The sequence below is a fragment of the Uloborus diversus genome, chromosome 9, assembly GCF_026930045.1.
Source record: "Uloborus diversus isolate 005 chromosome 9, Udiv.v.3.1, whole genome shotgun sequence".
Lineage (NCBI taxonomy): Eukaryota > Metazoa > Arthropoda > Arachnida > Araneae > Uloboridae > Uloborus > Uloborus diversus.
The window spans coordinates 148,746,465-148,890,643 of NC_072739.1; the positions used below are offsets into that span (position 1 = coordinate 148,746,465).

Here is a 144,179-nt window from a genome sequence, read left to right on the forward strand (position 1 = left end):
TGCCTCTCTTTTACGCAGCAGGTTATGTGAATTATGCTAAATATGCGCACATGTACTTGCAGCACTATCTGAAACTTTAGAGTACATTATGCGATAAAAAAAATTTGATCACATCAAACATCAGCTAAAACATCAGCTATCCAACGATCTAACGCAGTGACAAATTCAGGTGGTCTAGAACCTGTAATGATTCAATGATAGAATAAGTCTTGATGAGAGCAATAAGCAATACAACAATAGAATGCTAAATATTTACACCTTTTTGTAGCCCGGTCAATTTAGACATAAAAATAGTGATCAAATAACAAAAATTCCGGGAAAGCTAAATTTTTGTAGGGATCTTGGGCTTACTATTACAAATAAGGTGCCAAAAGTCCCCATCGATCCCATGTGCGCTAAAAAAGTTATTCGGGGTCAAAGGTCAAAATTTTAGGTTTTTTGAATTTTTCTCAAAAACGGTAAGTTTTATCGAAAAGTACCTCAGACTAAATTTGTAGATCTCAAAATTCTCTATAAAAATGGTCCTTATGATTTTTATCTCCAAGACCAAACCATTTCCCAGATATTGCGTACTCTCAAAAGACAGCCAGTCACTTACAGAATCCCCTCTACTCGCATGGTCTTGAATAACATCTGGCTATTCTAATCCGTGTGGTATCGTTCATGTACCCGGAGGTGCCCAACCCACTAAGGGCATGGGCGCACCCCTCAATATCGTGGAGCCCCCCCCCCCCTCAAAAACAAAAGCCTTCTCCAAAAACTGAGAAAAATACCCCTCTAAACACCTCCCCCCCCCCTTTTAAATGTTTTTTGAGCTCTCAAACTGTAACCACATTTTATTCAATAAAACATAGTTTGGCTGGCGAGTCGCATTATTATCTTGACTCCTGACAATGTTTGGCCTTAGTGATACATTGTAGTTAAGATTTCTAGATTCTAAAATCCATCTCTCTTGGTTAGACAACAAACTGTGGTTGACGCTTCTTCATCTAATTTTGCGCGTCGTCTCACTGCTTTAGTATAACGTGAGGTATTGGAAATCATATAACTCAATAGTTACACAATCAAGCACCATTTCTTTTAAAGTTTTATCTGATATTCCTTTTTTAAGAAGATGATCCGAGTTTTCCCACTTCTGCTCATCAAAGAACTCAAGTTGAAATCTGGAATTGTAAATTTTCGCTGTACAATCGAATTCTTCAAACTTGTCATCGTATTATGTTTGGATCGTCAGCTCTTGTTCTGCAAACTGGTTACTCTGAGAATCTAAAAAATATAACACTAGGTATTGCGGATGACCATCAGAGAACTTTTTTCGAGACGGATTACGACGACCAGTTCGAAGATGGGCAAAGAACATTTATAATTCCAGATTTCAATTTTGAAGCTGAGAGAATACTATGAGCTCATTGATAAGCAGAATTGGTAAAACTCGGCAGCTCCCTCTTTCAAAAAGGAGACTTTCGATAAAACTTTGAAAGAAATTGCTTGATGGCGTACCTACTGAGCAGTATGGCTTTTAAAACCTCACATGTCATACTAAAGCAGCGAGACGATAGGTAAAATAAGAGAAAGAAGTTCAGGTACAGTTTGTTGTCTAACCAAAAGAGATGGATTTATTCGATTCAGATTAGAATCTAGAAATATTAAGCCACAATTTCAATTAAGACTGAAAACAATGAGAAGCAAAATAGTTCAATTCTCTCGCCAAACTTATGTTTTATTGTAATCAATGTGGTTACAGTTTGAGGGCTCAAAACCCATTAAAGTTTCTTTAGCAACGTCTTTTATTTTAAAGGGTGACTTATGTAGGCTGTTGAAAGCCACATTTATATTTTAAAACTTTTATACTTAACCTTTGTTCTCTATCATAGGTAAATTTGACATTTTGAGCCAAAGTTATGAGCTAAGTGGAGAATTAACATTTTTTTTACTAGATAAGAAATGCTTTTATTGCTCTTTTTTTTTCCGTATCTATGTAAGAATTAATTAATATGAAAGCAAACTTTTACAAATCATAACTTCTCATGTTTTTTCTCTAGGTACGGAGCAACACTGTGTTAATCAATTCTAACACTATATTGGTCAAATTCAAGATTCAACGCATGTGTGGAACTTTGAAATACAGTTTATTATTAAAATGATCTTATGCAATGTGAAATCTAAACAAAAAGCCTGCTCTTAAGAGCGATAACATCAAATTTATCAAATTTTGATACTTGATGAAATTATTGTAACTTTTTCCAGTTTTTATGCATTTATGATCAGCTTCAAGGCGGAGTGACACCTCAAGATATTTTTTGCGGTCGAAATCCTTTTGCATAACCAAATATCTCTACAAAAGGCAACTTTTCCGGGTTATTACTTAGCATTTATCAGATTTTGATTTTTTTCAATCCACCCTAATCAACATATCCAGTACTTCAAAAGTAAGTCCACCTCGTACTAGAGCGGTATTAAGTGAATATGAATCCAGCTTTTGTTGTAAAAGACACTGCTTATTTTGTGGCGAGGAAGCGGATGAAGAGGCTGAGAAGAACAAAACGCAGAATTATCGCAGAAAAATTCTTAAATTTTCTACACTTGCATTCAAAGAATCCCTTTTAAAATTAGCTAAAGATCGTTTGGAGGTGTACCAAGAGCTGCCCTTGCACGTTTTAATGTTGAGTATGATTTAGTCGCTGCTTTATGAATATTTCTGCGATAATTCTGCGCTTTCTTCTTCTCAGCCAGCCTCCTCATCCGCTTCACAGACACAAAATAAGCATTGTTTTTGAAAAGAAAAGCTGGATTCAAATTCACTTAATTGCGCTACAGTACGAGGAGGACTTACTTTTGAAGTATTTGGCCTTGGAATTAAATCCTCACGTTGCTGCAGAGATTGAACTTTTCTGGGTATATGATTTTCTGCAATCCACGCGAATTGTAACGGACTTTTGACTTCTTAAATAATCAGCATTCTTATAACTTCTCCCGACACTTGCATCGATTAAAGTTAGAATTCACGACTGCCCAGCACAACAGTTTCACCTTCAGTCAAAAATTTGTTACAAGTAAAGCAAAATTGTGACATTTTTCTTAAATATTGATCAGCACAAACAAAGTAGACGCTTGTAATAAATACGTTTATTCACTCGCATTGCACGTTTAACTCTAAAAGATGCATGTACGTCAGCCCATCTAGAAGGGGTCATGGCCCAGACTGCGCCATCGAAATTTTTATTGGGATTGTTTTGAGGGGTATTTTTCTCAGTTTTTGGAGGGGGGATCTTGCTTTTGAGGGGGGGCTCCACGATATTGAGGGGTGCGCCCATGTCCTTAGTGGGTTGGGCACCCCTGGGTATATGAACGACGTCACACGGACTAGAATAGCCAGATGTTATTCAAGGCCATGCGAGTAGAGGGGATTCTGTAAGTGACTGACTGTCTTTTGAGAGTACGCAATATCTGGGAAATGGTTTGGTCTTGGAGATAAAAATCAGAAGGACCATGTCTATAGAGAATTTTGAGATCTACAACTTTGGTCTGAGGTACTTTTCGACAAAACTTACCGTTTTTGAGAAAAATCCAAAAAACCTAAAATTTTGACCTTTGACCAGGAATAACTTTTTTAGCGCACATGGGATCGACGGGGACTTTTGGCACTTTATTTGTAATGCTAAACCCAAGATCTCTACAAAAATTTAGCTTTCCCGGAATTTTTGTTATTTCCATTGTCTAAATTAACCGGACTATTGTCTCTCAGTTTGGAAATCACAATCCGTTTCTAAAGCCCCCAGAAGTTTCTTCCCTCTCAAGTTGGTAGTGGTATTGCTCGCTGATGATAAGGTGAGTTGCGATGAGACCATTAACGTTCGGGTAGTAACATCAAAGGAAATTGAAGGCAAACAATTTTAGCTACTGTTACGAGAGTAGTTACTATCTGTAAAGATGTGTAAGCCCAAACCATCTTTTACACCCAATGGTATGAACAGTAAAGATGGAATAACAAACTGCTAAAAACTTCTGGTCCAAGCTATGCGCTGATCCTCCTCCAGTATTCGATGAATCTGGTTTCAGAAGGAAAAAAATCCTGTATCGTTAAAGTGCTATTATCTGGAGCAAAAGGTTCATCCAACATCATAGAACGAACAGCTGGTGTCATATATGAGGCAGTGAGAAGCAAAGGGATGTAAGTGGACATTTTCAAGTTTTGAATAAAACGCGTTTAAAGATAAGATCCTAGGTAGGCTTTTATTGATTTTCTTTTCTAAATCATGCTGTATAGAAGCAACTACCAGGTCTACTAGTACCATTTCTTGCCCCAAGATAGAGGAGAGGTTCACCAACCATTTGTACTGGTTATCTCCAAATTTTTAATTTTGCCACTTACATCCCTTTGCTTCTCACTGCTTCATATGTAATAGATGGAAGATACCTGCTTGATCATATTTTTGGTACTGATATGTAAGCTTCAAGGAAATATGCCAGCAATGCAGTGTATAGGTCACTTGTAAGTATGGGAAAGCTAGTGTCATTTTTGATGGGTGCAAAGAAAGCACCACAGAAATATAATCTGTGTCCTGTTACAACAGCCAAGCCTTCTGCTCTAGAAGACTTTCTGCGTCTCAAATCTTGTGCTTGCTCTGAGGGGTTTATTGGATAAAGTGAATGTTTGAAAAGTCTGAAAGTGGACTGAAGTGCTAAATTATATGCACAAACTGTGTTAGACATAGCTGCAACAATAACGATTTTGCTGAGGATCTAGATTCCAAAAAACATCTTGATAACGAAGACTTTTTGTTACAAGCTTAGGAGAAATCATTTGAAAGCAAAAGACAGTTCAGCGTACTTTTTCTGGCCATTTAATCAAATGTGCAACATCAGAGCGAGGGGGGGGGGGAGGATAATATCTCAGTATATAATTTCGTTTAGGGACCTGAGCTACTGTTCTTATGGGGTGGACAGTACTGATTTAATGCATTTTAGATTTGCATGAAATAATACTTCTACTTGAAATAAAGGGGGGGGGTGAGGATTTATTTTATTTGGCAGGGGGGAGGGTGCTGTAGCTTAGAGAGGAGGTGCACCATCGCTCTTGGAGGATGGACACACTTGATTTCTAACTTTAACTTAGCATAAAATAATGTTTCCATATGAAATGTATGGAGGGGGGTTCGGGGGTACTGCTTCGTTTTAAGGGGATAGGGGGGCTCTATAGCATTGGTGGGTTATGTCATCCCTCTCGGGGGTCAAAAACCTTTAATTTCATGCTTTTAAATTTAGTATAACATAATATTCTCACTTTAAATTTAATCGAAAAATTATGAAAAAAATACCCAAAATAGCAATTTTTAGATGCCCCCCATTCCAAAACCCGACGCACAATGGGGTGGGACTTTTTACCTGTTCTTATTGGGAGGGTAATAAACAATTTGCACCAGGTTTAGCTTTTTTTTTTTTTTTTTGATGTTTGGGTCCGACCCCTATTTTTACTGTACTATAGAGCGTTTCCGGCCGTTGTAAAATTCAACGTTATTAGCAAAGGCGGTTAGTACGGGGGGAGGGGGGCACTGGCTCCTCAGTTCCAAACCTAAAAGGCCCTCTCGCTTTTCAGAGATAAAATTTAATGATCGACTGAACAATGCATTTTAGAGGGGAAATGAATTGATTTCACGCAAGTAAAAATTAAAATTTCAAAATAATGTTTGACCACCAATAGGGAAGTTGCAATCTATTAAATGTTCGTATTTTGGCTATTGGATATTGTTAATTGACTCTCAAAACTAAAAAATTCACCATCGCCGAATTTTAAAACACCGTGGTTGATTTTTAATGAATTTTTAAAAATCCATGCGCAAAAGTGCGCTCTTCTGAAACGTCACGAGCCTACGTCACAGGGCGCGAATGGGCAGCCTTCCGCCGAAGATCCCTTGTTTTCGCTAGGGACATTTTGAGCGCGCTGATATTTTTATTTTTTAGAAATTCAATAATCCTTTTGAACACACTATGGAGACCGGATTCGTTAAAGCACAATCTAAATAATCTTCCTCATGTAACATCACTGAGGATATTCGAATATTTCCGAGACGGTTGAAAGGTTTAATGTTCCAGAAACACGAGGAGTTAAATGCGAGGAGATAAGCCTTTTACGTTTCGTCTTCGAAGTGGAATGCGTGACCTTCGGCTTCTCCCCTATCGGGAGAGCGCATGACGTCACTTCCTATGCCATTTGACGTCACAAGCGCTTGAACTTCAAAAATTAATTTTGAAAAAACTACTTATCGTATCGCAAAAATTTTTTCACGTATGATGTTCAAACATGTTACTCTATCATATAAAAATAAAATTGAAAAATCGAAAACTTCCCTATTAGATGGAAAGGCAAACTTTTGGTTTGGAGGCGGTAATGGACGAATCCATTAGTTTTCAGGGGAGCCAACTTTTGCAGATGTATGTTAGCCTCTAAATTAAGCAGAGTTGCAGAGTTACATTGAAACTGACGGAGCACGGGCATCAAAAATTTTTACTTTTCCCCCTCATTCAGATGGACTCGTTTAACTGGACGTTTGCCAATTCCATATAATCTCTGGTCAAACTGTAAATAGACTTTTCTCATTTTATTTCATACTAGTGGTACCCGCACGGCTTGGCCCGTAGTAGAAAATCAAAAGGTCATTTGGTTCGCCTGTATATTTACAAATAAATAATGGATGATGAATTTCCCGCCGATTGGCTATGTTCATTCGCTCTTCCCATGTTACGATTCCATATCATGATAATTTCGTAATTCACTCGTTTATCTTATGATAATTTTGCTTCGGAAAATGTCCTTAAAATTGGAACAGAAAAAGAACAAAATCGAATTTTCGAAAAATCGCTTCGAGGTGCACACCCCCGGGCTACAAACTAACTTTGTACCAAATTTCATGAAACTCGGCCGAAGGCGTTATGCGCGTCATAGAGATCCAGACAGAAATCCGGACAAACTTTCAGCTTTAGTTATTTAATCAATAATACAAAAATCCAGCAATGTACCCCAATTTTACAAAAGAAATTTAAAAAAAAAAAGCTTCAGGGGCCACGCCTTCTAATCTTCTTTTAACCTCCCACTATTTGGTGTGCCAGCCGCTTATGGTTATTAGGGGTTGTCCACAGGGATATTCCCATCTATTTTTCTGAGGGTATACTCCCAGTAATCCATTATGCACGATATGTGTATGCTACCATATACGTAATATGTCATTATATGAAAATTTTTGAAGATGGAGGGTATACGCTATATGTCTAAAAAATGTTTGAGAGTATACGGCGTATGTGGAGTATTATACCCTATGGAAACACCATTGGTTGTCCATAAATGAATTGACGCTGTTTTTAAACATTTTTGGCCCCTCTCCATCTTTTGTCACATTTCACCTTATCCCCTCCCTCTCCCTTTGTCACGTGTCACGCCATTTTTCATAAAAATGCGTGATTTCTTGTTAACCCCTCCCTCCCCTTGGCACAAACATTCACAATTTCACGACCCCCTTTCCCCTTCAACGCTTGACGTCACTTGGGGACAGCCCCTTAGCATAAATTTCCAAAAACTAGAAATAAAAAAAAAAAATAATAATAAAAAATTAACTCTAATTTGAATTTCGAAACTTTGAATTCAAATTATGTTTTTCGCAATCACGAGTTGCGACAAGACTCTACTGGTTAGAGTTATTGTTTCTAGAAATGGCTCCCCCGCCCAAGCATGTCCCTCCTCCTGGGTGCGTACGTGTATATAGTTGTGTGTGTGTAGGCTTACGTGTGTGCACGTAGGCGTGTAAATGTGTGTAAAGGCGTGCGCGCGTAGGCGACTGTGCATGAGCATGCGTGTGTAGGACATGGACGCCACCGCCCAGCAAAAGTGGATTCCGGGGGACAGTGGTCAGGACCAGCCGCGCCGCCGCCGGTGGACGGTGGTGCTGCAGCCCTGGTCCAAGTTGAAAAAGGCACGAACGCCAAAAACAGTCAAGTGAGAACAATAAGCAATCATGATTGCTCAAAAAAATTAATTTGAATTTTGACATCTTGAATTCAAATTATGTTTTTTGGCAATCACGAGTGTGTATATGTAGGCGTGTGTGTTTGTGTAAACGGGTTATGTGTATGTGTGTATGAATGTGTGTGGGGGGGGTATGTGTATGTGTGTGTAGGCATATGTGTTTGTGTCTGTGTGCATGCATGAATGTGTGGGTAGTTGTGTATGTGTGTGTGTGTATGTGGGTGTCTGTATGTATGCGTGTGTGTAAGTGTGTGTATGTGTGTGTAAGTGCATGTGTGTGTATGTGTTTGTGTGTGAGTGTATGTGCGCGTATGTGTGTGTAGTTGTGTATGTATGCGCGTGTGTGTAGGACATGGATGCAACCTGGAGACGGCTTTCGCTATAGGAGCAGCATCGTGAGGAGCCAGCCGGTCCACGGTGATGGTGCGGAGGGTGGCGGTGGGAAAAATCAGCGTAACGCCAAAAACAGTCAAATGAGAACAATAAGCAATCGTGATTGCTCAATAATTTCAATTGTGAAATTTTTAATTCAAATTATGTTTTTCGCAATCACGAGTTGTGACAGGACCCTACTCATTGGAATTATTGTTTCTAGAAACGGCTCCTGTACCCTCAAACCTGCACCTCCTCCTGAGAGGTTACATGTGTATAGTTGTGTGTGTGCGTAAACCTGTATGTACGCTCATAGGCGTGTGTGTATGTGTGTAGGCGTGTGTATATGCGTGTGAAGGCATGTGTGTAAGCGTGTGTGTATGTGTGTGAAGGCATGTGTGTATGTGCGTGTGTGTAGGACATGGACGACACCGACAAGAGGAACCGCGCCTGCAGAGGACGGCGGGCGGGGGTGCTGCAGAACCCTTGGTCCAAGCTGAAAAAGGAACCGGACATCAAAGACGGTCAAGTGAGAACAATAAGAAATCGTGGTTGCTCAATATATATATCTTACTAATATTATATATGCGAAAGTTTGTCTGTATGGATGTATGGATGTATGGATGGATGTTTGTTACTCTTTCACGCAAAAACTACTGAACGGATTTTGATGAAATTTTACAATAATATAGCTTATGCATCAGAATAACACATAGGGTAGTTTTCGTCCCGTTATGGGGGGCAAAACCCCCTTAGGGGGGCAATAAAACACAATTTTTGTATAAATTCTCTAATATTGGGATGAATAAATACTTGCACATATTTACATTATATGTCCATCGAAAGCTCTGATTTTTCTGCTGAAGATGGCACCTGTTCGAAATTTCTAAGTAGAATAAAAAACGAGTTATGAGCTTTTTAGATCCATGTTCGAAGGCTTTCCTCAACTCAATACAGTATTTAGTGTATCATCTCAACTCCCTGTCGATAGCGACAATTGTTGTATTGTTGACTTTCTTTGCTTTTCGTGATTGTTCAAGGCTTTTCTCAAGTCAAATCTTGAAGTAAGATTTTTGCACAAGATTGGCAAATAATACATGATTTGGCTGATGATTTTCCATTTAAACGGAACTTTAAAGTAATTAATGGTTTTTATTATTATTTATGCTAATTGAACACTTACTCATTATCCAAACAACCAGCAGATCGCCAAAATTTTTGCAGAAAGATTTCCGTAGCTGATGCATTTGGCAGTTTTTTCAACGTTGCTGTTTTTGAAGCCGAAGACTACGTCATAATGTTTCTCAGCTTTCACCATGTAAACAAAATATCGCCAATCAAAGAATTTTCAAAAGACTTTTTTTACTGTGTTAAATAATCCAGCAACTAAATTAGGCAAATCCATAAACAGCACAAAAACTTCCATTAATTTTCCTTTTTGCACAATTTCAAACAATCACCAAATTTTATTACTTATTTTGGTAACATTTCGGATGAAACTGTTTAGCGCCATTTTATGGTGACCAAAAATATCTCAGCATCTGGCGACGATATCTCTGTAACGAAAATTAATATCATATCGTTTTACAAAGTAAGGAAAGAATGGGGGAGCATCATCGAAGGTACCTCGAAACGACTTTCGCAAATTTGGTAAAATCGCACCAAGAGCCACAATGATTGAAATTTCCCGAAATAACTAAAGCAAGTATAAGGGGATTACGAGCGCAGCTACTTTTTTTTAATCACTTCGTACTTCATTAGCCATACAGAGAAGGTTTTAGACTCCATGTTAAAAAAAAAAAAGTATCAACAGATTAATCTTTTTAAACATGAGAAGATTAATTTCATGTTTTTTAAATTTGTATATACTTAAATATAGTGCTTTCGTTTCTAAATCAATGCTACTTTGTTTTTATACTTATTGCTATTTTAGTTTTATGGGTAAGGAAGAAACTCGATTTTTAATCACGTCAAAAAGATGTGTTTTAAATTCTTTTACTTAAAACAGAAAACAAAAGCAAGTAACGATTTTTTCTAATAATTATTACTGACCCAGGCAACGCCGGGTATTTTTGCTAGTATATATATATATATATATATATATATATATATATATATATATATATATATATATATATATATATATATATAATAATTTGAATTTTTAGCATCTTGAATTTAAATTATGTTTTTCGCAATCACGAGCGTGTGTGTGTACGTATGTGCGTGTGTGTTTGTGTAGGCGCATGTGTGTGGGTGCGTGTGTATGTGATTGTTTGTATACAAGCGTGTGCGTGTTGTGTATGCAGTGCTGTGCGTGTAGGCGTTCGTGTGTGTGTAGGCGTTCGTGTGTGTGTGTAGGCATGTGTGTTTATAGGCATGTGTATGTGTCTGTATGCAGGCATGAGTGTGTGTAGGAGTGTGTTATGTGTAGGTGTGTGAGTTTGTAGGTGTGTGTATGTATGCGTGTGTATGTAGGATATTGACTCAACCTGGAGACGGTTTTCGCAAGAGGAGCAGCATCGTGAGGAACCGGTCGACGGAGATGCTGCGGAGGGCGGCGGTGGGAAAATAAAATGATAGCACGCCAAAAATAGTCAAATGAGAACAATAAGCAATCGTGATTGCTCAAAAAAAAAACATTTATATCAACACTTTTTCTTTTTGAAAAATGATGATTTTTCTATTCACCACTATGCATACAAAGTAAAGGGTTTTACTTCGTTGAAGTCAAACATATCAAATAAAAATTGGGATTATTAATATACTTCATCAAAAAATTCCAAACACTTTTAACAACTTGGGAATTAATAAAGGGAGAAAAATTCTCAGTGTCAGGGCCCATTTAACGATGAGAATTAATTTTAGATTTCTCTTTTGTGTGTCTGCTTCGTTATTCTTCTGTACTTGGCCTACAAGAATTCTTATAAAGTTGAATAATTAACTTCAACACTTCCCAACAGAAAATAAAAAGATCTATTCTTTTTTTTCCCTCCTTGATGATTTTTTGAGCAATCACGATTGCTTATTGCTTTCATTTGACTGTTTTGATGTGCTATCATTTTATTTTCCCAGCGCCACCCTCCGCACCATCACCGTCGACCGGCTCCTCACGATGCTGCTTCTATAGCGAAAGCCGTCTCCAGGTTGCATCCATGTCCTACACACACGCGCATACATACGCAACTACACACACACACAAACACATACACCTACACACATGCATACACACACAAACACACGTGCACATACACACACACACAAACACATACACCTACACACATGCATACACATACACACGCATACATACAGACACCTACACATACACACACACATTCATGCCTGCACACAGACACAAACACATATGCCTACACACACGTACCCCCCCCCCACACACACACACATTCATACACACAACTATCCACACATTTATGCCAGCACACAGACACAAGCACACATGCCTACACACACATACACATACCCTACACACATACCCCCCACACACAAACACACATACCATCCACACACAAACACTCGTGATTGCGACAAACATAATTTGAATTCAAAATGTCAAAATTCAAATTAATTTTTCTTTTTTTTTTTTTTTTTGATAAGAAAAAACGTATATCGTCGCCTCTATAAACCTCTATAAAACGTATATAGTCCAGGATCTGACAGCACTTCTGTAGGAAAGTTCGAGTAGGGAGAGTTTCTTTTCAAAAATGTTTAGTAGGTGTCCTATAAAGTATTTTGGACTCGGGTGGACATCCGCCACCTGGTCACTTCTCCTGCAATGACGTCATCAAAGATGGCGGCCGCTCGCTCTCATAAATGCTTAGTACTTCGATAGGAAGATTGAGTACAGAGAATTTTTCTTCAGAAATGTTTAGTAGGTGTCCTAAAAAGTATTTAGAGCTTATGTGGACGTCTGCCATTTCGTACATTTTTAGCTATGACGTCATCAAAGATGGCGGGCGCGCGCTTTCGTCCCCATATAAGCCCAAATTTATGTTAATACTTAACCAGCAAAAATGAAAATTTGGCCAGTAAGTTACAATTAGTGATTTTAAGGCAAATAACAATGTGTTTTTACTACTGCTATAGCTTAATAACTTTTTTTTTATTTTTTTTGTTGCACTTAATAAAATTATATTTAAAAGGGGTTGTTACAAGTTGGTTGCAAACCCGTACTATTACACTTACAGAAAGAGCAACCGGTTACTTCATTTGCTCTACAAGTACATTAAGACTTGGCACATTTCAAGCAATTAAATGCTCCAGTAAAATCAGTTGGAAATCTCTGCAAGTTCTTTTTTGGCATCAAATCATCATCTACCACTGCAAAACCAAATTCATAAGGATCTAAGTCAACAGCAACAACGTCAATACAATGTCGTTATAGGTATGTGTAAAAACATGATCTTAATAAGTGGCCCTGAGCACTTCCGCTAGTCGGCGGCAAGTTATCAGTGTCAATATTTTTCGCATGATGGTACAGCCATAACCTAAGTTCATCGAAAGATTTACAGAATGAGCCTTTTCGCATTACTTGCACTAAGTATTCTTCTGCAGATTTAAGGCTTTGCTCTATATAAATCCAGTTAGACGATACGTCAAAACTCTCCAAATGCTCTACAGATGCACAATGAAGAGCAGATTTTTTGGTACCAAATTTACTTGTATAATCTGATCCAGATAGTGCGTGGATGGCCGGAAGCAACGAACATAAGTTTTCACATATTTTTCGGTGAATATCATTAACAGATAAGAATTATGTATTATCACCAACTCCAGTACGCACCCCAAAGTTCCTGAACACCAAATCGTTGAAGAGTAAGATAGTGAAATAAAGTTAACACCATTATATCAGTGTCAGCGCTAACAATAATGATTTTAGTGAACTCACACAGGGATGCATGTTTTGAATGAATCAACATTCTGAAGTCAGCTTCCTCTACTGTCAGACAGTTTAATTCTGGGTGATTTATCTGTTTTCCACTTTGCACAGATGTATTGTTAAATATTACATCATCCTCTTCATCACCATGAAAGGCACTAAAAGTGCGGTTGGTATTATGTGGTGTTTGAGTCAAGAAAGTTGTCACTGTATCAGCAATGAACTTTGCAACATCAATTTGTTTCTTGAAGATCTCCAAAAGCTGCTGAGTTGGACAGGCAATGGAATATCTTCTGAGATTTTGACCACATCTATAACGATGCTGCTACCTTGTCTTTACACCCTTTCAGACTTTTTAGGAAAAAATTTGCGATAACTGTTAAAAATGTAATCTACTCTTCCACAGTTCTTGGTGATGCTCCCGATGTATGACGAAAAACCTGAAACAGCTCCACCAAAGGTTTTATTTTCATTTGTCATAACCTTTCGTACTGAGTTCATGATGTTGACTATAAAACAGGTTTTATCGTCAGACTTGAACCAGGTATCATCACTGGTGCTACCATAAGATGTTTCCGGCTCTTTTAACAATGCACTTTTTTGTATTTTTACCATTAGCCCTTGGTCCTTGAACAATGAACAGTTTTCAGATAGCTCATAACGAAAGAGCTCTTGCATGTCATACGAACGAGCCTGAGCTATTTGTATCATTCGGTGAGATGACATGTTCGATATCTTTTTAGTAACTTTCCTTGTAACACCTATACTTTGCGCTTTGGTGCAATGATGGTGGCAACATGGCTTTATGGATGGGGCTTAATATTCTTACTGTTTTGTCCTCGCATCGTGTTTTCCGCAATGTACATATACTCTCTTAAAAAATTCCAGCGATTTTAACTCAGACTGAGTAAATTTTCACTCCTCTACAGTTTCGAAAACGCACTTTCCTTATAGGAGTGAATTTCATTCCTTTTGCGGAGCGGTTATTTTCACTCCATTTGGATAAGCTAATTTCACTCCCTTTTGATAAGTGTTTTCCACTCTTTTTTAAGACTAAATTAATATCTTAAATGAGTGACTGCTTTCCGTTTTGGAAAGCCGCTATTTCACTCTTTTTTAGAATAAAATAGATAAAATCATTTCACTCTCATTTGGTGAAATTGTTTTTAAATGTGTTTTCATGTGCTTATGCTGTCTATTTGAATTTAAAACTGTTTTTAAAATTGTTATTTCATTTGAAAAAAAAAAATTAGGTTAAAAAAGTGTGAAATAAAAAAAAAAACTGTTTTTAGTGTTTCCGAAGAGGTTGCACAAAAACTGTATGGTAAGTACGAAGACTTTTCTAATTTATTAAAACTTTAACTGGTAATATTTCTTGAACTGCTCGTATATCGTTACAAATCACCCACGTGCAATATTACGTACATTTCCGAATTTAAAGATTAAATAAAATTAAACAAACCCACACAGTTCCAAATAAATAGATTTAAAATTTTGAAACTCTGTATTGATATTCTCGGTACGCCTTTTAACATTAATAATGTTTTAAAAGTTACCTCAGTTCAAATTAATTTAAAAAGTCACTCATAAATTATGACAAGATACGTTTGAATTCAATTCTGTTTCTTCGGGGCCATTCATTAATTACGTAAGGACAATTTTGGCAATATTTTTGACCTTCCCTTCCCCCTATGTAAGGGTATGTAAGATTCCCTCTCCCCCCCCCCCCCATCTTACGTAAGATTCTTTTTTTTTCTTCACAATAATAAAATAACAAATATTACATCACTGGGATCGTTCTTAAATTAACTATCATTATTATTTTTTAAAACCTTTTTGAGTAAAGAAATGTTTACTGTAAGGAATCTAGACCGAATGTTTTTTCGACAAATAATTTTTGTATATGATGCGATACTAATTAAAAATAAGACATGCAAAACACAGAGCGATTCTTTTATTATATTTTACACGTTTCATTCTTTGAAACACAAAACAGCTCATCCTATTATACATACTTTTACCTTCCTGAAGCAAATGAAATATAATATTTGCCAAACCACTTGACCGCGGATTTCTAATATAAAATATCGGCTTGGAAAATATTAGTAAGAATGGATCTAACCCCCCCCCCCTCCAAGCAAGGGTATGTAGAGAATTTTCCACCTCCTCCCCGTCAGGACACTTACTTAATTAATGAATTGGATGTTACACATATGAATGAGTGTATTGTACAAAGTTTATGATACTCTTTAAAGTTTATTATACATACAAACAATATTTGATTAATTTAAAATATACGCAGTGGTTGGAGCTCCGACCATCGGGAACGGATTCGGTATCCGACCTATAGATTTGCGCATGATCGGGTCTGTAACACCTGCCTAAAATATATATACAGTACACACACCAAAGATGGTAACGACTGTTTCAAATGTCCTATTTTTGATTCGATGACCGAAACAAAATTGTTGATGAAAGTTTCATTCATTTGGAAGAAAAAGTTACAAAAAGTTCGCCGTAACATTGCACGTGGATGATTTGTAATGATATACGAGCAGTTCAAGAAATATTAACAGTTTCAAGTTTTAATAAAAAAGAAAATTCTTCGCAATTACCATGCAGTTTTTGTGCACTTCCTTCAGAAACCTCATTCGGCAACAAATATTGTTTAAATTCATTAAATGAAGACATTTAGATAGCGACATCCACTTGGTACTCGCGACCAACGTTGGGTATGCCTAACGTGGAAGTATAGAAGATTCTCCCTAAACAAAATCACGTGACAGAATCGAACCAATGAAAATGTTTTTGAGTCCTTCTTTTAAAGAATGTTTTTATATTTCGCTCATCAAACGGAGTGTTTCCGAATTTCACGCGAATAAAGAAAAGTTTTAGTCTTGGTTTTTTCGTAAAGCTTCTTTTTTCGATAAAGCTAGCACTCAGAAAGAATGAATGCACCCGCAATAGATTTCACTCTTTTTAAGAGTTATTTTTTCGCTCTTTTGAATTAAGAGTGTACATCTCTTCGCCGGTCTTAAATAATTTTAATATTTTTTCCTTTGTATCCTGGGAAACCAGTGCTTTTGTTAGCAGATTGTGCAATGGATTAGGAAGCATATCCATATCAAATGGATACCTTTGTGTAATATATATTTAAACATTGAGACAACCTTTGTCTCATCTATGTTCTGAGTTTTCTTCTTCGAAAATTCATGCTGAATGTTCAAACCTTCGACAAAAGCCATAGAGTCTGTTACCTCTCGAAATAGATTGGATAACATCAGACGTTCATGATGCGTTATTTCCCATTCTGCTAAAAAATCTTTGTTTAGTTCGCCCTAAGATGCCAGATGAGCTTTTTTGGGATCTATTAATGATTTCTTCTAATGCCATATCCACAGCAACAGCTGAAAATTTATGATCATATCGTTTCACAACATTTTTCCGCTTAATGAACATTTCATGCACCTCTGGGGCTGTCTTGGTTAGTCTCCTCATGTCTTCTAAATACAGAGAAGACCATCGCTGATAGTTGACACAGTCAAATACGGCAAATACTGGTTGAAGTTTCTGCACTGTATCTAAATGTAATTCCCAAAGACCTTGTCTATCTGAACGAATCAAATTTCTGAGAAGTTGGACAAGTTTCAAACAATTGTCCCGGTACAAAAATTGCTCTGACATTTTCCTTCCTCGGCTGACAAACCTCTCAAAGTCCGAGAAGAGTTTTTCCACATTACCATCTACATCTATATGATCCGATTTTTTTCCCATGCCAGAGAAATATTCTGCTGAATGTTTTGTAAGTTTTCAAACTCTGTAGCGTAGGACTCAATGGAATGTTCTTCCAAAAAAGATTTCACCTGCAATCTGAACATAGTTTCTCCAACATGAACATTAGTCCTGGTTCTAGTAGGAAAGTTTGAGTAGGGAGAATTTTTTTTTTTTTTTTCAAAAATGTTTAGTAACTGTGTCCTAGAAAGTATTCTGGACTGGGGTGGACATTCGCGACCTGGTCACTTCTCTTTCTATGACGCCATCAAAGATGGCGGCATCTCGATCACATAAATGCTCATACTTATTTTAATGCTTGACTTCATCATCTCAAAATCCACCCTCTGTCGCACTCATAACACATCATATAATTCAATGATTGCCAGCTTACTACTTCGAAGAATAACAACGCGCTCGAATGTTATGTCTGCGCCGCCTATTGTGGCGCGCCTAAATGGAGCGACTAATAAACATTCGGATTGATTAGTCACACCAAATGAAAATGGCAAATAAATATTTTTTTACGTAAATAGTTTTTGAGTATAATTTTATACGGTTATTCAACGATTGACAGGCAGAAAAATAATTTCAAAGAATGAATTTTCAAAAAGGAAAATAAATAAAAAACAATACAATAAATTGTTTTAAAACTACTTTTTCGGGAAAGCTTTAACACTGTAACTTAAAAGTAAACTAGTTAATATAAATTAGTATAAAAATGTGCAAGAATCACGCAAAAAAGTCAAGTATTAAAATAAATATGAGCATTTATGTGATCGAGATGCCGCCATCTTTGATGGTGTCATAGCAGGAGAAGTGACCAGGTGGCGGATGTCCACCCGAGTTCAAAATACTTTCTAGGACACCTACTAAGCATTTTTGAAAAAAAATTCTCCCTACTCAAACTTTCCTACAGAAGTGCTGTCAGATCCAGGACTACTCAGGGCAACAGTAAGACATCTATCCCCAGGAATAACGTTAAGATATGCTACTGTTTCCGAAAATTTTTATTTGAAAAATAAATTTGTACGCTTAAACTACTTCTCTCTCTCTTCATCCACGTGTGAATATATATATTTGTATTATGAATGCAAACATATAATGAAGGCGAAATGAAAGAAGAAAAACTTCAAAAAAATTTTATTACTTTCGCTAAAACAGACTTCAAAGAATATTTTCGCTTCAAGAAAATTCCTTCTCCATTGTGTTGCACAAAATTTAATTTTTTTCCCCTCAACTTAAAAATGAATGTTCTAAAAGCACACTTGATGAATCTATTCTTCAAGCATCAATTGCTTTCTCTGTCGAGAGTTTTAAAACGAATAAACGAATCAAATTTTTTTGAAAATAGCTTTAATAACTAGTCACCAGACAAGTGTCAAAATTCTAAATTGATTTTCAATAATCAAGTGATAAAATATTATTTCTTTATAGTAAACTAGTGGTACCCGCATGGCCTTGCCCGTAGTAGGAAATTAAAAGGTCTTTTGGTTTGCCTGTATGTTTACAAAAAATGTATAGTGAATTTCTCGCCAATTGACTTGCCCATGTTACGGTTCCACGTTATGACAACTTGGTAATCTACTCGTCCATCTTAGGATAATTTTGCTCGGGAAAATGTTCTTAAAATTGGAAGAGAAAACGAACAAAATCCAATTTTCGAAAAATTGCTTCGAGGTACACACCCCCATGCTACAAACTAACTTTGTGCCAAATTCATGAAAATGGGCCGAACGGTCTAGGCGCTATGCGCGTCACAGAGATTCAGACATCCAGACATCCTTTAGACAGAGAGACTTTCAGCTTTATTATTAGCAAAGATAAAAGTAAGGTTTCAAAGAAATTCTGGATTGAAGTCTTTGGCGTACGTGCGTCTAGGAGACCCCGTAGCACCTACAGCCTTGAAAATTTGTACAAAATTACTTCGAGCCCCGGGGGTGTGCACCTGGGGCTGCATATTTTAACATTCCAATTAGTTTTTGTAATTAATTTTTTAATTTCAAAGTTTGCATAAATGGCCTATTAAAAGGGTGAAAAATTGCTTGCATATATTAATATTATATATCGTTAAAAAGGGTACAATTTTCTGCGTTTTACGCAATTTGTTTCAATGTTCTAACTTAAATACGGTGGGAGTTATTTGCGTTTTCAGCTCGAACTTTTTTTAGGCTTAGCTAAAATTCAGGCACTACTTTCCTCATTAAATCTATCAGTAAAAAGCGAAGGACTTGTCCGACAGTTTTCTTTTTGACACCACTGAAAAGAGCGGCTTTTTTCTACTCCAGATCTAACTCGACCTATTGTCGAAAAACTAAACTTCTGTCTCCAAAGGAAAAAAAGTTACAAGCAGTTAAAAATCAATTTAGAATAATCTCATCTCCATTAAAATTATTGATGTTTTATTTGGCGTTGCCATAGTTACGTCTTTTCGATTCGCATGTTTCTTCTTTCCTTAATTTACAAACTTTAAGGGTTTCGATTTTAACGGAAAATCTTAGGCTCAACTCAATTCAAGTCCCGAGCTAAAAAGCATATAATATATTACTGAGACCATGGAATATACAAAACTGCAGTTCAATCTTCGGGGGTTGGTGAGCGTTAGTGAGCGGGGGGTAGAGCCCCCTAGTTCAACAAAAAAAAAAATGCATTATGCTATCAATGTAACCAATGGAGTTAAAATCCAACTAAACAAGCAAAAGTTTTTTTGTTTCTTTTTGTATGGAAAGCATGAATTTGGAGCTAAAATCCTGTATAACAGTTACAAAAAAGAAATATGGTAAAAATACTGCAGCCGATCACCATTTGTGACTCGTCGCTGCCAATAAGAAGAAAGGCCGAAGCAAATCTAACTATAGTTGGGGCAAACCTAACCTGACAGCATCGTAATGGAGCAATTAAGATCTGCATAGCCTTCACAATGCTGCCAAGTTAAGTTTGCACCAACTATAGAAAACAGGGGCGCCGACTTCCAAAAATTATTGGAGGGGGGGGGCTAAACATCTTCGGGGGTACGACGGAGTTATCCAATCCTCTGGGGCTACACCCCCCCCCTCCCTAAAAAATCAGATTTTTGTACCTTAATATTGCCAGCTTACAAATTTTTTAGTGCATAATTTTTCAAACCAAACATGGTGTTTTCAAGGTTTTGAACTGATTTTCCCAAACCGCAATTTTAGACAATCTTCGAAGATGTTAGATAAAAGGGGTTTAGGGGCTTTCCCCTAGAAAATTTGAAATCTCAGTGCTAAATACTCAGTTGCTCATTTTTGATGACGTTAGGCGAAAGAATTGGATTCGGAGCATTTCCCCGAAATTTTTAGAAATTGAAGGTCTGAAAATACAATTTTAGGCCATCTTTTAGAGACGTTAGGGGAAGGAGAGGTTTGAAGATTTTCCCCTAAAAATTTTTTGCTACTTAAACACCTACTAAGCTATATTTCATAACGTTAGGGGAAGGGGTGGAGTTTGGAGCCCTATCAAGGAAAGTATTTGAAATTTTAAGTCCTAAAAGTGGGGGTTAAAAAAGGGGCTTTGGGGACTTTCCCTCCTGATTTTTATTTTAAGTGTAATTTTATAGGTAGAGCATCAGTCGCAAAAGTTATAGCATAGCTTGCTAATGCCACCCCCAGGCTGGAGCCATGCAGTGTACACACATTTCTTGAAACTGTAATTTTAAAACCAACGTTTGCAGTCCACCAAACTCTTTCTTCATATTTGATGCACCACAAAACAGTCCTCTTAAATCCTGAACAGGTATGTCTAAGCGAAAGAGAACATCTTTTCGTATATTAAATAGTAGGGTGTGCCGAAAAACAACTTTTTTGAGCAATCACGATTGCTTATTGCTTTCATTTGACCGTTTTGATGTCCTATCATTTTATTTTCCCGCCAGCACCCTCTGCAGCATCACCCTCGACCGGCCGCCTCACGATGCTGCTCCTCTAGCGAAAACCGTCTCCAGGTTGCGTCAATATCTTACACACACAAACACAAACACACACACGCATACATACAGACACCTACACATACACACAACTACCCACACACTCACGCCTGCACACAGACACAAACACATATGCCTACACACACATACGCAAACATATGCCAACACACACACACATTTTCCTCCACACACAAACACTCATACACACAACTACCCACACACTCATACCTGCACACAGACATAAACACACATACCCCTACACATAAACACGCATACTAACTCTCCCCCACACACATAAACACACACACCTACATACACACACTCGTGATTGCGAAAAACATAATTTGAATTCCAGAAATCAAAATTCAAATCAATTTATCTTTTTCTTTTTTTTTCTCGATGATGGGTAGTGCGGAAAAGGTGCCATTAATGGAGCAGAGTGCACACAAAACATTTGAATTTTTTTGCACAATTTCTTGAGCTGCCGCAATTGGGTTGAAGTTTCGAAAAAATGCTGTTTTTTTTTCATGTTTTTAGCCAAAATTAGTAAAAATAGTATGTTTCTATTTTCGATGACGAGTTGCGCGGAAAAGGTGCCATTGGTGGCACTTGTAACTCACATAAAAATTTTGAGGTGAGTGGTATTGTTCTTTCCTGTGCCACAAATGAGTAAAAGTTTTGGTAATTTAATGTTTTTTTAACGTTGTCAATACATTTTCTCAAATAGTAAAAATTTTGCTTTCGCCATATTTCTCTGCCATAATTATAGAGACTTTACATTACTAAATGCATCACATGTGATAAAACTTGTCTTCACATAAAACACTCGCCGTTCCCTTTAAAAAATGACGCATACAAACAAATTATTGGGGGGACCAGAGCCAACTCCCCTTCCCCCCCCCCTGGAACGTGCATAGAAATTTTGGGGGCCTTCACTAGAAATGACTTTTCCGAAGCCCCTCCATATTGTTTACCCCAATATTTTATCCCTAGTTTTAAAAATATTGCGCCCCCTTCATGCCCAGGCCAACAGGTGTCCCTTCTTCCCCCCTGTGCACAACCCTGCCCCCCCCCCCTCCAAGTCCCATGGAGTCAGCGCTAGTGAATAGAAAACCACACGGTAGTGCAACAAGGGAAAACAAATTAAATACAGTCTGACCACCGATAATATGGAAAGGCAAACATTTGGTTTTAGGCGGAAATGGGTGCATCTATTGCTTTACAGGGGTGGTAGTTTTTTCGTTACAGATATGCGCTTTTGCCTCTTAATTGCTCAGACTCAGTTTTGTATAAGTAACAATTTGTTCACGGCAAAATTTTTTAAACCATAACTATATCCGATCAATATTCTCACTACAAAAATTAATTGATAGACTTTTTTTCCCAAGATAATTTTGAGTTTAGCATTTAGCTTTTACAATTCTGAACAAAACGAAAAAAAAATTATTTCCTTTTTGTTGTTTCCATGGAAAATGTTTCCCATCATTTTCAACTTAGAGAATGCAATTAAATAATAAGGCACTTCTAGCAACATTATAAAGTTCATGTATCAATCTGATGCATGAGCTTTATATGCATCGATGCATATAATATGAGCATTATATTATATGCATCAATCTTGATGCTGCGGATCCCTGTTTTCCATTCTCCCCTGCTAGATTCATTCAACTGAAATCGTCTTAACTAGGCCGATTGTCCATTCCATACATTCTGTGGTTAGACTGTAAGTAGCAATCAAAAGCGCTACATTTCGTGGTTAACTGTAAGCAGGATTGCCAGACGTCCCGGATTTCAAGGGACAGTCCCGTATTTTGAAAAATTGTCCTGCGTCCAGGGGAACTTCCATACGGGACGGCTTAGGTCCCGCATTCTAGCTGATAACAATATTTTATAATACGAAACAGTATTTTAAGGTAAAAAAATAAAGTAAAACGAAAAATTTCACTAAACTAATTAGCACCTGCTCCTATCAACGTCGATCTGTATACTGAACTTCGCTCTATTACTCGATTTATTCTTCGAGTTAGAGTTTCTTCAAAAGTGTACTCACAAATAAACATACTGAGAGGAATCTTTCAAAAGCTGTTGAAACATGATTGTTTATCACCCCTTAAAAATACACCATTTCCAGTAATTGCCCTCAACAACAAAAATATTCCCCCCCCCCTTTTCACTCTTAGAAGCCTGTCCCGTATTTACTGTTCCTAAGTCTGGCAACCCTGACTGTAAGCAGCAATCAAAAGCGCTCAGAAAAACACGTTTCCAGACTCATAAATTATTTGTCCTCGTGTCTCCATTATTGAAATATAAAGTCTTAAAGTTGGCCAAAATTTGAAGAAAAGTTTCCAAACTTGGCAAGTTTTATAATTAACAGAAGGCATCTTTTATTTAGCAGATGGATGTCCTGCCATATTAAGACTGAAATCACGTTGTAATTTCAATCTTTCGCCAAGTCTTTAAATTCGGCATTTTTCTTTACATTGAAGCTACCGTTTATTAGCTAAAATTCTTTGTATTTTTTGGATGATACAAGCTTTTGGTAAGTAGCCCCTTCCAAGCTCAAAAAAAAAAGTTACAAAAATTGAGAAAATGGCAAGTTTGATCAGTGAAAAAATTTTGACTACAAAATACAAAAAAAAATATATTGATTAAATAGAATTTTCAAATAGGCAATATTAGATGACATAAAAGAAGATCTTAATTTTCCGAGGACTATTTAATGAAAAAACAAATTTCAACTCGAAAACAATGGTTGATTAGATTTTTGTGGGTTTTTTTTTTTTTTTTCGTAATTAAAAATTGGGACCAAACAAAAGCGTTCATATTATGGGGGTGTTCATTTCACTTTTTCAAAATTTGAATTTTTGACAAAAATTTTATGAATTTCGAGTTTTTGCGCAATTTTAAGATTTTTTCAAAATGAAACTATTTGCTTAATCTCTAACGGTTTAAGAATTAGCTATTGGTCTACTTTTATGGTGGATACCCTGTATAGGGAGAATGAAAATGCATTTGTATTCTATTGCATTATTGGACTATGTTTAGTACTTTTGCCTAGTGAGCTATACCACTTACTGAGATAGAGGTGCTGAATTTTGGATTGATGGCTAGTGAAAAGTTAACTCAGCAGGACCTGAACTCTTACATTTTTTTCATTATTTTTTAATTTAAAACGTTTTAGGGAACATTCATTACCAAAATATTAAAATACAAGTATCGGTACAATACCTGGAAAGAAGTTGTGATTTTAATCTGGTTTTGCACTGTGTGCACTTATGCAAGGTACATGTTATCATCCAACTGTTTCAGTGAAAATGTTTCGGGCGATTCTCATCAGCATATTGCTTGAAGGTAACTGTACTTCAAAGCTTGAATACTATTTGATACAATGGTTGGATTCTTGAAATATAGTTCAGTGGCAGAAGCCTCTGGCTCATATTGCTTTAATATGATGCAGCAATATCCAGGGTGCTTGTTAATGCTTGTGATAAAATTGTGAATTACAGTCAAACCTCCCAATAGCAGACACTGTCAGGACCAAAGTTTTTGTCCGTTAACGGTGAGTGTCGGCTATTGTTGAGTCTGAATTTTCAATGGCATTTTAATTTTGTATTTTAAACCTACACATACAGTGTATAGTTTTAAATTAAATTAATGTGTATTACTTATATAAGTGAACTTGACTAATAATTAAATAATCTGCTGAATCTTTTGGGAATATAAAATAGGAAGGCATTTGTTAATTGTTTCCTCTGTCTGAACAAAACCAGTCAAGCACAACGGAATCAATGTCGTTGATTTTCAGACGCGGCGCCGATGCTTGGCTCCCAAAATTTATTAGAAAATGGAGGGGGGGATGCCATTAAGTTGTGCAAGAGTATTTTTTCTCTCCCATGCAAACTGATAATAAAGCAAGGTACTGCGTAAAAGTAGGCTTGCCAGATTTCTGAAATGTTCAACCACGACAACGTAATGCTCCCCCCCCCCCCCCAGCTCCTGAGTATTGAAAAGTACTCTTTTTGGAGTTCAAGAGACCGCATTTCTAATGCTGCCCGAGACCTTAGTGGCTTTTTATTGGCCAAATTTCATGAATCTAAAAGATTTTGAATTATTTTGAAATGAATTTCTGGAAGCATGAATTGTTTTGCTGATGATGTAAAAGTTATGGGGATTGTTGAAAATGAAGAACAAGTAAAACAGTTTCAAGAGGATTTTGATCATATTACTAAGTGGGCAGATAGATGGGGTATGGCAATTAATGTAGGGAAATGTCAAGTGCTACACTTAGATCATGGAAATAAGCATACCAGTTATCGTTTACAGGGTTCAGTCATTAGTCAGGCAGAAAATGTTATGGATCTGGGTATCTTAATAAATCAGAACTTCAAGTTTAGTCAACAGCGCAGCATTGCAAGTAACAAAGCCAACCGAATGCTTGGGTTTATAAATAGATCTATTTCAAAAAAATCTAAGAAGGTTCTTCTGCCTTTATATAGGAGTTTAGTAAGACTAGACCCCATTTGGAGTATGCTGGCTAGTTTTGGTCGCCTTATCTGAGGAAAGACATTTGTGTATTGAAAAGGGTTCAAAGAAGGGTAACTAGACTAGTAAGGCGACTTTCAGATTTAGCTTATGATACCAGACTTAATAGGCTTAATATGTATAGCCTGGAGCAAAGGAAGATCAGAGGGGACATGATTCAGTTGTTTAAATTCATCAAAATGAATAATGTTAATGGATTAAATTTTTGCACCAAAAGCAGGACGAGAAGTCATTGTTTTAAGCTATTCAAATCTCAGGCTAACCTGGAAATAAGGAAAAACTACTACTTTAATAGGGTTGTGGGCACTTGGAACAGCTTTCCGGAAGAAGCGGTAATGAGCAAGGGGGTGGATAGCTTTAAGAGCAGGGCTGCGGAGTCGAAAGGAAAATGGTCGACTCTGACCCCGACTTCTGCATTTTGAAACGCCTGACTCTGACTCCAGATTTTTTTTTACTTTATTTTATTGTATTTTTTCAATAACCCTCTCCCCGTTCAGGAAAGGGGGAAAACCACAAACAGAGATTGAAAGATTAATTCCTTTTCATGAAAATTTCGCATTTTGTATTTTATTGTAAACCTAAGATGCATACAACGCTAGAAATTTAATTTAAAAATCAAATTTTCCAATAGTTACGAGTTTTAAAGTGAGATGACTTAAAAATACCATTTTTTTTTCAATAATTTAAAAGGATTACTTGTAATTTTCCCCCTTTCAGTGTTGAACAAATACATATTGATAAAATCGTGGGCATTCAATTTTTGAAAGCTGCAACTCGAAAGAAAAAAAGCTTTTTTTCTTAGTCTAAGTTCTTGATAGGGGTGATTTGCCCCGGGTGACACCCATCTGGTAGGTGACACCCAAAGTTAATTTAAGAGTTTGTAAAAGAATATAAATACTATAATTCTGAAAATGTTCTCGAACATATTTTAAATTATATTTCACTGATAAAATTTCAACGAAAATAAGACACATATACGTTAGGAGCAAATTGTACACAAAATGCGACGGTATACAAATTCGTACGAATAGCTTTTACTATACCTATATTTCTTCTTTGCTAAATTTTTAATTTAAATTTTGTAATCTGCTTTAGAATTAACCTTAATATGAAGATTTTAAGAATAACTGCAATTATTGAGTGTTGTAACCAAGAAATCATTTGCACTCATTTTGTTCCATACTTTTTAGGGAGAATTAAACAGATAGAAATGGTCTTAATAAAAAATATTTAAAAAAAAAAAAAAAAAAAAACACTAGATTATTTTATCGGATCTTTTAAATTTGTGCTTTCACGGCAGAACTTATTTGAATTTGCCTAACGCTCTCAAAAGTTTCCACCCGAGCTACGGGCCTGGACTTACTAAATTGTTACTTTCCTTTAACTATTTTATAACTGAGATTAAACAAAACACTATATTTCTACTTTTATTTGAAAGTGATTACTTGAAAATGTTAGGCAACAAAACCATTAGTTGACAGTTGCTAGTTGTTAAGTTAAAAAGCAAGCAACCTAGGGGACGGCTACAAAAAGTTCGATAAGCACTCAAGCTACTTGATAGCCATAATCTCAGTTATTTTCTCATTAGTAACTTTTTATACATGTAATCGAACCAAATGGCATTCAGTTCTTAAAAATGCAAGGAGAGTCCGTGAAAATGAAAGTAAAAAAGAAGCCTGGAGTCGGCATGTTTTCTAACGACACCAACTCCGACTCCTAAACTCCAAAATCAGTTCGACCCCGATTCCACAGCCCTGTTTAAGAGGGCCATTGATCTTCCTTAGGGACTAATTAATTGACTAGGACCAGCCTAGCTGGGCCCAGAGCCTGTTGCTGGTCGCCACATTTGTATTTGTATTCGAATATTTTTTCGTAAAACAAGTCAAACTAAACAGAAGAAAAAAAAGAAAAAGGAAATAATAGTTGAAAAAACTTTAAAAAAAAACGCTTTTTTAGCAAAATGAACTAAAGTATAAAAAGTAATTCACCAAACACTTAATTTTAATGTAATACAAAAAGCATCGGGCTTTATATCAGTTGTCTTGAATTTCTTCCATTTGTTGTCCATGCAAAAATGTAAATAGACAATACCCCACGGTTTTTTGTATTGCATTAAAATTGTTTGGTCAATTACTTTATACACTTATCATCCAATGATTACTTATTATTTTAGTTCATTTTGCTACAAAAGCGTGCTTTCTTTACATTTTTTTAACTATTATTTTATTTTCCATTTGCTCCTCGAGAAGGATGTGAAAAAGAGTAGGGTGAAAAGAGAAACAATCTCACTGAATATCGCTCATAGCTTAGTGACAGTTATCTTGAATTATGCATGCTGGAATGTGTTTTAACGATGGGCAAAATAAAGAGGTTTATGTTATCAAATGAACAATTACTATGAGATTCTGATACACAAATGATCAGGTTATCTAGTCATTCTTTCTTGCAATTTCATTTCAAAGTTGAATAATTAGCTATTGGATTATTCTTTCAAATAATTCACTAACTGAAGGGCAAGTCATCGGGGATCCTTTCACTTGATTTCATAATCTAATGATTAATTGGAGAGAAATGTCTATTTTTTATATTTTGTAAACAACATAATCAGTTTTCAAGAAAAAATTTCAAGAGATAATAGTCAAATGATTTGGCAAAGGTATTTACAAAATCTAATGACTTAGAAGTTTTTTTTAAAAAATCCTTTCATTCAAGACATCCTAGCAAAAAATAAAAGTCCTCCGCAGTACTAGAGTTTGACAGTGGCTAATTAAAAAAGGAACTGTTATTTTTATTTCTTTTATTGTTTTCAAAATATATTCCATTGCAATTTAATTATATCAGGATGAATAAAATTATCGTGCAATACAATTTATGTAAATTAAGTACATTCTTTGCAGCTTGCACTTTCCCAATGCCTTGCTATTACTTTACTGCAAATGAATCTAAGAGCCTTAATCTAAACTCATTGTACTCCAGGTTTGAATGCTTTTTTAGCCAAACAAGTCTTCATAGAAAGTGTGATCATTCATTAATTTGATTATTCTATTTGCACTATTCCATTTTGCTTTCTGTTGATCTATTGGATGCCACGTAGTACTTGAAAGGTGCACAGAGAAGAGTAAAAAAATCTACAAAAGACAAGTCGAAATAGCCTTCATCATGGAGTGTTTGAAAGATTGTAGGAAACTGTCAAAGAAGAGCTGGATAAAGAAACAAATTCTTCAATTTTCAAAAAGACTGTAAAAAGAGATTGCATTGTTTGAAGAAAATGTAAAAATAGATGATGAAATTATAACATGAAGCCTTTGGACGTAATGACAGATCAAGCTAGTTTTCTATTTTGGTAAATTTTGTTCAGTGCTAGTTTATTTGACTTAATAAAAGTTTCTAACTTACATCATAAATACTGTCAGTCAAACTTAATTAAATATCGTCAGTTCCAAGAAATTTTATTTGATTAAGCAGGGAAATTTTCTTTACCTTTCCAAATTTACAACATTTGCCTTAAAACGTAATAATAATATATCACTATCACTAGCTATATAAAAGAAATAATAAATGTCAATGGCAAAAAGTTTTTGAAATAAGTTAAATAAACAACAAAGTAGTTTAACAATTATTTTGTACATTACAAGTATGTATGAAAATTATAAAAAGTAACTTACAACTTGAGTTATGAAATCTGTTTGAGTACCTTTTTTCAGTCTATTCTTTTTTTGAAAAATTCCATAATAGTGGATTGCTTGCTAAATGTCCTTTGAGAAGATATTTCCAAGTCTCGTTCCCCCCTCCTTGTCTACCGTGTTTTACATTTAATATTTATCAATTCATAATGGCTAAAATGTGCATATTTCTTTGTGTTATTTAATTTAATCATTGGCTGCATTATCTATTGTTTTAATTTTAATTTTATTTATTTATTTATTTGTAATGGCAAAGACAAAAGAATTTTGTTACAATATTGGAAATGTTTTGATGGAATATGAATGTTGGTTTTCTTGCTCGTTGTTGGTGAAAAATATTACTTTGTATTTTTACATTAATAATTGTTCTTACTTAATTTTTTACGAAAATATTTGAAAAAATTTTCAGTCAAAATATTAGCAAAAGCTGATTAATATTATTCGAATATCCGGGGAAATTATTCGATTAAGCGGGGATCTTTAACAATACGCCTATGGGAAAATATTAGTTTCCAGGAGGTTTTATTTGTATAAGTGGGGCTGACGGTATAAATGCTAGCGTGTATTTTTGTAAAAATATACTTTAGTTTCTACAGGGAGTAACAGTACAGCGTTTACAGACTTTCAGGGCAGATGGAGTACACATAGATGATGGGAAATCACATAGCAATGCATGGTCAGAAATGCTTTCCTGGTGCGGTAGTGGCGACACAAATCACCAAAAAGACAAGACAAGAACGAGAAAAAAACATGTTTATTATCCTTAGTACAGCAAAAAACTAAGAGAGAAGAATATGAAAGAGCCAACGATCATCATCAAAGTAGGTGCTCGAAATTACGACCCCGAGCCCTGATGCATGCCTCTCATCTTCGGAGCATTGAAGATCGAACGTAAAAGCGAGTGCAGCAACAAAAACCTCGTGTGCACATGCACCGTCATCCGACGCTTTGGTTTACGTAACGTCTATCGTGTACACCAGACAAAAACTTACCAGCATTTTTGCTATATTAGAAATAACAAACATGTCTTTTCCTCTTATTTGTGTCCTGTCTTTTTTTGTACTTTGTGTTGTCACTATCGTGTCAGGAAAGAGTTTCCGACCATGCAATGCTATGTGATTTCCCATCGTCTAGGTGTACTCTATCTGCCCTGAAAGTCTGTAAACGTTGTACTGTTACACCCTGTATATTTTCTGAGTAGCCAAGTCAAAAAAAATTTTTGATTGTTTACCCTAAATCCGGTAATTGTAGAAATCAGTTACCACAAAATTTGGTTAGCACAAAAAATTTTGGCTATTCCATCCAGTTCGTGTGAATGAGGCTTGACTGAATTGATTGTTTCTCTTATATCTACAAGGTGGTACCAGAAACATCCCGGACTGCATTCGTCTTTTTTTATTGCGCGTGTGACTCTACAAGCCGGTCATAGTTCTAAGTAGTTAGGTTATGTCAACAAGTTGTGCTTTCTTGTGTGTTATAAGGGTCATTCCATGACAAATGATCCAAAGTTTTTTCCCACACATTTTTGTATTTCTTTCAAATTTGGAACATCGATTGCACCCTTTGAGGCAATCAAAAATCCAAATTCTTAGATTTTTATCTCTTTTATTTCTTAATTTATCAGACTTTGATTTTTGGAAAAACCCTCTTTTTCTCAGCACCAAATATAGATAGAAAGACTTGGTAAAAAGCATTTTAAAGTACATCAGTTGCTGTTTAATATGATATGTATCATGACTAATTTCATAAAAAATTTCATTTTTAAAAAATGAAATTAAAATTTAAGATTTAAATATCTCAGAAAACACATAATGAATTTTTTTAACTCTCAAAATTTTTGGGTATTTTATCTTTGTTTGAGCAAAAAAGTTGGGGATCAAAGCAAGTGGGAGAAAAAAGATTAAAAGTGGTGGTGCCAGAGGGGGACCGGCTTACCAATCTACAAGTTTATGCCAGATCATTTCAAGCATAGTCATGTTTACTATCTACTCATTAGACCATCATCAATAAGAGAACCCCATATTTAACTAAATACAATCTGAAAAATATCATTATTTCTTAAGTCGAATTTATTTCAAAAACTCATAAAAATATGATCCCATTGAGAACCCAACTTGAAATTTGCACAAACAAAGATAAAATTACCTTGAAAGGTACAATCGATGAGCCAAATTTCAAAGAAATACAAAAATGTGAGAGAAAAAAAATTGTGACATAGAATGACCCATAATTGCATAGCGATTTTTGTGATGGCTGATAAATTTGAACATCGGGCTTGCATCAAGTTTTGCTTTAAAAATTTAGGAATCACACACGGAAACTTTTGCAATGCTTCGACAGGCTTTTGAAGAACATTCACTGAGCAAAACACAAGTTTTTGAGTGGTACGCTTGTTTCAAGGCTGGTTTTACTTCAATTGAAAGTGATTATCGTTCTGGGTGGTCTTCCACGAGCAAAACAGATGAAATTATTGAAAAAACTCGACAGTGAATTTGAGTCGTCTGAGGGAAAATATGCCTCAAAAAAGGTCTGATTTGTGGAAAGGCCAAAATCGACTGTTGCTACATCTTGCGCTGCAATGAAAAGTTTTTGGCCGATAACAACGTGGCTACTGTTCTACATGCTGCCTATTCACCATATTTAGCCCCTTATTAGCCCATATTTAGCCCCTCCTCTCTTCCCAAAAATGAAAATGCAAATGAAAGGTTACCGTTAAGACTGTGTTGAAGACGTCCGGAAAAAACACAGAAAGTTCTCAACAGCTTTTTGGAAAAGCTGTTTTTTTACTTTCCAGTCATGGAAAAAACGCTGAGTTCGTTGAATCAACCCAAATTGATCTTATTTCAAAAGGGATAACAGTCAATAATAGCCCAGGTAAGAAAGCAAAAATTAGCAGACTTAGCCCAGGAACTTTCTGATACCATCGTGTATACATACGAGTGTGTGTAAACATATATAAGTTCATGAAATAAAAGTTCAATATTTGCACTTCGGAGTACCACAGCAAAATGTATGCAATGAATCTTTGAGTAAAAATGGATTTTATTGGAACAATATACATTATTGTCTTTTTTAATTTCTTTTAAAAGCATATATGCAATTTTAATTACCTTTTCTTGCAATACCAAAAAATAATTTAAAGGGTTTTCAATTTATAAGCTCAAGTAGTTTATAATAATATGAATTTCTAAATCAATAATAAAATATCTTATTATTTTTAAACAACTATCAAAATTATTTTTATGAAACATTGCATTTTTAGGTGATATAAAAATTGAAAAAACACAAAATGTTCAAAATAAAGTCACAATGAATGTTTCTCATTGCTGTTTTTGGTCTAAGCAAACTATAAATATATCTGTCATAGGGTTAAATATTTAACCATGACATTCATGCAAATAAAATAAATTTAAACAATTTTAAATCTATCAAATCACAGCAAAAAGATAAGCATAATGTTGAAACTGTTTTGAGGGAAGAAAATTAATTCCACAAATTTATAAAGGAAGAGTAATTAATAGCTGCAATGTTACTACATTAGTTGCCGTTTTAAATTTGTAGATACTACTCAGGCCCACACCCACACCCCCACCTCCCCAGAATAGTATTACCACATAATCTAGGAGAGAACATACGTTTTCTTTCAGTTCAAAGCACATAGAAATAATCTCAATAATTGTATCTACAAAATAATCTGTACATTATCAAATTACAAAGTATTTACATTTTTTACATGTTCTCACTGATTTTCTAAAACTCAACAGCACTTATTTTCTGCAAATAAAGTTAATTGCACATTGAAAATATAATTTGGTCTAAAATAACATTTCTTACTTTAAGAGGAAGCAATTTTACTACAAAATGATAAATTTTCACCTTTTCTGATGAAAATTTATCAAAATTTGTTTTTGATGTAAGAAAAAAAAATAGTAAATTTAATACACTAAATGCATTAATATCACAGATACAAAAGGAACTTGGTGTTACAACTATATAATATACGTACATAAATAAATCTGATTTTTACCAAATAGCTAAAAATAAGTTTTGATATCGTCCTTACAACTTGATATGCAAAAATATTAATTGCCATAGCATTAAATTTCAATGATAACTAAAAAGCTTTTAATTGAGAAGAGAAGAGTGAACATGATAAATAAGAAAACTAAATCAAAATGAATCATTTGATGTGAATGAAAAGAAAAGTTTTCAGACAAAAGAATTACAAAATACAAAGTGAAAGATACAAAAGAATTTTTGTTCGGAAGCCCCTGAGAAATTTTCAGAGTTGTGAAAACATTTTATAAACATGGAATTTTTTAAAGATGAAAGCATCAATGAAAACATAATAATTAACTGCAATAGTTTTTTTTTACTTTAAGATATTAAACATATACCTGCTTCTTTATGAATTTATTTTTGATTATGAGTGCTGGACTGTATCAAAGAGAATGATTGCTTATTCTCCCAGTTAATTATATGACCAAACTTTTAGCATTTCAAAATTTTAAACTTTTGATATGGATTTCTTTACTAATTGTTTTCTTGATTCCTGTTGCTTGATCGATCCTATAAATAAGAATTAAGTTAGTAAAACGTAAATGCAAACTCTTCCATTACTTAACATTTGACATAAACTTATAAACTTGCTGAAAAATAGAACTTTCAAAGAAATAAATGGAATTTAAAGGCAATAGTAGAAGTAATGAGTGCGAAGAATAATCTTTACAACAGTTAAAATTGACATAAATAGTGCTTCAATAAATGATGATTTCAAATAATGTCTTACTTAGAAAACAAAAAAAGACTGCAAGAAAAGATCTTTTGAATAATGGTACTTATTTGATGATTAAGGTAAACACACCAGTAGCGGCCTGTGCTTCATTAGTGACCACTTCAAGGTTTACAACGCACTAGTTTTTCCCACAGTGAAGCATATTTTATCATTTTTAAATTGTGGGTCTACAATATAAATTACCTCTCTTGAAACTCAATGATTGTATTATAGCCCAACTTTTCCTTAATGGCCCCATTTTCTAAAAATGCCAGACTTTCAATTTGTTCAATTTTTTACCCATTTTATCAGACATTTTCATCATTCTTTTAATATCAGCTCAGGGTTGGATCATTTAAATAGAGTGGAAAATGCCTAACACGAAACTGAAGGGACTGAAAAATATTTTCATTAAAAAAGTTTTTATTTAGTGCACAGAACACCATATGGACCAATATATTACTTCCTGTTATCCGATTTATCATGTTAAACGGTTTCGTGTAAAATGCATTTCACTGTACCTCATTACTCAAAAACTTTTCATCAGATGTTTTGAAATATTGAAATGTTAACGCTAGAAGCATAAACATAAGAATACTTTTAAATGGAAATACAACAGCGTTATACTAATTAAGTTAACTGGTTTTCAAGAAAAACAAAATGGAAATGTGGGTCGAAATTTAAATGCAAATTTTTTCACTAACACTTCCTTTATTTTGTACAAGGAAGAAATAAACAATCAAGTGCGTTTAAGTGTCAAGGAAAACTTGATTCTCTCTTCCTAATCCTGAAAGTTAGAAGATGAAAAATTTTGGAAGCAGTTAGATTAAAAAAGGGATCATGCTTTTGAAAAAAATTAAAATAGTTGACTTTTGATAACACTTTTGCTATATTAAACAACATAATTTTGAGAAAAAAATAGAACCGAATTCAAAATTACTCTAACACGTGAAAAATAATTTTATTCTTTGAACACCATCCATAATACTTTTAAACGTAATTTTTTGAAGTTGGCGTAAAAACAAAAAGTAAAATCATGTGTAACCATATTTCGTTCATAGTTTTTGTGAAATTCATCCTAAATCAGGAGCGAAACATGTATACCGTTACTCAAATCAGCTGTCCACAATGAAAAATAATGTATGCAGTGGTATCGAAGAAACTGGGTCCGGTTAAATTTATAGTTGTACTAGTTGTTATAGTTGAATTATGGCTACTAATGATTTTATCTATAGTTTTTGCGCCAACTTCAAAAATTATGTTAAAAAGTATTATCGATGGTATTCAAAGAATAAAATTATTTTTCACTTTTTAGATCAATTTTGTAAAGTCTATTCTATTTTTTTTTTTTTTTTCAAAATTATTTTGTTTCATTTTTTTTAGCGCAAATGTATTTCCAAAATAGTACAAAGTTACCACCCCGAAACTTCACCTTATTTTTTCATAAAAGTGCTCCATATACTAGAAAAAAAACTATAAACACGCCTTAAACTTTAAGTGATTGGCACTAAAAATATGTCCTTGTTCCTCTCTGGGATTCATTTGTACGTTAATTTAATTATAACCATTTAAATATAAACAGCTTCTCAAACTAATGTATATTTTACAACATACAAGTTGCTTGTGACGCAATCCCATATCTCCTTACTATTCCTACTTACTACCTCTCAATATCTATTATTGGCATAGGTGATTCTCCTCGCTTCCAGGTTTAAGTTTGCCCCCACTATAGAGCAATGACGGGGAATAAACTTGATGCATGCTTCAGAGAAGCCTTCATTCAACATTTTCATAACAATCACTATTAATATTACTGTTATATGGTAACAAAATTTTGCAACAATGGGTTTTTATTATGGAGGGAGGGGGATCCACGAAGCAGAAACTAGAAGAACGCTCCCTTTCCAAAATCCTAGATGATTCTGAGGGTTTTGTCTCAGATGACTGTGTAATTGATGCCACAACTAGACCACCATACAGTGTTGCCAGATTGGGGGAAATTTCCCCATTTTGGGGAAATCTGGTGCTCTCTGGGGAAATTTTGGGGGGAAACGGGTTTTGAGGGGAATTCTTTGGAGAAAATTTTTTTTCTTGGGGAAAACCTGGGTAAAAAAATTTTGGGGAGAATAAATTGTAATTAAATTTGCCTTTTGACATCTGGTAGTTACATTATTTGTATCAAACAACGTTGGTTTAGCTTTGCTCGACTTTATGGAATTTGCATTTCCTATTATGTGGAATATTATGCTACGGAATTTGCATTAATAGTTCTGCGTGAGTTATTAGTTGATACGTGAAACAGGAAAAAGAAGTGTGGATAAATATATACAAAAATCGTGGTTTAAATATACATACAGAAGCATAGTAGTAAATGCGAGTAGAAAAAAAAAATATTTGGCTAATTCTTATCTCTCGGTCAGGCAATTGTATTTATGACCAGTGGCACCCGCACGGCTTTGCCCGTAGTAGAATATTAAAAGGTATTTTGGTTCCCCTGTATATTTACAAATAATGCATGATGAATTTCTTGCCAATCGGCTTGCCCACGTTACGGTTCCACATTATGATAACTTGGTAATTTAGTCGTCCGTCTTATGATAATTTTGCTCGGGGAAATGTTCTTAAAATTGGAATAAAAAAAGAACAAAATTAAATATTCGAAAAATCGCTTAAAGGTGCACACCCCCATGCTACGAACTGATTCTTTGCCAAATTTCATGAAAATCAGTCGAACGGTCTAGGTGCTATGCGCGTCACAGAGATCCTGACAGAGAGATCCAGAGCGAGAGACTTTCAGCTTTATTATTAGTTAGTAAAGATAAAAATAGATAAAGACAAAAAAAAAGCAAAAAATGGAAAGAAAAAAAAAGTTGGGGAATTTTATAAGAAAATTAGGCTATTTGGGGGAAAAAAATTTATTCAAGCGACAAAAATATCAGAGGAAGTCGATTCATTTTATGAAAATATTAGTGGAAAAATAATTTTTGAATTAGGGGAATTTTGATAGAAAACATCGTTTTTTGGGGAAAAGTCGGAAGGGAATTGGGGGAAATCTGGATTTGACCATCTGGCAACACTGCCACCATATCAAAGATGGTTCAGTAAATAACCAAAAATGTGAATTATCACTGCCAGGGAAATCTTTACATAAAAATATTCCAAAATACCTTGAGTCTGACCACTGCTGGGTCTGGGGTAAACCAGGCAGGATCCATCCCTTCAAGTGGCAAATTGAAATGTATCGATAGAGCACAAGTGTGGTCCCAAAAGGGTGTCATGATCTCTTTAAGAGACCAAAGAAAGCTTAAAATTTCACTTTTCATTCTTTTGCTCTGCAAAATTTCTAAGAGAAAACCCCAATTCCCACATCCTTTCCTAATATCACAATGAATAACTTTAAAAATGCATTTTTATAGAGAATACATTTCTAAAACATTTCCAAAAAAGAGTCACTTTTCTGCGCTCTTTCTACCAACTTGGCCCTCAACTCCATAACTTCACCAGCGACGTCAATTTTCAAAAACATTTCGACAGAAAATCACTGCTCCCTGTCTTCCATTAACGTTATTAAAAAAAGGCCTAAATAGTGATTTTTGACGGAAGTTTTTAAGTTTTCTCAAGGACTGTCTTTTTTTCAGACCACCGTCACTTATTGTAAAATCTGTACAGAAGCTTTTAACGAAAAAAAAGCGAACATTTGGCGAATTATAGCTATGTTATTGTTAGGGTAATTTAAAATTGTTATTTATGTAACAAAAAAAGGTTTTTTCAGAAAATTTGTTCTGGACGAACGAGGGCCAGATAAATGAGATTCTACTGTAATTTCAAAAACATTTCATATACACTTGATGAACATAATTTCAAAAAAGGTTCTCCTCCCAAATCCAATCTGGATCTGAATAGGGAAATTGCATGAAATTGACTGTTTTTTTACCCATAACTTTTTTCTAATGAACAAATATGGTCAAAGTAATGGGACCTGCAGTTTGACCATCGATTACATGGAAAGGCTAATATCCGGTTTATAGGCGGAAATGGACGTATCTATTAGTTTATAGGGGTGTGAATTGGTTTGTTTCAGATGTGCACTTTTTCATCTCTTTTATTTAGCCTTAGTTTTGTAAAAATGAAAAATTGCTTGCAGCAACATTTTTTAAAACTAAAGTAAATTCTATCTCTATTCTCACGGCAAAAGTTAATTGATTTATTTATTCACAACAAAGTTTTGAGCTTACCATTTTGCTTTTACGTTCCTGAACGAAATGAAAATATTTTCTTTTCTTTTTGTTGTTTCCATGGTAACTACCTTTGTTTCCCCTTACTTTATTTCTGACCAGGGTTAGCAGGTTTCTGCCAAGGCGGTAAAAACCACTGGTAGAAACCGGTTAAAACCGGCATGGCAAAAACTAGTTTCTGTCGGCAAAAAGCCAACCCTGTTTCTGACAGGGTTGGCTTTTTGCCGGCAGAAACTGGTTTTTGCCATGCCGGTGGCCTGACAGGGTTGGCTTTTTGCCGGCAGAAACTGGTTTTTGCCCTGCCGGTGGCAGAAACTGGTTATAACCGGTAAAAACCGGCAGAAACTGGTAGAAACTGCCAAAAACTAGAAAATGTTTTTAATAGCTCTAGTAATTACTTAATGACAGGCAATTAAGTAAAATAAAATACATAACTCATTTCGTCATTGCAAAAACTTAATATAATAGTTATTTAATAATTAGTGTAAAAATATGTTAAATAACAAGACTGACATTTCTAAAGCAAAGTAAAATTTATTGTAGTTGAAATTGCTATGTGTTAGAAATTTTAGCCTTGTAATGTTGTAAGTAACAAATTTTTCAGTTTGTTTATAATTATTTTGTTTGCATTTAATATAAAGTGTGATATATCAAATATTTAAATAAATAGATTTTTTTTTATTTCATTAAATTCTAAAATTCAGAAACTTGTCATTTTACACTTAATATAACTGAATAAAGCTATTCTCAAAGAACAAAGAGCTCCCCCCCCCCCATTTTGATTTCTATGGAAAGCTAATAATCCAATTATATAAGTACTAACACAGTCTTCAACTTTGCTGCATGTAAGAAACAATATAATTGGTTAGATTCACTGACTCATAAATGTAAAGAGTTTCATTGGTTGAAACTAGGGGTGCAACATAGATGTCGATGTTTTGGAAACATCGATTTTTTTGTTAAAACATCGATGTTTTTAACATCAATGTTTTACTTTCAATGTTTTTGGACTATCGATGTTTTGGTTTCGATGTTTTTTCGATGCTGATGTTTTTGCATTTTAATTGAAAATTATCATAAAATTTTGCTCCAATCTTCTCGCTAGGTAATTAAGTTTACTTATGGAGTTGCCAAAAAAAATCATTTTTTGCACCCGTTTTATAAGAACAATTTTTCTGCGTAGAGGATGATTTTTGGGAAGATCACTACAAGATAGTAAAAGATTAACTGGAGAGTAAAAAAGAGATCAAAGCTATTGGCAGAACCTGACACTGGTAGTCTGGTGCCAGAACTTGCAGTCTATTTCAAGGCTCCAGTTCTTAAACTAAAGGAAAATCCTATACGCATTTGATAGTGATGGAAACTTCTGTTCCATCGAAAGAGATGTTTCTCAGACTGGTGGGATAGTCTGCGAAAAGAGAAATGCCCTTCTGGGGGGACAAAGTAAGGAAACTTCTTTTTCTCCAAACTGTCAACACCAATATTTGGGCTTACTTATCAATTTCCTCCAACAAGTCGTCCGTCTATTACCTTAAATTTGTGTTTAATTATTAACTAACAGTACAAAACATATTTCTTACTCTTAAAAATTATTGTTAGAGTTAATTTTGTATTTTTAAAATAATTAGCACAACTTTTTCTCATCATTCAACTGACGGTAAGTGCATGATGCATTTTTTCTTAGATTCGTTTTTGATGTAAATTTACTTTTAGTTTAATTCAGTTTGAAAATATTTAATTATTTCTATAACTAGATTGTATTAACCGGTGCTTGTCTTATTATCAATTTTTGCCCAACTATAATACCAAGCTGTTGCGAAATTATTCTTATTAAATTATATTCATGATTTGAGGTTCAGTATTTTCAATATATTCATCGGATACGTATTTTTTTGTATTGCTTAAATTAGTGTAGTATATTCAAAAATGTATGTTATACATTGATAAAAAGATCGATGTTTTAATTTCTAACATCGATGTTTTGATGGGATTGAAAGAATCTTCTCAAATTTCTCCTTTGTGCACAACAAATTAAGAAATTGTTTAGGTTTAGAAACAGCGTCAAAACTTGTATTTTGTTACAGGCTGCTGTAGTGTGAAAACAATGTAAAATTTGATTTTGAATGGTGATAATGTTGTAAATAAATTGTATTTGGGTTAATATTTAATTATTTTTCTTATACATTTTCTATTGTATGTCAGGAATTGCATTTATGTCATTTTTTGAGTTTCTGCCAGTTTCTGCCATAAATGTGGCAGAAAGGGGTTTTTGCCATGCCGGTTTTAACCGGTTTCTACCAGTGGTTTTTACCGCCTTGGCAGAAACCTGCCAACCCTGATTTCTGAGAATGCAATAAATGAATAAGGCACTAGTGACATTATAAAACGCGTGTATCAATATCTCATCGCTATTTTCCCATCTTCCCTGCTAGATTGAATCAGATGGAATCGTCTTTACTTGGCAGATTGCCAGATTACATACAATCCGTGGTCAAACAGTAAGTTGAACCATCCCCTATCCATTAAAAAAAGAATCATCAAAATCGGTTTATTAGGTAAGACGCTGTGAGTGGGCAAACAAAAATACATACGCTATGAACTGATAACCGCCTCTTTTTTGAAGTCGGTTAAAAAAATCAAATACTTCTTGGCAGAGCTAAACTAATGTCTTTTCCTCGGTTTTTCTTTTCTTTTTTAAATTTTAAGTTGACTTTCAACAGAACTATAATTGTCAAAATAATTCATTGATTACTATTCAGAATTCCTAGTCAAGAACTTTAGTTCAACTGCATATTAAATGTGATATTTTTCATATTTTGAGGACATTTAACCAAAGTTAATTAACATATTTAATGCATACTACAATGAGTAAAAGAGTATCAATGAATTGATGATGAGAAGTAGCAACTTCAGCAGCAAAATGATAATTTTGATTAATGATGGTAATCCTGGAGGGAATTAAATTTGCTAACTAGGGAAGGATTAAAATAATGCTCAAAAATAATTAAATGAATAACTAAAATAGAATACCAATAAAAGCACTAAACAAAGAAATTCCAATACAGAATTTTAACTAAGATGTGAAGATATGGCATTTTAATAAACAAAAGTACAGACCTGCCAACCTTATAAAATGAAACAAATAGGAAATTGGGTTAGAGTTTCAAGGGAAGAAAAAAAGGGAAATTTAACTGACATTATTTGAGGGGAAAATATGGTTTTATCAAGCATTTCTAATTTAAAATAAACTAATATTATACACAAATCGAACACCTTCTCAGAGAAAAAAATTACATGTAAAAGAGCATGAAAATAACATAGGGTTTTTCGAATATTCACTTATTTATTACAAAAAACAAATGCAGTTCATATTAGTGCAATTAGCACTAAAATATTTATGTCACCCAAACTATGACTTTGATTATGTTAATAAGTTTTAAAAATATGTAAGACAAGTTATAAAATAAATTTCCAAATACATAGGAAAATACCTAGCAAAAAAAATCTTTTAAGAATTTTCTGCAGAAGTACCTTTCAAAAAGGACAGTAAGGTGCTATTTCAAACACGCGATGGGAGGAGGGGGGAGCAAAGGATGCCAAAAATACCTTTGAATTTTGGCTCAATAAACTTTGCACTGTGTACGTAACAACAAAGGGACAAACCAGAAACAGATGCTAAAAGATTGCTGCCCCATTACATGAAGATGTGCATAAATTACTTGAGATAGAAGTTCTCAACCACTGGTCTGGCAGCAGCACTGTCTACAGAACAATCCAACTGGTCTTCAGAGTTTTTTGCTTGTCTATGTTAAAAAAAACTTTTCAATTCAAAGGAAAAAAAATACCATAATAATAATATTTTATATGACATCTTTTACGTGAACTTTGTGAGCAATTTTTGAAGTCTTCCATTGTTTTTCAGCAATGTTTATTACTTATACCCTCGGACCTTGATATAAGATCATCCTTAGGGACTTCCCAAAATTGACCTTATTATTGATTCATATATACAGTCAATGCACGATAACTGGAATCTAAAGGGAATGAGGAAAAACTTCGACTTATCGGAAGTTCGACTTTCCGCTAGTTTCGGGTTTTCGACATTTTAATATTAAAAAACTTCGAATATTTTAATTAATATGTACATATAACAGACAAAATTACAGAACTTAAAAGTTTTAGAGCACAATATGCACAGTTTAATCAAAAATATTGAGAGAAAAAAAAATCAAAAGCATGGTTTTGATTTCAATACTGCTGGAACCCCTTGAACCGAGCTGATTCTATTTCAGGAAAGGTGCACATCTTCATTCGTTTCAAATTTGGATTCATGGATTCTACTGCTTTAGAAGTTTTTACTTTTCTTTTAATATCATTGACAGAGTACTTGCTTAGACATCTTTAATAGTACAGAAAACTCACTCTGTCTCTCCGGAACTTATTAGCAAATAATTGAACTAAAGAATGAAGGGGAATGCATTTTGAGTTAAAGGAAGTTAACTTTGAGACATTGAGAATAATTAGCATGGAATTAAAGTCAAAGGAGTCAGTACTTGATAAAAAAAACTTTGAGTTATAGTAACATTGAGTTATTGAACTTCGAGTCATCGCAAATTGACTGTATTTTATAACATGCGGGTAAGGAATAAACATGTATATACACATCTTATTAAAATTTAAAACGTTCAAAAATATCAGTAATTAGGTTATAATAGTTTCATAGATTTGAAACAATTGAAACCTTTGCAATCAATAAGAAATTTTAAAATGATTTTTTAGAACTTTCCTGTTTTAAGCTGCTTACAAATATGCCCAAGCAGAGAACTGATGTGCAACTTATCTAACTTAAAATTATCATTAATGCTGGACTAATAGCTTTGTTCCTTAATTTAAGCACAATGGTTTCTAATTGTTTTCTGAAAATTTCCTTCGGCTTCTCATGATTGGTAAAAAAGTGTGATATGTACACTATGAGTGCCCTCCTGAGTGCTTTATATGTTAGTGTCACTGTCGTAATATTCACTTTCTACTGCATTTGGTACATCACATGCTATATCAACAGGAATATGACTTTTCTCGGAAGTAAATCTATTAAGCACTGAAATCATTTAAAGAAATCAGACAGAAGTGACCTTATAAGCGATTAATTTATTAAGACTTGACCATATATCCGATAAGACATATCATAGAATTCCTATTCAATGAGCTGGGACTTCGGAAAAGTGACCTTATAAGCAGGGTGACCTTATAATTGAGTGACCTTATTTCAAGGTCTCACTGTATATAGTGTAACGGATCCGATTCCACTTTCTTGAAATGAAAACACAGTTCTTGATAAAAACACAGGAAATTTATTTACACTATGTACAGGAAAGATCTTCAACAACTGCTAAATTATTCATCAGCAATTAAGCAATTATCACACAACACCGTAAACTCAACGTTTACACACGTATTTACTTCCAAATACGAAAACAACACAGCGAAATGCCTCGCTATAAACAGAGCAAAAATCTTCTCAGTTCGAAATATCAAACGAAAACTAACTGTTTATCCATCGCTAACGGCTTAAATACACCGAAAAGAATTTTCTCAAATATTCCACACGCTTCTCGAAATGCGTTGACCGTTATCAATGAAAAGAAAGAAAATAGGGGTCGTATACTTTAGCCGAATGAAAAAGGGGTTGTATATTCATTACGGGAAACTATTTACAGGTTACGTTCCTACAATATTTACTATTTACAGGATTTGTAACATTGCCCCCTTCCTAAGGACTGCACGTCCCGGGCAGTACAATCCCCAGAAAGGGTGCCAAACTTCTATCACAAGTTTACAAATATACACATTAATTAATAACTAACAGATACAGAAAACACAATAATAACAAGAAATATTACTAAACATTAAAAGCAAAAATTATCTACAACTTTTATGTTATCAACCATGGTTGTTTACGTAATACTCATGAACTATGGCCATAGTATGGGGCTAACCGATCATAATGTACAACCCTAGGTTTTGCATTAGGTGATTTTTGGATCCTCACTACGACGTCATTCAGTCGGTTAACGACTTTGTAGGGTCCATCCCAATGCGACTGCAATTTGGGTGAAAGACCTTTCCGTCGGATGGGATTCCATAACCAAACCTTGTCGCCTTCGTTGAATTCATGTCCAGTAGACCTTGTGTCGTATCGGGTCTTCATCTTCTCCGCCGCGATGTTGATTCGCTCTCGTGCGAAGTTATGAACGTCTTCCAACCGGGCCTGGAGATCCTGGATGTACTCCTCAGGCGATGAAGGCGCATCCGGAGGACGACCGAAGACGAGATCACAAGGTAGCCGAAGCTCTCGTCCGAAGAGCATCTGAGATGGGGCATATCCGGTAGTCTCGTGGACAGCACTGCGGTAGGCCAGCAGGAACAAAGGTAGCTTCTTGTCCCAATCCTGTTGATTTCTGGATACCATAAGTGAGAGATTATTCAGGATTGTGCGGTTAAATCTCTCCACCATGCCGTCCGATTGTGGGTGTAGTGGTGTTGTCCTAGTTTTCTCAATTCCGAAAATTTGACATAGGCCCTTAAACACAGCAGAGATGAAATTCCTCCCTTGATCGGAATGAATCTGCAAAGGTGTTCCGTATCTCGAGATCCAATGTTGGACTAGAGTCTCGGCTACGGTGGTAGCTTCTTGATCTGGAATGGGATATGCTTCCGGCCATTTGGTTAAGTAGTCGATGGAAACAAGAATGTATTTGTTCCCATCAGCAGTTCTTGGTAGAGGACCCAGGATGTCGATCCCAATTCGTTCGAAAGGAGCTCCAACGTTGTACAGATGTAGCTTCCCTCTGCTTCTCTTCTTCGGTCCTTTACGAGCAGCACAGGCGTCACAAGAATGGCACCACTTCTCCACGTCATCCTTCGCCTTGCTCCAGAAGAAGCGCTCCCGAACTTTATTGAGAGTTTTCAAGACACCAAAATGTCCTCCAGTCGCACTACTATGTATTTCTTTCAGAACATCTGAAATCCTGGATCGAGGAAGTAGTAACTGCCACCTAGATGTCTTGCCATCGTCAGATTCCCATTTCCGGTGTAGCACGCCGTTCCGTAAATGGAGTGAGTTCCATAAAGCCCAGTATCTTTTTGTTGCAGGACTGAAGATGGAAACGTCCTGCCAGCTAGGGCGTCGACTGTCACTTTCCATGAACTCTAAAATTGGTTTTATGTCGGGGTCTTCAAGTTGATCTTTTCGAACTTGGTCATCACTCCATGGATCAGGTTCTGATGATGTTGGAGTCACTGTCACCTGATAGGCGGTAGGGCTAGTCGTTCCATACTGTTTCTCGATTCGGGAACAATAGTGGCAGTTCTCAGGACAGGGTCTCCTTGATAAAGCGTCAGCATTCCCGTGAGATAACCCTTTTCGATGCTTGATCTCCATGTCATATTCCTGGAGCCGCTGTATCCATCTGGCTATCTGGCCTTCTGGATTCTTGAAGTTCAAAAGCCAAGTTAACGAGGCATGATCTGTCCAAAGCAGAAATTTTCGGCCGTAGAGGTAATGATGGAAGTGTTCTACAGCTTTCACTATGGCCAGTAACTTATTTCTGGTGACGCAGTAATTTCGCTTCGACTTTGATAAGCATTTGCTCCAGTAAGCGATGACATGTTCATTTCCGTCAATTTCTTGGGATAAAACAGCTCCAATTCCCTCGTTGCTCGCATCAGTGTCCAGGATGAAGGATTTTTCAGGCTGAGGATAGGCGAGGATAGGCGTTGATGTTAAAGCCTCCTTCAGTCGTAGAAATGCATCTTCGCATTCTTTTGACCATTCAAACTTTTGCTTGCTCTCCGTCAGCTTATGCAAAGGTCGTGCAATGTTGGAAAAACCCTTCACAAACTTCCTGTAGTACGTGCAGAGCCCCAGGAAACTTCGCAACTGATGGATGTTTTCGGGACGACTCCAACTCCTGACCGCAGATACCTTCTCTGGATCGGTTTGTACACCCTCAGAAGAGATGATGTGACCAAGGTAGTTCACTTCCCGGCGGAACAAATTACATTTGGACGGGCTTAACTTCAGATTGGCTTCCCTTAGCTTTTGCAGCACCTTCCTAAGATTTGCCAGATGTTCTTCGAAGCTGCGTCCCACGATGATGATATCGTCTAAGTAGACCAGACAGGATTCGTAGGAAAGTCCTCTTAACACTGTCTCCATAAGACGCTCGAACGTAGCTGGAGCATTGCAGAGGCCGAAGGGCATCACTTTAAACTGCCATAAGCCTTGTCCAGTTGTAAACGCTGTCTTCTCTCGGTCATCAGGGTGTATCTCAACCTGCCAGTAGCCGCTCTTCAAGTCCAGGGTCGAAAACCACTTGTGTCCGGAAAGAGTGTCCAAGGTGTCGTCTATCCGTGGAAGAGGGTAACTGTCTTTCTTGGTGATTTCATTCAGTCGTCGGTAATCGACACAAAATCTGGTGGAGCCATCTTTCTTTCGGACCAAGACGATGGGAGAGGCCCAAGGACTGGATGAAGGTTCGATTACATCATTCTCCTTCATCTCTTTCAGGAGGGTCTCAACCTCTTCCTTCTTGGCGAACGGTAGTCGTCTTGGATGCTGTTTAATAGGGGGGTGTTCTCCAGTGTAGATCCTATGCTGCGTTAAATTCGTCCGGCCCACATCCTCCGATGTAGATGAAAACAGATGCTTGAAGTCGTCCACCAATTGTTCCGCAGCAGTTCTTTGATCCTTCGATAAGGGTGCACTCCCAATTAACTTCGATGTCAAGGACTCAGAAGACACAGTCTCGGGGGAATTGATTCTTCTAATGATGCAGTTTACGGGAGTACAAGTTGCTAACACTTCGCCTTTCCGGATATTCCTTGGCCTTTCACTCACGTTGGCGACTCTCACAGGAATTACATCCTTGGAAAGGTCCACAAGCGTAGATGCCACCAGCACTCCTTTTGGGTTATTGCTTAAGTTGGGGTATTCAATGAGTCCAAATCTAAAACTATTGCTTTCTTCAATGGAGCCGGGTATTAATGATTCTGACCTTGAGGGAATTGATAAATCTGTTTGGGCAATTATTTGATGAGCGGATTTTACATCACTTTCTGCGGGAAAGACTGCTATGTCTTCTCTCGTCGAGTGCAGCTCGTTAGTCTTGAAGTCGAGGTTGAAGTCATACTTCTTTAAAAAGTCCAATCCGAGAATGAAGGGGTCTATGATAGCAGCAACGAATGCGGTATGATGGTAAATGGCATTTCCAAACACAATTTCTAAGTTCACTTTACCTTCAATCTCGATCTTGTCACCTGTCACAGTTTGGAGGGTAACGCAGGGCGGCGTCCACAGAATGTTAAGTCCAAATTGACGAGCCACATCTGTTCTAATGATCGTAACATTGGCTCCAGTGTCAATAATCAGTTCGCAGGGAAACCCGTTTACATATGCGTAAACAAACAGTCCATTACTGCCGCCACTCGTCGATGAAATCTGGAAAACTTTAAGATGGGGCTCATTCCAATTTGGCGACCTCCGCCCCGCGAGATTGCCATGGCTTAGTTTTCCTGGACCTGCGAGGGAGAGGTGCTCTTCCCTCTGGTTTCTTGACGAGCTTCACAGTTTCTTCGTAAGTGACCCTCGCCACCACATTTCCAGCACTTAAGTGATTGTCCATTATGGTCCTTGGGAGCCGAATTCCTTTTGAGGATTCCTGCAATTTCTTTTATTTGCTTTTCCAGATCAGCAAAACGTGACGAAACTGGATCAGGCTCATCAGTTTTCACGCCGCGGATTGAATGGCGATCCTTGCGGGTTGCTTGCTGGGCGGCCTCCAACTTCATTGCATACACAACAGCAGAACTCAGGTCTTTGACATCCGCCATTGGTAGAGCTTTCTGGATTTCCGGATCTCGAACCCCGTCGATGTAGTAGTTGAGTGCCAGGTTGTCTCGAACATCCGCAGGACAGTCACAAAAAGCAAGATGAGACAATCTCTCGACGTCCGCCGCTAGCTCTTGCAGGGTTTCCCCGGTTTTCTGGAAACGGGATTTCAACTGGAGTCGGCTGAAATCTTTCTGGCACTTCTCACCGAAGCGAAGCTCCAACGCAGATGTGAGGGCGGCGAAATCCAGGCGCTGGCTGTCCGGAAGGGTCTGGAGAATGTCCGCTGCGTCACCTCTCAGGGATGCTGCAAGATGACAGGCCTTGGTAGCAGAGTCCCATCCGTTCGCTTCCGCCACTATCATGAATTGAGTTTTGTAAACCTGCCACGAAGTTTTCCCATCAAATGTGGCAAGTTTAATGGACGGTCGAGCAACCGATGTGGGAGCGCCAAACTGTACAGAGCTGCTTTCCGCGGTAGCCAATCTCCTTTCCACGTCCTTAAAGATCTCTTCTTTAAGTAGATGAAATCTTCTATCTTCATCTTCAAATTTATTTTCTACAGCATTGAATCGGCTTTCAACGGTATCAAATTTTTCTTCAATTGCATCAACTCGATGCTCTATGTCATTAAATTTATTTTCCATCACAGTCTTTACCGAAATAAGGTCGTTTTTAATTTCTTCTTGGTTAGACGTTAAGTCCTTTTTCAGCACCGTTAAATCGCTTTTTAACTGGTCTTGATTTGCCAACATACTTGCAGTCAGATCACTTTTTAATTGTTCTTGATTAGCCGCCATATCATTTTTTAATTGTTCTTGATTTGCAGTAAAACTTGCAGTCAAATCACTTTTTAATTGGTCTTGATTAGCCGCCAAACTTTCGGTCAAGTCACTTTTCACAGCATTAATTGCTTCCAGAAGTTGTTTTAATTGGTCATCCATTGCGCGAGTAATCACCATAAAAACAAAGTCTATAAATTCAAACAGTCTTTATGAAAAAAATGTCCAAAGTCACACTTACTCCAAGAAAGTCCAGAAGAAGCCCCACGTTGGGCGCCAAATTGTAACGGATCCGGCGAGACTTCCACTTTCTTGAAATGAAAACACAGTTCTTGATAAAAACACAGGAAATTTATTTACACTATGTACAGGAAAGATCTTCAACAACTGCTAAATTATTCATCAGCAATTAAGCAATTATCACACAACACCGTAAACTCAACGTTTACACACGTATTTACTTCCAAATACGAAAACAACACAGCGAAATGCCTCGCTATAAACAGAGCAAAAATCTTCTCAGTTCGAAATATCAAACGAAAACTAACTGTTTATCCATCGCTAACGGCTTAAATACACCGAAAAGAATTTTCTCAAATATTCCACACGCTTCTCGAAATGCGTTGACCGTTATCAATGAAAAGAAAGAAAATAGGGGACGTATACTTTAGCCGAATGAAAAAGGGGTTGTATATTCATTACGGGAAACTATTTACAGGTTACGTTCCTACAATATTTACTATTTACAGGATTTGTAACAATAGTTTTTACAGTAATTACTTACCTTATTCTTAATATTTAAATAGTGTAACGGCACCAGTCACAGACATGCTTAGACATTGCTCTCAGGTTAACTCTATTTCCTGAGCATTTTAATGTATTTAGACTTTTTAATCTATTTTTCTCTCATGAAACAACATCTCATCTAATGTTTGGCTGCTTCTAGATCCCCTGAATTAGTTAATTCTATTTTTATTTGCTCAATTTCAAAAAAAAAAAAGGTCCGACCCCCCCCCCCCCCCCAGTAACAGACACAGACTTAAAATCTGATGATACCCAGCAACAGACAGGAAGAGGCAAGGATGAGTAAAATAGACCAAATTCCCCTTCTCTCTTCAAACTGTGCAAAAATTCTTTATTTTTAGTACAAATACAAATACAAAAGTGACAACCAGCAACAGGCTCTGGGCCCAGCTAGACTGGTCCTAGTCAATTTATAATCCCCAGTGAAAATCAATGGCCCTCTTAAAACTATCAACTCCCTTGCTCATTATCACCTCTTCTGGTAAGCTGCTCCAAGGTTCCACTACCCTGCTAAAATAATAATTTTTCCTAACATCCATGTTAGCCTGAGATTTAAATAGCTTAAAACAATGACCCTTTGTCCTGTTTTCAGTGCTAAACTTCAGCCCCGTAACATCTTTCATTTTAATAAATTTCAAAAGCCTTATTAAATTCTAATGAACATGAAACACCAGCTGACCTCGAGGCGGCTGTTCATAGCCTTCCACCACTGCCTTGTAAATACCAACTGGCTCATAAAATTCACTCTGATAACAATAGAAGGTTACACTATATTCATGGGCCAAAACAACACCAGTTTTACCAGCTTAAAAGGCTTATTATTTAAATTCAAACTTATGACTGTGTTATTGAATCCTTGTCTGTTACTGGTGACCTTACCCTATTTTCTGTATCAGTTTTTCAACACCAAGTTTTATTTCTATAATTATTAATTCACTCATTATAATCATTATTTAGTGAAAAAGAAAAAAAAAACCTCAGATAATTGCAAAAAAATTTTACAACTGTTTACTGCTCCCTGAGTTGAAAGTTTTTTCTTCTTTTACAAAATGAAAGAGAAAAAAAAAAACTCTAAAATCTGATACTTAAATTTTAATTGTTGAGAAAGAGGCAAAAAATGGAAGTCTCCCAAGAAAAACCATAGTGTCGGCAGGTCTGAAAGTAATTACCTGATATCAAGATCTAGTAGACGATTTTACTGATTCATTACACAATACGGTTGATGCTCGTATACATCCTCTCCTTTGGGGAAAACCTTCAGACAGGGCCAGCACAAATGAGCTTTGCAATTTAGACATTCTATATGATTGCATCCACTGTTTTTCTCGATGGGTACTTTACATTGCGGGCATAACTTTCGATCAATATCATTTTCCTTCATCCAGCACTACATACAAAAAAGAACAAATATCATCATTTGTACCAAAAATATAAAAAATAATATAAGCTCAAACACAACAACCTTAACGCTTTGTGGCTAACATGTGTTTTGGTCACCACTTCTATGTAGTTAATATACTTTTGTCATCAAGAATGAAAATAAAGATGTTTCAAATGCTGACCAACCGAAGGAGTGATTAACTAAGGGGACTAGAACAGAGCGGGGTAATTATTTTGGAACAGAATTTTTTCCAACAGTCTGCAACGCAAATTAAAAATTGTCTGCCAGGTAAACTAACATTAGATTAGAAAAAAGGAAAAAAGAAAACTTCAACTGTTAGCAATTGTGCAAATTTTTCATAATAACTATATTTTTATTAGAAATCATCACCAAGGAATGTTTGCAAATAAAATGCAAACTAAAGAAAAATTGTAAGTAAAACATAGGTCAAAAAGTTCCAAAAATAAAACGGAAGAAACAGATACGGATTTAGTAACTTTGTTTTTAAAAAAAACTAAAAAATTAGATGAATCATCAAATTTTTTTTTACATTTTTGGTCTACAAGAGTTGTTGAAATATATCTAAAATTTCTGTAATATGAACTGCCGTATTTTTTTATGTATATACTGGACTTCAGTATTTCAGAGAAACATCAGGGGCCAATCCAGGATTTTTTTCTTGCTACCTATTTTTGTGAAAGTATTGCATCATTCTATTTTTGTGAATGTTCTTTTTTATCAGCAATGTTTTTGTGAACTTTTAGAGGCATCCTAATTTTTGTAAAAGAGAAGTAGAACAAGTGAAATTTTAGTTCAAAAAGTGCAAATGTCATCTAGTATTATTTTTTTAACAGGTTTTGTTTTTTGGGTGGGGGTGGGGGAACTAAAAACCTAAGAAGTACCAAAAATACCATCATAATTTCAGCTTAATGGGCTATGTAATGTGTACAATATTGGAAATTATGAGAAAAACGGTGCCTCAAAATATGTTACAAGATTGTGATGATATTGCATAAATACACTTTGGCGAGAAACAGCTAAAAATTAGTTAAAATACCACAAAAAGGTTGCTATTTAAGCGATTGTTCATATAAACCTGCTTAGAGTTTTATTTTATGAGCACATTTTGTTTTAAACAGAGAAACAAGTTTTATATTTTAAAATGCAAATTTTTGTGAAATTTTCGATGTTTTTGTGAAGCTACTGATTTTATTACTTGATTTTTGTGAAAGTACCTATTTCAAAACAAGATTTTTGTGAAGGTACCGAAAAACGGTAGCAAAATCAGCCTGTATTGGGCCCTGAACATAGACACATAAATTTCAGTCACAACCATGGATATTTTCAGCCGTTTTGAAAAATTTTCAGCAGTTTTTAAAGAATTACATATTTCTATACATTAAGCAACAAAATTACTGCTCTTTAATGCATATAAATTTAATTACAGGAAGCTTTAAAAAATATATAATGAGATATTAACTTCAATTTTACAAAATTAAATATGTCTTCTTAAAATCAATTTTTATTACCTGCATGCAGGTAATGATCCATATTTTAAAAAATCACTTGACTTATTAAATAATAATACTAACAAATTTTAAAAAATACTGACTAATATATTGTTAAAAGTAAAAACTAAAGCTTGCAACTTCATTGTAAATTTAACTAAAGAAAAATGAACATTCAAATTTAAGCCTTCAAATATTTGGAGAGAAAGTGATCCTTTAAACATCCTATTTGACAGTTAAATCATCAAAAAGGGGAAAAAAATGTATCATTTCCTTATGAACGCTAATTTTTAACTCAACTAATAAAATCACCGATGTCATCTACTTAGCCTTATTGTATTATTCAGAAGGATCTCTGGTGGTATTCTTAAAACACCTTGCTTTCTTTGATTTTCCCAAAAACCATAGAAAAGGCAAAATTTGCAGCTGCCACAGGGGAAATAAAAGAATACAACGACCATTAAAAGAGCGGCTGTTAATAGAACCATTTATTTCAAAAACCAGTCAAGCGACCAACTCTGAAATTTTGAAAAAGCATTTTTACCTCCCAATTAACATTTGTCTATTCGGATCACAATGGACCATGGCTTAAACTGAAAAGAATATAATATTTAGGTATATTTCTTTCAATAAAGAACTGTTTTAATCATCATTGAATAATTTAATATGGTGATAAAGATGTTTTGTTTTCCTAAAATTAGCAATTTTGTCACTTGACTTGTTTTTGAAATAAACGATTCAATTGACACCTGGTTGCCACACCAAAAAAGTAATTAATGAACTTGAAGTGTACAAAATGCATAAAGTATTAGGTCAAATCTTATCCATGAAAATCAAGATGCTACTTTTATGAACTAATTTATTAAAACACTATATTACTTAAATTAATGTAATTAGGTTACTAACATCTATAAGTTAAAAAAACATATTCACTAGCACTTAAGTGTAAAAAACATGGCTACTAATAAAATTGTTATTACTGGACACTGACAATTAGAAGGGGACAAGTCCCAAATTAAATGTTCAACTGAATATACGGATTGAATACAGAGCTTCATACATAAAAACTTAAGAGTCATTCCATTTCAAATCAGGCAGGCAGGTATGAAAAGTGTCATATGACCATCACCGATTTTTTTGAAAAAAATACAGTAGTTACAACTAAGGTACATATGAACTATCCCAAAAGGATTTTGCAAGAAAAAAAATTTTTCTTCAGTTACAGCCTATTAAAATTCTGCACAAAATCCGCCATTTTGGAAAAAACCGGCAAAACACTATTTGAAATGGACATTATTTCAAAAGTATTTAACCTATTCGAATAATTCTTTTTTCTAAAAATAAATAAGGACCCATATATCCTCTAGACATCGTTTTTGAAAGTTTAGTTAGGTTTTTTGATAAAGAAAAAAATTCATTTTTGCCGCCAAAAAAACTGCATTTTTACCAATTTTATGATTTTTTTTCTCCATGAAAAAAAAGTTTTTTTTACTAAACGGAGATGGCAGTCTAAAGCCCTTATATGATAGTTTCATAACATATTTTATTAGAATCCTTGAGTGCATACAGCCTTGTAAATAAAATTTGAAATTTTGAAAATTTTCAAAAATTAGCGATTTTTGAAGTGATTTTACTCAAAAAACCCATTTTTTAAAAATCTAAAAATTGGCTCATTTGAACCCCATATAATGCTTAACTAGTGGATAGACACCGCATCCAGTATTTTTTCCCATAAAACGTTTTATGATTTTTTGAAAGTGACCTTATCGCCCATGGCATGAATGTAAAATAAAAATGTTTAATAATTTCAGTCACGGAAAATCATCAAAGAGAAGAACAATACAATGCATTTAAAACGATTAATTTTAATTTCGTGCTTTGGTTGTCATTGGCAAATGTTGTCACATAATTTTTGGATCCTACCTCGTATGATTACTTTTATACGTAAGAATATTTATATTAAATTCAAACCGTAAAACTCACTTGTAGTTTAAGAATTTAAAAAGCCCACCTGTTTTATGAGAGAAGTAATCAATTGAACATGGTTGTAAGTTGAGGTAACCAAACAGATCTCACTAAAGGTGACTATTATAGCCAGGGATCCAATTTCTAACAAAAGAAGTGCAGGATCCCTATGGTCTTCAGAACTTGTTTTAATGCTTAAGTGGCCTGAATTCGGTCAAAAATGCAAAAATTCGAGTAAAACAAATAAGGAAGTATGGGAGCTCAGCTCCCATAACAATTTGGCGCTGATCAACAGAAAAATATATTTATATAACAAATACAAAAAGGCGAATTGACTGAGTCATCAGATATTTTGAAAAAAAAAAAAAAAAAACTGCAGAATGGCATAGGAATGATGTGAAAAGAAATTGGACTTCATATTCGAATTCAGTTTTGCGTTATTTTGGTTTTACTACAAAATTTCAAGGTGTACGAACGCTTTTGGGAGCCACTGAATTAGTCATTAATATAATCACCAAAGGCTCTTCTATCTAAAGGCTACACACAGAGTCTTACAAAAAGACGAATTGACTGGTTCATCAAAAGCGGTTTGATATTGCTATATTATTAAAAGTCAGTAAAATTTTATTTGCTGCCGATAAAGTGCACCATCATTGTAGCTATTAGGCATTAATCCATTAATATGATCAGATTTTCAGTGACTGAAATTATTAGAAATTTTTATTTTACATGCATGCCATGGGCGATAAGGTCACTTTCAAAAAATCATAAAACATTTTATGCGAAAAAATACTGGATGCAGTGTCTACCCACTTGTTAAGCATTATATGGGGTTCAAATGAGCCAATTTTTTGATTTTTAAAAAATGGGTTTTTTGAGTAAAATCACTTTAAAAATCGCTAATTTTTGAAAATTTTCAAAATTTTAAATTTTATTTCCGAGGCTGTATGCATCCAAGGATTCTAATAAAATATGTTATGAAACTATCATATAAGGGCTTTAGACTGCCATCTCCGTTTAGTAAAAAAAACTTTTTTTTCATGGAGAAAAAAAATCATGAAATCGGTAAAAATGCAGTTTTTTCGCGGCAAAAATGAATTTTTTTCTTTATCAAAAAATCTAACTTAACTTTCAAAAATGATGTCTAGAGGATATATGGGTCCTTATTTATTTTTAGAAAAAAGAATTATTCGAATAGGTTAAATACTTTTGAAATAGTGTCCATTTCAAATGGAGTGTTTTGCCGGTTTTTTCCAAAATAGCGGATTTTGTGCAGAATTTTAATAGGCTGTAACTGAAGAAAAAACTTTTTTCTTGCAAAATCCTTTTGGGATATTTCATATGTCCCTTAGTTGTAACTACTGTAATTTTTTCAAAAAAAATCGGTGATGGTCATGTGACAGACCCTGCCTGATCTGAAATGGAATGGCTCTTAACATTTATTTTCTACAAAAAGTGTTCTGAAATAGAAAATATAAATAACTATGATGATTGCTTAAGGGGGGAAACCAGTTTAGATGGGTCAAAAATCCACTTTTTTTTAATGTCATAAAATGTTAGTACGACTATTCAAGAATGTGTTACCAAAATTTCAGTGAAAAATTCCGATTAGTTCTGAAAAGTGTTCTGAAATAGAAAATATAAATAACTATGATGATTGCTTAAGGGGGGAAACCAGTTTAGATGGGTCAAAAATCCACTTTTTTGTAATGTCATAAAATGTTAGTATGACTATTCAAGAATGTGTTACCAAAATTTCAGTGAAAAATTCCGATTAGTTCTGAAAAGTGTTCTGAAATAGAAAATATACATAACTATGATGATTGCTTAAGGGGGGAAACCAGTTTAGATGGGTCAAAAATCCACTTTTTTTAATGTCATAAAATGTTAGTACGACTATTCAAGAACGTGTTACCGAAATTTCAGTGAAAAATTCCGATTAGTTCTGAAAAGTGTTCTGAAATAGAAAATATAAATAACTATGATGATTGCTTAAGGGGGGAAACCAGTTTAGATGGGTCAAAAATCCACTTTTTTTTAATGTCATAAAATGTTAGTACGACTATTCAAGAATGTGTTACCAAAATTTCAGTGAAAAATTCCGATTAGTTCTGAAAAGTGTTCTGAAATAGAAAATATAAATAACTATGATGATTGCTTAAGGGGGGAAACCAGTTTAGAAGGGGCAAAAATCCACTTTTTTTTAATGTCATAAAATGTTAGTAAGACTGTTCAAGAATATATTGCCAAAATTTCAGTGAAAAATTCTGATTAGTTCAATGCTATGAGCACTTAAAGTGACTGTGGATATTCGAAAAAATTCACAGCATTTTTTTCTCAAACGCATTTTTCTCGAAACAACTTTTTTTCAACTGGTAGGCATTCTAGACCAAAGAGTTATTGACCAATTGTTCTGAAAATTTGCGTGAATATTCTTTATTCAATTATACTCCATATGAACCTAACTCTTTGATGATATTATTAATAAAAAAAAAATGTTTTATGCAAAAAATGTGAAAAAAAAATGGTAGAAAACATAACATTGTAATCAAACACCTCAAGAACATGCAGCTTTGAACTTTTTTTTTATCACAATTCAGTTCATATTCTGAGGAAATATGTTGTTTATGAGAAAGAAAAATTGCAATGATTACAGATAAAAATTGTGGCTTCGTTAATGCCCACCAGCAACAAGGTCTGATGACGACCGCCCATGGACAGCAGCTTTTTACTCCACTGTTTCTAGTGGAAATGATTTGGAAAAATGACAAGGTGTACTTCAAAAAATGAATAAAATAGCCTCTAAGTTTTAACACATTCTGATTATTTCTTTCCTGTAAAAAAAATTCAAGAAAAACATTAAAACTTCAACCTCCTAAATTGGTTTCTCCCCTTAAATGTTCAAATGAATAAAAAGATTGAATTCAGAGTTTCATACTTAAAAACTAAACACTTATTTTCTACAAAAAGTGTTCTGAAATAGAAAATCGAAATAACTATGACCATTGCTGAAGAAATAATACTATAACTAACTGTGTCACGTTAATCAAGAATAAATTTTATTTTTTATCATTTGGTAGTGAATAGTGGTTCTTTGTTATAAGCATACGAATCAAATTAAAAAAAAACTCATTTGTTTAAAATTCCTCCACATTTAACTCGAATTCAGATATTTATTATTTTTTTACTTTTATCTTGTTCTGCCCGGACTCCATTTCAAACTTTTACAAAAAGATGGAATTTCGACTAAAGACAGAAAACTGGCATTCTGTTTTCAACCTTATATGTTCAAAAATACATCATAAAAATTTAAAAAAAAAAAAGCAAACAATATAGTTCCAATATAAGATTTTTTCTGTGGTGGAGTGTTAATGAATGAGATTGATTTAACTGAAACATCAATAAACAGAGAATCAAATGGATCTACTTTTTTGTTTTTTCTCCTTACACATCTGAATATGACTCCCATCGAGTTCCAAAATAAGAAGAGATAAAAAGGCTTCACATTAATCTTTTTAAATATTGAATACTTTTCAATTTCCATGGTGACAAAAATACAGGAATAATCTTAGTAAGTAAAAAAAAAGCAAACAATATAGTCCCAATATAAGATTTTTTCTGTGGTGGAGTGTTAATGAATGAGATTGATTTAACTGAAACATCAATAAACAGAGAATCAAATGGATCTACTTTTTTGTTTTTTCTCCTTACACATCTGAATATGACTCCCATCGAGTTCCAAAATAAGAAGAGATAAAAAGGCTTCACATTAATCTTTTTAAATATTGAATACTTTTCAATTTCCATGGTGACAAAAGTACAGGAATAATCTTAGTAAGTTACTTCAACCCCGAAAAATAATTAACAATAATGATCCAAACCCGCAGAAAAAATGCAGTTCAACATACTTTTAATGAATAATCAGAATCTTCTTTGCTGTTTATATACATTTCACAAGACATTCCATGATGATATAGTGTTTGACAACTGGAATCACAAAATCACAAAAATCAATATTAATTTTTAAAGCATAAATAACATGCATCAGAATAAAAAGATAACAATAAACATTATTCAAACATACCAAGGATAGACAAATCATGCAGCCAGAATTGTTACAGAGCAAATTCAAACATTGAACAATACTCTCCTACGTGAAATACACCGCCAGCTCAGTCATTTCCAGCCGAGGACTGCAGTTTTGTGCTTATTAGCACTCATCAGCCCGGCATAGGAAAGTGACTGAGCTGGAGATGGAAAACCTCTTAAGGAAGCCAAGAGTGCGAAACAAACTGGTAGCTAATATAGAATTAGCAGACCAGACGAGTGACCGAAACAATGGTTCAGTTCAACTCGAAGATTGAACGCGAGGCAAGATATCTTTAGCCCTGGCTAATGGGCGGTAATTTACTGAATATACTCTCCTAGTTGCGGCAGTTTGATCAAAATTAGGCATAAAAGAATTAAAATAGTCTCTCTAACTCCAAACTGATGATTTTTCGTTTTTCTTTTGAAACATATTTAAAAGAATATATGTCTGCCAATATTTTCAACTTCACAGAAATGAAATTTATGTAGTGTTATGTATCTGCTACATTTAGAGTTTAGAAATACATGACTCCAGATGAAATAATTTTAATGAAATATTTCTTCATTGATGTTTTAAATGGAATATTTTACTATTTTGATACATTCTTATTGTTGAATACATTCATAAATCTATAAGTTTCAAAAATAAGTTTGTTTTCAACAAACCATACAGAAATGTTAAATAGGCAAAAATTGACATACAGTCAACTCTCAATAACTCGAAGTCCCAAAGGATCGGCTAAAACGTTCAAGTTATTGGTAGTTCGAGTGATGGGAAGCTTCCACAACAGTCTCAAGAGTTTGGGACCCAACGAAAACTTCAATATAAAGGAATATTCAAGTTATAAGCTTCGAGTTATCAAGATTCAACTGTATAAACAAATTTTTATTTTTTCTCTGAAAAATCTGTTATGATACACAATAATAGTTCAATTACTTGAAATGTTAAAAAAAGCTTTAATTGCAAATTTTCCAAAAAGAAATAATCTTCGAATTAGCGACAATAAAGATATAAAACTACTGGTGAATAGAAAACCATTAAACTGAATATATATATATATGCATATATGTATATATAACTTTTGATATTTTTTGAAATAAATATTTTATTTTACAAACAAATAAAGAATCAAGCATTTAATTGTCTTAAGAGTTAGCTGTTGCAACTACCAATAATTTATTAAATACTAAAACTGAGTTCACAAAGAATAAATAAAATAATCATAATAAAAATGAAGTTTTAAATTAACTTACATAATACTGTTAAAAAAATTACTTTTGCGAATCATAATTTTCGCAAAAAGGAAAATATCAGTGATCTCGCAAGCTAAAAATTTCACAAATTTTACATGAACATGAAAAATCTACCATGAGAAATATTTCAGTTTTGTAATTATGACGTCGTTGTGAAAACTAGAGCTTTGCGAAAATAAGAGCTTTTTCAGTAATTAACTTACTTGATGTAATCACCAAAGTTTTAAAATACTCTGCAAATATTGAAAAATTCACAACATTTTTTGGACTTCTTAAAATTTTACAAATGAAAATTTCCTGATTTCTACATTTTACCGCTGTCCTAAACATCATTAGTTAATACTTTAGATTAATTTTATTTTCTAAAAATTTTCTTATTTAAAGACACTGATAAAGACTAATGACCATTTTTATGAATCTCTTGAATCAACTTGGAGGCAAATGAATTTAAATTTTCGAATGAGAGCGGCAAAATTAGGGGTCTACAAGTCCAACTACACAATAAGATATAGGAGAAGTGTTAAAAATAATGGTAAACAACTAAATTTTGACTGCCCAAGCAATAGAATAACATAGAAAAGAATAACTTTTACAGGAGCGAGAGCAACTGGATTTTAATTTAATTTTTATTTTAATGGAATTGGTTTTTAAATTTTTACATTTTATTGGAATTTTTACTTGAAGAGTTTGCACACAAAACACAACATCAAGCAATTTTAAATAGACAACAAATGTTCGACCAATATTTTTCAAACCAATCAAACAGCGTGAATAATGAAAAATAACTTACTTTCGACAGATGATATTTTCACACAGTGGACAGTTGAACTCAGCTAAAGTTTCATTAGATCGACGATAGAGCATTGGACAATCAGGAGTAGGACAATAGCTAAGTTTATCTAAATTACTGTTCACGTGGTACTGAACAGCTGCTAAACAAAATGACTTTTTGAGATCTTGCCCACCGCTTGACAATATCTTCTTAATATCTTCCAAAAACAAAAATTTGCCACAGTTCTGAAAATAAAATTGTATTGGATTACTGTGTAAATAGAAACCTAAAAATGCTCTGAGCTATACTTCATTGTGCAATCAGAAGTGATATTGCAGAGAACTGCAATTGTTTTGGAACTTTTTTCTTAATAGCACAATAAGTAACAACCAAATTAAAAAAAATAATAATAGTCATTATTTTTATTAAGCACTGTTTGTTTTGGCTTTTACCAAGGATGCAAATTGAAGGTTTAAAATTCTAAGAGCAGGAGTTACAGTTTGCCATTTACCGTCAAAGTCCAGAACTCTGCCCGTGCTAATGAAGTAAGAATCTGAGTCCAGCCGATTTTGGGGTATAGGAATCGAAGTCGAAGGTTTGAATATTTCTGGAGCCGGAGAAGAAGTCAGTCATATTCTCTCAGACTCTGCAGCCCTGGTTTTTACTAAGCATTATTTTTGTGAATCTTATTTTTACCTGCCTAAAAAAGCAACTATTTGCTTTTTTTTACAAATGCAATCTGCTTAAAATTTTTACAGAAATTATCATTAGTAAAAGTGTACTTTGGGTAAGTCAGTCATGGGCGTTTACCATTTACTTTCCAATACGAGAGGAGGGGTGTAAGTTGCACTTTTTATAGAAAATGAGTTCTTATTTTTTTCAAGTACAAACACACAGAAAAATCACAACAATGTTTTGAAAAAGAAATTGCAATAGGGGAGGCTGGGGTAATAAGAGACAGGGGTAATACACTGGCGTCGTTGGCACTACTCTTTCAGAGTATTAGAATTCCTCTTTTTCTGTATTCTGTCGCCGGACTAAAGATCTTTATTTTTTTTAAATCTTCAATAAATTAAGATAAACTCTGATAAATTAAATAATAAAGTTCTTACAAGTGATGAAATCGAACTCGGATGCAATTGAATTGCATTTTTTGCATCAAATGGATATTCCATTTTGTGTTCGATGTTCAGTCGACTCTTGGAATTTCTTTGTACTTTATGGCAATGCCTGGCATTTTGCACTACAAAATACCAGGGGAGGGGAGGTCTGTTATCTAGTAAGTAGTTTTTTTGGAAATTTAAAACTGCTGCTTGTGAAATAAGTCAAGCTATTCTCCCTTGAAAATAAAAAGTGAAAATATTGTTTTTTTATTACTTCTTTTCTAGTACTTTTTCTTGATGCACTCAACTATTTTATCCAAAGGTACAAAGATTTCACCTATGTTTGTTTGCTTCGCTTTTAATGGGATAAGATTCTCATTTAGACTTTTTATTTTCAGTTATCTTATTGAAACATTAAGAATTTACTTATTTGAGATGCTTTTTGACCATATTTTTAGCCTTTTGAATGTCAACGTTCCCGAATGGAAACATCAATTTAAAAAAAACCTTTATACAGTAAAACCCCTCCTAACGGACACCCCTCTTATGAGGACAATTATTAATTCCCAAGTTCCATTGCAAATAACATTATTAAACCCCTGTCCTGCGGACACCTCTCTACTGCAAACAAAAAAATTTGTCCCGTTAGTGTCCGCGTTAGAGGGATTTTATTGTAATTTAAGTTTTGCTTGTGAGTATTTTCAAAAATTACTTTTATCAACAAAAGTAGATTTAAGTTTTTTAAAGAAAAGCTCTCTTTCATTAATACTGTTCCTACAAAATTTGCAAAAATTCTGCATTTATCGATTTTCATAGTTAAAATATTTTTAGTTTAATGCTGATAAAATTTCATAGATAATATACATAGAAATCATGTTAATGAACAATGCATTCCTTCTCGGATGCCCAAGTACCTCCCTGCCAAATTTGGGCGGGATTTTACGCAAACTGTGGATTTGTATTGGGTACATACGCGCACATGCACATACATATATATACATATATTCCTTGTTTTACTTATATAGATTTTTTTAACAGAACTCTTAAAAGACATCCATAAAAAAGCTTATTTTCACAGAACTCACTTCTTTTTTAAACCGTTCCCATCTCTAAAAAATTTGGAAAATACAAGTAATTTTAATAACATATAATACGGTGAACTTTAATCTTTATTCCATCATTAATAATACAATCAACTAAATTTTTGTTCTTAAAATAAGGCATTTAAAAAAATTGAATTTTGTAGTGTTCCTAAAATTTACTGGGTGGGTTTGAGAAAAAAAGCAGAAGTGATATAAATGCATGTATAATTTGAATCTGTTGCAAAAATGGCAGTTGCTTCTGGTGGACCTGAAGTGATGTTTATTTTCCAAATAGATAAAATTTTAATAAATAAATAAATGAACATTCAGCAAACAGACGGCAGTTAAACGAGGGTTTGGATAAAAAAATTTCCAATAATCAAGGTTCTACTGCATTTACAAAAGTTTCATTCAAATTCATAAATAGAAAAAGCCTAATACAAATGCCAAACAAATGTTTAGAAGTACCTCTTTAATGCACTTGACAGGAATGGACTTGGACTCCAATTGCAACAGAAGACACTGCCTGCAAAATGCATGTCCACAATGCTCCAGTCTCAAAAAATCATAATTGATAGTTTCCAGACAAATAGGACATGACTCCTGATTATCTTCCAAAACATTTTGATTGCTTGAATCACTTAGCTGAGAGCATATTTCTTCTAACTCATTTTCTGCCTAAATGACGAGTTGAAAATAAATGTAAAAGAGTTAATAAAAATTAATTAGGCATTTCAAAAATTCTCTTTTAAACAGATTTTGATTCAAAAAAATGTTTGTACGTTTAGTGTCATCCCGAACAAAAGGCAGGGACAGAAAATAACTTTCATTTATCACTTCTTTAGAATCATCTTATTTTGAAATGCAAAACATCCAACAAGTAGTATTCATAATATTTAAAAGACAGAACTGGCTTAGCACAATTTACAACAAAATAACTGCAGTTTGATTATTCCCCCTCAACTAGATTTTATTTTTTAAATAATTACTATTATTTATATATTTTTATTATTGGGCAATTCCACGAAAATGTCGACCGGAGCATCAAAATTTCAATAATCACAAGTATTGTATACCATTTAAAAGCTTGAAATATATATTTTTAAAGTGTAAGAAACTAAATTTTAATTTATAATTTTTCGTATTGAAAATAAGCCGTAACAAATGCCTATATCTTTTCCAGATGTTTCGAGGAAAATTTGACAAGTATTAATCAAATTTTTTTCTTAGACAAATTCTAACTAAAATAAAAGAAGGTTAGTGTATTTTGTTGGACTCATAATATAGTTTTATGCTGAAAGCTTATATCAATAAATATCTTTATAGTGTTTCGTTCAGAAACAATCTTAAAAATAGTTTATAAATGTCAGTCAATTACCATAAAAAATCAACTTTTTCCCCTCAGCGTGAAAATTATTGATGGAAATTTTCTAAAATTCATATTCTCTGCCTACATCAAAAGTAAAAATGCTGCTGAATAAGTAGAATTGGAAGTTTACATCCGGAACACCGAAAATTCCTTGGTAACTGACTGACACTTGATTTTGATAACTGACTGACATTCTGTTTAACAAACATCTTAAAGTGGCTGCAATGTATTTAATTTAATACTCCTGAAAACGGAATGATTTTATTTTTACCCTCTCTTTAAGTTTTATCAAACAACCCAACCCTCTTAAATTTTAAGAATGATAACATATTTTATTAATTTTATTCATTATTCATTCTTACATAATTTAGCAATGCGCTTGAGCCTAAATTTCAAAAATAATTGCTTAGTATTTAAAAAATACATCAATTCAAAACAAAAGAGGAAAGCATTTTACAGTCAGAACAGCCAAAATGATAAAGTAACAATATCACAATTTTCATAAGAAGGAATAAAATTCAGAAATATGGGAAGTAACTGTTAGTAAAGAACATATGGAGTTTCTTGTGATCTACAATATTTTATAACAAGAGTGCTAGACGATAATAGAGGAAAGGCTAAGGTGAAATTCTTGATAAAAGGACGTGTTCAATAATATGAGTGTCCATAATGTTAGAAAAAATAGAAATCGTTTACTTTTTATAGCTCAATAATTTTACAAGGATGTGATCTATTTTTAAATATTAAAGAAAAAGAAAAGATTTTCAAATCCTCTAGCAATTAAAAAAAAAAAAAACATGAGGGGAAAAGATGTTACTGATAGAAAAAAATAAAATCTTATTTTAATTGCTTTTGCGTAGAATTTTATTTACAAGTTTTAAGGCTGTTAGACATTTGGTTAAACACATTTATAGATGCTGCAAAAAAAAAATAAATAAATAAATATATATATATATATATATATATATATATATATATATATATATATATATTAGGACTCGACCGATGCATCGGCGCCGATGGTTCAACAATTTAGCCATCGGCATCGGCGGCCGATGCTAGTTTGCAGGAAACATCGGCCCATCGGCCTTAAAAGCATCGAAAAGCCGATGGAATTGGCCGATGTTTTTGACAAAAAAAGAAAAAAGGACCTTTGCTGTTATACTTTTTAATACAAAGTAAAGGGAGTTATTGTTTTCATATAAAATTGTTTAATTAAATTTCAGTATGAATTTCCATTTTAGTCACCCCTGAAAGAGTTTTTCATACTGCATTCAGTTACCAAACAAGTTAATTATTGCGTTGTTTCTTGCAGCTGAATGTACGTATTTCTTAGAAGTCATAACTCAAAAATGGTAAGCTGTAGAAGGATAAATTTCGCATGTGAGGTGTGCGTACGTTCCAGTTGTGCACTTCCCTTTTTGTTTTCGATCGGGTGTTCTGAAAAGCCTGTTTACGCATTTTTTTAAGTCATTAATCACTTATTTCAATGCAAAACTAAAATAGCCTCTCAGACTGACGATCAGTTGGTGATATATTGCCGAATTGGAGACTATGGAAACAAATATGAAATGGCAAAACCGGTTTTTGTGTCATTAGATTCCCGTAGAACCGACGGTATTTTTTAATTTTTCGATATTTGTCATATGAATCACAGTAATGCAGTGTTTTCTGTATCGCTTCGGCGGAGTTACAAGTTTTGGGCCCGTCGAAATATATTTTGGGGCCCTATTTCACTATCACAGAAGTTGTAGAACATTTATCATAAGCATTTTTGTAACTCCTACTGTGCCTCTATTGTTATGGGGCCTCTCGCGCAATTGCAACATTTGCTATATTTTAAATCCGCCACTACACGTCAAAAAAAACTCGGGTGCAAGTTTTGAAAGGGTTTTTCTGCTGAATATTTATGATTATTTTGAACTCTATTTTTTACGACTGTTTTTTGAATTTCCGAGAACACTGCGAGGCCTCTCCTCCCACTTCCTCAATTTTTGAAATTAAACTCTAGTTGCACTTCTGAATTCTTTAAAACTAACACCATTCATAAAATTAGAGATTTTTTTTTCAAACTTTATCTATTGTTTAGAAAGAATTTAGAGCATTAATGTAAGAAATTGATTAAAGACGTTTCGAATGGTGGCATAATTCGGAAATCAATGGGACTTTTGAATTTTTTCTTCAGAAGTACTGAAGTAGATTCAGAAACTTTTCCGAGGCGTTGGTGGTAGCGGTTCTGTACTAAAAAAACGAGGCCGAGGTTGGGGCCGAAGTGTGAGTTACTCCGAAATCAGGGGGTGACCCCCCCCCTAACCCTCCCTCGTCGTTTCAAGCATTTCTTAAATATTTAGCGATAATTTATTTCGGTCAAAAAATGTCATTTTGCGTATTTCTCATACTTGTTTCACCTATATTTCGTAATGCGCCATCTTTTTCGGATCTTTAATAGCGATCGATTTTTTTTCTGTTGTAAGTAAGTATTTTTATGTATTTATATAAAATCAATGAATAAGTTACTTTTGTTTGTTATGGAAAAGTTTCAAGGATTTTCTATTACGCAGTTTTTAAATTTCAGAAAATTATTGCTTAATTGAAAAAAATAATTTGAACTTGTTTGTAAAGCTTCATAAAAGATTAAACAATCAAATTCTTCAATATTATGTGTGCAAACATTAGATCAAGTAGTATATGTATTCAGTTATTAACTTGGTGTAAATATTGAGTTTGTTTATTGTAGCTGCGTTTTAAGAACCTCCCTCTTTTCATGGCTATGTCTCAGGGGCGCCGACTTGCAAAAATTATTGAGGGGGCTAGACATCACCGGGGGGCTTAGGGGGTTATGTACTTCCACGGAGGTTCCCCCCCCCCCCCAATAAAGGTCAGATTTTTGTTCCTTGAAAATGCCAATTTACATATTTTCTGGTGTGTATAATTTAAACAAACAAATGTGACATGGCGTTTTCAAAGTAAAACAATCTAAAAATTGGTATACAAATTTTCTGTTTCAACTAGATCATGTCACTTGTCTTAGTAAGAGAAATTTTTTTGTTCATTTTTACGGGGAGTCGTGCAGTGCCGTAGCTAGGCATTGAAAAAGGTAGGGCACTTGACTTGCATAGAAGGGCACTCCCAGAGACGCGGACTAAAAAAAATATATTGTGTGTGTGTGGGGGGGGGGGGCATACCGGAGGGTCTTGCAGCGGGAAATTTTCTAAAATTGAGATGAAAAATAGTGAATTTTAAAGCATTTCAAAGTTATATAATGAACATTAGAACCCCGAAAACTCGACAAGCCTAAACCATTTTTTGGCTTTGAAAAAAGGAAAAAATAAATACAAACATGCACAGTATTTTTTGTAAAAAGGTAATTTAATTTACACATGTTTTTTTAAGACCAGTTTTTTTTGTTTTTTTTTTCATTAGTGATATCGGCTAACATACTCATATGTAAACGCAAGTCTCTCAATGTCTAGGTCATTTTTGAAATGCAGTTGATTTTTCAAAATTTGTTTCACCTCTGTTTAACAAAAGCAAGCACTCTTGTTCAACTGCAATAACCTGTGGGTGTTCAGTTGATGTAAACCGCCCGATAATGCAGGTTGCGCCATTTCGCAAACCTCATCAATGTATTGCCTTGTAGTGCTTTGGGATTTCCTATTCCTATTCAGAGTCACAACTGACTTCAACTGTATTTATGTCGAGGACTGCATACTAAGTGCCTTGCCTCCATTATTTTATATACCGATAGATGGCAGCACCATCACCGGATTGAACAGTTAATGAGAATTTAGAACTAGTCCAGGAGCTAATAGCTACCTGGTGCTAGCACCCCCAGAGGTATTGTTTCACTTGGAGGACATTGAGACCACGAGCATATTTAACGTCGCCCAGTCCCCTTTAATGACGACGGTGGATCTTCGACCATCGAGGTTCGAACTCAGGACCCTCCGGCCCCGAATCCGACACTTTACCGATCGGGCTACCACGGCCCCTTTGGGATTTTGAAAGTGTGGCTTCGTTGTTTTCATACTTCTTTGGTATCCGTCGATTCTGAGGAAACGAAGGATGTTGAATTTGTTCATTTTGCGAAGGTTTTTCTTTTAAACACAATACTCAAAAGTATTCAAAACTATCACGCCTCTCATTTAATATACAAATCAAACCCTCGTATATTTTTTCCAGATCAGCAACACTTAGATGAGCGCGTCGCATCGCTGCCCACCAGCAACAGACTTGACCCGTAAGTTCGCGCACTGGGACAAATTCTAAGTGTGCTTGCAGCACCGTAACACTATCATTATTCATTCCACTCGTTTTCAGTTAACCTGCTTACTACCGCAATAATTATTTGTTTTAACTTGTTACTGAATGTATTTTACAAGAAAAGCTATCTTCAAAGAAAGAAAATAAAAGTTAAATTTATGAGTTTAGAAAGCATAATATAACTAATAATTTTCTTGATTTATTGGGGGGGCTCTGCCCCCTCAAAAATATTTTTGAGGGGGCTTGGGCCCCCTCAGGCCCCATGGAGTCGGCGCCACTGCTATGTCTTTTTTCAGCAAAATCTATGTCACCGTTATAGCATTTATGAAAAATGCAAACTTTTCTATTCATAAATTTTAAATAAATATAAAAATATTCCTGTTTTGATTTAATATTGTAATTTATCTGTTAGCTTTTTTGTTTAGTTTGATGACTAAAAAATGTCTACGTGCAATCTTTCCACTTCAATTGCGTAATTTGTTGACGGTTTCATAGTTTTATTATTTATTTATTTATTTATTTGAATGATTAAACAACATAATTTAATGTTTTTTTAACTATGTTTAATGTACCTAAATCCATACATCATTACAATATTACTGAAATCTTAGTTATATGTTCAATTAAAAAAAACAAATCAATTGGTTATTAAACAGTCTCTTTGTTTTTCTTCCTTTTTCATTTTTATTTTTGTCTGTTGTTCTTTCTCTTTCATCATACAGCAGTTAAAAAAGGAGAAGCTTAACCCTATACAGATGATACGTAGTACGATCCAAAAGTTTGGGGACAAGCTGTATAAAACCTTACCCAGAATAGTTTACATTACCGAAGCACATTCACCTTCAAAAGGTCAGCTTGAGGGGCTACGTACTTCTGCCAGTGTTCATATAACTTTTGGAAACACTCCTGGAAGCCATTTTTCGCTACCTTCTATGATGCAGCTTTATCTTCTCCTGACGGAAGAAAGCGGCGTCCATGGAAATGGTTTTTTGCTGGGAACAGGTAAAAGTCAAACAGAGCTAAGTTCGAGGAAACGTTATGTTATTTGTTTGTCATACCAGAGTATTGACCAATCGAACCGTGCATCCTCAACATGAAAGTTGCCTTCTTACCCACGATGAAGTCAAAGCAGCAACGCAAGAGGCCTTACAGGAGTTTGCGAAAAATTTCTTCCAGGAGTGCTTGTAAAAGCTATACAAACGTTGGCAGAAGTGCATAGTCGTTCAAGCTGACTATTTTGTAGATAGATGTGCTTCGATAATGTGAACTATTCAGGGTAAGGTTTTATGCAACTTGTCCTCGAACTTTTAGATCATACTAGTACGAATGAGTTTTCAACTTACTATTTCATAACGTTTTTGAGTGATGCAAGTTTACGCGCATGAAGGCTTAGGGGTGCGACATCGATGTCGATGTTTTGAAAACATCGATGTTTTACTTTCGATGTTTTCGGAACATCGATGTTTTGGTTTCGATGTTGATGTTTTTGTATTATAATTAAAAGTTATAGTAAAATTTGCTCCAACTTTCTTGCTAGGTAATTAAATTTACGTATGGAATTGCTTCAAAAATGTCATTTATTTGTGCACATTTAAAAATATCGTTTTTTCTGTGTAAAGGATGATTTTTGGAAAGATCACTACAAGATGGTAAAAGATAACTGGAGGGTGAGGAAGAGGTCAAAGCTATTGGAAGAACTCGACAATGGTAGTTTGTTGTCAGTTCTTGCAGTCGATTCTAAGACTCCAATTCTTAAACTAAAGGAGAATCCTATATATTACTGCGGTGAATATTATAACTGTACTAATTCAGAACTGTTAAAAGTTGTGTCGAAGTATTTGATAGTGATGGCGACTTATGTTTCATCGGAAGGAGTTTTTTCTCTGCCTGGTGGAATAGTCAGCGAAAAGAGAAATGCGCTTAAACACCAAATATTGGGGGTTACTTATCGTCTACCCAGGGGCGGATACAGACTAACATTTTAGGGGGCTCATGCTAAAGAGTGATTTTCACCCCTCCTCCACGAATAAACTTATGGTTTTTGGTAAGAAAAATTTCTGAAACTGCCTAGGTGTTTAAAAAATACCACATCGGTCAGGGATATGGCACCTAATAGGACAAAAACCTCACGAATAAATTTTATAAACAATTGAAATAAGAAGTAGTATTTCAAGTATTTGCTTGTAAAATTAATTCAAAAACTGAAACAAAAACGGAAATTATTTACATTTTATCCATAAAGTGCTTGAATACAATGCGATCGGATAATATTGTCGACGTTTTAGGGAGGGGGTCATGACCCCTATGACCCTCTCCTTGTATCCGCCACTGCCTAGGTGGGCACCACTGCGAGAACCTACGTATAATGAGGTTTTGCGCTAACAACGCACTCAAAGTTTACATTTCTTGCACGATAATGAATCCTAAACGCTGATTTAAACTAATAAACTATTTACAGCACATTTAAAAATAAACTCAGCACGACTAAAAACTGAACTATCTAAAAATTATAACAGAAAGAAATTCTAATCTATAGAGACTTTACAGAAAAAAAAAACATTTATGGACTCAAATGTTTTATCGATTGAAGCGATGCCTGAAGCTTTGGATATGGTTTTGCAAAAACTATCGTTGATTAAATTTGTTGCTTATAAAAGCAAACGGGAGTCAGACACTTCTTTATTACTTCTCATTATACTGGCTCCTGAACTCAGCGCCGCAGACTAACTGTCTCGAGAAAAGCTATTTTTACTGTCTACATATTTTAAATACATATGCTATAAATAGAAAAGTGACAGTTAGTACCCCCCCCCCAAATAAAAAAAATAGAGAACTATTTACTGTTTCTTATTATGGTTTTGGTCCGGCTTTTTTTTTTTTCAAGCAGTCATTTTCACCCTACTCAAATGCAATGAACCTTGAAACAGATTACAAAGTACTGTCGCAGATTTTGATGGGAGGAGGGGGTCATGACCCCCCCCCCCTCCTCCTTGTATACACTTCTTACGGTTTCGATCAAGATTTAATTTTTCGAGCAAACATTCAAATGCTGTTGCGGGTTGGGGGGGGGGGGTGTTATGACCCCCTCACTCGTATCCGCCACTGCGTCTACCCTCAATAAGCCGTCCACCAATTACTCACAATTTGTGTTTAACTTTTTTGCACTAACAGTTCAAAACATATTTCTTGCTCTTAATAATAATTGTCAGAATTAATTTTTGTACTTTTAATATAATTTGCACAACTCTTTCTCATCATACAACTGACTGTAAGTGCTATGATATATTTTTTCGCAGATTTAACTAGTTTGTATTAATTGTTGCATGTCTTATCATTTTTTGTCTTATTATAGTACCAAGATGTTGCGAAATTATTCCTATTAAATTGTATTTATGATTTGCAGTTCAGTAGTTTCAATATATTCGTGGGGTTCGTATTCTTTTGTATTGCTTAAATTAGACGCAATGCCCTGATCCATTAAGATACTATTATACATTTGTTAGAGATTATCATCTATGTAAGTTTGTAGTGTAGTATACTAAAAAATGTATGTTAAATATTGACAAAACGATCGATGTTTTAAAACATCGATGTTCAGAAACATCGATGTTTTTTGGTCGATATATCAATACTATCGATATTTTAATTTCCAACATCGATGTTCTGAAACATCGATGTTTTGCCATCGATGTCGCACCACTAGCATGAAGACATCACAAAAGAATTCGCGATAATTAACTGAGGAGGCGTTCAAAATGGATATTTCGGTCATCTATATGTTCTTAGGTACATATGCATGTACAGATGTGCCGAAAAAACTTGTGAAGTATAAATTGGATGATCGTAAAATAAAAATTTAGTTCGATTTTTTTTTGTAATTTACAATTCCTTATTCGTTATCAATTTATTTCTGTTTGATTTTTTTTTTTTTTTTTTTTTGCCATCGGCCAACGACATCGGCCATCGGCCATTTGGAGGAAAACAATCGGCCATCGGCCCTCTTTGAACAATCGGCCAACAATCGGCATCGGCCCATCGGCCAAAAAGTGCCATCGGTCGAGCCCTAATATATATATATATATATATATATATATATATATATATATATATATATATATATATATATATATATATATATATACACAGAAGGAAATGCAGCAAAGTTGCAATCGCTTACAGTTTTTGTCATTTCATTTACAACAGCTAGTATATGAAATGAGAGTATACTGAGGGTGTAAACTACTTTAACAAAATACTAGGTAGCACAAAATCGTTATTTTGATGTTAAAAATCAATCTCTATATACGTTTTATATCGCCCTTGCTTTTAAAATCATAATTTAGCATATCAAAACTATATTTTGTAGTAATTTTCTGTATAGCCTATTATTTTGGGGATCCTCATAGGCTGAAGGTCCCTTGGTCTAGCCCTAAAAGCAAAAAAGCTTTGCTTTGTGTACACTTATTTGTATGTTTTACTGAGTAATTCTGAATTTTTTATGTTAGGATAGGAAATTTACAAATGTCAGTCAGTTAGCTCACGAAGCTATTCTAATTTTGTTATTTTAGTAATATTTTTGAAATCAAATGTCGTATGCCAGAAAGTTATTCACTTTCTTTGATACCAATTAAAATTTATCAATAATTCCTTTTGCTTCCAAAGGAGAATATTTTATTGAATCTATATTACTTTTCCCGCAGGTTGCATTCATGTCAGTCAGTTACCATGCTTTTAACTTTTTTTTTTAATCATCTAAAATACATTTTAAAAATTCAATTGTACCATTAAATTCAGCTTGAAGAAATCAATAAACTAGGAGAAAATGTTTTTTCTTAAATTATTTTTAAAATAGATATTTTGTGTTGCATGTTCGTAATATCAGTCAATTGCCAATCTGTCAGAGAATTACCAACTTGTCGTAAATACTGTAAATCTTTATTTTAGCAATACACTGGTCGCCGAGTATATGAATCCCATTTGTTCTAAACAGTTTTGATTCCATAAAGCGGCTAGTTCAATAAAGCTGACTTTTGTTTTGTTTTTGGCAATTTGATTCATTTAGCGGTTGATTCAATTAATCGGAGTCCACTGTATCAAATCTAACAAATGTATTTTTATTGCTTGCCTTTTATGTAAACTTATTTATTAGTTTTGCTGCTTAATTTTAAACATTTGCATTAGTATACTTGGAAAATTTCAGAAACATCAGTCAGTTACTGGGAAGTCAGTCAACTACCAAGCAGTTCTAATTACTGTAATTCTTTATTGCAGCAATATTTTCCTACTGAAATGCCATAGGCCGAAAGTTTATTCATTGTTCTTTGATCCTGATTTGAATTTAATAAAAATTCCTTCTACTTTCAGAAAAATCTCTTATTGAATCAGTATTACTTTTCACATAGGTTGCATTCATGTCAGTCAGTTACCAAACTTTTAACAATTTTTCTAAAATCACCCAATATGTATTTTGGAAATTCAATTACACTGTAAAATTCAGCTCGCTTAGTGTACTTTTTGTACACTAAGCGAGGAGAAAATATCTTTTTAAAAGTTAATATTTTGTGGTTTATGTTTCAAAATACTTATTGTTTTGCTCTGTAAATTTCAGTTAGTTACCCAAGGAATCGCCCTATTATGATTTATATATATTTTTTATTACAATTTAAATATTTTTATTATTATTATTTATATATTTTTATTATTATTTATATTTTTTTATTATTACTATTTACATAATTTTGCTATTACTATTTTATATTTATTTATATATTATTAAAAATTTCCTTAAAGGAGGTACTACTGTAATTTTAGTCTTTTAACTGCCTTAATAATATACAGGAGAGTTGATGAGAATACTCTAAAACAAATTAAAAGAAAATTTGAGAAACTTCATACATTTTTAATTTTATATTTTATAAATGTCACAATAGTTTTGGAATAAAAATTATAAAGCCAAACAGAAAATATTACTATAACTGATTGTAATTATTTTCTACAATATGCACTAAAATTTTATGAAAATGTAAGCACAATTAAACAAACAGATGCTTTGATCATACTCCAAAAGATAACTAAAACGTTAACTATTTTTATTTTTTAATAATTTATTAATTCCTCTTGATCATGTACTAAGATGGGAGAAATATTAAGACCATATACAGTGTACATGAAATACACCGTCAGCTCAGTCAATTCCAGGACTGCAGTTTCGTGCTTATTAGCACTCATCAGCCTGGCATAGGAGTGACTGAGCTGGAGATGTAAAACTTCTTAAGGAAGCCAAAAGTGCCAAACAAACTGGTAGCTAATACAGAATTAGCACTGACCAGACAAGTGACCGAAGCAATGGCTCGGTACAACTCGAATATTGAAGGGAAGGCAGGTATATTCAGTAAGTTACCGCTCTATAGCCAGGGCTGAGTGTGTTAATTAAATCAGTGAGCCATTTTGAACAAAAATAAGAAAAACATGGTTTGAGATTAAAATGCGCCATTTGCAGCATTTTTGTTAAAAAACTAATGAATTTTGAAAAATACATTCTGTTCAAATAGTTTCAAAAGTCTTCAATTTAATTTATTGTTTGATTAGCACATTGCTTTATTTTGAATTAATATGTTGGTAGGATTAACTCAGAATAAATTTTTGTGCTAATCAAACAGCAAATTAAAAAGTCATGGCAAAAAAAAGTGTCATGTTGCAGACTCTACATTTGGACAAAATACTGTGAAATGGCCCTACAACTAAAAATTTTTTTATACCTAATATTTAAAAATGTTTCAACTTTGCTTTTCAGAACAAATCCCTAGGATTAATTTCTAAAAATAAAGATAAAAGAAAGCTTAAGAAATATACATAAAAAATGAAACATACTTTTTTGACATTTTCTTTATCACCCTCCAGAGTTAAAGTTCCAGCAACAACATCTACATTGGCCACTTTAAGTTTACATGTATTCAACAATTCATATAAATCAAAACCATATTTACTGTACAAGGCTTTCAAAAATCCAGAAGGCATACTTGAGCGCTTTATGTCAAAAACTTTCCAGGTTGTTGGAGCTGTGGCGAGAGAATGAATTCGTAGTTCTGCTTCCCTACATGCCTCATGGGACCCGTATATCGACAAAATTCTTCTCAAATCATTGACACAGATATATGTACATGTAGAATCTTGAATCGATTTTAATAATGATTTACCATTTTGACTGAAAAGAAAAAGGTACTTTGAGTTCCCAAAGCAATTTATTTGCCTTCCTAGTATCAAGTTCAAAATAGTCTGCTGCATTGCGTTCAATTCCAAAATGTTTTTACAACCAAATTTTATTACAATGTTCTCAGTTTTTGAGTTATATTCACTAGAAAATTGATCGCACACTTTTTCTTTCATCCGAACAAATTTTTCGATTTCACTTTCGACAGCTTTGTATATTCTAAGATTACAAAATAGTCGAGAAGTCAAAACCTGTTTCAGTTTGACAGGGAAAGAATCTATTTCAGCTTTCCCATTCAACTGCTTGAAGGCAGATTCTCCATCTTTAATATTCTCAAAATAAACAAAGGCTCTCCAGTAAACGTCACTGCTCTTCGGATATTTAACATCAATTATCATTTTGTCAGAAGCTGAATACTTGCCAAATAATTTTAACAGTTTCGATTTTATGCGTCCTATATCTTCTTCAGTGAGTTTATCCTGCTTTGATCTCATTAAGTTTACATTTTTTACAGTTAGAACAGCTGGTAAACGCTCTTTTAACTTGGCTTCGATCATCTCTTCGTTCACCATTGCAGGAAGATTCGTCATATGTAATTCTCTGGGGCTGTGTTTAGAAGGAGCGAAATTAATGTATTTATCATTTATATAAAATGAAGAGCGAGCTAATGTTCCAGATGCAATAACACAGTCTGGTTCTGATTTAAATTCAACAAAACCATAACCACTGACTGGTCGACGGCACCAAGATACATCAAGGGTAAACAAGGGCAGAGACTTTTTTATTTCCTTAGGAATAAATATATTTGATCTAACAAAATGAATACCTCTTTCTTTGTTTAACTGCAACAAGGCAGTACGAGCTTGAGAGACTTTTTCAAAAGCAACGCAAATGTTTCTGCGGTTGTGCTCATTTTTTACCTTGAAAGAGCGCAACTCACCAAATTCCTCCAGTTTTTTTACAACTTCATTAACAGTTTTGAAATTTTGCAGTTCAATAGTAATTTCCTTAAATTCTCCAGGCATTATAATATCACTAATAATACCTCCAGCCCCCAAACAGCAATAAGATGAACTCTTCGGCATTCTTATGGTATCTTCTTCCTTGAGCATTTCTTTATGTGCTTCCGTAACCATTTCATTTATGTAGTTGGCAATTTTCTCATGAAATCTCTTTTCAACGTATATAATTATTTCCCCCTTGTCAACTAAAACATCAATTTTAAAATTTTTAGTCCTTGTGTACCTTTCAATCATGGATTCTAACTCTACAATTTTCCTGCCCCCTTTGCCAAGAACATGTCTGATCAAAACTGATTCACCAAATGGGCCCAAAACTTTAGGCAGAATCTGAAACCTTTTAAGCATGGCTATGTCCAACTTATAGACACCCCTGCCGCATTCCTTTCTGAGTATTTCTTCAGAAAGAGGAGTTACATCAAGCATAAAGTTCCGTGACGTCTCCATCAGATTACTATACACTAGGAACATAGGATTTTCCATCCTGAGGTAGCTTATTGCAGATGAGGGATGTATACAAAATGATTCTGATAAATAAGGTGAGAAATAACCAACTCTTGGATGTCCAGAAAAAACACAAAGATTTTCTGAATAGCAACTGAAAATAACATTTTGGAAGTTTGCTTTAAACGCTGAATTGTTATATCTCTTTAGCACATGAATTGAAAGGTCCAAACGCAAATTTTTCAAAATTTCATCGACAGATTTGGACGCCATTCTTAAAGCTCTAGAACTAATATAATTTCTTGTACACCATGCATCTCTGTCTTTCCAGGGAACTTCTTGCCATTGCTTGTAAACATCTAAAAATGTCCACAAGTCCCCTTCTTTTTTACAAAACTTGACTTTCATTTTATCAGCTTCATCTCTGTTGAATTCATTTCTTGAAAACAATTTGGCTGATTCAGATACTAATGAAGCAATAATTATGGTTTCATACCCGATTTCATTTCGAATACCCTCAAGTACCAATTTTGCTAACCTTGGTTCGATGGTCATCTGATTGATTCTTCTTCCCATATCAGTCAATTTATTATTTTCAACAGCACCTAGTAGTTCTAAGGATTCTAGAGATTTGGAAAATGCTTCTTTAGGTGGGGATTCAACAAAATCAAAATCTTTCGGTTCAACACCAAATTCCATGATTTTTAATATTGCAGTTTGAATATTAGTTTTCAGTAATTCAGGTAAAGCTCTTTCCTTCATATGATTGTAATAATTATTCTTACTATACATACGATAACAGACACCAGGCTGAGTTCGACCAGCTCTGCCTTTACGCTGTTCGGCAGAACTTCTGTTTATGAAGGAAACAACTAAAGAACTTTTATTTTTCCTAGGGAAATAGATCTTTTCTTTAGCCATTCCGCTATCAATAACAAATTTTATACCAGGAATAGTCAAAGACGTTTCTGCGGAATTAGTAGCAAATATGACCTTGCGACAATCGATGGAACTTTGAAATATTAACCTCTGCTCATTAAGGTCTGATTTTCCATGTAATCCTATGAGTTGTGGCAAAGAGTTTTTCTTACACATAGTTTTGAACAATTGAACTGCATCTTCTACTTCACTAGGTGATGTTAAAAACACTAAAATGTCACCCTTATTTTTTTCAGCATGGATGTGATGAGCAAGTTTCACACATGCTTCTAAGTAATTCCAATCTGGATCTACATCTTCTTCCAGCCAAATTACTTCTACTGGATAAAGTCGACCAGGAATGCTAATAATCATTTCATCCTTAAGTGAGAAATAGTTTCTAAACACTGTTGGATTAATAGTTGCAGAGGTTATAACAACTCTAAAATCTGGTCTTGCAACAATACAAAGCTTCAATAAGCTCAGAAGTAGATCAGTATGTAAAGTACGCTCATGAGCTTCATCAACAATGACACAAGATATCCCACTTAATTTTTTGTTCACTAAAATTCTTTTCAATAAACAATAATCAGTCACATAGAGAATTTTTGATTCCTCAGAGTACTTTTTCTCAAGTCCTATATCATACCCAACAATCTTACCAACAGAAGATCCGAGTTGTTTGCTTACATATTCAGCAAGGCCAATGGCTGCTATTTTTCTAGGCTGAGTGCAAATTATTGTACCTCTTGCAGCAAAATCAGTCTGAAGAAAGTATTCCACGAGTTGTGTACTTTTACCGGAACCAGTTTCTGCAACAATAACAGACACAGAATAAAATCTTAACAACTCTAAAATCTTCTCCTTTTGAGAATAAATAGGAAGACATCTTGCAAAACTATTGCATTCACGAGAAAAATCAACACGCAATTTTCGAACATCAAGCATAGTCTCAACAATTTCTAGCTTAGAATACAAGTTGTTTACATAATTCTCAAAAACTGTTCGACTATCTTTCAAAGTTTTTACGGTTTCCTTTAAAGTTAGCTGCATTTCCTTATTTGAGATAGATTTTAACTGACTTAAGATTCTTTGTATTTTTTCGGTATATTTTTCAACATGAATATCTGCCAACTTGTTTACATCAGAGCGGAAATCTTTTACCATTTTCTCTTTACAATCGCAAGGTTTTTTTATGGTGGTTTTTAAACTTGAAACTTTATCAACATGAGGAATACTCACCTTTTTAGATTTGCTTATTAAGCCTTTTAATGTGATTCTAGCATCCTCTGCTTTATTTTTCCGTTCAAAATTAATAATCAAAGTCCCAGAGAAATTACAACAGTGATCAATTTCAAATTTATCATGATGAAACAAATTCTTTAAAAATTTTTGCCAATGCTGTACATCTTTCGAATTTTCAGAAACATTAATCTTCAGGAAAAAACCTCTTTCAATACAAACAGGTCTCTCAATACCGGATTTTGATGTAGACCTCTCATTTTGAGAAATAAGAGAGCTAGAGCTTGAAAAAACTTTTGAATTTTTCAAAGAATTAGCTTCATTGGAGCAACTATCAATTTTATTTATATTCCTTTTGTAAACCTGTTGAGACCGAACTGAATTTTCTGGTTTTGAATTCCCAATATCAAAATATTTATCACCCTCATTCCGTGATCTATTTTTGTTCTTGTCATAGTTAGGCGGAGAATGAGTTTCCAACCTGGATGGTTTTCTCTCATCAAATGTGCTACTTTTATTATACCTATTGTCTCTTTGATTACCGTAAGTAGAACATTTGTCAATCTTTGGATTCGTTTCAGAAATCGAACTAGCCCTAGAAGAAGTTCGAGAATCATTCTGCTCAAGTCTTTCACTGTTTTGCAGATTGAAAGTTTCTCTTCTTGCTGAACTGTTATTCTCTTTATGAGCACCTATAGATGAACGTTTGTAGGGGCTTTTATCAATATGAGGAACTTTCAATGATTTGTCATAATCTTGTCTAGACTGAAAATCATTCTGCTCATGCTTTTGACTGTTTCGCAGATTGAAATTCGCTCTTCTTACGGGACTGTTATTCTCTTTACGAGCATCTACAGATGAACTTTTACAAGGGCTTCTGTCTATAAGAGGAACTTTTGTTGATTTGTCACGATCTTGCCTGAACTCAGTGTCTTTGTCACAAATTGTGGAAGACTCTTTATTAGAAAACTTATTTGCATTGAAGTTAGGTTTATTACTATGTACAGATGATGAAATGTTAGAATGTGAATCTTTATAAGTCACTTGAGCAGCTTTGTGAGAATTGTGGTCAGAATAATTTGATGCATTTTTACTGTCTGATTTTTGATTTTGCACAGCTGAGTTTTGTCTTGACATGGGCTTACGATTTTCCAAGCTTGAATTAGAGTCTTTACTTCCATCTAATTTATTTGGTTGACTTGTATTGGATGCTCTTCGATAAGAATCATTTCGATGAACTTTACCGTGTGCAAAATCAGACCCATGTTTATAGTTATTTTTACCAGCTTTGTAATAATAAATATTATCACTGTCCTCACAATTTTCCCTAACTTTGTTACTAACAGCTGAATGAGGTTTTCTCGCTGATTTTACAGTTTGACAGTTTAAATTAGAAGTGGTATCCCGATTTTGTTCAATAAAATTCTGCACCTCATCTTTAATACTTTTGCCAAAACTTTTCTGGTGACTTGACCCTTTGTCAAAATTTTCATTTTTCTTCTGATGGCAAAATTTGTCATTGTGTACCTCTTTGGTGAATTTGCCTCCTTTATTTTGATTATGAGATGAAGTATATTCAGGTTGGTTTGAATATTCAGTATTAGGATTTTTCCTGATATAAGGATTTTCATTATTAAAATCTGTTCCTTGTTTCCCTCTTCTATTATTCCAGTTTCTCTCCTTCAATTTTATATCTGACTTTATATCAGTTTCTTTCTGTTGTTGAGATATAGGATCAGAATGTTCTTTAACTATATCAACAGAGTGATTTGATTTAGAATGAATATTCTTTGAAGTTTCATAAAATGGTTTATTTGTTGCAACAAATTTATTGTCTGACCAGTACTGCCTGCTGGCTTTGTCGTCCTGACTTGAAAGAGATTGACTGCTAGAAGATTGATTTTGATATGAAGTATCATTTACAGATACAGTACTTTTTACACTTTTATGACTCTCTGAGTTTTGCCTCCCAAAATCGATATTAGTGTTAGGTGAAAAGCAAACTATCTCGGATTTCGAATGATCAATTTTGAAACCAACACTTTCCAGCAAACTTAGAAATTTTTTCTTAAAACGTGGAGGCAAATCTTGATAATCGTCAGTGCAATATAATCCTTCACCAATAGAGTGAGCCCTTTGTTCGACATAACTTTCTGTATCTTCATATCTGGCCTGGAATTGCATGTCCTTTACTTCTTGATTTTGTCGAGATCTCCTGTAGTTACGTTTAACACTTTCTTCCTCACTTTGAATATCTTGAATTTGCGGTGCTGCAGCTTCATGACTAGCTTCTGATTCCTCATCATTTCCAAATTTAGCTTCAACATGTCCATGATTTTCCATCTGAAAATAAAGCAATAATTTATACAAATACAAAGCTTAAACTTTTAAGAAATAAATCACTTCACAATTTAAAATAAAAGCAGATATCAAAACTACGAGAGGTCGTTTTTAATTTTGCGGAATGGAGGACACACATAGTAAATTAAACTTCAATGTTATTTTTTTTCCATCTATTCACTTGTAACACAAAAACATTTCTTAGATCTATCAATAAATTGGTTTTTACCTGCATTAAAAAAATATTGAATCTTTCACCAAAAAATATGCTGAAATTGCTTATCTCACTTCTTCATCGCTTGTAAATTTCTTCCCACAAGTTCCTATTTTTCATTTTGAGGAACAGGTAGTATTCACTCGCGACCAGGTCTGGGCTATTCGTGAATGATTCTTAATATCAAAGCCTACTTTGTGCAGGGCAGCCAACGAAAGACTCTTGTGAACTGGAGCATTGTCATGCAGGAGCAACCCAACTTTTGTCAATTTTTCTTCCTCTTTTTTTCTTTAATTGCTTCTTTAAACTGTTCTAACATTAAAGCATAATATTCTCCCGTTATACTGACACCTTTATCTTTATAATCGATCAATAATACTCCTTTCGAATCCAAAAGATTGCCGCCATGTGGTTTCCAGCTGATTGTATCACCTTAAACTTCCTGGGCAGTGCTGTAACTTTTTTGTGCCACTGTATGGAGTCTTGCTTAGACTCAGGTTCATAAGGATAAACACGAGTTTCAATCCCGTTAACAATCTGGACTAATACACGATCTTTATCCTCTCTACAGAGGTCTTAATGTTTCCAGTTTTCTTCTCGAATGGGTTGCTTAATTGGCGATTGTTCAACGTCTAATGATGCAGTTAAGATAAAACTTGGTATTTATACTAATGAAGAGTCACAGAACACCTGATGGCTAAAAATATCCCCATCACTTATTCCCATCCTCGCCATTCCGCGAAATTAAAAACGTGCCCTCGTATGTTTTTACATCTATCTTTATAATAGTTATTTTGGCTCTTTCACATTTTTATGTATTTGAATTTGACCTTTAGGAAGCACATGTTTTTGTCAGATATATTCAATCAACTCTTTTGTAAACAGGAAACCAAGCCTAGAAGCTACAGGATTTCAGACAAAAATAATGAAACTTGTGCTGAATGTTTTTGATCTGTGTCTAACTGCTAAAAGTTACGTTTGTTACTTTTCTGGAGACAAAAGGTTTTAATATTACAAAATAAGCAGAAATACCAGAAATTGGAAAAATAAAAAATCTGGCGTAAATGAGGACAGAGTCAAGGGGCAGACTCTTTGAAATTTGGATTAGTAGGAGTATTTTGAAGCAATTGAGTGTGTGCACCATCACTCTTTGGGGAGGGGGGGGGGAGACTTATGAATAACAGGTTGAAAATATTTGGACCTAAAATACTTGTGGTCAGATGACAAAACAGCAACTGTTGTTTGTGGTTGCAGGGGTACCCACCCACCCAACCCCAAAGAGCAGGGCTCATCCTTTCTAAATATTGCTAAGACCGCCTCCCCCCCTCCTCAAATCAGAAAAATACCTGACAAACCCCCAGGGTTGGCAAAAACCTGGGGTTTTTTTAAAAAGCCCACGAACCCAGGGTTTTTTGATTAAAACCCCAAAAAACCCAACTAAAGCTGGGTTTTTTAAAAGAAATGTGGTTTTTTTTTTGTTTTTTTTTTTGTCTTTTTGTAGGGAAAATGTGGGGTACTTGTAGCATATTGTGAGGTAAGTATATGGACAAAGCGCAAAAATTGTCCTGAGGTAAAAAAGCTGGAAAACTAGTTAAAATTCAGAATTTTCTGAAGAAAAGTATAAAAGAGGACGAAACCCAAGAATGGTGAAGTTTCAGATTTTTTAGCTTCCATAATTACCAACAGTTAAGGCAAAGTTACTTCTTGAGTGATAAAATCTATTGTTCGTTTTTAATTACTACATTTTTTTTTTTTTTTTTTTTTTTTGCATTTTACTTTATTGTATTTCATTTTGTTATGCAAAACTACTATAGAACCTCAAGTAGTTTAAATCCCTATTTACTGAATTCCAGCTTAATCAAGACATTTCTTTGAATTTTATGTTGCCTGTTTTTCTATTTCTGTGTACAGAGAAAGAAATATTAAACTTTTTCGTAAGATAATGAAAATACTGTGCATCCTATTCTGTTTTCTGTCCGACCGTTTGTAAAACCTGCTAATTTCTAAAAAATATACCTTGTTTATTCAAGATTTGTGACGTGTTGGGTTGCAGAAAATAATTCACATGAAAGCCTTTTAGCTAGAGCAGTTTAATCTGTACAATCTACAAATATTGCGAAAATCAGACCTGACAGGACTTAGTCAAGATAATTTGATTATTTATTGACCAGTTAAAGAAAGAAGTTAAATATATGTTTTTTAAATCTTTGAAGTATTTTTTTAATGCCGTTAAGTGTTAAGAAATACTATTAGAGCTCAAATTTAATTTTTTATGTACATTGTCTGCGGTGAAGAACAAATAAAAAAAAAGAAGTTTAAATTGTGAAAGTATATAAATTAATTTTTCTTAAACTTCTCAGAAAATATTTAAAAACCCAAAATTGGGCTAAATAATGGGTTTAAAAAAAAAAAAACACATTGGGCCCAATACAGCCAACCCTGCAACCCCCCCCCCCCCCCCGCTAAAAATTTTAATGGTGTAGTCTGTGCCGTGATGCTTCCTGGTGGGCACCCATGGGTAGTTGAATAAGTTCTCGCTATTTTCTAACAGATGGTGTCACGGAAGATGATTGCGATTGTTTGTGATAGTGACACATCTATAAAGTAACAGGGTTAAAAAATATCATGATATTTTCGAAAATATCAAAAATATCTGATATATTGATACATATCGAACATTTTGATATATATCCGATATTTTCAATCTCTTTAAATACTAACTGAATTCTCAAATCACTGTTGTTTATTTTCTTATATTATTAACATAGAGTAGAGACATACCGAATACTCGGTACTCGGCCAATACTGAGTAGTTGTAAAAAATTTAATATTGTTCAAAGCAGATTTTACAATTAATTTAAAAAAAGTGCAAGCAATATACTGCAATCATTTACAATTAAAATTTAAAAAAGTTTTGAAAATAATGAAGTTTGTTATGCTTTAATGGAGTAAAACTTATATTTTAATGCTTCAAAGTTAATGAAACTTACAGTGGCTCCCAAAAGTGTTCGTACACTTTGAATTTTTTCAGTAAAACCAAAATAACGCGAAACTGAATTCGAATATGAAGTCCAAGATTTTTTCACATCATTCCTATGTCATTCTAAATAAAATCCTGTAGTTTTTTTTTTTTTTTTTTTCCAAACATTGCCTGGTTTTATTTTTGAAATTTGACAAAAAACAAAGAGACAGAGAAAAAATATGCCACAAAAGTCATCCTACACTGAAACATTTTTGTATAAATTCATGGTTAAAATTATCACATGTCACATGGAGTTGTATTTTAAGAGCTGTCTTGAAACTTTTTGAGTTATGGGGGGTTTTTTTCAGGGAGATTTGCTCTCATAAATTGTCTAATTTTTGAACGGGAGGCAAATTAACATCTTTATTTTTATCTGTTATGCTCTTTCTATGTACTTGTTTTCTTAATTTTTCCATTTTTTGTGTTAATTTTTTATTCTCTGTTTTAAGGTGCAAATTATCCTTATAAAGCTTCGTTCTGTTTCGTTTAATTTCCTTCCATCCACTGCAGCTGCGTGAATTTATGTCTTCACCAGGTGAAAATATTAAGGCAGATTCAAGTCTCCCCCCCCCTGCTCCCCAGTTGTTTTGCCTTAGTTTTTTCTATTTAGTTGAATTTTTCGAGCAGGCATATCAGAATGTAATCGTTCTGTTGCATGTTATCTGTCGCATGTTTTTTGTTTCAACTCTTTTTCCTTATTTTTATTTAGTTTTCTTCGTTCTCTATAACAGAACTGCTTTTCAGCAGCGGTTCATGCCATTATCTGCAACAAAAAGGGGCAAATTTATTAAAAATCTCATTATTGTAGGTTAAGAAGCTCTTTAAGAAGGTTACATTAAGGTAAAAACGTGCTTCTTATTATAAAAACTATACAGTTCTTGCAATTTAAACAAAAAAAAGACTAGCGCTCTTTACCATTAAAAATATTTTCCACGTACCAAAAATGAACTCATTTAATGATAACGTAAATAAAAGGGATTGAAAATTCCTATACAGTGAAACCTGTGTAAGTTGACCACTTGCGGTGCAGTACTTTGGTGGTCAATTTAGACAGGTGGTCAACTTATAAAGGGGGTATTGTTTTTTTTTTTTTTTTGTTTTTGTTTTTTTTTTTGTCATTTCTTGCTCTATGTATTCATTTTTTGACTGACTGACACTTACTCTTTCTGTTCAACTCACTTTCATTGTTTAATATTACTTTGAAACAATAATTTAAAATGTTATTCAAATGTTTTTAGAGATTATTTTCCCAGAATGACGTATAATGTGTCATGCAAATTTAAAACTTCAGTAAATTGATCAAAAAAAAAAAAAAAAGAAATTTTATTGTTTATGAAAAGTTACTCATTTGATATTAATAGTTCCTAAAAATTCATAGCTTCTCAAAAATTACAAATTTTTCTCATATACATTTATAACTCCATGATGATCTACTTTTCAACACCTCAAGTTTGGCGCACCTATTAGACTAGTTTTGGAAATTCCATATGTTTTCCAGCTAATTTTCTCTGGCTTTCTCCCTTTTCAATTAATTTTACTATTTCATATTTTTTATCAATCTCAAGTTCATCTAACTTTCTTTTTGAAGCCATTTTAAGTAAAACTATAACAAGAAGAGCAACAAGCTGGACTCTCATAGTTCAAAAAGGCAGTTGAAAATGAAAATGTCCTCTCTCTTAATCCCTTACACCAGAAGTACTGCAATGCAAGTAACTTTACTCTTTAGCACAATTCCATTGTTGCCACAAAATATTGCAACTGGAAAAAAATACTTCGAACTTTTCTGTTGACACATGTTTTCATTGAACAGAGAGTACAAAAGGCAATCTCAAATATATCAACAAAAGAAAAACAAGTTTGGGGAATAAAAGGATTCTCAGTAGTTTTCCTATGTGATTGAACTCAAAAGGAAGTTTAGTTATGCTGCTGTTTTATTTAGCTAGTAAAATGCTGGTTTGGTATCAAAAATATTCTTCGAAAGCTATAAAAAAATATATATAATAAAATCATTTGCTAAAGAAAATTTAAAAAAAATAAACCAAGTGGTCAACTTACAAAGGGTTTTATTCAATACTCCAAACCAAATTTGGTGTTCATTAGTGGTCAAGATAGACAGGTGGTCAAGATAGAGCGGTGGTCAAGTTACAGAGGTTTTCCTTCATTATATAAGATAGGACTAATTCCGTTCCTGACAAAAGCGGTCAACATAGACAGGTGGTCAACTTACAAAGGTGGTCAAATTTACAGGTTTTACTGTATTAGAAATCTAAATAGAGTCTTAAGAGAAGAAAAATGTGCCTTTTAGTTTGATGGAGGAGGTTAGTAGGAGGACCTCTTTTGTTTTGATTATCCAGCTCTGACAAAATTTGGATGTAACCAAAGAAAAATTTGCAAGTTCTTAATTTAATTTTATTTAACATACATATTTTACATATAAGTTAAAGTAAATACTGCATGTTCTTTCAACCTAAATATTTTTTTTTTCCAAATTAAATTACATAGTAAGCTTAGAAACAATTAAGTCCCCTATTATTCATGGAAACAATGCAAAAGTATGATTTTTTTTTCTTTAAACTTAACCTGAAAGTTTTAACAAGGATTAAACAAAAAAATGTTTAAACATTTATATAATTTAATAGTAACACAGGGCACACATCAAAAAGACACCTACCACCAAGTGTCATGTTCTTTTTATCTAGAGTTCTTCAAAACAGCACATATGAAAAAAATGGCTACTTTACATTAAAAATAACTTGTAGAGAAGTGCATAGCTATTGTTAAAAATAGTTAAATAACAAATTATTATTATAATAATTAAAGAATAAGGAGGCAGTAACACAACAGAAAAATATTAGGGAATACAAGATTTTCTTCCATAAATTAAAAAAAATTAGGAGTTTTTTCTTTTTTTTTTAAACATGTTAATATAATATCATGTTTACCAAGAGTTGAAAAGAAAAAGAAACATTTTTGAAAAATTAATAACATGAAGAAAAAAAAAGTGCTGTTGGGACAGAGCTTTTTCATTGGATACAATTTCAATAATCCCATTTAAAAAGTATAAAATGTACTTTTTTTTTTTTTTTTGTGTAAAATTTTAGTAATATATCAAAGAAAAATATGTCTGACCTATCACTTTTAACGTTTACATTTAACTTTGGAGTAAAATTTGGGTAAAGATTACAACTTAAAGCCTCGGACACCAAATCTTGCTTTAATTTTGGAATAACCCACATATAAAAAACATATCTGATGAACAGTTTAATTTGTTGGTATCAAATATTACTTAAATACATTTGAATTTTAAAATTCTATTTAACTCAAAAAAATCTGATTTAATTTTTTTTAATTTGATTTAAAACAAAAAAAAATCCCTTTTTTTCTTTGAAAAAAATGATGTTTATCAACCCTGATTTGCGGACCAGTAGTTCATTCTACAAATTTCTAATATTAAATAAGATTGTTTTTAATGAAAAAATATAAAAATTCAAAATAAAATCTGTTAAAGTAACATTATATATTAAAAATTTATTGAATGTAAACGTTCAAATATACAATTTAAAAGTTTAAAAACATATTTAAACTATTTCTACAGCTGATTCTAATTTAGAAGTTGCGATTCTTCATAAAAAATGTCAACAAATATGAATGTATTTTTTGAATAATAGTAACAAAATATTCCTGCATCATTTCTTTCTTCATGGATGTGCCTTGTATTATATATTCTAGAAAATCACCAGTCATAATGTAACGGGTGCAAATTTCTCGACCATTTTCATTCCGTTCCACTTGTAGAGATAATAAAGAACTCAATGAGGTCTCGATCGAAATTCATGTTTGCGAAAAACATAATTTGAATTCTAGACACCAAAATTCAAATGAATGCTGGGTATTTGATGTTCATTTCTTTACTACAATTTTACTCAATTTCAATGGATACTCTTCCAAAAAATCGAGAAGGCTTCTACACTTCTCATCATTTTTTTCAATGATATTTTGTAATCCAATTCTGCTAAAATGTAGTCATTTGTGGATTACTACCGCTATGAGTAACCACTCCTTCTCTCCAAAGAAAGTTCGAGCTTATCCAGGGCCGCCGTTTGGGTTGGCATATTGGGTCTATAGTACCGGGGGCCCCTGGAGCTTTGAGGGGCCCGTAATGTCATAAAGCTGTTTTTTTCTGGTCTTGAACTAAACGAGCACTTTCCCGTATATCCATATCTACTTTCTAGTATCTGATCAATATTTTCAAACACAGCTAAAATCGCAAATTGTTTCAAACATATTTTTTTGATAGTTTAAGCTGATTTCTAGGAATAAAATATGCCTCACTCATCTAAAAAAGTAAATGCGTAAAAAAAATAAACAAACAAATAAAATAGCAGCACCTATTAAACAAAACAGCTAATACTTTTTTCCTTAAAAAAAAATCTTAACCGCTTTCAAAAAAAAATATTCAGCTCATGAATATAAATACATCATTATGCAAAAAGAAAGAAAAACGTGTTTTTTCCCCTGTTGCCAAAAAAAAAAAACGTTTTCAACTGAATTGATGTACTTTCCAAAATAAATTAAAATCAATAAAATGTGAACTTAAAAAATAGTTTTCATTGTCAAAAAAAAAAAAAAAAATTATGCACATATCTTTATGTAGAAAAATAAATGACTTCAAGTTTATCCGCCAAAAATTGAATACATAAATTAAAACTTGAGAGTGAAAATCCCCAAAGCAGAATACTTTACGATGTTCTGCAACGGAAAATCATTTGACTAAAATTGTTCTGCAAGTACTTTAAGCAATGTACGCGAAAAAACGTGACATTTTAAACAAGTTGGGTGGCAAAAATCAAAATCATTTCACATAGTTTTTTTTTAAACTGGACTGTTACTATTTATTTTTGTGGAAATGAGATATTTCCGGAAACATCACAGCTTTCAACCAAATGACTTATTAAAGAGCACTGAATTTGGAAAATTAGTTGATCATGAAAACAATAAAATCAAAAAAACTTTAACAAGGTGCCGAACCTAAACCGATTGAGATTCTCCAAAAATAGTTTATATGCTTTTCAAAATGCATAGAAAGAGCAAAGATACAAAATTTTATAAAAATCCGAACCTAGGTGTCAAACCACATTTTTCGGTGAATTTTACATGGCATGAAGGAGCAATTAAAATAATGTTACTAAACAAAGAAATTACTGAAATAATAAATAGAATAAGTTGAGTTTGGGTTGCATGTAATAAAACACTTCAAAACAATTAAAATATTTTCTGGATGCAAAAGGATTGAAATCTTAAACAAGACACGCAATTTCCAACGATGGACATGTTGGCATGTTTCCTAAACATGCATGGCGGAAATTGTAGTGGATGAAGATCGATTGGAAAAAACCTACAAAGGACTAATCGAATTCAACATTGTGAGCTTTCCCCCAAATTATCGCAATTTGAGACAATTTTAGTTTTTCTACTAATTTTAAGAAATTTGCAAACTCTACAGATTTTCTGCACCGCAGTTTCTGCAGATTTTCTGCATCGCAGTTTCTGCAGATTTTCTGCACCGCAGTTTCTGCAGATTTTCGGCACCGCGGTTTCTGCAAATTTTCGGCATCGCGGTTTCTGCAAATTTTCGGCACCGCGGTTTCTGCAAATTTTCGGCATCGCGGTTTCTGCAAATTTTCGGCACCGTGGTTTCTGCAGAAATTTCAATGAAATTTGCAGAATTTCTGCAGAAAATTTGTCAGTTTTCCTCTCACATTTAAACAGAATTGTTCTGCAGCTCAAGCATCTGTTCTACGACGTACGTCGCAAATTTAGTAGTATTCTGCTTTGGGGGTGAAAATAAAAACATGTCATATTAATAATAATTATTTCAGTTAAAACCATGGCTGCGGAGTCGGAGTCAATCTCATTTTGGGATAAGAGTCAGATTCGGGAGTCGAAGATCTTTAATTCAAAGACTCGGAGTTGGAATCGGTCATTTCCCTTAGAGTCCGCAACTCTGCTAATGTTCGGGAGTCGAAGTCGGATTTGTTTTGATATAAAGGAGTCTGAGTCAAATATCCAAGAATCGGAGTCAGTAATTTTTCTTCCGTGTGTAAATTTTTGCCAAAGCTACAAAGTCAGAGTCGAAGTCGGAGTCAGGTGCCCCAAAATTCTCGGAGTTGGTGTCAGGAATTTGTCGTCAAGAGCTATTTTCAACAAAATTTGTTTGAAGTAAATCCACCTTCTAGTGCGGGGAATCTACATTGACTTTCAGTTTCCCCGTAGGTGCTAATGTTAAGGGATTTGAACTTCAAAATTGAACAAAAAATTGTTCAAAAAAAAAAGTGAAATATGGGAATGAGGTGTTCTAGACGAGATCTTTCGAACAAAAAAAATTAAAAACAATTGTTCGAATCAGATTAATTCACTCAAAAGTTATATGGTGGGGGGGGGGGGGGTGCAGACAGACATGGTTCCCCATCTATATACGCTACCTTCCCCTACTTCTATAGTACGGCTTTTTTAATTTTGAAATATGAAAATTAACATGATCCACGCACTAGATAGCGCACAGCAAATAATTGCAGACAAAACATGAACCAATTAAAGTATACATGTACAATGCTGCAGTTGGAGGAGAACGTTAGGGGGAGGGATGCCATTTCGAAATATTTTGTTTTTACTGTAAAAACAATGCAAATAGGTTTTAAAAAAACTTTTTCTTTCGGTATGGTTTCTTGTGGTCCGAAACCCCAAGGTAAGAGGTTAGTTTTCTTTGGATACAGAAGAATTTCTTTGTTCCCTTTATTTTTAATAAAATATGTTTAAAAAATAATGAAATCTTCACATCGCGCTACTTTTACCAGGTAGAGTAACTTGAACAGCTCAGACAAAGCACGTGTATCTGAGCTGTTTTCAGCATAGACACGGGAAACGAACCGGTTTCTATGCTACAATGCGACTCCATCAGACATCACCAAGGGAGTAGATGAGTCAGTGCATTCCATTCTTTGATGGTCATTCAATGGTCTGAGATTCCATTAGCCCTTTCATTCTTTGCCACAAACACAACTGTGGAATGTCTAGTTTTATAATGGTAAGATTCTGGAACAAGTGTTAAATTTGAATCTTAAGTCTTAAACATTTAAATGAATGTCAAAAAAAAAAATAAAAGAAAAAAAATCAATGATAAAAAATAAAGAAATTACGCAGTAAAATCTCATTACAGCGAATACCGATACAAAGAAATAGCCGTTCAGCATGTTCCTTCCCATTTTAATTTTCATAACATTGCTAAAATTCCAATATAATGAAATTCCCGTCACAAAGTACGTAATTTGCAATTCCTTGAAATATGTTGTAATGGAATAGGCACAGATTATTCGAGCAAAGAGCAACAACAGCTCTGATTACAATATTTATTATGATGTCATTGCTCAGGGCCTGATTATCGCACAGGCCAATTAGGCCTGGGCTTGGGTCCCATCTTTTTCAGGGGCCCCAAATTGCTTAAAGATTTTGCACAACGACCCGCGAGTCAAGAGTTTACTTTTTTTTTTTTTGAGAAAAAAAGAAAATGTTGGGGGGGGGGGGAATTCTCCAGTTTAAATGTTTTTTTAACACATTTTTCAGACTCTTCCTTCTAGTCGATTTTTGTAAAATTAAAAAAAGTACTAATAAATAAGGGAAGAAAAACACCTGAGCGGTCTGGGATTTTTTTTCAAAAGATTTTGCAGGTTTGCACGTCAAGAAAGGTTGAGAAATGTTGATGTAAGAGAATAATCAATTTGGTGCCTATGTATATAGCAGTCGCTGGCGTAGTCAGAAGTATGTACTTTCTGGGAACTGGCTCCTGCTCTCCTACGGCTCCTGCTCTTGAAATGCTTGGGGTGCGCAAGAGGTATGAGGGCGCACGCTCTGAAAAATATGGCACTATGATGAAATTTGAAAAAAAATTGCGGAGGAGGCGACAAAGTCTGCCTACGCCCTCCCCCCCTCCCATATTTTAGTCGGATCCTGCATACGATTTTGATTTAGGTTATAGTTGAGGTAAACTAGACCTCAAGGTTCAGAAAATTTTCAAGTGGCCAATGGCCACTAGGCTCAAAAAGCTTGGTGGCCACCAGTTTTACCGGGTTTCGAAAACAGCGCTGTAGTACAAGAATGGGGGTGGGGGAAGGGGGGATTTTGATTTGTATTTTTTGAAACATATATTATGAAAGTGATGCTAAAGGAATGCTAACAAGAAATATAAATTATATTAATCATGGAAATATAAGAGGCATAGGGTGAAGGTTGGGAGCTGCTGAAGCAAATGGTTCATTCCACCCATTTTAAAGGTTCATAAGAAAAAAAAATCATTAAGCCAAAAATAAAGTAGTGTACACAGTACCGTGGTTCCACAGTGAAAAAAAAAAATTTGGCATAAAAATATTTAACTACAAACCTCCTCCAGTAATCTACAATTTGGCATTTATCAAGACTATATTTCCAAAAAAAAATCTTTCTTTTTGCACTATTTGAACTAACCAAACATGGCGACTACGTTCCATACGCAGCGTCGCCATGTTAGGATGCCTATGAAGGGAAAACAATCAAAGGACTGGCTATTTGGCTTACATTTTAATCTGATGCGATTGAAGATTTAAAAATTACAACTGTTATTCGAATAAATAGAAACTAGCCCCCGTTGTTTAAACGATTTTCAATGGAACGTATTCCTAATCGATCACGAGTATTACCGTCCACATCACAGCAGAAATATAAGATATAGTTTATAGAAATATATTTTTTTTCTTTCTTTTTTTAATGATGTTGAATTTATAATGAAATACAGGGTTTATGGGAAAACATGGAACTTTGACTATGGCAAAGGAATAATAAAACGGGGTTCGGGGAGCTTTGTGCAGTCAAAAACAAGTTGCCTTTTTAAGTTTTAAATTAATTATTTTTTTTTCCTATTTTGACAATTTTCAGAATAAAGTCTGTTTGAGTTAATTGGGAATCAAATAGGATCGGAACGACCTTCGAGGATTTATGTAAAAACAAATACATAATGGTGTGTTTTTTAAAGAGCCAAAATTTGCATAATATTTTCATACTTTCAGAACAAGATTTAAAGCAAAACATAAAACTGTTTTAGAAAAAGAATTTGAAAAAAGTACAGGGGTCATACACTTTTGGTTAAAAAAAATTCCCTTATTTTTCCAGGTTATTTTTTAAGAAAATTCCAGGTTACTCGCTTCACTCAAAATTAAATTCAAGTAACAGTATTTTCAAAATAGTCAAAATTGTTCAAAGTAGCAATGTGTAAGAACTGAAACTTTTCTACTTGTATAAAAAAACTTGGATTTTCAAAAAAAAAATTCTGTCACAAGTTTAAAAAAAAAACAAAAAACATTTTGTTAAAAATTGTTTTCATTTGTTTACTATTTGTTACAAACAATGTTCTTTCAACTTATTTTAACGTTTCTTTGATGCCACATGTCATGCATATTAGCGTTTTGCTGTAATCAGCAGCAATCTTTCTCCGCTTTTGGTTTACGATTCTTTTTATTTTCCTATCAGTATGTAACACAAAACATATTGAGTAAAGTACAAAGCTATTTTTCAGCATCGATGAGCATACCATATAATGCATTCTAACAAAAGTCAACATCCGTCGAACACAAGCCAATGCCAATAATCAGTTTTTTGGTTTTTTTTCCTTTTGCATATAAAGGTGCTTGCATTAAAATTAAAAATTTTCTTTTTTGCACATTTACTTTCAATAGACATTGAGATAAACATCTAATTATGTTTTTGTAAATTTTTGTCTACTTCCATCTCGCAAACGACCAAATATGGCGACTAAGTAAAAAATTTAAGATAATGAGTAGATTTTTGAATTTGTAGCATAAAAGTAGTTATAAATAATAATTTATCCTTAAAAAACTACAAATATAAGACAAAATAGTCAGTTTTTAGCACATAAGCGTCTAAATCAATTAGAATAAAAACAAAATGTTCTGGAGATAAAATTTCGCATTTTTCCAGAAAATAATTACGAATTACCCGGGAAAAAAAGGGCACATTTTGCGTTGTTATCAATAGTTTGCATTGCAATAAATATCCAATGCCATTTTCGGGAACTTAAGCACTAAAAAAGTTTTGTGTACTGCCATCTTTGGAATGACCAAATATGGAGGTTACGACAAAAATTAAGAAATAATTTTTTGAATTTGTAGCATGAAAACAATTTAAAAATAATAAATCTTCATGAAACTACTCTTCAGTTGAAAAGTTTTTAGCACATTTGCGTCCAAGGCAATGAGGATAAGACTAAGTTTTAAGAACAAAAATTTTCATTTCTCAAGAAAATTACATATTTAAAATGAAATTTAAAAAAATTAAAAAAATTAATTTGAATTTTGACATTTTGAATTCAAATTATGTTTTTCGCAATCACGAGTGTGTGTATGTAGGCGTGTGTGTTTGTGTGTACGGGTTATGTGTGTGTATGAATGTGTGTGGGGGGTATGTGTATGTGTGTGTAGGCATATGTGTTTGTGTCTGTGTGCATGCATGAATGTGTGGGTAGTTGTGTATATGTGTGGGTGTCTGTATGTATGCGTGTGTGTAAGTGTTTGTATGAGTGTATGTGTTTGTGTGTGTATGTGCGCGTGTATGTGTGTAGTTGTGTATGTATGCGCGTGTGTGTAGGACATGGATGCAACCTGGAGACGGCTTTCGCTATAGGAGCAGCATCGTGAGGAGTCAGCCGGTCCACGGTGATGGTGCGGAGGGTGGCGGTGGGAAAAATCAGCGTAACGCCAAAAACAGTCAAATGAGAACAATAAGCAATCGTGATTGCTCAAAAAAAAAAAACAAGTTGCAGCACATTTTGCATTGTTTTCATTAGTTTACAGTTAAAGAAAACATCCAATTCTGCTTTGTTTTTGAAATCTTAGGCATTTAAGCATCAAATATATTTCAATCTTATGAAAGACCAAACATGGCGACTACGTTTCATTCGTAGCTGAAAAGACTTTGATTAAAAAACGATTTTCTCAATTGACCTTACCATCCGCAGGCTTGTGCTTTAGAAGAAGGAGAATGTTCTTCTCCCGTTAAATTTGTGCATAATTCCTGTTCACCCTAGGAAATTTTTTCTTTGGAACTATTGAGGGGCAAAAATGCCGCAACGCAGGAGTTTTTTTTTTTTTTTTGGTTCACCTTTTTTATTTTATTGCCAGCGTCATTTTGCCTCAAAACTTTTTACTTTTTTTTTTCAGGAAACATCGATAAAAACGAAGATTAGAACTCAAGGTACAAAATTCCCTGGAAAAAAATTTTTTTGGGGTAAAATTTGAAATTTTCCTGACTTTTCCCAGACAAATCAAGGTTTTTCTGGAGCGTACGAACCTTGTAGTTTAATAACCATATTTTCGTGTGTATTATCGGCGGGCGGCCTATAATCTGCAGGTTCTAAAATGGGCCTGAAGAAAAAAAAAGCTTCGTATAATCCCAGGTGTATAATACGATGTAAAAAAATAAAGTTTGAATTTAATATACCATTTGAGCAACTAAACTAAAAACGTGAAAAGGTAATTACTTTGAAGGCATAATCAAAATTTATCTAAAATATAATGATTTCTTCTTGAAATCATGATTATAGTACGCTAATTACTTGAAAAACAGAGTCAAGACAAAGGAGCAAACGCTCTGATCTTGTGCAAATGGCTTCCTAATTCACTGTATTTTTGCTTATTTTACATTGCCTGAATCGCGTAAGAGGAACATTCAAGCAACGTAAAATAACCAACATTCAGGCAGGCAGTGAAAGGACATGCAAGCTTTGTAAAATAAACAACATTCAGTCGGAGTACGGTCTCTATCGGTGAATCCTTATTTTACTGATGCATCTGTGGTGCGGAATTCTTTTCTTGGGATCTAAAATAAAAATAACCCCCAAAAAAAGTTGGCGACTGTAGAGATTTTTTGGGGTCGCCAATTTTGAAAACTGAGTCGCCACGTGGCGACCGTAAATCTTGACCTTTAAGGTAAACCTAACCTGGCAGCTTCATGATGTTGTCATTAGGATCTGCGTAGCCTTCAAAATGCTGCCAGGTTAGGTTTGCAAAATCTATAGTTACATTTTGCAAACAGACTCTTCAAATAAGAGTTCGTAGACGTCGGTTTTGAATGACAATGCATATAACATATACGATACATTCAAGTTTTTTTCTTCTTTTAATAAAATTGCTAATGAACTTTTTGCAGGCTTTAAAATATTAATACAAGACAGAATAAGTTATAAATGTCCTTGTCTGAATTTCATTGTTTGAAAACCTAGGTTTTAAGTTGGTTGGAACATAGGAAACACTAGCACACTCAACTATTTGATCGGTTTGCCACAAGCCACTTGTGATACAAGTTAATTCCAGCCTTTGGGTACCATATAAAAATTTATGCAGCAAAACTAGAAACCATTTAATAATTAAGACTGCGTTATTGTAATAGTATTTGAGACATTATCTAGATTTTAGGCATGAATTTGTAAAAAAATAAAAATAACTTTGCTTATCATAGGAAAATCATTTCGCAAATACTAAGTTTCGCAGTTTTAATAAGCAATTTGATTATGCATAGAATAGAATTAATTTGATGTTACACTTTTGCGGTGAAGTAAAGTAATTTCAACTTCAATCAATTTTTATTTCTTTTTAAAAGTATTTTTTTAATTTAATTAATTGGATTGCTGAAGTTTCAAAAGTTGAATAGCGAATTTCAATAACTAAACTGGGTAACTAGCACTAATAAAATGTGCAATATCTGAACAAATGTAAAAATCATACTCGAAATTTCGTAATAAAATGCTTAGAAAACAGCTTCTAAAGCTGTCAGAATTTGAAAAAGGTTCCCAGAACAACTCTAATAAGAAGAGATAAAGCCAAGTGAATAGTGAATACATTCCAACCTCGAACTGTCTTCGTCAACCTACCCCTCAGGGAAAGTGTCCCCTCCCACTCTTTAGTAAACTATCCAGAGCTAGTTTACCATAATGACTGGATTAATCAAGCAGAAGCTCCTTTGTAAATCAAAGGGAGTAGCAACACGGGAGGTCCCGGAACCAGCAGTATTGCTGTGAAAACAACATAGCTCTTTGAAATGTTTACGCATAAACTGACCCTTTTTGGCGAAGAAGTTCTCACAGCAAAGAGGTTAAATTTCATTGCATTCTGGAGAAGCGGTCCGTGAGACCGCACCTCCTCTTTAGTATTACAATTTTCGGCTGTAGTGGACATGGCTCTTAATGTTAGATCCGCAGATATAGGTTCATTTATCTTATCCGCGTTATGCGGAAAAGGATGCAAAATATTCTAGATGAGGTTGAGATGTGTTTTTGATGTTTACAAACGTTACACAATGATGTTCTAGGGACAATGAAGGCTGAAATATTCCTTGAAATACGACGAGAAATACTAAAGGGGTGTCACAATTTTCCCATAACATGATATAATCAATTTTCTGGTACTAAAATGCTCTGAATATATTAAGCAACTAAAATAAAATCAATAATAAATAATAGATTCATTTTTATTACAAGTACTTAGTTATTTACTGCAGCATTTGATTTTTTCAAAAAATCTTAAGACTGTAGCAAAATTTCCTCGGAAAAGGCGTATTTCAATTCAAAATTCAAAAGTATTTTTCCCCCATGCTAATAAGATTTCAAAGAACATCACAGGGAAATTACAAGAATGTATCTTATTTACACGATTTTTAAAAAATTCATAAATAGAGCAGTCTTTGAGACCTCACGTCCCCTGTTACGTCCTACTTTTTCACCTCCCCTGTTACGGGTTAAAAAATTCAGTGAGCAAAAAAATTTTAAGTAAACAATTAAAACAGGATTTTCGCTTCAAAATATTACATTGAATGGTATTCCTTTGAGTTATAACTGAACTGAAATTTAGAGACGTACCGAGTACTCGGTAACTACTCGGTACTCGGCCAGTACCGAGTAGTTGCAAAAAATTGAATATTTTCCAAGACAGATACTAAAATTTATAAAAAAAGAGCAAGCATTATATTCTTCAATCATTTAAAATTAAAATTTATAAGTCAAATTTAAATCTTGAGAATAATGAAGTTTGTAATGCTTCAATGGAATAAATCTTTATTTTAATGTCCCCAAAGTTAATAAACTTATTTATTAAAAATTATGCAAAAAAGATAAACATATGGAATTTTTTGGTATAGAAAATATGGAATTTTTATATTAAAAATGGATTTTTGCTACAAACAAAAATTAGTCATAAAAAATATGAAAATACCTTTGTTTAAAAAATAAAAGGAAATAAAACAATGTTAAAAGCACAGTGCAGGAACACTGCAGACACGTGTTTTGGCGTTACAAGGAATTCCTTTTTCAATGCACAAAATGGGAGCTCGTAGATTTAAAGGCATCCGATAAAAGTCGGATTTTTTTGTCGAATGTCTTTACATTCTTTAGCTCGCATGTTATGCACTGCAAAAAACGTTCCTTGTACCGGGAGGGGGGGGGGGGCAGAAACATGTGTCTGTAGTGTTCCTGCACATTTGTTTTATCTGCTTTTAAAAATAATTTATGTTTGGCAGACTAGAACTATAATTGATTGGCATACAGTGAAACCCCTCCTAACGGACACCCCTCTTATGCGGACAATTTTTAATTCCCCTGTTCCAATGCAAATAACATTATTAAACCCCTGTCCTGCGAACACCTCTCTATTGTGGACAAAAAAAAAATTTGTCCAGTTAGTGTCCGCATTAGAGGGATTTTACTGTAATTTGTGTTAATTCCAACTTGATTAATCATACCTTTTATTATTTATTTTTAATTTTAAAAATAATTCTTTTGTAAAATTTTTGACACAAACAAAATTGCTTATACAATGCGTGATTAAATTTCAGCAGGAATTTAGTTTTAAAAACTATTATATGGACAAGGAGGTCTATACTACTATTCCAATAAGTTCAAAATTCATCACAGGTATGTCAGTGGTTCTTCTTAAAACATAATTGGTACTTGGTAACTCGGCCGAGTGGGGAAAGGCCGAGTACTCGGTACTCGGCCAAAGTGCTACTCGGTATGTCTCTACTGAAATTAGTTACTTTGGCAGTGTTGCAAATTTCCTTTCACAACTTTCTCAACTCTTACATAAAGAAGATTGTTATGTAACATTTGAGAGAAACATTTTTGAAAATATTCATTAAAATATAACTAATCATTATATTCATTCATATATTTCTTATTTTGTAATAAATACTCATTGATTAGATTAGACCTCTTAAACATTAGCACATATTTGGACACTTTTGAATAGTAGCAACACCTGTCCTGTCCAAAACCGTTTTCAGGTGTTCAAAACCGCAACCCTGCTATAAACAAGAAAATCCAGGTGCCAATGACACTGAATATACCATGTCATTTATGTTCCAATCAAACCATGCTAGGGTAGATGCGGGCAAATAGCAAAGTTTCAATGATGGTACTTCTGATGAACTATGATTTGGGATCGACTACCAACCAAAAACTTTTAACAGCCTAATAATTATAAATGGCTCACTGCAATGTGTTTTGCTTGAATAATTCGGATGGGTTTTCTAAAATGGAATCTCCCATGTATCTCACGGTGAGAAACAAGGCTTCTTGTGGAATTTGTTAATAGAATTACGTCAAGTTTCAGAACATTTAAGGCAATACAATTATGTTGTAAAATACTTGAAACAAAAAAAAATAAGTTGTTTGATTAGCACAGAAAACCAAGTCATGAAATTCAAGTCATTTAAATAAATTATTTCGTTGATAATTTTCTGCAGAAAATAGAGCAAATCACTGAATGTAAATAAAAAGGCAAACCTTGGAATTATTTCACGTCAGGAAAAAATTTTGAAAGCAGGGAGTAAATTCATGTTCTTGGAAAAGGAGACCAAATAAATAATACAACCAACACCAATATATTTCACAACCCTTTGAAAAGAAATTACCAACCAAAATAAAAGAAACACAATAAGCGTGAACGAAATATTTATAGTCGGTTACAGTAAACAGTTATTTGTTTGCAATACAGTTTTTCGTTGGAGAGTGATTTAAACGGAGACTGTTAGAAGTCCCCCCTTCGTCAAACTTGTTGGCAAGTTACTGGAGTCCCCTAGAGTCCCTATATGAAAACGTAGTTTTCAGAGTTGCGACAACAGCTACGCTCGGAAAGCGCTACCGGTTACAGGGGGAAAATAGGGTTGCCGCCGAGCTGCAAGATTGGCTCCTTGTTCGCTTTCGAGTTTCATTTTAAAAAATAGTCGCAAACGGGAGCGGAAAGAGTGGCTGAAACGGGTTCTGAAGGATGTAAGCACGCGGATTCGAAAATGCATGCTGTTCAATAAGTGAAACGCTCGATTTTGATTCAAACATTAAAAAAAGACAAAATGGCCCTGTGTTAGCAGAATTAAGAGCAGATTTTTCTAAAATCTTATTTTCTTTAATACGATCAATTTTAAACTAATCAAAAGATTCCGAGACAACGAAAATTATATAATAATTTTAATTGATTCAAAAGGAATGAAAGAATAAAGACTGATTAAGAAAATGAAAATAAATAAATAAGCAACAAATAACGAACATAAAAAAATTGCTTGTTTTTGATACATTAAATTAAGCTTTACAAAGATTTTTGAACATAGAAATATTTCTTATATTGATATCAAAAGCATTACTTATTTTTTTTTCTAAAAAAGGAAAAATATACAATTTTCTGATTTAAATGGAACAAAGTTTAGCATTAGGCTAAAAATTCCGAAAGGAAATATATGCCTGGGATGCCCACATACGCGGGGGGGGGGAGTACTGTTAGGGGTGTGGCACCCATGTATATGCAAAGGAAAGTTTGAAAGAGTAATACTAGAAATATGTAGAAGCTTAAAACAAGGTATCCTATCCAGGCCAGGATCTATACATTTTAGGCCTCCTGCAACAAAATCTGTATAGCCCCTCCCCAGAGGCCATCAGAGTATATTTGTAACGTTAAATAAGTCTTAGTGCTAGGTTTTTTCAATTTTTTTTCTTTAATATCAGAGGCCATTGAACCCCTTAAGACGTGGGGCACCCCACACTGCGGGGATCCAATCTCGCCCCAACCCACTCCAAAAAAAAAAAAAAAAAAAAAGAGATTAAGAACCTCTGAATATTTTAATGGTTTAGTGGGTACACAGTTAATAGATTAATTTGTATAAAGTTGAAAACTGAAATTATATTAATCAGAGGTCATCTTTATTTGAAACTAGATGCAGATAGAAATATTCAGAAATAAATTGGGAAGTAAAAGAGGGGGGGGGGTGTATTTTGACACATTATATTTTTTCAACATTCTTATATGCATAAGAAACAGATGTCTCCATTATTTTATCTTTATTTCTTGAAAGTACACTATCTATTATTTAAAATTTTCAACAACATTTTTATACCAAAACAATACTAGAATGAAAAGTAGTTAGATAGTAGACATTTTTTTAATGAAACAAAATTAAAACAATTCAGAGCACCAAAAAAGGACTTGTACTTATTTTGAATTTTTATGACAAAGCAAAAACTAAAAATTGAAAACAATTTAGCATGAGGAAAACTCATTTATTTCATGCAAAGTTTTCAGATCAATAGCATGATCTTATTGTTGTAATCTTGTTGTTGTTGTAAACAACACATATCTCTGTTGTTCAATTTACTTTTTGGTGTTATTGTATCTATAAATTTTATTTAAAACACAAAATTTTCAGCATTTTCATCCAAAAAAGAAAACATTAGTTTAATTAAAAACTTCAGTCACTAATGGGCTAATCTTCAAAAAGTGCTACTTTGCTGTCACATGCCTTTTACAGTTAAAACTAAGTGATAATTTATTATTTTTTAATTTCAGCAAAAATATATCCATATAAATCTGCCGACAGTTTTTTTTTTGTAATAATTTTTTTTTTTTTTTGGTTAGCAGCATGTGAATTCTCACCTCCATGTGTTAGAATTTAATTGATTCAAAATAAATAAAGAGATAAAAAAAGGTAAGAAAATGAAAATAAATAAATGAACGGAAAGGCAAACCTTGTAAAGAGTTTTAAATCTAAAAATATATCCTGTAACCATCTAAAAAGCTTTATCACTAATTAAAATGGTTTTCTATTTTTAAAAAATGCTAATTAAAATTGTATGTTTAAGTTTACCCTGTACAATTTTCTGATTTAAATGTGATTAAGTTAAACATTAAATTAAAAATTTGAAAGATAAATATGCAAAAGAAAATTTGAAAGTTCAAAACTAGAAATAGGTAGATGGTCAAAACGAGGTAACCCCCCCCCCCCAAAAAAAAAAGAAAGAATACCAAGAACCTCTAAATATTTTAGTGGTTCAGTAGGCACTCTTGGTTAAAATATTAATTTGAATAAAGTTGAATATTATTACTTTAATTTGATGTAGATAGAAATATTCAGAAATAAATTGAGGAGTTGAGGGGGTGTAATTTTAAACATTACTTATTTTCAACTCATATGAATAAGAAACAAATGTATCTATTGGTATTTATTTATTTCTCTGCATCATACATCTATTACTTAAATTTTGAACAATATTTTCACATCAAAACAATATTACAAAGAAAAAATCATTCACAGCAAAAGTAGAGGACTAGTACTTATTTTCTATTTTCGTGGAAAAGCAATGTTTACATTTAATTTTGACAGATATTTTAAATACAACTTAGCATGAAGAAAACTCATTGATACCATACTAAGTCTTCAGGTCATTACCACATAAAAATTACAACCAAAGTCTCTAATGTTCAATTTATTTTTTGGTGTTGTTACATCTGTAAACTTTATTTCAAACACAGAATTTCCAACATTTTTACACGAGGAAAAAACGAGGAAACAAAGACATTTTTCTCAACTAGGCAATCAAACTCAAACTCAGGGTACCGAAACAGGATTTGTAGTTTTTATAGATTTTGGGACAAACTATTATTATTAATAACTGCTTAAGTAACAAAATAGGCAAAGATTAATCTAAATGTTTTCTGAAATGCAACGTAATGTCAAAATATTTAGATGTTCAAAATGTAGTTATTATTACCAAATTTTTAAAAATTCCTTACTCCAAAGTATCATTTCCTAAAATTAATAATTATGGACAAAACATTAGTTTAATCAAAATTTTCAGTCACTTATAAACATAAAGAAAATAAATTTTGTTATAGGCTTTATTCCCATTTACTCAATCAGAGAGTTTCGATTAGACAGGGCAAAATATACTGATGCTTGTAATTTATTTTCTCTTATACTATTCGTGAAGTGAATTTTTATGAAAAAAAACTCCCTTGATTGAAATAAATTGAATTTTTTGTTCAGATTTTTTCATATAGATTGTTATTCCATTCACTACTCCATATCATGGATTGATGAACACGACGTATGTTCTAATACACTGAAAAATGCTTCCAGAACTCAGTCAGAAACAGAACAGGTGCATTGACAGTCAGAAGTGGACTATGATAACAGTTGCTACCAATCCCTTCCAAAATTGGAGCTATTTGCAGTTATTCAAATTCTGTCCTGTAGTTTAAGTGGGGAGAAAAATCAATTTTTGAGAGGGGAGGGGGTGTTCTGGATAATTACAGGAACAGAATAAGCAGAAATGAACTGTTCATTTAATGCTGAAATAAGGTATAACAATAAACAAACCTAAATACATGTTTCATAATTTCATGTATACCTATTTTTTTTAGCCTTGCCTTAAATACCAAAAAATTTATTATAAATCTGAATTGAAAACAATATTTTTACATGACAAACAAGCATAAACCTAAAGAAAGCACTTGATTTACAAAACAAATTCAAAACTCTAAATTTAGAGAATCAAAACACAATTCCAGCAAAATTTCTGTTGCAAAAGTATTGTTTGTTTAACCTCTTTACATTTCAATATTATTATACAAATGAATGATAATAAATTTGACAATAAGCGTAACAAATCAGAAATACAGCATTGTCTGTATGAAGATCAAAATTTCATTTAATTACACTATTTAGCATTTAAACACAAAATTTTCGTTGGTTTGTATGTCGTTGTTGAAAGTCCAAAGACCATTTCGGCAACAAATTTCCTGAAGTTTTCAACATAACAAACATGAATGGCATATTATACATGGAAATTTATTATTATTTTTTAAACAACTTCATTAAAATTAGTTTTAATAAAGCTGTCAAGCTAAGAAAACTTCGAAAATGATTTCTGGACATCCTTGTAAACTTAATACTGGAGATCATTCTATTATACAATTTTTTAAGCAAACAGTACAATATTATCATGAGTTTTCTAGAACATCTGCATCAGGGCTACAATTCAATTAGTAGTTGAGCTTTCTTTAAGTTGCAGAATATCTGGAAGAAACTTAAAAAACATTAATGGCGAATAAATTTAAAAGCTGAAGTAAAACTCTTCAAATGTGCTAAATCATCAATACGGCTGATGTTTTGAATTGGCAGGAATGTTTTTTAAAGTAGTTCATAAAATTATAAATGGAAAATAAATAAACATACTTTAATTGAAATAGAGCTGTATTTCAACTACTTTGCATTAAGTGTGTTGTAAAGTTTAATTTCAAATAACAGGGTGTTCTAAAAACACATGAAAAAGTAAAACACATATTACAGGGAATATTTTAATTCATCAATCTCTTTTGACTAGCATAGATTGTGTTTTTCATTCATTTATGTACATAATATTATGTACATATTTTTTAGTGTGCATCATCTTTGCTCTTAAGAAGAGAAATCATCAGTTTATGATGACTAAAATAAGTAATGATTGTTCGTGATTCCAAATTTTATAGGAACCGTGAGAAAACTTTCTTGTTTTTTCTGCATTTCACTTAGGAATACCCACAGCAAAATTGTAGGGGTAGGTGGGGTATGTTGGACAGTGGGGCACGTTGTTCGAGTCCCAATTATTTTAATAATATTAATATTTTTATTTTATTTTCTGACCAACAAATAGCTCCTATGGTCCTACAAATCCTATCACGAAATCACATGGCACAGTTATATTGAACAAATTTTTTTCCAGAAAGTGTTATTTCAGCAGTCCTGAGTAATTTTCAGAAAACTATAAATTAATTTCTTTAATGGTTTTGGTCAAGATTGAGGAGAAAAAAAATTAAACTCCTGTCTTAAACTTTTACGTGAATGCTACTACCTCATCAAAGAGCTTACTTGTGCTTGTGATTGAAAAAATGTCAGTGCATACTGTAGAAACTATTTATAAACTGTTCTTGTTTGGCTTTAACATATAAATTTAAGTGAAGTAAAAATATAGAGAATGCAATATAACTGATGCTCAAATTTAGATTCTTTAAAATAAAGCCACATTTTTCAGAAAATTCATTTATCTATACCAGATATTTCAGCTGGCCACATGAATCAGTTTTGAAAGCCGTATATTGGGCACCATTGTCTTAGAGCATTTGAATTCCCCTTTATTTCAATGTTCTATTTCCTGAAAAAAGTATTGATTTTCTAAAGCCTTTAACAAATTAAGATAATCTCTGATAAATTGAATATTTGTTTATTTATACATTTATTTTTATGAGTGGTTGAAATGAACTCGGATGCAATTGAATTACCTTTTGAGTGGGTGAGGCAAAATCACGAACATGTAATAAATGAATATAAATAATGAAAGAAACATTACTTTTAAAGTGGATGCATTATAATAATAATAATAATATAAGAGAAATAAACAACTCTTATTTAAGGAAGTAGTTACTAAACACTTTATTTTGCATTGATTGAAAACATCGGATAAATATCAAAATATCCAATATATATCAAAATATCGGATATTTTCGAACCCTGATCTTTACGGATAATCTCAAAAACCCATTATGACAGCCTTTATTTTAAAATGCCACACTAGTTAAAATTTAACTCCACATTAATCGAGATAGATTATTTAAAAATCATTTTTCCACCAAATATTGAAATTTTTACGAACTTGATGTGGGGTGAGAGCTTCATGTACTTTATTTTTCTGCTGATCTAGAAGAGTAGACTAAAGTTTGATTCCAAGAAACATGTTGTGTCATAATGACACACGATAGACGTGAAACATTTTAACTATTCATCAAACACTTTTGAACAGATTGTATTTCTTATTCATATTTTTACAAAAAATTATATACATGTGTCCACTGATAATGATCATCTTCTTCCTTCTTAAGAAGAGAAATGATCTGTTTACGATACTTAAAGTAAGTAATTACAAATGTACATATTGATCTCTGCGCTGCCTGAACGCAGTACATGCAACCATACAAAATGAGAAAGGAAGCGAGAAGAGTGTAATGCCTCACTTTTCTCCAATACCTGAAGGCAAGCAAGCCATTGCTTTCCTTCTAACCGACATTGCTTATCCCCACCACTTTTCGTCACACAAAAAGGTTGGATCATAACTTCAAAGCCCTCGCATAAAAAGCTTCACTTAAAAAATCTTTTATTCAGCATTTTATCATAAAAGTATTGATATTTCAACCCGCAAAATTTTAAATGTACCTAATTTCTGACAAACAAGAGCTGTTGCTGGAAGGATTTTTACAATCTCAAAAACCCTTGATAACGGTCCTGATCTCAAAGGTAATTCAACACTCGTTAAAACTTAATTATGTATCAATCATGGCCATAACTATTTAAAAATCATTTTCTCAATAAAAATAGAAATTTTTACTAACCTGAAGCGGGGTATAAAACCTGATGATAATAACCTGAAGCATGTACTTTATTCTTCAAGTGATAAAGAAAGAGTAGCATGTAAAGGAAATAACTAGGCAACCTAAAAATTAGTAAACCCTAATTAGAGCACAATAAAAAGTACCAACACACTACTTGAAACGAACTTAGAACATCTCAGTTTTCTGTTTATGATGGAACACACAGCGAGTGACATGCTTGTTGAATAAAAAAGAGTAAATTACCAAAATAACCAAAACTGCCAACAATTCATTAAATTTTTAATAAAATAGTACATTTTAAATTGGCTCGCTCAACCTAAAAAATCGATAAAAACTGCCGTGTGTCAAGCAAGTGTTCTACTTCATATCCACTTCAAACGCTTTGGCAATTTTTTACAATTTTTAACTAATAAATATTTGGCAGAAAATCATAACAAATCGTTTTTCCTTAAATCTAAACGTTATTAAAAGATACTGCCAGCAAGCATTGAAAGTTCTATAATTTATAAGCATTTTACTTCTTCTGCATCTCCTTTCAAAAAACAAAAATTTGACATTGTAAATACTTACGTTGCATAAAGAGAAGATTTAACTTGGAGTTTTATAGCTTGAAGGAATATTAAAAACGATACATAAGTCAATTTTTGTCAATGATCAGGAAAAATAAAAACCCTAACATTAAAACATAAGTTAAAATGGGTTTTAATATCAAGTCACATTTATTTTTAAAAAAAATTTCTGCAACATACAGCATTTATAATACAAATCACAAGTTAAGACATCCTCACGTACATCCATAGCGTACATCACAAGTGTATGTTTTGTTTACTTCCACTCGTCGCCAAGCACGAAATTGATCGCGCCAAACCGAATACAGAGATCTATCGTTAAAAAAATTTAATTTACACAATTTAAACTTTTGCCTTGTCTTAAAGTGTTGTTTTTCAATAACATTGTGATTGGATTAAATGATTTAACAGGAAAACTAACAATAAAAGACCCAAATAAAGTGTCAGAAGGGAATTTTAGCACACCGGAACACATGTTCTTGATATAATTACGCGATAGTTAAAGAAATAGGAATGGACTCACTCAAGTAAAGCTACATACGTATAATTTGAACATTGTAGAACAGTAATATGAGCATTAAAATCTTGGACTCACCTTTAATTTATCAGATTCTGGGTTTTCCCACAGCACTGTCATACGCTCCATGTTAATCCTACGGGAGAAGAAGAAACCTTGCCTCAGGCGGTCTTCGACCAATAGGAAAATGATACCGCGTTGTCGCAACTCTGAAAACTACGTTTTCATATAGGGACTCTAGAGTCCCCAATAGTTTTTTTTTTTTTTTTATACCATTAATAGAGTCCCTATATGGAGTATATGGGACTGCGTGTGTAATATAAAAATATATTACCTTTACTTTACGCTTTAGGTAAGACAAAAAAATTATGTTAAAATGAAAAACTATTTCACAAGGTTTCGTTTGCAAGCCGTTGAGCTAGCTGAAGCTCAGTATGCAAGTTTCAATAAAATACAAAAATGAAAAGCAATATCGTTACACAATAGTTTTATTAAGTGCCTCATATGAATTTTCGTCGTGTTTTACTGGTAGCAAAATCAACAATTATTTTGTTAGTGCCGATGCGGTTTAATATCTCCTGTTTTATGAATAAAATAACTAAGTTATTCACACAATCTCTCTTCCCCCCTTTTATTTCCTAAATAATATTTTTTCTTTTCAAAACTGAAAGTAATCGCTCGTCAGATGCATTCGTCAATGGAATTATTAAAAAAAATTTCTACGATGTTTATCCATGGTCGGAAATGTTCAAGACATTCCTTTAGCTGCTTGATAAATGTGATGACAAGAGAGACCTAATATGTCTGGATTTTATGGTATTGTTTTTAAAGTATCCTCATATTCTTGGAAAAACAGAATAAAATGATCAAATTCATCTTCCAAAGTGCAATCATCGATATCATTTCCGTCGTACATATCCTTCAAACATTTGACTGATGCTTTTTATTCTTCTGATGTCATCTTTCGATCAAAGAAGATTTGAAATGGCTCAAGCACAACTTCATATTTTTGAGCTCCTCATCATAGGCGTATAGGGGGGCATTGAGGGTAAGTGCCCCTCCCCCCTACTTTTTTTTGAGACATGGGCAAAGTTATAATTTTGCCCCCCTAGTTTCTAAGCAAAAGATTTTTTTAATTGTTTGTCAAAAGGTATAGCTTATTTTCAAACGATAATAAAATGTACTTCGTACATTAAATCGTATCGTAAGCGAAATTTACTTTTAAGAGCCAGTTTTTACACTCCTGTTTGTGATAATTGAGTGTTGTGATAATTGTGAGCTGCTACATGACTCGGCAAGAAGTGAAACAAAGTTTGAATATCTGCCCGCAGAAGAGTATTCTATATGGTTTGTATGCACAACCAAAGTTCGTATGCCGAAGCAACAGAACGATAATCACAAGCGAGACGCTCAACGAAATCCCAGCCACTCATGTTTAATCGGTGACATATCCGGGGAATATGCAGGCCAAGAAAGAAGCTGTACCTGCTGCGAATCACGGTAGGATTTGACAGTACTGGCGAAATGTGGACGGGCATTATCCTGCTAGAATACAGCCCCTGGCAATTCTTGCAAGAAAGAAATAGCTTGGGACTGTAAAACTTCTTTTATGTATCGAGTAATGTTCAAATTACCCACAATTCGTAGCAATTGTGATCATCCGTGATATGCTATGGCACCCCAACCATAACTCCGGGTGTTCGTCCACTGTGGCGTTCGATAATGCACTCCGGAATGTGGTTCACCGGCATAGCACCTGACACGAATTCGGCCATCATGGTGCCACAAATTGAAACGGGATTCGTCAGAAAAGACGACCTGCTGCCAATCAGCACGCCAGCTTCTATGCGCATTGGCCCATTGTAGCCGCAGGCGGCAGTGGTTTTGCGTGAGAGGGATCCTGTATAAAGGAATCCTTGCGCGCAGCCCACGCTGCAGCAGACGTCTCCGAATTGATGAAGCACACAATGAAACACCTGTAGCTGTTGACCACTGTGATGCCAATTGTCTAGAAGAAGCTGTGCGGTCCGTCAGCGCCATACGCACCAGGTGTCTGTCATAGCGAGCTGACGTCACATTTCGGGGTTCACTCCCGGATTTCCGAGCTGTCCGACCCTCGTCCGTCCACTGCTTCCAAACACGCATGATTGTGCTGCTGTTACGCTGCACACGAGCGGCTTCTGCACGATAAGACAATCCAGCTTCGCGAAGGCCGACGATTCTGCCCGGTTCAAACTCCGAAATTTGCTCAAATTTCGCTTTCTTTCGTCGAAGAGGCATAGTAAAGATTCAGTTAACGTTTACTCTAGCATATAACCACCGATAATCATATACGCCTCGCTACAGCGGTCTATTTATATTGGGTTCGATCCGCCGTTCAGAGGGCACTGATCAGCATACGCATGAGCTACCGGTCTGCAATTCTAATCATTTTTATATCATATCCTACTTTACATTTCCCGCAATTTTCAGCTCACTCGCGTAAGTCCTTCGTAGTGCTGCAATTTTCACAAACAGGAGTGTATAAGAGTAATGCAGGTCAGATACATGCCAGTTTTGATTTCGCTAAAAATTTTTATAGTGGTTTCTTTGAATGATTTTAGAAGACACATATTTTTTCTTTTCTTCGAAAAAAAAAATTGTGTCCCACAAAAATTCAGAAAGTTGGTCCCAACTTAGGGTTTTTCTCAAATCGACATTTTTTAACATTCAATTATCTCTGCGCATTGAGCATCAGCAAAAGCAATCTTTGTGATTACACTATGATATTTAGTGCCTCAAATGAAATATATCGTAAATTTTATGGCTGACCTTCACTGGATCCTGGCAGGGGTGGCTAAACTGTGCCGATGAAAGTGAAAAATGCATCATGTTTGAGGCATCCTGGTTCCATGCACTGAGGTTCAACCATAGTTTTTTCGAGCATTTTGTGTAGTAATATAGATAAATTATAAACTAGGCTCATTAAATGCGTGGTTAATGCTCACTACTGCGAAAAAATAGCAGTTTTGTCATTAAAAAAATTGATAAAAAGTGTACTTTTTAGAGGTCTGTATCTCAGTGCACTGAGGGTCAGTATAGAACTTACTGCCTGCATTTCAAACTAGAGTACGGTGTATTTTCACAATCAAGTGAGAGAACTATGGGCAAATTCTTTTCAAGAACACAATACTTATTTCAAAACAGTAAAATGAACTATTTAGTTTTCAATTCAATCAACGTATCCGGGTTTAAACTTTCCTCCAGAGACTTCCAGATACTATTTGAAAAACTAGTATGATCAAAAACTTACCATAAAATAGTTATAGACTTGAAAATAGACTGATTATGCTTACTCGCATGCAGTGGCGTAGCTAGGAGGGGGCGGGCCGCCCCGGGCGGCACTTTTATGGGGGCAGCAATTTCACACTTTTGATGCGAATTTGATGCCTAATGAGGAAATCAGACTTTTCATATATTACTGGAGGCAAAAAAAAATGTCTTTGAATTGTAACGTTTTGGTACGATTATGATAATAAAACTACTCTAATACAAAACATGTGTTTTTCTTGTTGACATCTCTGCACTATTCTTTGTTTTTTTCACTCCCTTCGTCTGAATATACAGACTGAGGGAAGCTACAGTGTAAAATCACGGGACCTAACGGGTTTTGTTTATTATTATTTCCTCCAAAGTTTTACTATATGAGAGGAAGCAATAAATTTCATAACCTTTCGTTACATGATTGATCTACCACTTAAGGTTAAGAAAGTTTCTTGAAAACCACCTTATTAAAAAAAATTTTTTTTTTTTTTTTTTTTGAAGAAAAGTGACAACAGGAGTAAGAGGAGAAAAGTCTCAAATGGAGGGCAATTTATTGCTCATTTTTGGGATAACATTATCTATTTCGACAATTGCTTTGATTAGTCCTTGATTACAAAATTTTCATTCAGACAGAATGAATTTTATGTACATTTTATAAAAGCACTTATTTACAACTCAAATAATGAGTTAATATTACTCTTTTATATCATAACTATTTCTTTAAACAATGAGTTTCACATTTAGTCATTCATTATAATGAAAAGCTTTTAATCAATAAAATGTCTATGTAAAGCCTTTTACATTTGCATCAAAAGTAATAATTTTCGTTGCACAACTTTTCCTTCTCATAAATCGCAGCATGGTTAATCAACTGTATTCTTCTTTATCTTATCGTCCGTTATCAGCAAAGAAGAGAATGATCCAAATTTGGTAATATAGCAGTTTCGGATCTTAGTAAGTATTGCTCGGTACCTGGGCCACAACTTCTGAGTTTGTCAACATTAAGTGATTCGCTCAAGCACGGATCCGAAAGGGAGTCATAACTTCCTTTGAGAAACTAAAGAGACCCTGAAATCGCGTTTCTAAAATTTCTCATTAAGAAAATTTCCGTGCCGGAGCCCCGGCCTTAACGCTCCTTCCAACTGTCACAAAGCTTCAAATGCATTTCCAAGACTTCAAGTTTGAAAATTTTTCGGAGGAGAGCCATTTAATAGCCCTTTCTCTCTTAACTTGGCCAAACACAGCCTGAAACAGCAATTTTTTGGGCTCCATTTTCAACTCTTCCCCCATATCCCCCTTCGCGGTCTAACGTTTCCAAAGATAGCTTTAAAATGTGCTTTCAGGGCGGCAAATTCTGATTCCCTCCCAAAAAATAAAAATGAAGACAGTTTAAAATTGCGTTGTTAAAGCCTCAATAAATATCACATTTTTCGAGAAGAGCAACCGAACCTTCCTATCCCTTAATGTCACTGAACAGCCTAAAAATGCAGTAGAGGCCTTCAATATCTCAAAACATTTCCGTTTAAAACTTCAATATCAACAAATTCCTCAGGGCAGTCGAATTCTGACCGACCTGAACCTTCCTGAAACGTGATTAAAGATCGTGTAAAATGTGTGTTAAGGGCATCAATATCAAACTTTAAAAACCCCATCTCATCCAATATCTTCAAAAATCGCATAAAGATATGTTTTTGAAGCTTCAACTTCAGAAAAATTCTAAGGAAGAGGCTCCAAATATCTATGCAGTCACCTAACGTCAGAAGATGGCTCAAAATTCGAGCTTTTTAAAAAATTTCTAAAGGAAATCCGCAAAGCCTCCCCCCCCCCCTCAATGATGAGTTTAAAATGAACAATAATTTCGAGAAAGATTTCGTGTGGAAAACCCCCATCTGACCTCTCTCTCATAACGCTGTCTGTCAAACTACGGTTACAATCGCGTTTACCAGACGTCATTTTCAAAGTGTTTGCAGGGGATACGGAAGATCCATCTGACTTCCCAACATTTTAAGAAACATTCAGTCAAACCCTAACGCCCACCAAAGATAGCCTACGATTCCGTTTTTAAAACTTCTGCATCGAAAAATTCTCAGAAAGCTTCCCGAAAATTCCCTATTCTCTTTAGCGTCATCAAAGATTGCCAAAAAAATATTTTAATATGGAAAATATTTCGGGAAGACAATCCAGTAGGAAGCTCTTACATCACCAAATGCATTTGTTTTTCATTCTAGTCAAACCTCTTTCCGGACAGCGCACCTGAACCTTCCCCAATCTCTTCACGCATCCAAGATATTCTAAATTGCTTTTTTAACACTTCAATATAATAAAATTTCCTTGGAAAATCCCCCCCCCCTTTTCTAACGGCACCAAAGAAAGCCTAAAATAGATTTTTGAGCAATCACGATTGCTTATCGTTCTCACTTGACTATTTTTGACGTTCCTTTGATTTTTCCCACCGCCACCCTCCGCACCATCACCGTCGACGGGCTCTCACGATGCTGCTGCTATAGCGAAAGCCGTCTCCAGGTTGCATCCATGTCCTACATACACGCGCATACATACACTACACATGCACACCAAGTCATAAACCTACATACACAAACACACACTCACATACATACACACACACGCGCATACATACAGACACCTAGACATACACCTACACACAACTACCCACACACTGATCACACTCATACCTGCACACAGACACAAACACATATGCCTACACACACATACACATTCCCCACCACACACAAAAACTCATACACATAACTACCCATACACTCATACTTGCACACAGACACAAACACACATGCCTACACACACATACACATACCCCTACACACAAACCCCCCACACACGCATGAGCACACATGCCTACATACCTACATACACACACACACACACACACACTCGTGATTGCGAAAAACATAATTCGAATTCAAAAGGTCAAAATTCATATTATTATTATTTATTTTTTTAATTAATCTAGAGGTAGCTCTAAACCTCTTTTCTATTAGCATAACTAAAATTGCGAATTTTGACTTAACTTCCGGAACTTTTTGGTGGGACGCTGAGCTCTTTTTTTTTCTTCTGCAAGAAAAATATGAAGAAAAAAAAATTCCCTTTCTTCTTAATTAAGTTCCTATTTTTACTTTAAATACTTTTGACTCTTTAATGTATTAGCTATTTCTCATCAAAAGGGCGGCAAATTGAGGAACCGCCCCGGGCGGCAGAAAGTGTAGCTACGCCCTTGCTCACGTGCTTTATAATATGAAGCCGCCTTCGGCGACCAGCTGGTCCGTCTTTTTACGCAATTCGCCTTTTGCGCCAGAGTTGCCGCCTTCGGCGGCTGCTTACACAATTTAGCGACGGTATTAATCAATGTTTTTCTCTATGTATCAATATTATCATTCACCTTTGTACGCCAATGTTGACTTTTTCGGCTGTTGCTTAAAAAAAAATTGTCGATGGTATTAATCAATATTTTTCTCTATACATCAATATTATCATTCGCCTTTTTACGCCAAGGTTGATCGGCGGCTGCTTAAATAAATTTTGTGTTGAATAAAGTATTTTCTAGATCTACCTCCCGTTATGTCCTTTGGCATATTTTTAAGGGGGGGTGGTAGGGGAGGCACAAAGGGCATCATACTCTTCATGCAAATTTTGTCGGAAAATAACAAAAAGCATTTCCACTTTTATGTGAAACATTGTTTTTTCAAAGTCATGGTGTGTGTTTGTGTGTGGGTTGGGGGAGGTGGGGGGGGGGGGGGGCTATTGATCCCCCGTTGAAGTTCCTCTATTTCTTACTGTCCATCTACTGCATCCACCTCTATATTTGTCCACCTTTCGTTCTCTCTATCTATCTATCTATACGATCCATGCATATCTACCTCTGATAGTAATTAACAATCCTTTCTATGTAAAAGAAAAACATTTTTTGCCCACTTAATATCATCTCTCTATCTATCAAACATAACCACCAATCCCTACAAAAATCATGCAAAAAACCGCTGGCTTTATTTATTTACTTATAATTACACGCAAGTGCAAAAAGCAGCGCTTGCAAAAGATAAAAAAAAATCACCGCTTTTATTGAATAAAAATGCGCAAAAATATTTGACCAAAAATAAATATAGCAAACAGTCCAGAAGAAAAAAATGTTGGAAAAATAAAGATATGTAATCTCTGAACGTTAAAAAAAAAATTAAAAAAAAAGTGAAGAGAAAGCAAACGATTTCAGTTAGGTCACGTGATGAGGAAGTGCGGAACTCAGCCGGCAATGCTACAGGTCGCGTCGTGTTCTGCATTTAAAAAATTGTAAAAAAAAAACTTTGGTGTATTTTTAAAAACTTTTTTCTTCTGAAGGGGGCGAAATGTTTTTACTATTACCAACTAAAATTTTGGAATTGAGAGCTCAATACTTTTTGGAGGATGGGTTTCGAAAAAAACTAAACCCAGAAAAAAATGCAAAATAAAGGTTTTTTCAAAAATTTATAAAAAATACAAAAATTGCTCTATCTTTAAAATTTTTTCATTCATCATATTTAAAATTAAATTTCCTACACTATAGTACAAAAAATATTTGTGTGGTGCGATTGGTTCGGGGTCTGTGAGGTAAAAAGCACTAAAAAGTGCAAAAAAAACGCATAAAAGATTAAATAACTTTTTTTCTATTAAAAATATCAAAAATCGAAGCCCGAGGTGCACAACTTCAGCAAAAACTGCACCTGTATACAGGGGCGTAGGAACTTTGTAGAAGTAGGGGGAGCTGGGACACATTATGAGAAATGTCTGTTATTTAAGGGGCAGAAGCAGTGGCCCCTTAAAATAATTTTTTTCTACATATGAAATTAGCTTCGAAGCTTCCATCTTTTTTTTTTTATCTTGTATCAATTGTTTGTGAAGAGAATGAAGTGATAAAACTTCTGGTTTTGAAAGAAAGTTGGTCAGTACTCGAATATGAGCACGTAGAAATAGAGGAGATTCAGGGATCCTCCCCCGGAAAATTTTCAGAATTCTTGTTCTAGAAACGAATTTTTAGGCGATCTTTGGTAATGTTAAGGGGAGAAAAGGTTTGAATACCTTCCCTGAAAATTTTTCGAAATTAATGTCCTAAAAACGCGATTGTATACCATATTTGTTGACTTTAGTGAAAATATGACTCGAAGGATTGTCCTCGACCGATTTTTCGAATCGATTTACATCTCCCGCCCAATATTTCGATTTTGAAGTCTTAAAAACGTAATTGTAGACAACCTTCAATGATGTCGGAGGAAAAGACTGTACTAGGACTCTACTTTGGACATTTTTAAACTTGAAGTCCTACTAGAGAGCGTTTTTCAATGATGTTATCAGAAAAGGTTCAGAGGTTCCTTCTCGTTAATTTTTTTGAAATTGTAGTCTCTAAACACGCGACTGTGGATCATATTTGTTGGCGTTAGGGGCCCAGCAAATTTTTTAAATTAAAGTCCCAAAAACGGAACATTACATAATCTCCCATGTTGTTGGAGGGCAAGGTATCCAGGGACTCTCTTCCGGTAATTTTCAGGGAATCGGAGCCTTGAAAACAAAATTTGAGGTGCTCTGTAATAATTTTGGAGGAAAGGGGAGGCTTCTACAGCGTTGCATTTAGAAGTATTTCTTTTTTTCTGAGAACTAGAAAAAGGCGAATAGAAGAAACAGGAGGGTGAAGAAACAAAACGTTGGAAATGTGTTAAAATGAAGTGTTCGTTATATATTATATTGTTCAGATAAGTTTTTGTAAAAGTCTTTGGTAGAAACTATAAAATATTAATATAATAATAGTGTTGGTTTTTTTTTTTTCTGCAACAGTAGATGAAAAGTAACAATTTTGTCATGAAAATATATCTGTAAGTGACGAAAAAATCATAATTTAGAAAGCAAAAAAAAAAAAAACAAGAATAAATGTAACTTCGTAAAGTATAATCTGAGGAGTCAGATAACTTAAAATGAGATAAGTTTTTGGGAAGTTGAAATTATTTGAACAAGTACAAACAACCTTAGCAATCTTTTTTAGCTATGTCTGGAGCACCCATGTTATTCATATTTAAATGCCAAACTGACTCATCACCCACAGCTTGCTAGACACTTAATCTTTTGTCCCAGAATTCTAAAGAAATTAGCCCAAAAATCAAAAATAGGATGTTTTTTTCTAATTTGCGTGGTTTTAAAAATGTATTCTAGATGATCTTTGCTAATGCTAGGGTGAAAAAGTGGCCTGGGAGCGTTTTCCTCGGCATTTTTCGAAATTGAAACTTAAAAATTTTTATATTTTTTCTCTAATTACGTTAAGGAGGTTGGTATTTTAGAGTTCTTCCTGGAAAATTTTTCAAAATTGTTGTTCTGAAAACGCAGTTTTAGACATTATTCGGAGATGTTAATTAGAGGAGAAATCCGGGGCCCCCCTTTAGAAATTTGTCGAAAATGAACAATCTAAGAAACGCAGTTGTGTGCCATCTTTGATATCGTTATAAAGACTGGAAATTTTTCCAAATTGGAGCTCCAAAAACAATTTTATTTGACTTTTAATGAAGTTGGGGGTGAGTTATCGGGTGCTTTACAACAGTAATTACTTGAAAGGTAAGGCCTTAAACGAAATGTAAGATTATTTTAAATTATAAATGCGGAGGTAGGGGGGAAGCTCATTAATAAAAGTTTCGAAGTTAGTTGTCAAAACGCAGTTTTAGATGATAGTTGGCTATGTTACTGGGAGGAGAGGTTCGGGATCCGTCTTCAGCAATTTTCCGATAATGAAATTCCAGAAATGCAATGTTTGATGACTAGTTGACCTACACGAAACATTCGAGTTCAAAGGAAGAATTTTCTGATTTCAATGCAACCTCGCGATGCTATAGACCAAAGCAATGCGTAGTAAAGCAGCAAAATAAATTGAAATTTATCCTTCTGCAAAGTCAAACTGCGATTTACCCTCTTAAAATCAATGTTCTGTTTCCTGATTTTAACAACAACAGATATACAGCTTAGAATTTTGCATATTAGTGGAAACTTGGATTAAAATTCTGCTAAAAATCAAAAACCCATTAAAACGATATTTTTCGTCCCAGATTTGAACTCCCACCCTTTTTCTCATTAGCACGCTGCTTTATCCAACCAAGCCAATGAGTCTTCGCTCTCAGCTGCTTTTCATTTCCAAAATTATTTGAGTGATTTGGTTTTTCCATAATGAAATTTTCAGCCTTATATTTTTATTTGTTTGAAATGCAAGCGTTTGCGGCCCTCGTCAAAAAAAAAAAAAAAAAAAAATAGCATCTTGAACTTATATTGTAGCTCAGACTTATCTTAGATTTTACACTTTCTTTTGTTTTAGATGTCATGTCTCCAGAACATCGCTGTAAAATTTTTGTTTAATTTCGCCTTTTGTATTTAAACACTTAAACTAGCACACTAGCAGTGGTGTGACTAGTCAAGACATTTTTAAATCTCGCCTTGTTCTGTTTCAACTTTTTCTTTAATTAAAATGTATTTTGTGGCACATATATTTTTCTCTGCTTAATCACTATTTTCATGATGATATTTTTACAAAAAAAAAGAAAGAAAAAAAGAAATTTAAAAATGCCAGGAGCCCCTATGATGTTATGTTTATTTACGTATTCATTTTTTACTTGACTGACGCTTGTCATAGATTTGTACTAAACACTGAATACTTTTAAAATACACCACCAGCTCAGTTATTCACTGAGCTCAATTAGTTATTCATTAGTTATCATTCTCAGTTATTCATTTGCTCAAAATTATTTGGAATAACTGAGCTGGTGGTGTATTTTAAGTATTTCTGCCTTAGCCCTGGCTTAGGGGCGGTAACTTACTACAAAATACCATGCCTTGCCATCAATCTTTGAGTTGAACCGCACCATTGCTGCGGTCACTCATCTGGTGTGCTAATTCTACTTAAACTACCAGTTTGTTTGGCTCTCTTGGCTCCCTTAAGAGGATTTTCGCCACCAGCTCATGTGATTCCTATTCCGGGCTGATGAGTGCTAAAAAGCACGAAACTGCAGTCCTCGGTTGGAATAACTGAGCTGGTGGTGTATTTTAAGTATTTCTGCCTTAGCCCTGGCTTAGGTGCGGTAACTTACTACAAAACTGAATACTTTCTTTTCGTTAAAAAATGTTCGAAACGTTCGTTTCAGCGCTCCTCAGAGGTTAATCATAATGCATAACTTTGCTTGGATGTTCCTAAATAATATTCAGAGATTGCATTTGCTTTCAAATTTTGCAGAAAAAACTCTTTTTGACACTTTTATTCTATTTGTTCACTTATTATTTCTATTACATGTTCTTAAGATCGCAAAGGTTTCCTTTCAGCTTTTTTTTTTTTCCATCACTAATATGAAATTGGTGACCCCATTTCTGAAAAACTGGGGGTTAGGGTAGCAAAACCCTTCTTGGTGATGGCTCTGGTGCCCCCCCCCCCCAAAAAAAAATATTTGGTTATGCTACGCCTCTGATTGGTACTGATTTTCGCAGGCCGCGGTGTAGAGTCCACTTTCCCGCATTTCGGCAATCAAGAGTGTTTAAACAGTGAAAAAATAAGGTGAAGGTGAATTCAAGTGCACTGACCACTCCGTCTGCTCCCTGTTTTTGTTGCTTTTTGGGTAGAAATTCCCAAAAAAGGCAGATCACATTTTTGAAATCAGGTTTGAGGTAAACAATGTACGGCAAAAAGCAGCAGTGCAAGAATTTTCCGGGGGAGCTAAGTCGGTTTGAAATATTCCAGGGGGAGCTCAAGCTCCCTCAGCTCCCCCGGTTCCGACGCCTATGCCTGTATACCAAATTTCATCTTTCTAGGCCTTACCGTTTTCCCGGGATGCGCGCCACACACACACACGCACACAAACATCTTATTTTATTATATGTATAGATAACTGGAAGCAAAGTGGGGAGGGGGAATAAACGGTTATTATAGCGGTAAAAACGTAAGTTATTTGTAACACTTTTTTGAAGGTGTTTTAGGAATATTTTTTTAATTATTTTAATTAAGATAGCTTTTTTATGTTTGTACTGTACTTTATAGTTCGTTGACATTCGTTTAGGCTGTACATTGTATAGTGACAAAAATTATTTTCTCTGCACTAAACTACCATGATAGCAAACAATTACTAACCAGGAAACATCACGATCAAGGAAATTCAAAAAAATTCCAAATTGGTGGCATTCGAAAGAGCATTGGAAAACATGTTTATGGCACTGAAACTACGTGCCCTCGTGACCACGTTATCGAAATATGATGTCTTAAAAATTGCCGAAATTTTTAGTAAAGTCGCCAAATTTAGCGAGTTTTGTTCAGAAATGGAAGGTACGGCGCGAATTCAACATCTGCATCTGACAAGACATTTCACTTCCATATTTGGTCACCACCAAGGCGCGTGAGAAATATCGCATTAACTCTTTACTCGGGGTGACTACCATGGCGCGGGGTGTCGTGGCACAGACTGCGGCATTGAAATTTTTAGGGGCTTGTGTTCCGGGATATTAACGTGCAACTGTATAGGGGAAAACGCCACAGCCCGAAATATTTGTTTTATTTTATTGTAAAAACAATGGAATTTTTTGTTATTCTTAAGACTGTTAAAAAACTGATGTTTAAAACTTTTATGCTTCTGCGGGTGAAATATTTCCACTGAAAGAGTTTTTTCGATGATGAAACTGTTTTGAAAAAAATATGATAACCGTAGAGAAACGGTAAACACACTTTAAAGTCTTTTTTTTTTTTTTGAAAGTCGTAAATCTGAAGTCTTCAACAGTATCTAAATACGAAGAAAACGACATTTTTAAAGATTTCAAACCATGTTCTCAAATTAAAAAAAAAAAACGATTTCTGTCAGTTATTTCCAGTGTGTTTTTCGTTATGTGTATCGTCTTCAAGTTATGTGTAAACCCTCTAACAAGTCAAATAAAAAAAAAACTGTATTAATTTTTATTTTGCTCGTATTTGAATTCCCTTTTAACGTGAAACATAATTGGTAAAAGTGACTTCAGTATTTTTAAAAATGACTAAATAACATGCAATATGATGTGCATTTACGTTATAGCGACTTTCAGTTGCAATGACAGACTTTTTCGAACTACAAGGGTTGTTGTAATGAACGTCGACTAAAATTTTTGATAAGAATCTGTTATGAAGTAATTTTCGACATCGTTAGTTTTGCTGTGCAAATTTTTGACATTTACTATCCGTTGTTTTCTTTTTTTTAATTATTTTTTTTTATTTTAAATTAAACATTTTCGCTAGCAGTGGTCAGACAATAAAACTTCATGAATGATAATAACTTTTGAAAAAATAAATAAGAACTGGGATACTACAATCCATGATCATGTTCTTTCAACATCAAAAACTATCCATTTTATTTTCAATATATAAGCTTTAATAAGCATGTTTTTTTTTACTTATTCATATTAATTCTCGTACATAATTATTAATTACTTGCATCACATTTCATTACAAGAGTACAAACTTAAATTAGTTAAGTAAAACACACTTGAAATGCACTTAAATTCTGAAATGCATTATTATCACGATTACAAAGTTAAATCCAACGTTCAATTTCGTTATAAAGTTGTAGCTCCTCTGGATAAAGCTCTCTAGTTTCCATTTCACAGGCTTCATAGTTACTTTTTAATTTTACCCACACAAGTAAAGTGTTAATTCGAAACATCGTTTACGCGCTTTGCAGATGACCAGAAATGGAAATGAGAGTCTTGCTAGACGCAGGCGATGAAATCACGTGGTATTTTCCATTTCTTGCCAAGTCTTTAAATTTGGCGAATTTTCGTAAGATTTCGACAGACTTTGATCCCCCATATCTCAAAAACAAAAGGACGAGGGCACACAATATTTGGGTCAAATTTTTTTCTAAAGATACTCTTTCGAATGCGACCATTTTTAACTTTTTTCATGATTACTGAACTCGTGATGTTTCCTGGTAAGTCATATTTCATTACTTACGATAAAAGCAATACTATGACCTTATAAAACAAGGGTATAGTTGATGCCTAACTGACTAGTGCTACAATAAAAAATTCAAGTCAAAGCATTGTAGCTTGAGTACAACTAACTGGATGCGTCGTTAACTCTTATGAAATTTCTTTATCTTAAAGTTCATTTCATGAGCCTGCAGAACCATTGCCCATAGATATGTCACTTGTTTGTGAAAAGAATACACTCTAGTTTGAAATGCATGCATCAAGTTCTAACCCTCAGTGCACTGAGATACAGGCTAAAAAAGGACATTTTTTATCATATTTTAATGCTTTTCTTTCACTTTGCTTCTAGTTATCATGTTATAAAGTATGCGAGTGCGCATAATTAGTCTATTTACAAGTTTATTACTCTTTTACGGTAAGTTTTTGATCATACTAATTTTTTAAATAGTATCAGGAGGTAAGTTTAAACCCGGTATGTTGACTGAATTGAAAACTGAATAGTTCATTTTACTGTTTTGAAACACGTATTGTGTTCTTGAAAAGAATTTGCCCATAGTTCTGTCACTTTTTTTTGAAAATAAACATACTGTGGTTTGAAATGCAGGCATCCAGATCTACCCTGACCCTCAGTGCACTGAGATAAAGGCTTATGAAAACTGCACTTTTTAGCAATTTTCGATACAAAAACTGTCATTTTTTGGCAGCGCAGAAGAGCCATGCAACTAATGAGGGTATTGAATAATTAATATATTGTAACGGATTCGGTGAGACTTCCAACTTTCTTGAAAGGATGACACAGTTCTTGATAAAAACACAGGAAATTTATTTACACTATGTACAGGAAATATCGTCAACAACTGCTAAATTATTCATCAGCAATTAAGCAATTATCACACAACACCGTAAACTCAACGTTTACACACGTATTTACTTCCAAATACGAAAACAACACAGCGAAATGCCTCGCAATAAACAGAGCTAATACACTCTCAGAACAAATTCTCAATCGAAACTCTCCTCTTTATCCCGCGTAACCGTTTATATACACACCGAAAAGAGAGCTCTCAAAGATTCCAGAAAATGCTACAACGTTCTACAACTACACTTTCATTGATAAAATCGGTGAATGAAATAAGAAAAAAAGAATAGGGGGTTGTATACTTTAGCCATATGTTAAGGGGTTGTATATTCATTACGGGAAACTATTTACAGGTTACGTTACTACAATAATTAGTATTTACAGGATTTGTAACATTGCCCCCTTCCTAAGGACTGCACGTCCCGGGCAGTACAATCCCCAGAAAGGGTGCCAAACTTCTATCACAAGTTCACAATTACACACATTAAATAATAACCAATAGTGCAAAGGAAACACAATAATAACAAGAAATATTACTAAACATTAAAAGCAAAAATTATCTACAACTGTTATGTTATCAACCATTGTTATTTACGTAATACTCATGAACTATGGCCATAGTATGGGGCTAACCGATCATAATGTACAACCCTAGGTTTTGCATTAGGTGATTTTTGGATCCTCACTACGACGTCATTTAGTCGGTTAAGGACTTTGTAGGGTCCATCCCAATGCGACTGCAATTTGGGTGACAGACCTTTCCGTCGGATGGGATTCCATAACCAAACCTTGTCGCCTTCGTTGAATTCATGTCCAGTAGACCTTGTGTCGTATCGGGTCTTCATCTTCTCCGCCGCGATGTTGATTCGCTCTCGTGCGAAGTTATGAACGTCTTCCAACCGGGCCTGGAGATCCTGGATGTACTCCTCAGGCGATGCAGGCGCATCCGGAGGACGACCGAAGACGAGATCACAAGGTAGCCTTAGCTCTCGTCCGAAGAGCATCTGAGATGGGGCACATCCGGTAGTCTCGTGGACAGCACTGCGGTAGGCCAGCAGGAACAAAGATAGCTTCTTGTCCCAATCCTGTTGATTTCTGGATACCATAAGCGAGAGATTATTGAGGATTGTGCGGTTAAATCTCTCCACCATGCCGTCCGATTGTGGGTGTAGTGGTGTTGTCCTAGTTTTCTCAATTCCGAAAATTTTACATAGGCCCTTAAACACAGCAGAGATGAAATTCCTCCCTTGATCGGAATGAATCTGCAAAGGTGTTCCATATCTCGAGATCCAATGTTGGACTAGAGTCTCTGCTACGGTGGTAGCTTCTTGATCTGGAATGGGATACGCTTCGGGCCATTTGGTGAAATAGTCGATGGAAACAAGAATGTATTTGTTCCCATCAGCAGTTCTTGGTAGAGGACCCAGGATGTCCATCCCAATTCGTTCGAAAGGAGCTCCAACGTTGTACAGATGTAGCTTCCCTCTGCTTCTTTTCTTCGGTCCTTTACGAGCAGCACAGGCGTCACAAGAATGGCACCACTTCTCCACGTCATCCTTCGCCTTGCTCCAGAAGAAGCGCTCCCGATCTTTATTGAAGGTTTTCAAGACACCAAAATGTCCTCCAGTCGCACTACTATGTATTTCTTTCAGAACATCTGAAATCCTTGATCGGGGAAGTAGTAACTGCCACCTAGATGTTTTGCCGTCGTCAGATTCCCATTTTCGGTGTAGCACGCCGTTCCGTAAATGGAGCGAGTTCCATCCCAGTAAGCAAAATATCTTGCCTCAGTATTGCATAAAGGTTGACATGTAAGAAAAATCATCTTGCATTAATGCTGCCTCAATGTTGTTATGTTACTCCCTTTATGCTGTCAGCAGGCTGCCACAATATTGGCTGACAAGGTGTATGCAACATAATATCAGGAAAATATCAAGGTAGGCTGCTTTTGTAATATTGCATACGTATTGATATGACAGGATAATATCAAGATGTTGTCATGACAGCATAAAATCAAGGTCTAGGCAAGATGATCTTGCTTTTGTAATCTTGCATACGTATTGATATGACAGGATAATATCAAGATGTTGTCATGACAGCATGAAATCAAGGTCTAGGCAAGATGATCTTGCTTTTGTAATATTGCATACGTATTGATATGACAGGAAAATGTCAGGATACATTGACATGACAGTATGAAATCAGCACGTTTGCAAGGTGTTTTATCTATTTATTTCTTTGTATTATTTTCACTTGAAACTCGAGAATTAAATTTCATTCTGTAATTATTTCTGTTATTCTTCAAGATAGTTTTCTAGCCTAAGAATATTTCCTTAAAGCTGACATCTGATCGGAAATTCATATAAAGGTATTAATAGTACTCACAATTTAATTTAAAAAATGAAAGTTTCTTCGTTTTGCGTAATACTTGACTTATTTTATAAATTCATGCTTCTAATTGTATTATAAAGACATAAAATGCCTAGTTAGGAATAATTGCGGAAGTTTTTATAACACATTTAAGAATAAAGAAAGTAAAATAATAAATAAGTAAATAAATACAATAAAGTACATTTCCAAATGGATGTCAGCATTGAAAATATCCCATGGACAAAACACATGAATTTATCTTAAAGAATAACATAAATAACCATTGAATAAAATTAATCTTACTCGTGAGTTTGAAGTGATAATACGAAATTCTGAGCTTCATGTCCTTCGTTTCGAAGTCTAGGGACGAAAAAAGTTATTCTCGGCCATTTCTAACATTGATCGCACATCGTCTGCGATATGACTTGTTTAGTACTATATTAATAAACAAATGCAGTTATCAGTCATTCATAAGTTATTCCTAAAACAATACTATTCCACACTAATAACTAAGCAACCAACTTAACGAAGCCTAAAGAACGCAACGACAACGCCACGTGCAGCTCCTCTGAACCGACTGAAATCGTAGGTCGAAGGAGGAAGATGTGCCAGCAATTCGAGGGACGCTGGGTAGAAAGAACTGTGCGCATGCGCAAGTATCAACGAAGGTCCACCTGTTCTATTGTGTACTAATTACCTTGACGGCGACAGCATGAAATCAATACATCTTGACGGCGTCAATATGTATGCAATGTTGTTATTGTAAGGTAATATCAATATTGATATTTTAAGATGAATGCAATGTTGCATACGTGTTGTTATTGTAATATTGCTTTTTAATCTTTATGCAAGCTTTATGCAGTATGAAACACGTCAATATTGACGTCGTCAGTATAATATCAAGATCTGTCAAGATTGATGCAAGAAATTTTGCTATTAGGGATAAAGCCCAGTATCTTTTTGTTGCAGGACTGAAGATGGAAACGTCCAGCCAGCTAGGTCGCCGACTGTCACTTTCCATGAACTCCAAAATTGGTTTTATGTCGGGGTCTTCAAGTTGATCTTTTCGAACTTGGTCGTCACTCCATGGATCAGGTTCTGATGATATTGGAGTCACTGTCACCTGATAGGCGGTAGGGCTAGTCGTTCCATACTGTTTCTCGATTCGGGAACAATAGTGGCAGTTCTCAGGACAGGGTCTCCTTGATAAAGCGTCAGCATTACCGTGAGATAACCCTTTTCGGTGTTTGATCTCCATGTCATATTCCTGGAGTCGCTGTATCCACCTGGCTATCTGGCCTTCCGGATTTTTGAAGTTCAAAAGCCAAGTTAATGAGGCATGATCTGTCCGAAGCAGAAATTTTCGGCCGTAGAGGTAATGATGGAAGTGTTCCACAGCATTCACTATGGCCAGTAACTCCTTTCTGGTGACGCAGTAATTTCGCTCCGACTTTGATAAGCATTTGCTCCAGTAAGCGATGACATGTTCATTGCCGTCAATTTCTTGGGATAAAACAGCTCCAATGCCCTCGTTGCTCGCATCTGTGTCCAAGATGAAGGATTTTTCAGGCTGAGGATAGGCGTTGATGTTAAAGCCTCCTTCAGTCGTAGAAATGCATCTTCGCATTCTTTGGACCATTCAAACTTTTGCTTGCTCTCCGTCAGCTTATGCAAGGGTCGTGCAATGTTGGAAAAACCCTTCACAAACTTCCTGTAGTACGTGCAGAGCCCCAGGAAACTTCGCAGCTGATGGATGCTTTCGGGACGACTCCAACTCTTGACCGCAGATGCCTTCTCTGGATCGGTTTGTACACCTTCAGAAGAGATGATGTGACCAAGGTAGTTCACTTCCCGGCGGAACAAATTACATATGGACCGGCTTAACTTCAGATTGGCTTCCTTAAGCTTTTGCAGCACCTTCCTAAGATTTGCCAGATGTTCTTCGAAGCTGCGTCCCACGATGGTGATATCGTCTAAGTAGACCAGACAGGATTCGTAAGAGAGTCCTCTTAACACTGTCTCCATAAGACGCTCGAACGTAGCTGGTGCATTGCAGAGGCCGAAGGGCATCACTTTAAACTGCCATAAGCCTTGTCCAGTTGTAAACGCTGTCTTCTCTCGGTCATCAGGGTGTATCTCAACCTCCCAGTAGCCGCTCTTCAAGTCCAGGGTCGAAAACCACTTGTGTCCGGAAAGAGTGTCCAAGGTGTCGTCTATCCGTGGAAGAGGGTAACTGTCTTTCTTGGTGATTTCATTCAGCCGTCGGTAATCGACACAAAATCTGGTGGAGCCATCTTTCTTTCGGACCAAGACGATGGGAGACGCCCAAGGACTGGATGACGGTTCGATTACATCGTTCTCCTTCATCTCTTTCAGGAGGGGGGTCTCAACCTCTTCCTTCTTGGCGAACGGTAGTCTTCTTGGATGCTGTTTAATAGGGAGGTGTTCTCCAGCGTAGATCCTATGCTGCGTTAGATTCGTCCGGCCCACATCCTCCGATGTAGATGAAAACAGATGCTTGAAGTCGTCCACCAATTGTTCCGCGGCAGTTCTTTGATCTTTCGATAATGGCGCACTCCCAATTAACTTCGATGTCAAGGACTCAGAAGACACAGTCTCGGGGGAATTGATTCTTCTAATGATGCAGTTTACTTTTCGGATATTCCTTGGCCTTTCACTCACGTTGGCGACTCCCACAGGAATTACATCCTTAGAAAGGTCCACAAGCGTAGATGCTACCAGCACTCCTTTTAGATTATTGTTTAGGTTAGGGTATTCAATGAGTCCAAATCGAAAACTATTGCTTTCTTCAATGGAGCCAGATATTAATGATTCTGACTTTGAGGGAATCGATAAATCTGTTTGGGCTATTATTTGATGAGCGGATTTTACATCAATTTCTGCGGGGAAAACGGCTATGTCTTCTCTCATCGAGTGCAGCTCATTAGTCTTGAAGTCGAGGTTGAAATCATACTTCTTTAAAAAGTCCAATCCGAGAATGAAGGGGTCTGTGATAGCAGCAACGAATGCCGTATGATGGTAAGTGGCATTTCCAAACACAATTTCTAAGTTTACTTTACCTTCAATCTCGATCTTGTCACCTGTCACAGTTTGGAGGGTAATGCAGGGCGGCGTCCATAGAATGTTGAGTCCAAATTGACGAGCCACATCTGTTCTAATGATTGTAACATTGGCTCCAGTGTCAATAATCAGTTCGCAGGGAAACCCGTTTACGTATGCGTAAACAAACAGTCCATTACTGCCGCCACTCGTCGATGAAATCTGGGAAACTTTAAGATGGGGCTCATTCCAATTTGGCGACCTCCGCCCCGCGAGATTGCCATGGCTTAGTTTTCCTGGACCTGAGAGGGAGAGGCGCTCTTCCCTCCGGTTTCTTGGAGAGCTTCACAGTTTCTTCGCAAGTGACCCTCGCCGCCACATTTCCAGCACTTAAGTGGTTGTCGATTTTGGTCCTTGGGAGCCGAAATCCTTTTGAGGGTTCCTGCAATTTCTTTTATTTGCTTTTCCAGTTCAGCAAAGCGTGACAAAACCGGATCAGGCTCATCAGTTTTCACGCCGCGGATTGAATGGCGATCCTTGCGGGTTGCTTGCTGGGCGGCCTCCAATTTCATCGCATACACAACAGCAGAATTCAGGTCTTTGACATCCGCCATCCGTAGAGCTTTCTGGATTTCCGGATCTCGAACCCCGTCGATGTAGTAGTTGAGTGCCAGGTTGTCTCGAACATCCGCAGGACAGTCGCAAAAAGCAAGATGACAGTCTCTCGATGTCCGCCGCAAGCTCTTGCAGGGTTTCCCCAGTTTTCTGGAAACGGGACTTCAACTGGAGTCGGCTGAAATCTTTTTGGCACTTCTCACCGAAGCGAAGCTCCAACGCAGATGTGAGGGCGGCGAAATCCAGGCGCTGGCTGTCCGGAAGGGTCTGGAGAATGTCCGCTGCGTCACCTCTCAGGGATGCTGCAAGATGACAGGCCTTGGTAGCAGAGTCCCATCCGTTCGCTTCCGCCACTATCATGAATTGAGTTTTGTAAACCTGCCACGAAGATTTCCCATCAAATGTGGCAAGTTTAATGGACGGTCGAGCAACCGATGTGAGAGCGCCAAACTGTACAGAGCTGCTTTCCGCGGTCGCCAATCTCCTTTCCACGTCCTTAAAGATCTCTTCTTTAAATAGATGAAATCTTCTATCTTCTTCTTCAAATTTATTTTCGACAGCATTGAATCGGCTTTCAACGGTATCAAATTTTTCTTCAATAGCATCAACTCGATGCTCTATGTCATTAAATTTATTTTCCATCACAGTCTTTACCGAAATAAGGTCGTTTTTAATTTCTTCTTGGTTAGACGTTAAGTCCTTTTTCAGCACCGTTAAATCGCTTTTTAACTGGTCTTGATTTGCCAACATACTTGCAGTCAGATCACTTTTTAGTTGTTCTTGATTAGCCGCCATATCATTTTTTAATTGTTCTTGATTAGCCGCCATATCATTTTTTAATTGTTCTTGATTTGCAGTAAAACTTGCAGTCAAATCACTTTTTAATTGGTCTTGATTAGCCGCCAATTCATTTTTAACAGAGTTGATTGCATCAAGAAGTTTTTTTAATTGTTCATCCACTGCGCGAGTAATCACCATAAAATTAAAGTCCAAATTCAAAAAGTTTTTATGAAAAAATGTCCAAAGTCACACTTACTCCAAGAAAGTCCTAAAGTAGCCCCACGTTGGGCGCCAAATTGTAACGGATTCGGTGAGACTTCCAACTTTCTTGAAAGAATGACACAGTTCTTGATAAAAACACAGGAAATTTATTTACACTATGTACAGGAAATATCGTCAACAACTGCTAAATTATTCATCAGCAATTAAGCAATTATCACACAACACCGTAAACTCAACGTTTACACACGTATTTACTTCCAAATACGAAAACAACACAGCGAAATGCCTCGCATTAAACAGAGCTAATACACTCTCAGAACAAATTCTCAATCGAAACTCTCCTCTTTATCCCGCGTAACCGTTTATATACACACCGAAAAGAGAGCTCTCAAAGATTCCAGAAAATGCTACAACGTTCTACAACTACACTTTCATTGATAAAATCGGTGAATGAAATAAGAAAAAAAGAATAGGGGGTTGTATACTTTAGCCATATGTTAAGGGGTTGTATATTCATTACGGGAAACTATTTACAGGTTACGTTACTACAATAACTACTATTTACAGGATTTGTAACAATATATTGTTAAGAGTTCGCGATACAACTTCAAATTTTCTTTAAATGACGGCACAGTTCTTGAGAAAACACAGGAGATTTATTTAAAGCTGTGTACAGGAAGCGTAGTTACAACTGCTAAATCAATCATCAGCAATTAAGCAAATATCAATTAACACCGTAAACTCAACGGTTACACATGTATTTACATCCAAATACGCAAAAATACAGTTCAAAGGCTTCCCAAAACAGAGCTAATATATGCTCTCCAGCGCACCGCTGACACGATTCACAAGCAAAAACTAACTCGAGACTAAGCCATCCCGCCGTCGGCTATGGCTATTTAATTTATAAATCCTAGAGAAGTTTCCACAAAATTCGAAATGCTTCTCGTATTTTCTTTTTATTCCATTCACAAATGTTATCCGGGGACCATATACTTCAGTCGAATGTTAGGGTTTTGTATGTACATTACAAGAAACTATATACGGATTACGTTACTAAGATAATTTTAGATGAAAAATAACGGAATAAACGCCAAATTTAGCCAGATTACAACAAATTAATCACAAAAACAATTACTATTTACAGAATTTTTAACAATATTCTTGCACAAATATAACGCACAAAAACCATGGTTGAGCCTGAATGCAGGGAACCAGAGGGCTTCAAACATGGCACTTTTTCATTTTTTTCGACAAAGTTTCACGACCCCTGAAAGGCTGTACTGAAGATCAGTCACAAAATTTACGATATATTTCAATTTATATACTAAATGTCATATTGTAAACACAAGATTTTTTTTTTTTTTTTTTTTTGGCTGATGCTTAATACACAGAAATAATTGCATTTTAAAAAATGCTGATTTGGAAAAACCTCTTCGTCGGGCTCCACTTTACGAATTTTTACAGGAAATCAAAAGTTTTTTTTTTGGAGAAAAAGAAAAAAATACGCGTCTTCTAAAATCTTTAAAAGAATCCACCATAAAAATTTGAACAAAATCAAAAATGGTGTATATCCGGATACCTTATTTCTGCCCGGTTCTTATAAAAACTGGCTCGTAATTGTTTAACTGGCGCTCACATGAATTAATTTACAACCATGTAATAGACGGGTCAAAACAGAACAGTGGCGCAACCAGAAAGGGGGTCCACGGGGTTCGCCCCCAACTCTCCCCCTCCCATTCGAATGCTGAGTTGAATGTTTTTCATACACACACGCCTGCACACACACACACACACAACTATACACACGTAACCGCCCAGGAGGAGGGGTAGGCTCGGAGGAACAGGAGCTGTTTCTAGAAACAATAGCCCCCAATGAGTAGGGCCCTGTCGCAACTCGTGATTGTGAAAAACATAATTTGAATTCAAGATGTCAAAGTTCAAATTAATTCCCCCCCCCCCTTCTAAATTCAAAATGCCTTTTTGAGCAAACAATAACAAATAATGAAACAACAAAGAAGTTAGTTATTTTTTCCTGAAAATAAAGATGTCTCATGTGAAACATCCTAACATGCTTAGCATTCGAGAAAAATCTCGGTTACTCTTTATCTCCCCATTTTCTATCATTATATATTTTCTTTTATAAGTCTAACTCAAGTCTATATCATTTTTCGGTAATTCATCTGCGTTGCCATTACAAGGAAATGTTTTAAAACTTCAAAGAATGAAAGAGAACATGTTTTATGAAACTATAGGGTCATAAAAAAATAAATAAATAAATAAACATGCTCTATGAATTGATAGTTGCAAATAAATATAAAAATTGTAAATATTATTTAAATTGATCTTATGTGAGTCGCTTGATAACCTGCCCAAGAGCAGTACTTGAGCCATGAACCCCCCCCCCCCCCACCTCCCCCGATGTACAAAATTAAATAATATAAATAGAGGAGCATCGAAGTAAAATTTTTGGGGGGAGGAAAATTCTAATTTTACCGAATGATAAACACGAGCTTACACGCATATCATACATACGTACATAACATCTAATGAGAAGGAGCGGTAGGTATCATTAAAAACAACTTTTAGAATTTAAAAAAAGAATATGTTGCAATGTAATACCTAAAACTTCTGAATCGTTAACAAAATTTGCCGAATAAGGAGTTTTTTGGGAGATTGCTGTGACCTCCCATCGAAGCGCCCTTGAATGTGAAATGTCATCATTTCTTCATAAGCTTGACAGTTTAAATTTCGGGAACACTTGTTTGCGTGTTTTTGAGCTTTTGCTTTTTTTTCGGGGGGGGGGGGGGGGCGGCAGATTTCAAATCTGCCTAGGGGCAGCATGGAGCTAAATTCGGCCCTGGTCTCGACTATTGGAGCTGCAGTCCAAACCCATCATTTGGGCGATGGAGGGGGGAGGTCAATTGACCTCCAAGAATTTCCAAACGTAAAGAAATTGGGGATTTTCGTATGTATTTTGTTGTTTTTCCCCACAAAATGTATTAAACACGACCCATTGCACCATCCCCCTCCCCGCCTCACTGGAAAATTTTGAAATGATTGGGCTGTTGCAGTCAGGCGGGGATAACCTCGGATAGTGCCAACTTAGGCAATGGCCTAAAGCTAAAAGGATAGTAGATGTTGGACATAATATTATAAAGTTTTTCTGGTAAAATCAGGGCCTGATTAACGCACGCTCCCACTGGTCCGTAAACCAGGGCACCATAATTTTAGTGGCACCAAAATTAGTGGCGTAGCGAGAAAATTTTCAATGGAGTTTTTCCATTGAAGATTTTTGAAATTAAAGACCGAAACGCTTAACTTTAAGTTCTTGCATGTGGGTTCATGTTCCTTGAAATAGCTTATATATATATATATATATATATATATCAGGCTTGGAGTAATCGCCGATTACGTAATCGTAATCTGAGTAATCGATTACGTTTCTGTGTAATCATAATCATAATCGTAATCTGTCGATGGGATACGGCTGTAATCGTAATCGAAATCATAATCACGATTTTCCTGCGTAATCTTAACTGTAATCTAAGTAAAATCCTTGTAATCGTGTAATCTTGACTTTCTAAAAGTGAAAAAAATTAAGCCGCCCTTTTACAAATGTATAGAAAGATTACATAGTTCAAAAGTAACATAGAAAACGACTTCTTTCTTTAAACGACTATTCAGTGCTCGTCCTCACTCGTCCCTGTTTGCTAACGAGAGTCATAAATCAAGCCCTATCTTAAAAGTGTTTAGTACAATTAGTACCCCGTGGGCAGACCTTGCACCGTGTGCGCCTTTGCGTTTCAGGGCTTCTTGGGAATGTCTTCCCAAATCCTTTCAATTGGTCATTCATCAGTTACCCTTTCATCTGTCAATGTTAGGCAATCAAGTGAAGCACATTGCCGCCTCAGAATCATATTTTAGCAGAAAAAGTACAATGATATCAAAAGTACAACTAAGTTTCGGGCAACAAAAAGCTTTTGGTGTTTTTTATACTTTCATGAGAAAGTAGTGAATGACTGAAAAAAGATTTTGTCAAAAGAAAACGGATTTTGCATTTGTGTTTCAGTGATACTTTAAACACTCTTGCCTTTATACGAATTGCATTTATTTTTTGCTACATGGCATCTAATCTAAACCCTGATGAATAATTTTTCTTTGTATGTTTTCAAAATAATTTGTTGCATAATTTTATCTTAAGTGTATGTTTATATTAGGGGTGCGACATCGACGTCGATGTTTTGGAAACATCGATGTTTTTGTCAAAACATCGATGTTTTACTTTCGATGTTTTTGGACCATCGATGTTTTGATTTCGATGTTGATGTTTTTGCATTTTAATGAAAATCATCATAAAATTTACACCAGTTTTATCGTTAGGTAATTAAGTATACTTATGGAGTTAATTTTTTTTTTTTTTTTTTTTTTTTTTTGCACCCATTTTATAAGATCAATTTTTCTGCACAGAGGATGATTTTTGGGAAGACTACAAGATAGTATAAGATTGCTAGAGAGTGAGGAAGAGGTCAAAGCTATTGGGAGAACCTGACACTGGTAGTCTGGTTTCAGAACTTGCAGTCTTTTTAACGCTCCAGTTCTTAAACAAAAGGAAAATCCTATACGTTACTACGGTGAAAATTATAACTTTAAAATTCACAGCTGGTAAAAGTTGCTTTAGAGTATTTGATAGTGATGGCAACTTCTGTTCCATCGGGAAGAGATGTTTCTTTGACTGGTGGGATAGTCTGCGAAAAGAGAAATGCACTCCTGGGGTCAGTAAACAAACTTCTTTTTCTTTAAACTGTCAACAATAATATTCGGGGTTACTGATCGACTTCCCCCAACAAGTCGTTCCTCGATTACTTATTATCAGTTTTTAATTATTAACTAGCAGTACAACACATATTTCTTGCTCTTAAAGATAATTGTTAGAGTTAATTTTGTATTTTTAAAATGACTAGCCCAACTTCTTCTCATCATTCAACTGACGGTAAGTGCTATGATACATTTTTTCTTAGATTCTTTTTTGATGTAAATTTATTTTTAGTTTCATTCAGTTAGAAAATATTTCCTTATTACTATACTTAGTTGGTATTAATCGGTGCTTGTCTTATTATCAATTTTTGTCCTACTATGATATCCAGATGTTGCAAAATTATTCTTAATAAATTATGTTCATGATTTGAGGTTCAGTATTTTTAATATATTCGTCGGGTACGCATTTTTCTTTTTTTGTATTGCTTAAATTAGTATAGTATATTAAAAAATGAATGTTATACATTGATAAAAATGTCGATGTTTTAAAACATCGATGTTTGGAAAACATCGATGTTTCTTGATCGATGTATCAATACCATCGATGTTTTAATTTCTAACATCGATGTCGCACCTCTAGTTTATATATTTTTCACTACTGACATTATCTCTAATTAATGAGTATGTATGAAAGTAAAAAGTTTGCATTGATAGATTTTATAGAATTTGTTTACATTTTATTATATCAAGGAATTAACACAAATTTTGAAATTTAATTATCTTTTTATGCCACGTTTTTAAAGTAAGAAAAATTGCACTTCACTGCTGCATTAAAACTGTGATGTATAAATATTATTATAAAATACTCATTTATGCAAAAAAAAAAAAAGCTGTATGACTAAAAAAGTGGAAATCATAGCAAAACATGTTCTGCCCAATCTTATTTTTATGAGTGTTAAGTTAAACCTTTTAACACTTGTAAAAGTTGAATTTCTTTAGTAAGTGATTTATTCAAGATTGAAATCAAAGCATATGCAAATAGCTTATCAAATGATCATAAAATTGATCCTGTAAAGGTTGTAGGCGTCTAACACTCATATGTATCCTTTTGCTAAAAATAATACTACCCAAGTATTTTTTAACTTCTGCGTCAACTGCTCCAGTTCAACAATTGTCTAGCACTGCTGGAAATTTTTTTACTTCTCAAAGAATGAGAAAAAAAAAGACATTTTTAAAGTATTAATTATTTAAATGCATTTAATATTTTTTAAATTTTCAATTGTTTAGTTCCATATCTTTTATTTACACTTTCTGCGTATTTTATTACATTGCAGTTTTTCTGCATAAAGACCCATACGAGGTTCATTTTTTAAAAGTAACTGCGTATTAAATTAACTGATAATATACTAAATAGTTGAGAATACAATGCTGAAATATACCACACAATTTTCAGAAATTATAAGCTCTTAAATGTTGAGCAGTTTAGCAGTAAGTTATTGCCCTTAAGCCAGAGGGCTAATGCAGAACTACTGTAGTGGCAAAACAATAATAAACAGCTGAGTCAAAAATTATATGCACTGTGTATACATTTGAATAAAGAGTGTGCCTGTATACAATGTACACAGCCACTGTGACGTTGTGTAATGTACGCAATTTGAATTTTCTAGATGTTTTTTATCTTTCATATATTGTTCTTTTCCTGCAACAACGCAATAATTCAAAATAAATAATCTTTAAGTTAATAATGGTGGTTACAATTATCTCTATAATATTAAATAAAAAATCATAATTTTCAACTATCACGTTGTTGATGCAAATGAGTGATATATATACATAATATTATAAGTCTGTAATCGTAATCAAAATCATAATCGGCACATTATAATCGTAATCGATTACATTTTCTACATAATCGGATAGTTGGTGCAATCGTAATTACTTTTTACCAGAGGATTATAATCGTAATCGTAATTGTAATCCTGTATTTTTTGTGAACGTAATCATAATCGTAATCGATTACATTCCCTCGTAATTGACTCCAAGCCTGATATATATATATATATATATATATATATATATATATATATATATATATATTTTTTTTTTTTTTTTTTTTGCAGTAACGGAAGGACAAATACTTTCAAGAGAAATGAGTTCTACAATTGCCATGTTAAACAGAATGACAAGTAAAGCCGTTGGAACAACACTACCGCGTGATGCCAAAAGCTGAGTAAATACTATCCATTTAAAACCAGAAAGGAAAGCATTAAAAGTTCGCTCGGTTATTACTAGTTGATGTGGAAACACCTAAGTATACAGACTAGTAAATACAATTACGGAAATTTTTATGTTTTAAGACGAGTAATTTCTTTCTGGAAAGGACTCTCAAAAAATAGCTAAGTATCTGTAACAAGATTGCTGCGTAAGTTGTGGCAAAGTTCTACCTGTACTTAATCAAAGTAAAAGTAGAGTTGTTTGATTAACTGCAGCAATATTCGTGTTTTTTACGAGTTCGTCATTTAGATGGAATTAAGAAAGCGCAAAGAATGAATTTCAAAAAAAAAAAAAAAAAACTTTAAACCCTATTTTTAAGCACGAATCACTGTAAAACATAATTTTTAGCAGAATTACAGGGGCGAGAAAACTTCCGTTCCAATTAACTACCACACAAAAATGCGTGTAAGCTTAACCCCAAAACATCTCTTGTGACTGCGCCACTGCAATCAGAGTTGTCCACGAGAGGGGTTCATGGAGCACACTTCCCCATTGATTTTTTGAGCAATCACGATTGCTTATTGCTTTCATTTGACTGTTTTTGGCGTGCTATAATTTTATTTTCTCACCGCCACCCTCCGCACCATCACCGTGGACCGGCTGGCTCCTCACGATGCTGCTCCTATAGCGAAAGCCGTCTCCAGGTTGCATCCATGTCCTACACACACGCGCATTAGGGTGCATCTTATTTTTAAAGGTGTTATTTTTTCATGAGGCACCCTCTCATTTTGTTCCTTTGGATGAGAAAAAAATTCTCATACCTGAAAAATAAAAATTGAATAATATTTAGAGGGTGCTACCACTGCTGCAAAATTTGTCAACTCTCTCTCTCTTTTTATTTATTTTTTAAATTTATTTATTTAATTTTTTTAGCATTGATTATTATTATATTTATTTATGTGACTTGTTTTAATTAGTGATAATTTAGAATGTCATTGACTTTGTATTTTACATTTTATTAAATCAGTTTAATTACTTGTAGCTACAGTCAACTCTCAACTGTAAGTTAACTCAAATATAAATGTTTCTTTTTTTACACAAATGCTATCATTTTTTCCTTTCTGATAAAAATAGATGTTCTTTTTAATTGCTAATAGAATGGAAAAAATGTAAATAACAATTCAAAATCTAAGCGTTGTTTAGTTTAGCTGTTGTGAAAATTTCTGCAGCTACAACTTTTTCAAAATCATTAAGGAAACATCCTCGTCAATTATCATAATTATGTATAAGAGATCAAACGTCCTACTGATTAAGTGACAGGAGACTTTCATCAGAAAAGAAATCTCTGACCTTGGCGGGGAGGAGGGAGGGGAGAGAAAGAAAAAAAAACATTCTGTTATAATTATTCAAAAAGAAAATTAATGGAAACAATCGTTCTTGCTTGACATTGCTCCAGCTGGTGATACTTTCCGCAAGACCTCAGTTTCAAACGATAAATCATTTCTGACGAAACAAAAACCAGCATGATGAGGCTAAATTAGTAACCAATATATCTCTAATTAAAAAGGAAACATAATTTATACGAAAAGAAGACAGTTAAAAAGACAGAAAATCTTGAAGAATCTGGATAAACTCTTTTGAAAGTAGTTTTTAGCTTCTGTTGTATTTGAATGTACTTCAACTAATCCTGAAGAACAAGAATTTACATTAAAAGTTAAATCTAGATTTGGTCTTATGGTGTTAAAAACCAATTTCACTTACTAGAAGGAAAATGCCGAAATTTTAATTGTTGCTTCAAGCAATCTTATTTCGACATCTACTTGTTAGAAGTTGATGGTGTTCTTATTCGTTTTGAAGGCGCCAGGGAGGCTAAATTTCTGAGACGCCATTTCTAGAAATAGAAACTCCACACACACACACAGAATGCTTTTTTCCTAAACAAACAACTTTTCTGGTGAAACGCTGCCTAGCAGATGAGGTAGAATTAAAATCCAAGGAAACATCAAGTTTTAGAAGAGACTATCAAATAGTCTGGATAATAAGTAGCAATTAGTGAAATGTTTGTATTGTTACATGTAAGTAACAAAGAGAAAAATTACAATATTGCTGAAGTAAAAGACCGAAAGTGTAAATCTGTGATATGAATGGCATTACCAAACTTTCGGATGCTTTTCGACATTATTACATAAAATGACAACCATGAAAAGCTTATTATTTTCATGTATATATAAGAAATAGGTATTTGTGTTATGTTGTTAGACCCAACCAACCTAATTTCACGTTGATTAAAAATATGACAAGATATATTGGGGAGTTGATTTTTTTCACAATGAATGCAATTTTAATCACTGGTAGCACGCCCTAAATTATGTTCAAATTCTACGAAACTTTTATGTGTGTATTTTTTCATCAAAAGGAAGCAATTAAAGGGGTGCCCCATAAGAAATCCAAAACTTTTTTTTAAAGTGCATTATAAGACACACCCTAACGCGCATACATACACAACTACATACACACACGCACGCACACACATATACACACACATACATCTACACACATATACACAAACACATGCACACACAAATACATACAAACACCTACACATGCACACACACACAAACACATACACACACTCATTCAAACAACTACCCACACATTCATGCATGCACACAGACACAAACACATATGCCTACACACACATACACATACCCTCCCCCCCCACATACACATACCCCTACACACAACACACATACCCCTACACACAACACACATATCCCCCACACACACGCCTACATACACACAATCCTGATTGCGAAAAACATAATTTAAATTCAAGATGTCAAATTCTTTTTTCTTTTTTTTTGGGGGGGGGGGGTTGATTTCAGAGGGTTTATGAACTCATTGGGGGATGGGGAGGGACTCTCGTTCTGCGGAATGCTCCTTAGCATTTGAAAAAGAACGCTATCGCTCTTTGGGAAGGCAGGAGGGGAATACGCACCCCTCATAACGTCATAGCTGGGTGTGTTAAGTAAGTCCTTGTAAAGGGAATTCTAACCAAAAATTACTATTTAGCCTATCAGACTCTTCTCACTCCGAGAATTCAGGTTTGCATCATGGATGTTATTGGTGAGTTTGAAGTTCTACTATTAATTTCCTAGTGGTTCCGATCAAACTCATCTCCCGCAACCACTGGAAAGATAAAACTTCTGACAGTTTTCAAATACTTGACAGAAATGCAGCTTCTATTTTCGATGAATTTTTTTTCCTTAACGTTTGTAATTTTAATGATGCAAACGCTAATTACATACCTTTTCAAAAATAAAATTATGTAACACAAAATGTGACGAATCCTTGCACTGAATTGTGGACATAACAAATTTTGGTTGCTGATTGGCTCGTACTTTGGTTCCACTCTTCAAATCATTAATTTTAATTGTTTAATCTTGACTAATAATAAAGCTAAAAGTCTCTCTGTCTGGATGTCCGGAGAATGTCTGGATCTCTGTGACACGCATAGCGCCTAGACCGTTCGGCCGATTTTCATGAAATTTGGCACAAAATTAGTTTGTAGCATGGGGGTGTGCACCTCGAAGCGATTTTTCGAAAATTCGATGCGGTTCTTTTTCTATTCCAATTTTAAGAACAAAACTATCATAAGATGGACGAGTAAATTACGAAATTATCATAACGTGGAACCGTAACATGGGCACAAGCCAATTGGCATGAAAATTCACCATACATTATTTGTACATATACAGGCGAACCAAAAGACCTTTTAATTTTTCTATTACGGGCAAAGCCGTGCGGGTACCACTTGTATTTAATATTTTTAATCACACAATTTGAATTTAAAACACAAGAAAAAAAATCTTTAACAAGTACATTTTCAGCTTTTGCTCAATTTTACAAAAACAACAGCTTGTTACTGAGAAAATATAAGAAGTTTTAGAAATGAAATCATCCGAAAAAATGTTTTTGACCTTTTTTCCAATAACTCCTTAATTTTTAGCTTGAAGGCTTACAATTGGCGTCTAACTTAGTAGACGTGGCAGGTCCCTCCGAGAACCCGTTCTGAGTATCAAGCCTGTGTTCAGGGATTGCAATACCGGACCAAAAATTCAATACCGGTATTCGGTATTTTCAAAACGTGACACTGGAATTAATACCGGCATTTGATTCGATTCGATTCCGAGTCACAACTGACTACAACTGTATTTATGTCGAGGACTGCATACTAAGTGCCTTGCCTCTATTATTTTTTATACCGATAGATGGCAGCACCATCACTGGATTGAACAGTTTTTTTTTAAAGAGAATTTAGAACTAGATCAGGAGCTAATAGCTACCTGGTGCAAGCACCCCCAGAGGTATCGTTTCACTTGGAGGACATTGAGACCACGAGCATATTTAACGTCGCCCAGTCCCCTTTAATGACGACGGTGGGTCTTCGACCATCGAGGTTCGAACTCAGGACCCTCCAGCCCCGAGTCCGACACTCTAACGATCGGGCTACCGCGGCCTTACCGGTATTTGAAACTTCTCAAAACATGCTTGAAAACATATTGTTTCGTTGCCACATTTCATAATTTTGTACAAAAGTTGTATTGTTTACGAAAACGTATTGTAAACAAATATAAAACGAAGGAATAAATATCATAATAAAAAATTAAAATTAGTGAAAACGTAATGAAATAATTGAAGTACCTCTAAGCCTGGAACTCATTTTAGTGCTCAACTTTCTTGCAGTTGATAATACTCTTTCTAAATTCACGCAGGTCGGCGGTATACTGCTAACAATGCGCGATGCACACACCTCCTCTAATTGTCTAGAAGTCCTTCATCTTCAAATACTTCGGTCTCTTGCGTGTTATTTTTGGACTAATCCTTTTGTATATGTGTTTCTTTTGTATTGTGTGTATTATTATTCTCATTTTTTTTAATTTATAGCTAGTTGTAATTTCTTTCCAAGAGTCGATACTTTTCCAATATTTATATCATTTTATCATGTTCTCTTAAAAAGAAGAGGTTTATGTTTGCTTTTTATTAGTCCTTTGTCTTGAAATTTACGATAAACTAATTTAATCTAGTTAGTTTCTTTGATTCATTTTTGCTTTCTTTTCAAAATTCTTTACAATTGTAATTATATAAATGCCTGAAAATATGTTTCAATTGATTAATGCTTTACCTCTATGTAAATTTTAAAGGCACTGTATAATTTCTAAATATTATCTTGTCCAGTATAAAGCTAAATAGCGGGACAATACAACAAACCAATACTGGTGTCAACACATTACCATTTGTTAGGCTAATAAAAAAGAGTTTTCGTGAAAATTTAGTACAGTTGAAACAAATAACTAATCGAGCTGATGTGTGTATCACATAACTTCTTTTTACTCCAATTTAATGTCATTTCACCATTATTGGCAATTTTAATGTGATTGAATTGTTTACTCTCTGAATATCACCATCAATAGCCAAATTAAAACCAAATTTAAAAAAAAAATCGCCAAATTTCTCCCCAAGTTGGCGACAAAACTTGGTGACCAAAAGACTGGCGATATATCGCCAAGTGTCCGACGAATTATAACACCACTTGAGTTTACATAGAAATTCACAATGTTTCCCCCCCAAAAGGGCAAAAGACCCCCATAGGAACATCTGAATGCAACCAAAGAGAAAGGTGCCCAACTAGACCCCACTAGGAGTCTACGTACCAAATTTCAACTTTGTAAGACATACCGTTTTTGAGTTATGCGAGTTACATACGCACATACGTACGTACATACGGAAGTCACGAGAAAATTCGTAGAAATTAACTCGGGGGTCATCGAAATGGATATTTCGGGTGTCTACGGTCTTAGGCATATATCCACGTGTGGTCGGGTCGAAAAAAAAAAACCTCAACATTCATTCGGGGGTGAGAAAAATGGAAATTAAGACCGATTTTTACGTGAAAATTTTTTTTCGAATACAATACTTCCTTTTTTGTAAAAGGGAGTAAAAAAAAGTCATAAAGTATTACTGCAATTGATGGTTGGAAGAAACTGTTCATAGGACAAGTGCATTCATAATTATCAGTGTTTTTCAACCTTTTTCATGACACGACCCCCCTAGTATCAAAAAATATTTCGCGACCCCCCCCCCCCCCGACCTTTTTTATTTTATGTATGTTAAAAATATTTAATCCATACAAAAGTTTTAGGCGTTTGCGTTATTAGGATTCGAATATAAATATATAATTAAGTACGTAAAACAGTAC

At 34.4% G+C, this 144,179-nt stretch overlaps 1 protein-coding gene across 1 annotated transcript; it reads right to left on the reverse strand.

Moving 5' to 3' along the window:
• Nucleotides 1–32,259: 32,259 nt before the first annotated feature.
• LOC129230554 (uncharacterized) lies at nucleotides 32,260–83,177 on the reverse strand. The gene is made up of 8 exons (XM_054864958.1): nucleotides 83,154–83,177; nucleotides 80,157–81,674; nucleotides 75,369–79,124; nucleotides 63,335–63,544; nucleotides 60,700–60,926; nucleotides 58,475–58,553; nucleotides 50,882–51,099; nucleotides 32,260–33,797 (listed from the first exon to the last, which is right to left on the reverse strand). The coding sequence occupies exons 1-7, from the start codon at nucleotides 83,175–83,177 to the stop codon at nucleotides 50,908–50,910; spliced, it is 6,006 nt and encodes a 2,001-aa protein (XP_054720933.1). The 3' UTR covers nucleotides 32,260–33,797; nucleotides 50,882–50,907.
• Nucleotides 83,178–144,179: the final 61,002 nt, after the last annotated feature.

Coding starts and splice junctions, on each gene's coding strand:
- LOC129230554 (XM_054864958.1), bottom strand. CDS start 83,177: ATGAGCCCTGCTCTTTGGGGTTGG. Junction 79,125..80,156: donor GTAAAGAGAATAACAGTCCC/GTAAGAAGAGCG, acceptor CTAACTTTAAAG/GAAACCGTAAAAACTTTGAA. Junction 63,545..75,368: donor ATAAAGAAAATGTCAAAAAA/GTATGTTTCATT, acceptor CTCGTCATTTAG/GCAGAAAATGAGTTAGAAGA.